Source organism: Pelophylax lessonae (genome assembly GCF_965119305.1).
Source record: "Pelophylax lessonae genome assembly, chromosome: 10".
Classification (NCBI taxonomy): Eukaryota; Metazoa; Chordata; class Amphibia; order Anura; family Ranidae; genus Pelophylax; species Pelophylax lessonae.
The window spans coordinates 72936297-73080475 of NC_138777.1; the positions used below are offsets into that span (position 1 = coordinate 72936297).

Sequence of the window (144179 nt, forward strand, 5' to 3'; positions counted from 1 at the left end):
CTGGGAGTGAGCCCCATATAGTGTCTGTGGCTATAGATGCATGCTGCCCAGCTTGGGAGCGAGTCCCATATAGTAAGTGGTTTTATATGGTGGCTGAAAGAGGAGGGGGTGGGGGATACCTGAAAAGGAGTGTTGTGGCTGCTCTGTGATATACTACAGGACAGAGCGGGTAAGTATGCCATGTTTAATAAATTGCAACAGCTTTAAGGCAAAAACCCCTTGTGATGGGGCTTGCCTACAAGGGTTAAAGTAGAAGTTTGGGTTTATTTAACCCATTTTCTAAATGCCCTTGGATCGCAAGCATAATTCATTCTGGAAACATGCTTGCAATCCAAAGCACTCTTATGAGTCAAAGCCAATTTCCCCATAATAAATAATAGAAACTCAGATGAGTTCCTCTATGTTGCAGCATCAGAGATGAGTGTGTGTGTGTGTGTGTATATATATATATATATATATATATTTTTTTTTTTTTTCTACCTTTCAGATCGTGGCTGATGCCCAAGTTGTGAGTTTAGTGCATGCCTGAGTAATCTTCCTGTAACTTCGTGTCCAAATTGCATCAATTTAGATTAGGATCTGACTGGAAGGGGAGTTCTATGGGCACTAGAAGTCCCCTTGTAGTACAAAAACCTTTTCTAAAGTTGTCGTGACTTCAGTAGTGCTAATTAAGACAGCTCACATTGACTAACATGGGAACCAAGCCTGAAAACTGAGGGGAGTGGTGACTGTCAGTCACTGCTCTCAACTTTACGCCTTTCAGTGCTCATTGGAGTGCCAAGCAGGGGAAGGAGTGTGCAGCTGGCTCTGGATCTTGGCTGTGCATAGAGGTGGTGCCAGGAGGATCCCTCCAGAGCCTGGAGCTGCTCACCCCTTCAGTCGATAGAGGGCAATCGCCTATCAGCTGACTTGGTCACAGAAGTGCACTCCTGTGACCCACAAGAGTGTGACCAAAAAAGCTTTTACCATACTATTAAGCCAGGGGTAGCAGGGAATGCTGTAATACTTGACCAGTTCCTTGCTCTCCTGGCACTCTAATCTGATGCTGTGGGTTTTCAGCAATTGGCATACAATGCAAGACTGTTGGTCCTGGATTGTACTTGGTGAAGGGGCTTTTGGAATTCAGCTGCACAGGTTGTAGGAAGTTTGCTGAATGAAGGCATAAGGGCATTACAGCTTGTGCTTCTACCCCCTAGACCTGAGCCCTAGAAAACATTGCAGAGGGGATCCTCCAGTAAATGCTTGTCTATGGGGAACCTAAAAAGCACCTATAGTTGCCCAAATCTGTGCCCTGCAATCTTCCTTCCAGCTGTGCCATTAGTCGCTCTAATGCAGTGGTGTCATACTCAATTTCATCACGGGCTGCATCAGCATTAGGGTTCCCTCAAACAGCCAGTTGTATCTGTAAGACTAGATGTCAAGAGCACCCTACCCCCCCCCCTGTCAAGAGCCCACCTGCTATTGGAAGTCAAAAGTCCCCCACCCTCCATTACATCACAGTACACTCCCTTTACCTTATGCAGCTGTGGATGAAGTTTGGAAGCAGAAAGTGCAGAGTCTGGAGGAGGACCATGGGAGGGCTGGAAGTTGCTGAATGCTGAAAGCAGGGGAGGCAGAGATGAGGGGGTGCGGAAGCTGCACAGAATCTGAATGAGGAGTTTGGTCTTCCTCTTTGCTGCCAAATGCTGAGACAAGGTGGGGCAGTGATTGGGGGGGGGGGGGTGCTGCAGGAGAGGTGCGTGGGCCACATGAAACGCCCCGGAGGGCCACATTTGGCCCACGGGCCTTGTGTTTGACACAAGTGCTCTAATGTATAATTTGGCTTAGGCCAAATGCAAAGGACACTCCGTTAGAGGGGATTTATTCTTCCTAAGCAAATACTTTTGTAACTTGGTACTGACTAGTATTCCAATGTTTCTCTTCTCCTTCAGTTTCACTCCTCACCTAATGTGACCCGGTACCAAATCTGATGGAGAGGGGCAAACAAGAATGCTGTGCAGGCACAGTGTCTTCAATTGATGACCACATTGGTTGTTGGATGCCGGTGGCAGGAAGGTTGTAGTGGTGCACAATAACCTGTGGCTTTTGTGTAACTAAAAAGCAAGCTTGATCACCCACTGGCTTGTATAGGATTTTTGGGCACTTTAGGCATTTTGCCAAGGCATACCCAAAGTGCCTGGGCACCCTGGCTCTAAAAGGCTGTTTTAGAGACCTGGTTATTCAATGAAGCCTTCACATGTTTTGTGTACAGGAATTTGCCTTTGCATAAATATAGGACTTGCAGGAGGAGATTTACTAAAACTGGTGCAGCTGTGTATAGTAACCAGTCCGCTTTCAGGTTTTATTGGAACAAGCAGAAGTTAGAAACTGGTTACTATGCACAGCTTTAGTAAATATCACCCACTGTGGGTACTTTAATGATGTACTGAGTGGTTTAACTCCTTGTAGCCTAATTGCCCCAGCGTTGGCAACATTTCTATGTGGTGTAGTAGTCACAGTAGGGGAATCCTTTGTACAGGAATATCTTCACTTGCTGCCTGCGAGGGCTCTCATTGAAAGATTCCCTTTACTTTTCTGGTCATGGTGACCGTTCACCAGATAGCAATTGAGGAAAAATTTGTATCTGGGCCACAAATTGTAGTAACACACTTAAGATCTGACGGGGGAAGTCTAGATTTGCAATTGTATTTTTTTTCTAGCTCATTTTAAGTGCAGGTAACCACTGCTTAGGTTTCTGTCAGTGTATCGCATGCATTACTTAACGCAGGCTAAATACAACAATGCCTCCTTTCCACTGAGCGGTACTGTAGGCAATTATTGCCGTTTCCATTGTCAAAAATTGTGAATGGTACCCTAATTCTGAACCGTACCACTTTTTTGGGACCCTTTCATTGGTACCAAGCACAATCGTACCAACAGGGTGGAGCTACACTCTGCAGAATGTTAATTGGTTGACTACTGGTTCACCATGCCTATCAAGTTGACGTCGATCACTACTTTCCGGCTACACCACGCCCTATCATGTAAGGGTAGTGGAAACGCAAGCCTGATCAAAGTGTATCCTTCCAAAATGTACCACTCAGTGGAAATGAGGCATTGGAAAAGTTTCCAATACCCCTCTTTAAAGTGATACTAAAGTCTTGCTTTTTTTGTTAAAAAAATAACAAACTTGTTATAGTTACCTGCTCTGTGCAGTGGTTTTGCACAGAGCAGCCCAGATCCTCTTCTTGGGTCTCTCACCGATGCTCCTTCCTCTGAGTCCCCCCCACAGCAAGCGGCTTGCTATGGGGGCCGTCCAGCCTCCTTTCTCCTCATTGGCTCACTGACTTTGACAGCAGTGGGAGCCAATGGCACCTGATGTGTGGAGAGTCCCAGACGGCGGAGTATCATGCAACATTGCTGGATTTGGGGGGGGGGGGGGTGCTGCACACTGAAGGTTTTTTATCTTCATGCATTACGATAAACCCTTCTGACTTTACAACCATTTAACTACTGCATTACACTGGTGCATGCTGGGTGAAAATGGAACATGCTGCATTAATGTAGTGCAATGTGCTGCAGCATGCGTTAAGAAAAAACAAAGTGTAGTTCCCTGCTGGGGGCTGGGAGAAACCACATCAATGCATACCCTTAATCACATGTCATTGGGCACTGAATGCAAACATTAAGCTTTTAGCTTGCCCTGCTTGTTTGCTTTAGTAGAATTGTACTACAGCTTCTAGAGATGTAGATTTCCAGTGACTTCCATATTGATTCTAGAGATGTAGATTTCCAGTGACTTATTGATTCTAGAGATGTCGATTTCCAGTGACTTATTGATTCTGCCTCTGAAAAAGGGTCTAAAAATAGTTTAATACAGCTGACATCTTTACGCCTATCCACCCTTCTCCCTGAAGCATGTTTTGCACATACTGTAAATGTGAGCTCATGATCCCAGCCAAATGTTGCACCATGTTCCCAAGTAAACAGTCTTATCTCCTAGTCGCATGATGTAGTATGAGGTCCAGTTTGATATCTAGTCAGACAGGGGTTTAAGGAACCTGATTAGCTGAAGGGTGTTTGCTAATCTAGTTCATCCAGTAGTAGGCTATAAAACGGCACAGGAGAAATTTGCTGCAAGGAGGCAGTTTGATGAACCCAATGACTTTCTGCATTTGTAGCAGGCTTTCATCTACTTGTAGCTATAGCTTCCATGGTAAGGTATAGTTTGCAAACACCTAGAGAAAGTGATTAGTAATGGTGCAGTCAGCAGAGACCTCGGAGTGGCTTACGTCAGTGTGATGCAAGGCTCAGAGTCCAGATAGCTGGTGTACAGGACCTCAGGGACTTGTATACTGCAGACACATGGCTTTCAACTATTGAACGGATGAAGTGCTCTTTCAGAAATGAAGGCAATTGCGCCTGTCAGACTGCTGTGGGTTTTTTTGTTTCTGTCAAGCAATAAACCTAAATTTGTCTACACTTCTAAAATAGACATCTACTGTATTTTATGAAGATTCAAAACTGCACTGCCAAATAGCGTAGGAATAAGTATCTATTGCCAAGTCAATCACTTATTCTCCATGGTGCACAAGAATAAATACAAAAGCGGCCTGATTTGTAGCAAATTGGGTTTGACACATAGCCATCCAGCTAAAGAAAGCCATTGTGGTAGTGAGAGGTTTAGAATATTGATTACTGTTCTTGCTGCCTCGTGGCAGAGATTCTGACAAAGACGCTCTGACCTCTAAGAAGGTTTGTGTACGTGGTGGGTGGGTCCAGCTACCATGTGGAGTACATTGATGGCAAGGTCTGCTCATTGCAGTGCCCTCTGGTGGGCATAACACAGCACTGAGTGCTTACAAGCACTGCGTGCAAGGGTATATAGAATAGCATGGTCTCACTGAAAGGCTTAGATCAAATTTTTACACTTAAAAGAACTTGTGTTGGCATCCATACTGGCAGATTTGGACATCCCTTGCAATAACTGGGTAGTGTGGTTTTAACACCTGGGCATTCAAAAGTCCTCAGACTGGTTCAAAAGGCCTTGCTAAATATTTAGATTAGCGATTTAGTGTTTGTTTTTCCAGGTTGAGTGATTAAAGGTAAAGTGTTAACTGTTTTTAGGATGTATAGCTGAAAGGTTTCTAGAATGGAAACATGAGCAGCTGTCGAGTGCATGTGTACAAATACTTCAGTGACTGCTTTGTTACATGACTGATCAGTGAGTGTACTTGTCAGTGCAGCTTACCTTGGTGCTAAAATGTGGCTTGTGCCACTTCAAAACACAGAAGAATATAAAGGCCTCATCCACACAGTGGTCTAAAGTAGGGATGCACCGATCTGATATTGGGATCGGATATCGGTGCCGATACTGCCAAAATGTAGCTGATCGATAAAATGGGCCGATCTAGTTTTTGCTCAGCCGTCCCTTGGTGTAGTAGTAGTATGGGAGCCGCTACTTCGTGTATAGGTCCGGCTCACAGGTGGAGTGATCAGATGCACTCTGCCTGTGAATAGAGGAGCCACACACATGAAGCAGTGGCTTTGCTCTTTACTGCAGCGGCATGCATATTGTGTGTGTGAGTAGTTCCGCATCGGCAGATACACAATGCCAGGTATCTGGACTAGAGAAGTCTGATAGGTGCACCCCTAGCCTACAGCCTACATCTGCGTGGGGCTGTTTTAGTTTCACAGGATTTCACCTGTCTGTTCCCACCCCTCATGTTTAACACTGCTTTGGGACGTTCCAATGGTTATGAATACCAGAAGCGGTCTGTCAACAAATGAAAGGGAAGGATTTTTGACTAACCGGAACATCCATTTCTCTGTTCATTGACTGACACGGCACCCGCCTCTCCTGGAGGTGTAATTCTTCTGACACTGCTTGTAACAACTGAGTACCTATAGCAGAGAAAGGGAGTATAACCCCCCCCATGACACAGGTGAAGCCAGATTTTTTTTTTTCTGCCTAGTGTCCCACTCCTGTAGGGGGCAGTATAACCCATGGTATAAAGATCAGGAGCTGTCAATGAAAATCAAATGGATTTTATGTAAGTCCAAAAATCTTTTTTTTTTTTTTTTTTTTTCCCCCAGCAAGACTCCTTTTAGACCATGTGCATGGGGCTCTGGCCTTTAGCTGCAGGTGGAGGGCACAGGAGCCTGTGAAACTGGGGCTGACAGCTGCTGTGGCTTAACACTGCACCTAGCAGTACCTACATTTAGGGCAGTATGTGCATGGGGATGAATGCATGAAGTCGGTGTTCTGGGCATTCATTCCTGGGTGCAGCATACTATTCTAAACGTTTGTACTGTTAGGTGCCCTGTCCATCTGCAGTAGATGTCTATCCCCACAGCTAAATGCCAGCGCCCATGCACTGAGGCTAAACACCCAATGTGCATGGAGCCTTGTTCTGTGGGACAAGGCGGTCTAATGGCCAGAATTAATTTGTTTTGAGTGAAGCCGATTAAAAACAGATGCAGGAGGGCACCCAGACTTAAAGTATGGCAAAAGCATTTGGATAGTCAGTTGTCAGCACCAGTGCAGGTTCTGAGAAGATCCTAACCATATGATGGGGATTCATGCAGAAGCCTGAACTGACGGCATGCTCAGTTTCTGAGTCGCTGAGCATCCTAGACAGCCGCTCTCACCCCCCACAGCCAAGCGCTACATTGAGCACTGGAGGGGCAGAGCTGGTGACTGGACAGTCGCCATCTCTGCAGGCTGAAGACAGAGCGGTGTTTTGATCACTCAATTTTCAGTCTTTGAGGCAGCAGGGATACAGCTGCAGCTGGGATCAGTGCTGCACCCGTCTAGGTGAGTAGGACTTTTTTACAATTCCCACTTATTTTTAATGTACATTCATAGTATAGATCAAAGTAATGTTTAGCCCTGCACAGCAGGCTACTTTGCCTGGGTAGCCAATTTAAAACCTCAAAATACCTGCATTTCCAGGTTTGGGGGTATTAGGAAAGCTTCCTCCTGCAATTACCAGGCTTTGAAAAATGGGCATGCATAACAAGCAAGCTTGGGCACATCATGGATGTACTGTGCTAACAATTGAGGCTGCCATTTCCCAACTTCCAATAAACTGTTGTAGCCAATTATATCTTTGACAGTACTTGGTTGGAAAGAGCCTACAGATATAAACCCCCCCCCCCCCTTGTTAATGAGGTCATATGTGCTTTCACTGTCTACTGTGGTCACAGTATGTATTGGTGCAGGTTTCAGGCCTCCTTACTGTATGTGTGCAGGTGCCTATTGCTGGTTGTGGCAGAATCTGTTTACACTGCCTGTACGCTTGCTTGTTTAGCCTGTGGCAGCACAAATGAGATGGAAGGATCCAACCAGTCTCCAATGCTGTCACATTTTATTCTGACAGCCTTCCACTGTTAGTACTGATCTGAAGCTGCTCATACATTTTCCAGCTTGCCCATTTGACTATAGATTCAATGATTGACTTCGATTGAACAGGGACAGCCACACATTGATCCCTGCTGAATTGTGATCATTATACAGGATTGGTGCACTTATACATTTGTTTTCAGTTTACCTTTTTAGCTGTGTGCTACACTTTTGACATGCATGGCTCATTTGTCCTAATGTCTGTTTCCTCCAGTCTTATTACTTTGATCGTGACGATGTGGCATTGAGGAACTTTGCAAAATATTTTCTGCACCAATCCCATGAAGAACGTGAGCATGCAGAGAAACTTATGAAGATGCAGAACCAACGTGGAGGGAGGATATTTCTGCAGGATGTGAAGGTGAGAAGGCTTTTCTTTTAAAGTTTGTCTGCAGGCAAGCAAAGGTCTTTCTAACCACTCCACTGTTTTTAAAGTGACTAACGTTTCCTTTAAAATTCTACAAACTTCCTCAAGCTGGTTTTGCATAGGGCCGCCTGGATCCTTCAGTCCCTCATTGCTGCTCCTGGCCCCTCCTGTCAAGTGCCCCCAAAGCAAGCAGCTTGCTATGGGGCACCTGAGCTGCAGCTCCATGTGTCCATTCAGATATGGAGCTGCTGTTCAGCCCTGCCCCCATCTCCTGATTAGCTAACTGACTTTGACAGCTGTGGGAGTCAGTGGCGCTGTGGCTCAGCAAATCAGGAGGCAAAGTCCTGGCTGGCCGAGAGAATCAATGGACCTTGCTGGACAGATGGGGCTCGGGGTAAGTACTGGGGAGGCTACTACACACAAGGCTTTATCTTAATGCATAGAATGCATTAGGATAAACTGGCCTTACAACTCATTCAAACTAGAAACCAGTCCCTCCCCATAAAGTAGATCTAAACTCTTAGATTGTGAAGTTGTAGGGAACATCCAGAAATGGTTGAGTTCTGAAGTAGTATCCTGAAGAGTTACTTTTGCATTGCAAAAAAATGTGTAAATTTAAATACCCCTTTTATAAGTGATCATACTCCCTCTATTCTCAGCTGGGGGAGAAGCAGCAATACACTTAGGAGAGCAGGCTGAATTCCCAGCACAGCACTGACCAGGGTGTGTTCTCCTGCTTAGTGTAGTCTAATAGAAAAGCTGTGTAAAGTCCCTGGTATTTCTGCCAGTCACTCTTAAGGAAGCAACACAAGGATTGGGATACTTTATTATACAAGTACATGGTACAGCAGGCACATATTGGGAATATGAAATGTTGGGTTTGCATATGCTTTGGCCTCATTCAGGTAAGCCTGTAATCTGTACAGTGTGCATGAAACATTAAGATCTGCATCTCTCCTGAGCTGCTTGCAGGAAACCAATACAAGTGGATGCAGATGCTGCACACAACATCCAGACTTGACAGGCATGCAGGAGTGGGTGTGGCCACAAACACACTGCAATCCAAGCTGTGCATCTGCTCCCTACACCTGTCAAATTTTGACATTGATTGTCCAGCTGCTGCATCCACTTCCAAAGGCTGCACACAGCTTGGGCCAGATGTGAAAACCCTTTTTTTTTTTTTTATGCAATCATGAAGGGTGCATCTGCTGTGGGATTGAAGCCTCGTACACATGATCAGATTATCGGACACTTTTTCTGGTAGTCTCGTATGGAAAGTGGAGGTTACTTTTCATGTGAAAATTCTCGAACAGAAATCCACTTCAGAAGTGATGTCATGTGTTGAAATGTGTTGTATGCATTTAGTTTCCGAGCATGCGTAGTCATGCTTTTATTTTTTTTTGGGATGAAAACTGTACTAATTAAACAAAAATCGGATGTTGTGTTGCCGTACAATATATTTTTTTTTTTTTCGACTGCACATCCAGTGCTGAACCAGATCTGAAAATTGGCATATTGTCGGACCATTTTTACTTCCGATTTTTCTTATCGTGTACAATAATTAAGACAAGGTTGTCTGAGCGCTAGTCTTAGATTTGGTGATGTCATTTCTTTGGTGCTGACAGTTCTTGCAGAGATAAGGAACACCCTTTCTCTAACTAGATGACAGCCTTTATAAACTGGCATCATTAACTTACCGTGCTTTACTCTGAACAAACGCATCAGTTGCAGGAAACCTGAAGGCAAAACTAATCCTTTTGAAAAGGTGTTGCTAAAAGTCCAGGGCCAGAGTTCCTTTAATATTTGCCTAATCTTCTGTCCACACAATCAAACTCTGCTGTGTTGGAGATGATCCCATTTTAAGCATCTGGCAGTGTTTTTAGTCCATCCCTGTAGTTTTCTATGGGAAACGCCAGTACCTGACAAGCTGTTCAATGAGCTCTCCAAACAAGCAAAAGTTTGTTCAGGCACCTCTGCAATATGGTACAGCCAAATCCATGAACCCTTTTGCAGTGGCCTAGCGAAGTACGTGTGGTCCTTCAGACTGACTGGACAATACAGATGTTGGCTAGCACGCTGATTGGCTTCCTCTGCTGACTTTGCCCCTTCACCTGTTGGAAAGTTCCCAGTGTTAAGTTAGTGCTGTACAATGCTGTAGAGCAGCCTGATTGGCTCATGGTTTGCCCCATTCTCCTCCCCCCTGCTTTAGCATGCAGGATGGTCTTAGTTTTGCCAGGCAGTGAGATGCAGTGAAGTTGTTGCTTGAAACCTCCCTATGAGAATTTAAAGGACTCTCTTGTCTTAATGACATTTGGTATGAGGGGGAAATCACCAGCTGGGAATAGGTAACAAATACTTGATAAGAGACAATTTTTTTTTTTTTGGGTGTGAATAAAACCTACATTTTGTCTAACTTTCCACCTCTAACTCGACATAATCTAACTTGACTCAAATGAGTTTTTACAGCTAAATCGGAAGATTGCAGTGAACATTCAACAAATGAGCATAAAAGTATGGTTAAACTACCCGTAAGCCTGAATTATAGCCTAAAGGTGAAAAACGTAGTCTGCAACACGAATTAAAAGATGCAGTGTTAAATTACAGGTGCACTGTCTAGACATTGTTTGTCATACACCAGTAATAACTAGCAGGCTGGATTTACAGGTGCATGCCAACTAATCTAACTTGTGCTCTTCTGGGTGAGTTTTGTTGGCTCCGGGAATCAGATGTTGCACATTAGGAGTCATAGATGTGCTGCTTTAGGGCTCTTTCACACGGACGTTCAGTTTTTTTTTTTTTTTTTTTTTGCCCGATCAGGTTTTTTTTTTTTTTTTTTTTTTGGACACCACGGATGACACAAGTCTGTCTATCCATTTTCATCCCATCCATTTGCAGATGAAAAACGGACAATGTATCTCTATGTAAATACGGATGTCAGCGGATGACACCACTGACAACCGTTTTTGCATCCGTTCCGTTTTTTGACCGGAAGAAAAATCGGTTTCTCTTCCGTTCCAAAAAACTGAACTGAAAGGACGAAAAACGGGTGTCAGCGGATGGTCATCCACTGACATCCGTATTTACATAGATACATTATGTCCGTTTTTCATCCGCAAACGGATGGAATGAAAAACGGACATACGGAACGCCCGTGTGAAAGAGCCCTTAGATTTTTCTTCAACCCAGTGGGTTGAACAAAACTGGGCTCCAGTTGGAGCCACTGTATTCACTATGCAAAGTACAGTGATCTCCCCCACTGATCTGTTGTGGTTTGACAGGGGGACTGCCCCCCCACCAGAACACTTCGATCAGTGCTTTCAACCATTGGTGGAGAGCAGTGATTGGGGGTCAGTTGGCTGCTGGTTTTCCAGCATGCATGACAAGCCGACCAAACAGCTAGCTTGTCAGACAGACCGACATGCACACAGACAGGCCTTTAAATGTAGAGGGGGGAAAAAGCTGACCTTTGGCCAATGCGAATGGGACAGTTACATCTAATCTGAATTTCTAGCAAAATCTCATTGCTGTAATATTAGATGTTTCAATTTTGTTGCCTATGGCATGCAGTGGGTTTTACTTGGAATGTGTATTGTTAGAGCAGCAGCCAGTATGTGCTATGAATGCACTAATAAAATGCCATCTTGGGTGGATCTGCCCTTTTTAAAAAACCTCTTGGTTCCTGAGAACCCTGCAGTACACTAATATCCAAGTTTGTTTTCTTTTTTTTTCTTACTATAAAGCAGATGCATTTTGGGGTGTTTGTTGCCTGTGGCATATTGCATGCTTCCTAGAGGTGTGCCTTTTTTGTTAGAGGCAGCTGTGAAGCTAATTCAGTGTCTGATTTTTGCGCTTCTGCTTTATTTTTAATACACGTGCCATTACAAGACATGCTAGCTGCTTTCCAGACTTGTTACAGCAGGTCAAGATGAAGATGCGTGTCAGTTTTCAGATATACTTTAACCTCTAATTGTTCAGAGTTTCCATAATGTGCTATGAATAATAAATGGAGCAGATGGATGTGGCACTTTACTGCAGGATTTCTTTACACCTTTTTAGCGTTTTGATATAGATGTAGCTGTTATCCTTGGACACAATGGCTTAAACCAATGTTTTCTAAAATGGTCTTTATTTCTGAATTATAGAAGCCAGACCGTGATGAGTGGGGCAGTGGTTTGGAGGCTCTTGAATGTGCTCTGCAGCTGGAGAAAAATGTCAACCAGTCCCTTTTGGATCTGCACAAATTGGCTACAGATCGCAATGACCCTCATGTGAGTACACAAATTCAGTTGCAATGTATACACTTTTGACTCATTGTAACTGGCATGTAGTTCTGACACGTAAAGCTGGAACAATGAATCCACTGCAGGTTCCCGCATCATTCGACTTGCAGGCTGTTCACACTGCCATATGCAAATCGCTGGGGGTGTCAATACAAACAGTTCCCCCAGATCAGTTTTCATATCGCAGTGCGAACTGTTGATTTGGACATGAATCTGATTGCATAGGTGTGAACATCCATGTGCTCGGATTCTGGTGCGGACCACAAAAGGGTCCTGTGCGACTTTGGTCTGCATAAAAGGCAATTTCAGCGCACTGCTCTGCAAATCACAATGTCTGACATCGCATATGTGTGAACCGGCATGTATTGAAATGTTCATGAAGTATGGCCAAATCTATTTTGGCCCCACTTCTGCCTGTGCTCACGGGAGTGCTAAAGCCAGCTGTTGGCTGACGTCACAGCCAGCCCAGGATCTGAAAAGATCCAAATCATATGGTCAGGATCCACCCGGATGCCTGGACTGCCACAGCCCAACTGGCAAAACTGAGCCAGTGACTGGCAGTCACCAGCTCTCCATCCTGAAGACAGACCTGAGCAATCAGCAATGTCTGATCACTGTTTTGAAGCCAGTGGGGGGACAGATGCAGGATTGGATCGATGCAGTGTTTGTACCCCATACTTCTCTCAACAAAAAACAAGAGAAATCCCTATTCACTCCAAAAATCTTAAACATTCTGCTGTGCTCACTTGAAATGTGAAATTAGAAGGGCTGGGTAGGCTCTTGGATCTTGTGGTAAGAGCTAGTCTTTCAAAACAGTACTTTCATAGCTAGGAAGGTAGATGTGTGCTGGTAACTTAACCTGCAGTCCTGTTAAATGGCGCCGGGACTCTGGCAGGTCTTGGCTAGTGTGAGGACTAGAACAGCTTGGGGTTAGTGCTGAAACAGTAGGCTTTGTTTTGCTGCATTGTGCTGGTAGCAGGCAGTGTAAATAACATTTTGCATTGTTGGGAAGTAAACTCATGGCATTTCTGTAAGGAGTAGAGCTTCAGGGACGCCACTGTTTAAAACAAATTTCACTCTTTCAGTGCTGTGCAATTTAAATTTATTTATTTTTTTTGCCCTGCAGCTTTGTGACTTCATTGAAACCCATTACTTGGATGAGCAAGTGAAATCCATAAAGGAGATTGGTGATCATGTGACCAACCTGCGCAAGATGGGAGCCCCACAAAATGGCATGGCTGAATACCTCTTTGACAAACACACACTAGGGGAGTCCCATGACTGAGCTTTGTCCTGCTTCCTGCCCTCTTTATCTGTTTTATTTGTGAAATCTTTATTCCTGTTTCTCTGCTATATTTTTTGACACTAATAAAATTGTACAAGGTGCCCTGTAGTGGTGTCTGTATGGATAACTGTAATCTAGTGATGCATTCACTGAGTGTAAAGACTTCATAACTAGTCTGTACATGTAAGGATTGGGAGGTAAGCTGTCTTGTCATGATTTGACAGACTTCTATGGAGTAAGGTAACATGCGCTTCCACTGACAAACGGGCCTAAAGGTGCCAACTATAGTCTTATCTACTTGGATTCTGTCTTATGCATTGCTCCATATGGGGCTTTATTTTATGCCGAAAATGTTTAGTGTGTATACACTAGGGACAAGTAAAAACTGACCACCCAACTTTCTTTGCAGTAGGATACAACCCAGTTGTGCTTGGCTATACATGAATTCTACATCTCAGTTCTGATTTATTAGATGTACTAGGTCAGTGAATGCCACATGTGTACTACCCTCAGAAAATGGTCCGCGCCAACTGTAGGCCTATAACTTGTTAAATCTTAAGTTGTGCATATCAATGCAGATTCCCTTGCTTAAGGGCATGTATACAGAAGTTACTACAGCCTTTTATCAAAGCCAATAAAGGAGACGTTTGCAAAGACTGCAGTTTGTGGTTTCTTGAAGTGCATCTCCAATCTGACAAACATTCTTGTGTAAAATGGGAGTAGCTCTTGCACTAGGTGTGAGTGGCTTCATTCAACATTTTGGCTGTAATCCGATGTGAAACCACCCAATATTTTTGAGACTAGATTCGTGCAGGAATTGGGGGTCCTTTCACACGGGCGGTCCGATCAGATCCGCCTGTCAGTTTTTAGGCACTCTGCTCCTCCATGCATCCCTATGGGGCAGCGGATGTCAGCGGTGACATGTCCACTGACATTCGCTGCCGTCCGCATCCGATCCTGTCTGTGAAATCTGGACGGATAGAAACCCTATTTTCCATCCGTCCAGGGGATCGGATGAGAGCGGACGGGCGGTCCGCTCTCATCCGATTCCCCATAGAGCGCAGTGGGGCTCTGACACCTCCCTCTCCGCAGTGCAGAGATGGAGCGGTCACCTGCCTGCTCAGCGGGGGTTGGCGGATCGATCCCTGCTGAGCAGAGAATGGTTCAATGGAATGTGGACCTTGTGAAAGGGGCCTAAGTTAACCATTTCTACACTGCACAGGTGGTCAACCAAGTCATGTGGAAAAATAAGCATGTCTTAAACATGGTGGCTTCCATAAGGATGCATACATGGTCCTGTGTTTTGAAGTGTGAATGTACACATTTTGGTTGCCTATATATTTTCTCTTGCCTGAAATGAGCATACAGCAGAGCTAAAACTGAGTCATTGGATCAGAAAAAAAGCCAGGTAACCTTTTACATCTGCAGTGGAAGCAACATGAATTCTTTCACTAGCATAATACAGGTTACTTAAACCATGGCAGGCAAACTTAAGTGTTTTGGACTTTTTTTTTTTTTTTTTGGTCTAACCCTATTCTGTCAACAAATTGGTCCATCCCTACATAGATGTTGTGGCTGCAATTTTTCTTTAGGGCCTGTACACACCAGAACAGTGTGGGAAACCTGTGGCATGCTGGTATCCCACACCACTCAAAACCTGTTGCAATCTGCAACAGGTGCCTGTTTTTAACCACTTCCAATCCAGTTCTGCCACTACATGTAATAACCATTTTCTGCTAGAAAATGACAACCACCAAACATGGGGGGGGGGGGGGGGGGTTAGCAGAGACTGTAGGGAATGAAATGGTGGTCTTTGCGACATTTATTGCATGGTATTTGTGCAGCAATTTTTCAAAAGGTTTCTTTTCAAAAAACCTTCATGAATTGAGAACTCTCAAATTAGCCTCCATCATTGCACTCACTCTAACATTTGCAATGATTCCTTGATGTGTGGTTTGAACACCGTTTACATATGTTTGCTTCTGTATGTGGGGATGCTTTAAAAAAAAAAAAATTCATAGTCACTTATTCCTATAAGGCCCCTTTAACACATGCTGTCCGTTTGTCCAGTTTTCATCCATCCGTTGACGGATGGAAAACAGACATCAATGCATCTCTATGTAAAAACCGGATGATCATCAGCTTCTGTCAATATCTGTGTTTTTTTTTTTTTTGAACGGATGAATGCTTGATTTTTCATCCTTCAAAACGGATCGGATGAAAAATGGATGGGCAACAGATACATTTTTGACGTAACTGAACGGACAGTATGTGTGAAAGGGGCCTTGGGAATGTAAACATCCTTTGGAATAGGGTACGACAGGTCCTCTTTACAGAGATCAGTAAGTGGAGTCAGTAAGACCTTACATCTCTTTAGGCTGGAAAGCCTGAGATAAAAAAAAACTGAGCCTTTCCAGCTAAGAACATGGCAGTGTTTACACCTGCTGGTGCAGGAAGTGATGTAATAACATCACACTCAACCTCTGGTCAAGGAGATGGACAGGGACCATCTGGTCCTCAGCTCTATGGTGAACTGCCACTGGTTGATCCATTCTCTGAGTGGGCAGTCCCCCTCCAACCTGTAAAACAGCTTACAAGCCACTATAGTTTTTGTTTTGCAGGGAATCGCTGGCAGACAATATCTGAAGGCATCATTCAGATATCTCCACTCAAAGTCCATAATGTCCTACAAGTAGGAAGTAGCTAATAACTTCCAACAGCATTTGCATTCACTACTTTTGCTGCAGTCTAGTGATATTCAGCCCATTCAAAATGAGTGGGCTCAAATTGCACCACACAACTGCATCTGAATCAATGTTCCTGTGCCGATTCCAGGTATGAACTGGCCCATAGCGTTTGTTTTTCTCTCCTGTCTTCCCCTCTGATCTGGCCAGTAACACTTCTGTCTTAGGGTATCTCGATGAAATGGTAAAGTGTATGTCTTGGGAGAGTAGTGTTGTAAGTTCCTATTGTAACATTTGCAGTGGAAGCTCCGCCACCCCTTGTGACAGCAAGTGGAGGATCCTGTCCCCTGCTCACTGTTTACGATTAAAAAAAAAAAATGGCTGTTCAGGGCTCATTCATCTAGAGTTCTGTGGAAGTGAAAACAAATACACACAGCCTTTGTGGCTGTTGGCTTGTAGTTGTCAATGAACTATCAAGGCACGGTTGAGTGCTCTGGTAGTCCATTGATTCTCAGCAGTGTGTACCTGCCTGTGGGATGTATGGGCAGACAGCTTACTCTGACAGTCTGTAGGAGTCCTGCACAGCACCTGCAATCTGCTGACTGCTTGCAAAATTGTGTTAAAGGGGCACTTTTTCAGTGATACCACTCTGGTGGGTGTGCATAAGCCTGATATTGGGTAAGTAGTGTACGTAGCAACGTTTCAGATTCCTTAATCTCTTCAGTCCAGGTTTGAAAATGGAGGTTAGTTCTGTGGTAACATGTTTTCATATGGCAGATATACTTGCCTTTAAATAAATAGAAGTAGAATATCTGCGCTCAGGTAAATCGGTGCATGTTAGCTGCTGATTCTATGCCTAGAAACTCGGCACAACAGATATAGGTATATAACGAGTGCATCACTCCCAAAAATAAAATTAAATAGTAATGAAAAATAATCCTGTGAATCACCAAGATCCCCCAATGTCTCCTGTCCAAGTACTAACCATGCCCAACCCTGCTTAGCTTTTGAGATCGGGCACATCCAGGGTGGTGTGGCCTTAGGCCTTACCCTGGTGTCTATTGTTAACAGCAATATGTCTCATCAAATTGCTATACATAAACCGTGATATTGTGGTAATATACAAGAATGTGCTTCAATCCAGGAATTCATGTAGAAGCATATACAGCCGAAAACACACTAGGACAGAATAGAGTCCCACAAGCCATGATGAGAAAATGGGATGAGCTCGTCAGGCTGTCACCATCAAACACTTGTAAGGTCTCCCAGATGTTATTGGTTACACACAAGGCTTGCCAAATAATGCAACCGTCTATATGTGCGTGGTCACATGTAAGGCCTAAGACCACACCACCCTGATCTTAGAAACCAAGCAGGTTTGGGCTTGCTTAGTGCTTGGATCTTTGAATAAGATCTTGGTGATTCATAGGATTATTCATTACTATTTAATTTTAGTTTTGGGTCTGTGAGTGCTGCACTTATTATATATCTAGACCGATTGCCTTATTAAATAAAGGTACTTTATTGTGCTGTCAATTTACACAGTACTTTACATATATATTATTCACATCAGTCCCTGTGCTCAAGGTGCTTACAAACTCACATTCATCCAAATATTAGAGCCAATTAACTTACCAGCGTGTCTTTGGAGTGTGGGAGGAAACATTGTGCCGTGGTTAAGAGTCAAAACGTTAACTCTAGTGCTAGCCACTGCCATGTGCTGGAAGTCCATTGCAATATGTCCTTGGCTGCTTTGTATAACTTTGTGATTATATGTGTAATAGACTATGTAACTATCCAAACATGATATGGATCAAGTACTGACATCTTTGTGTTTCTGGATCAGCGTATCAGAATTTCAACCATAGCAGCATCCTGTGTTAAGACAGTAGCTATTGAGAGTTCTATAGACTTTAACTACTGAATTTTCAGACGTTACTAGCCTAATGTATATAAAGGCATCTCACACAATTAGAATATCTTTAAAAGTTAATTTATTTCATTAATTCAATTCAAAAAGTGAAACTCATATATTTTATATAGATGCATTACACACGGAGTGATATATTTCAAGCATTTCTTTCTTTTGATTTTGATGATTAGGGCTTACAGCTAGTGAAAACCCAAAATAGAGTATCTCAGAAAAATAGAATTTCTCTTTCATTTATTTACGGACACAGATCCTGATCTTCATAACCATTGGGTTATACTACCCCCTACAGGTGTAGGACACTAGGCAGAAAAAGAATCTGGCTACGCCTATGGGCAGTCCCAGAGGGTTTACTCCCTCTCTCTGCTATAGTCAGGAAGAAGGACCTTGTTCCTTGCTGGGATCCCTGGTCCTGGCAATTTTTTTCTTTTTAGTTAGAACTTTTTTCTCCTGGTTTTCCTGTGAGATCTACAATCAACTTCTGGACTGGGCAATGGGCTGGATAATCTAGATCCAGTGGTCACCCCAGTCTGGCCAGCGAGCGCACAGACCTCAGCTCCGTGCTAGGTCAGTCGCGACATACCCCCACTGGACGGGGTCTGGCCTGCTAGTTAAATGCCTCGCAAGGTCGCATACAACCGGGTCTCGGCCCGAGACGCAGTGTTCCTCCTGGCCGACAGCCCCCCATTTTGTTGGCAAGGGGTTCTGTCTGGAGCATATCCCACCCTGTTCCTGATATGGTGATTAGCTGTCTCCCCCTGGAGGGTTTTGGGGTGGGCGTGGGCCCGTCCTTGGGACAGTCGGACCCCCCAGGTTACCCTTCTTCCCATCAGGCAATCTGTTCATCTGTCCCCCATCCTACCCCCCCACCCCCCCTCCACATATGCTGGGTGGTCTGGTCTACCTCCTGGGCTGGGGGCCGGGCGCTATGCTGGTGATGGGGGGTGCACCGCCGACAACCAGATGATCGGCTGTGTGGGGGGGGGGGGGTTGTACCTGGTTGGGGGCTCATGCCAGGGCCCCCCCGTCCTGCCTGGGTCTGTCCTTGAGGCCTAAGGCTCCCTCCCGGGTCCCTGGAGGCCTCGCGGGGACGCCATTTTGATGTAACCTGTGTATTCCTATGCACAGCAGCCATGTTTGTGTAGTCTGACAGCCATTTTGTAGTGGTTTGAAATTGAAAATAGTGGAGGCCATGACAGTGGAGCCCTGTGGGAGCCCCTCCTCATCCCCTGGTGCTGATTCCTGGATCTTTTCACTTCCTGATCGCCGCACTTGGAGTGCAGATTATTCTGGTGGCTGCAGGTGCCTGTTTCTGCTGGGGGGTGAGTCTGGTGGGGTTCTCTCCCTTTTTGCTGAGGATCGCTTGGTGCTTGTGCCTGGCGACCGGGTGGTGCTGCAAGAGCGGTGGGGGTTTTCTCTTTGTTTTACACTTTTTGTTGGGTCCCCCTGGTGACTCATGGAGTCTTTAGAGCACATCTCCCCACCTGATCCCCTCTCTGAGGCTGCGGGGCCCTCCAGGTCCCAACCATCCATCGATGCACGGACGGTGGTCCTGAAGTCCTTTGTGTCCTGGGTGGAGGAGTGGGTTTTCGGGCGACAGGCTAGCAAAACGCACCCCCCGCCTCATCAGATCCTTAATCTGATTCGGCCACCGCGAACGTGGGTCACCCTGCTGGGTCTGCAACCATGCGCCCGGAATACTCTGATAGGATGATTTCTCCACATCTGCAACCGTGCACGAAAAGGCGCTGGTGGAAGCACTGATTGTATCTGTACATGAGACTTTGAAGATAGAGGACGCAGCTGCGACGAAGGGGCAGGTTCCCTTTGGCACTCAAAAGCCATCCAAAGCAGCAAAATTGTCGCTAAAGAGTAGGGATGACCAAAACGTCCCCTTGGGGTCCCTAAGCGATTTTCTAGCTGTTACCCCTATGAGGTATTATTATTAAGAAGTGGACCCTCCGGTTTCCAGATTGAACAACGCAACCATGATTCCAGTGGACGAGTCCCGGCCTATATGGATCCGGCTGACAGGAAGGTGGAGGCTGTGGCCCGCAATATGTGCACTCTGGCTGGTTTGCCACTGAGGATGGTATTCACCATAGCCCTGGTGTTGCAAACTCTGACCAAGTGGGCTAAGCTTTTATGCCTTGACCTGGATGGAGAACAGCTCCCCCTGCCTTTGCTGAGCTGGCGGACCAGCTGGTCCAGGGGCTGCAGTTTATCTGTGATGCCTCTTTGGATGCAGCTCCCTTAGTGGCTCGGCTCTCTGTTTCGACAGTGGTCCTTCGGCTTGTCTTTTGGCTCAAATGCTGGTCTGTGGACCAGACTTCTAAAAAGGCCTTGACTGATCTTCCCTTTGAAGGAGATCGTCTGTTTGGTGCTACCCTGGATGACATAATTAAAGGTCTCTTAGGGGGAAGAGTACCTTTCTTCCACAGGCTACTAAGGGCAAGCAACCTCGTCGTAGACGTTGGCCCTCCTCGGCTCATAAGAAGTTTTTTTGTCCCTCAGGTTTGATTGACAAGGGCTCAAAGCCTTTTTAGGGCCTCCTCTGGAGGATCCAAATAAACCTGGATTTTTGACTTACCGTAACATCCATTTCTCTGTTCATTGACTGACACAGCACCCACACCTCTGTGGAGGTGTAATTCTTCTGACACTGCTTGTAACAACTGAGTACCTATAGCAGAGAAGGAGTATACCCCCATGAGACATGAGATAGGTGTAGCCAGATTATTTTTCTGCCTATGTCCTACTCTTGTAGGGGGCAGTATAACCCAATGGTTATAAAGATCAGGAGCTTTGCCTGTCAATGAACATCGGACATATTTTTTTACAGTAAGTCAAAAATCCCATTATTACATAAGACCAATAAAAAAAGGATTTTTATTACAGAAATGTTGGCTTACTGAAAAGTATGTCTATGAAGATCTTGAAATATATTGCTCTGTGATTTATTTTAATCTTTATAATATATGAGTTTTACTTTTTGAATTGAATTACTGAAATAAATTACCTTTCTGATGGTATTCTACTTTTATGAGATGCACCTGTATACTTTTGAAAAGGTCACTATTTTTTTAATTAAAATGGCTTCTTACTGGTTTTCCACCAAATCTAGTCCTTGGTATACCGAAAACCTAGCCTTTTATACCATTATTTCAGGTATGGTACATTGCCCATATCTTTAAATTGGATTTGATTTTCAAACAATCCCTTAGGCTGGGTAGACATTTTACACATTTCTTATTCAATTTCCTTTAGATTTACCTTCAACTATGTAGTGCAAAGGCCTGCTTGATTGCTTACAAATTGAATGTTTAGGTTTGACCTCATATTATATGGTTTTGGTAAACCTAAAGGAAAATTGTACAGGAAAATTGTATTATGCATGGCCAGCATTACACTTTTAAAATCTTTTCTTTAAAGCCCAAAACTTGACAAATAAAAAACTTTTCCTTGCAGTGGGGCTGTGCCCACTCTGCAAGGGTGTTGATTGCTCATTTCTGTCTAGGGGGAACAATAAAAGGCAATACTTATCTGATCAGTAGTGGTTTATGCTTATTTTTTGAGCAGATGGCTGTAGTGTTAAATTTCAACTGTGATGATTTCCTGGAAGGCTGATTTTCTCCCCTGTATGTGCATTTTTTTTTTGAGAACTTTGGCCAAATTGACTACAGAGCACACTTGTGTAAAAAGCATTTGATCTGCATAACTTTGAGGGACAGTGACTCTTTGGAGTGGCTCTTACCAGCATTTCCAAGATACAAGAGCAGTGGCCCTTTTGTGCTTCCACTGTCGATGATCACATCAAGCCAGGCTACCTGCAAGTCTTGGCATTCAAAGTCTGCCAAACCCTTAGGCAAGTCTCCTGCATAAAAGTGTGTTCCTAGTTTTCTGAGTGGGTGTGGAGTGTTTACCTTTGCAGACACTTGGATAACAAATGAGAACATGAAAAAAAAAAAATGGGAACAAGAGGTGGTATCCCAGGACTACAAAAGGAAGCTTTTACTCCCTGCCCCCTCCTCGGCCATCCTCCAAAACAATACCATGACATCCCTAAAGGCCTGTACACACGATAAGAAAATCTGAAGGGAAATTTCGTCCGACGACCGATCTGCCGATTTTCGGATTGTTAGTATGGTGCTTTCGACAGCCGACTCCAAATTTTCAGCCGACAAAATCCTGATGTGCAGGCTATATAATTTTTGTCGTCCGTCAAAACAACGTCCGATTTTCATCTCATTAGTACAGATTTCGACGGAAAAAAATCTTAAGAGCAAGACTAGGCATGCTCAGAGACGAAAGAACTCATACAAAACAATCCAGCACATGACATCACTTCTGAAGTGGAATTCTGTGGTACGGGAAAATTTGTATAATAACCTCTTCACTTTCCACATCAGACTAGCATGCTACAAAAAATGGACGTCAGATCATTCGATAATCTGATCGTGTGTACGGGGCTTAAGTAATCATCAGTGGAACAATCGCCACACCTTGGGAAACACTGCTAAAGTGTGGTGCTTATAGTATATTAGATATACAATAACAGTATGCATTGGGTTATACAGTAGCTGTTAAATCAACTTTTCAGATAAAATAAAACTATATATTTTGGCAGGAACACACCATCTTTTTCAAAAGAACATGGCATTTCCAGAGGCATCTTTAATAAACATCTATAAGATGTAAGTTCATTGTACTACTGTGCATCCTTGTATTGATTATCTACATGGACAGATCTACTGTCCACTTATTCCATCTTCTTCCGAGGGTTCACCAGCCTCCATTATAACCTCCATAAGCTGTGTAAAGTCTCCCTCAGCTAGGCTGATGCCTGAGTCCTTGGGAGAGGAACACTGTGTTCCTTGCTGCTCCTTGTTGCTCCCATCAGAGATTACATCCGTCAGCCCATGAGAGATTCTGGAAGCCCTTTGCAAACTTGGGGAGTTTACTGGAGAAAATGAAAAAATGGGACGAGATGTCTTGTGGACTGGAGTGTGCCAAATATCAGGTGAAGCTAATGCTTGGTTTCCAAGAAGTAATGCAGAGACACCTGGGGCTCTTGCTAACCTTCTGGGGATCTGCATAGGGCTCTGCACAGGTTGCTCAGTTGTTTTCATAACAGGAACACTTTCACTGCTGCTGACGGTAGCTTCCTCCTGGTCTTCGGTACCCCCCTGAGGCCACACAAAGCACTCTTTCGACCCTGGAGAAAGACTGGATGTCGCTTCTTCATTTTCACTACATGTCCCCATCTTCCTGTTACGTTGTGTTGAGCAAACATTGTTTGTCCCATGCATAGAAAAGCGGGTAGGACAAAATGCAGGACCCCCATTTAGGGGTGTTTGAGGGGCACTGTAAAATCCAGGCCTCTCATAGAAAGGTGTGGTCATGAAAACATTAAGGTCACGTAGTGCTTCTCCACCTCTTGGGTTTCCACTATCTCTCTGATTAAATTGGTGTAGTGCCTGGGGAACACCACTCCTGCGTCTCATCAACAAGCTCAGTCGTGAGTTACTGCGGGGTGGACTTGGAGAATGAACACCCAAAAGACGCCCCAGAGGTCCAAGCAATGGTGTCGAATGATTGGCTTCTTCATTTTCATTAATTTGCTCAAGAGGGGGAAATTCCAAATCCTCTTTTTGCAAACTGAAAGGAAGATAAAAATTAAAATAATAGGGAATCAGCTCTGGATTGACAGGACTGTCTGGGAGCACTAGCATTTTCCTTTAGTACTGATGTCTCTGAGAGCATCTGTGGGCTGGCTTGTGTTGCTTAAAGAATATGTAAACCCAATATTTCATATTCCTTATACGTGCCTTCTCTACCATGTACTTGTATAGAAAAGTCTTCTGTTCTCTTTGTATTGCTTATTGTGAAATCCCTGGTGTTTCTGCCAGTCCCCCTGCTTTCTTATTAAAAACTGACCACTAAGCAGGAGAACACACCATGGTCAGTTCTATAGCTGTGCTGGGAACTCAGTGTGCTCTCCTCCGATGATCAGACTTGTCCTGACACACCCACTCTGCACAGCTATTCACTGGGATGTTAATTACACTGCTGTTTCTCCCCTCTGCACAGCTATTCACTGGGATGTTAATTGCACTGCTGTTTCTCCCCTCTGCACAGCTATTCACTGGGATGTTAATTGCGCTGCTGTTTCTCCCCTCTGCACAGCTATTCACTGGGATGTTAATTGCACTGCTGTTTCTCCCCTCTGCACAGCTATTCACTGGGAAGTTAATTGCACTGCTGTTTCTCCCCTCTGCACAGCTATTCACTGGGATGTTAATTGCGCTGCTGTTTCTCCCCTCTGCACAGCTATTCACTGGGATGTTAATTGCGCTGCTGTTTCTCCCCTCTGCACAGCTATTCACTGGGATGTTAATTGCGCTGCTGATCATTTATAAACAAAAAAAAAGGGGGGGAGTGTGTATAATTTTTTTTTTTTTTTTTTTATATCTATACACAAATATTTTGCCTTTCATTTCTATTTTAAACTGAATGGGTTGTTTCTCAAGGTAAGGGTTTACATATACTTTAAATGCACAAATGTGTATTGCTTTGTATTAAAACACCATGCTTTGTCTGGCAGTTACTGAACCATACCCTTGTAAATTTACCACAGCAGTTTGACACCAAAAGTTATGCAAGTCTGATAATTAGTTGTTTAAATAGAGTTCATATTTAAAAGCATCTGCACTTTGAATGTTATGCTGTACTCTAGCTAACACTTATGTCTATGCCTATGTATATTATTATGTTAGCTGGATTATGGTGAGTGGATTGGCCATAAACACAGCAGAATCCAGTAAAATGTGAACACTTCAACCATCCTTCAATTTAAAAAAAACAAGCAAATAGATCAACTTAACCAACAGTTTCTAGCTAAACCTTAAAATAAAAACTTATTGATAAGTTTTATGTGTTACCGCCATTAGATAAAGTGGTAAGTTAGAAATTTTACCACCTTATAATCAATATTAACAAAGCAATAAAGGATGGCTATACTTTTGAACAATCTAAGCCTAGTGACCCATTACTCCCCGGTACATACACTATATTATCAAAAGTATTGGTACACCTGCCTTTACACGCACATGAACTTTAACAGTCTTAGTTCATAGGGTTCAATAATAAATTGGCCCACCCTGTGCAGCTATAACAGCTTAAACTCTTCTGGGAAGGCTTAGGAGTGTGTCTATGGGAATGTTTGACCATTCTTCCAGAAGCGCATGTGCTCTACATTGCCATTGTCCACTGGTCCAAATCATTTGGTGGAGATTAGGGTGTAGGGTTGTTTTTCAGGGGTTGGGCTTGGCCCCTTAGTTCCAGTGAAGACAGCTCTTAAGGTGTCAGCATACAAAGACATTTTGGACAATTTTATGCTCCCAAACTTTGTAGGAACAGTTTAGGGATGTAGAAAAAATGGTGTGGACCAAAAGAAACTGCGCAAATGAATAATCAAACTAACTATGTGATAAGGCTAATTAGCCACATAAGTGTTAGTGAACATAAATAAATAAACACATTGAATTGAATTAATTGGAATTGCTTCCACACTGTGAGCTGCAAACAAAAAGCAAGAAATGCTGTGACAATTATAAATGGTGAATATATTGCGCTCAACACATAGGTGTTAATCAATAAAGTGCTAGTGCAAATAAAACATATATAAATAGGAGTACAAAAGTCTCTAAAGTGCTCAATATCAATAAAAAAGGCCAATGATTGGCAGCAACAATTTTTTGATAAAAGCATAGACTTGATAGGAGTGATTACAAAGCCTCCACCTCCAAACTTTCACCCAGTGCTCTTATAAGGTACTTCTTACCAGAAGTATATGACCCCTTGATTATAGGGGGTCATACAGACATAATGATCCAATTATTATACCGATCCTCCGCTTCAAATTCCCTCACCAACCGGGATAGACATTCAGACCAGGTACAGAATCTCAGTGTGGGACATATAGGAAAGCAACAAAAAAGCTCTCATGGTGCAGTAAGTCGATAACATCAAACTTTTATTAAAAAGTAATGCACTTACTACAATTCCAAGATAAAATTGCTTTGTACAATCATAGGTATTCACGGTAGCTGGATGAATGAACACCGCTTCACGCCAGCGTTCCACCAGCCCGGAAGTCTACGGTCTCACGCTCCCGACGCACGTTTCGTCAGCCCATGCTGACGTCATCAGGGGATCCCCAAGTTTAGGGATGGCCCCTTCCTGTTGCAACATGACTGCACACCAGTGCACAAACAAGGTCCATAAAGACATGGATGACAGAGTTTGGGGTAGAGGAACTTGACAGGGCTGCACATAGTCCTGACTTCAACCCGACAGAACACCTTTGGAATGAATTAGAACTGAGACTACGAGCCAGGCCTTCTCATCTACATCAGTTCCTGACCTCACAAATGCGCTTCTTGAAGAATGGTCAAACATGCCCATAGACACACTCCTAAGCCTTAAGGACAGCCTTTCCAGTATAGTTTAAGCTGTTATAGCTGCAAAGAGTGGGCCAACTCAATATTGAACCCTATGGACTAAGACTAGGATTCCATTAAAGATCATGTCCGTGTAAAGGCAGGCGTCCCAATACTTTTGGTAATATAGTGTACCTTAGATTAGTGTTAGACTCAGTACACCAGCTGTGGACTAGGCAGAGTTGAATGGCACTCCTGTTTTCTTCCAAGCTGGCAGTCCCTGTGATACTGCACATAAATAGCCTATTCGCTGCAGGCTCTAATGGAAAAACTGTCTCTCAACAGACACACTGGGGTCTATGAAGTACTGCGCAGTCCTGCCTAGCTTATACTCAGAATTCCATAGGAATGAATGTAGAGCGCATGCAAAAAAAAAAACGTGGCCAGCATGCAGTTATATGATCCAGTGAGTGATCTCTCATTGGATCAGGGACAGGTGAGTATATAATTGAAAAAGGAGTGCTGCAGGTGGTTTACCATATAGGTGTAACTGTAAATGTGCAGTTACACTTTAAATTAAACCTTTAATAGGAGAAATATGAGAGCTGCTATTTTTATCACTTTGATAAAAACCCTGGCTGGTATATATTGACATTGACCCTCTGCCTTTTGTAGTTCCCAAGTCACTAGTAAGAGTAAAGTCAGACATTCCTAATATGTTAAGGACTTACTGTATTGGATTCAGATGGTCAGTATAACAGCCATGCATTGTTTCGTGTTAGGGACTTACAACATTGAATCCTGAGGATCAGTATGACAGCCATGCAAATAAGCAATGGCAGTCTCCATATTTCTCTCAAGAAAGGTTGCTTTTAACAACTACATTTTACCTAGTTTTGCAAAGTCTTACATATACAGTGCTTTGAAAAAGTATTCATAACCCACATTTTGTCATGTTACAACCAAAAAGGTAAATGTATTTTTTGGGGATTTTATGTGATCAACACAAAGTGGCACATCACTTTAAAGTGGAAAGAAAATGATAAATGGTTTTCAAAATTTTTTACAAATAAATAGTGTGGCATGCATTCATATTTAGCCCCCCTGAGTCAATACTTTGTAGAACCATCTTTACAGCTGCAAGTCTTTTTGGGGATGTCTCTACCAGTTTTGCACATCTAGAGAGAGACATTGTTGCCCATTCATCTTTGCAAAATAGCTCAAGAGCTGTCAGATTGGATGGAGAGTGTCCCTGAACTGCAATTTTCAGGTCCTGCCACAGAGTCTCAGTTAGATTTAGGTCTGGACTTTGACTGGGCCATTTTAACACACGAATATGCTTTTATCTAAACCATTCCATTGTAGGTCTGGCTGTATGTTTAGGGTAATTGTCCTGCTGGAAGGTGAACCTCCGCCCCAGTTTCAAGTCTCTTGCAGACTCTAACAGGTTTTCTTCTAAGATTGCCCTGTATTTGGCTCCATCCATCTTCCCATCTACTCTGACCAACTTCGCTGTCACTGGTGAAGAAAAGCATCCCCACAACATGATGCTGCCACCACCATGTTTCATGGTGGGCGTGGTGTGCTCAGGGTGATGTGCAGTGTTAGTTTTCTGCCATACATAACGTTTTGCTTTTAGACCAAAAAGTTCAATTTTGGTCTTATGTGACCAGAGCACCTTCTTCCACATGTTTTCTGTGTCCCCCACATGGCTTCCCACATGGCCCCACATGGCTTCTTGCAAACTGTAAACAGGACTTCTTATGACTTTCTTTTAACAATGGCTTTCTTCTTGCCCCTCTTCCATTAAAGCCATATTTGTGGAGTGCACAACTAATAGTTGTCCTGTCGACAGATTCTCCCCCCTGAGCTGTAGATCTCTGCAGCTCCTTCAGAGTTACCATGGGCTTCTTGGCTGCTTCCCTGAACGGCCTGTCAGTTTAGGTGGATGACCATGTACAGTATCTCACATTTTACATTTTAAATGTGAGGTACACCCCTCACATTTTTGTAAATATTTTATTATGTCTTTTCATGTGAAAACATAAGGAAATGACACTTTGCTACAATGTAAAGTAGTGAGTGTACAGCTTGTAACAGTGTAAATTTGCTGTCCACTCAAAATAACTCAACACACAGCCATTAATGTCTAAACCGCTGGCAACAAAAGTGAGTACACCCCTAAAGTACAAAAGTCGAATTGGGGCCCAATTAGCCATTTTCTCCTCCCGGTGTTATGTGACTTGTTAGGGTTACAAGCTCTCAGGTGTGAATGGGGAGCAGATGTGTTGAATTTAGTGTTATCGCTCTCACTCTCTCATACTGGTCACTGGAAGTTCAACATGGCATCTCATGGCAAAGAATTCTCTGAGGATCTGAAAAAAAGAATTGTTGCTCTCCATAAAGATGGCCTAGGCTATAAGAAGATTGCCAAGACACTGAATCTGAGCTGCAGCACAGTGGCCAAGACCATACAGCAGTTTAACAGGACAGGTTCCACTCAGAACAGGCCTAGCCATGGTGGACCAAGAAGTTGAGTGCACGTGCTCAGCATCATATCTAGAGGTTGTCTTTGGTAATAGATGTATGAGTAGCACACAGCATTGCTGCAGAGGTTGAAGGGGTGGGGGGTCAGCCTATCAGTGCTCAGACCATACGCCGCACACTGCATCAAATTGGTCTGCATGGCTGTCATCGCAGAAGGAAGCCTCTTCTAAAGATGATGCACAAGAAATCCTGCAAACAGTTTGCTGAAGACAAGCAGACTCAGGACATGGATTACTGGAACCAAGTCCAGTGGTGTGATGAGCCCAAGATAAACTTATTTGGTTGAGATGGTGTCAGGCATGTGTGGCGGCAACCAGTTGAGGAGTACAAAGACAAGTGTGTCTTGCTTAAATTCAAGCATGGTGGTGAGAGTGTCATGGTCTGGGGCTGCATGAGTGCTGCCGGAACTGGGAAGCTACAGTTTTTTTGAGGGAACCATGAATGCCAACATGTACTGTGACATACTAAAGCAGAACATGATCCCCTCCCTTCGGAAACTGGGCCGCAGGGCCGTATTTCAACATGATAACGACCCCAAACACACCTCCAAGATGACCACTGCCTTGCTCAAGAAGCCGAGGGTAAAGATGATGGACTGGCCAAGCATGTCTCCAGACCTAAACCCTATTGAGCATCTGTGGGGCATCCTCAAACGGAAGGTGGAGGAGCGCAAGGACTCTAACATCCACCAGCTCAGTGATGTCATCATGGAGGTGTGGAAGAGGACTCTGGTGAACTCCATGCCCAAGAGGGTTAAGGCAGGGCTGTAAAATAATGGTGGCCACTGTGACAGGAAGTCAGGTAAATCTGTGGATGTTGTCACAGACAGGAGATACACTTCAGCTTGGGTTAGACAAATCACCAATTACTATAGGGTGTCGGCTGCAAAGGCAGCAGGAAGGGGTAAAGAAGTTGAAAGGCCTTCAGCTGTTCGGAATGAGGAAGTTAAGGCCTCTATAATTTGTCCAAAGGAAGTCTATTGATTGCTGCCTCCTGACGATGTGTGAGCTGGGGAGAGGAGGACAGTCAGATGTGTGCCTCCCGACGCTGAGTGAGCATGGGAGAAGGATTGCTGCCTCCTGACGCTGTGTGAGCTGGGGAGAGGAGGACAGTCAGTTGTGTGCCTCCCGACACTGTGTGAGCATGGGAGAAGGAATGCCCCCTGAAGCTGTGTGAGCATGGGGAAAACCTCCTGGAGCGATGTGCGCTGAGGAGGGTAAAAAGTGTGAAGACTTCTCAAGGTGAGAAAATTAACTATTTCTATGTGAAGAGTGTGAAGAGAAAAACCAATCGATCTTTTCTATGTGAAAGGAAAGTCCAATGAACATGTGCTGTGTGAAGAGAAAAGGTTCATTCTCTATGTGAAGAGATAATAAATGGACTATTGATAGTCTGCTGTATGATCAGCCAAGTCTGCCCAACAGTAGGTTGGGGACAGACTTCTTTAGGTAGGTTCCTGTGTGTGAGAAGGTAGCCGCCCACAGTGGCAAGGATTTATTTTGTGTTTTATTTTATTTTGGATGTTTTTGACGCTTGCAGTCTGGTGAAGAAAATTGCATGAATAAACCAAACTGTTGTTTGCAACCACTTCTCGGCTATCTCCTTGTGTAACGAACACCCCCAAGGGGTCATCCACACCCGCCAATGAGCAAGTCCCCACATATGGTGGAGGATGCGGGCAGAAGCAGAGATCCCTGCAAAGAAGTGCATATGTTCTATGAATTTCGTCTGGTGCATGAGATTGCACAATCTATGTGTGCAGGAGAGAAGATCCTGAAAGAGAGAAAAACTATGTGTTTTAAAGAGACAGTGGTCTCAAAATTTTTGATGGCCTTTGTTTTGTCTGGTGCATGAGACTGCACAAACTGTGTGTGCAGGAAAGGAGATCCTGCAAGAGAGAAAAACTACTTGTGTTAAAGAGACAGTGGTCTCAAAAATTTTTTGCTGGACTGTGAAAAATTTATTGTGGAGTAATTGAAGATGGGGCGGTCAAAACGCCTGAAAGATGCAAAGATAGCTGAAATGAGAGACCGGATTCTATGGATGGAGGGGATGTTACCACCTGAACGAGCCCCATCCATGCCTGAACAAAGTCTGCTAAAGAGAAAGGTTGTTGTCCCTAGCAACACTCAGGCAAATGCGGATTTTCAGCGGAGCTTTGCAGCTCAACAAAAGGCTCACCAAGAGAGTATGGCAGGCTGGAAGCAGAGACGCCAGCAGCAAATGGAGGCCATCGGTTTGGAGGAAACCGAGTATGTGTGCAGGGCTGAGCTGGATGCCTTGCAACGGAAAATGGAAGAAAAGGAACATGCCCTGGAGTTGCTTAGGATGGACCATAGAAACTTGCAGGCTCAGGTGTTACAGTGGGAAGAATCCACTGCTCTTCTTTTTTCAGAGTTACAAAAACGTGGAGAGACTATAATGGAGAAAGATACCATCCTCATGGAAAAGGAAATTGAAATTCAGACTTTGCAGAAGCAAAGTATGGGTGATATGTTGGAGTTGCGTAATCAGCTGACAAAAAGTCTTCAGTCTTTGGAAGCTACAAAAATAGACCTGCAGGATGTGCAGGAACAGAATGTCGCTCTGAAAACAACATTGTCTCTCAGCTACAAGGAGAAAAGTGAGAGAGAGGCTAAATTACTGAGTACTGTGTATGAGCTCACCACTTTGAGCAATGTGGTAGATGAATTGCGTAGGGACTGTGAAAGTTGGAAAGATGAAGTCCAACGTGTCCAGCAGCAGTTAAAGGAGAAAGAAGCCTGTGTGGCAGAATTACATTCTCATTCCCAGAAACTAGCCAATGAGGTGAAGGCTCTTATGCAGGGAAAAGGAGATTCTGAACACAAGAGGAAAAAAGTAGAGGCACAGCTTCTGGAATCGCAAGTCAAGGTGTCAGAAGGTGACCGATTGTGTGCTAAGCTGTCAGAGAAGGCAAACCGACTGCAGGTTGAGTTGGACAATGTCACAAATCAGCTTTCTCAAGCAGACAGCAAATCAAGAGAAATTGCCAAAGATTTCTCTATCTTGGAATCGCAGCTGCAAGACACGCAGGCACTCTTACAGGAAGAGAGGTGTCAAAGGCTGAGTTTTAGCACAAAACTAAAACAAATGGAAGTTGAGAAAAATGGCGTCCTAGAACAATTAAAAGAGGAGGAGGAAGCCAAGAAAAACCTATCAGAGCAAGTCGCAACACTGCAAGCTCAGATAGCGGATATGAAAAAACGCACGGAAGAAAGCGTTGGTTCATTAGAGAGTGTTGAAGATGTGAAAAAGAAGTTTGATCAGATGCTTGGTGAGGAGAAGACTGTCTGCAAAATATGCAGAAGAACGCGACCGTGAGGAGGCACGTGATAAAGAGAGCAAAGCCCTGTTCTTGGCTCGCTCCTTGGAGGAAGCTCTAGAGTGTAAGGTTGAACTAGAAAGAGTTAACAAACAGCTGCGTACAGAAATGGAAGATTTGGTCAGCTCCAAGGATGATGTTGTGAAAAGCATTCAGGAGCTAGAAAAGTCTAAGCGAGCCTTAGAACCGCAAGTAGAAGAGATGAAGATTCAGTTGGAAGAACTTGAAGAGGAATTACAGGCAACAGAGGATCTGTCCCAAAGAGGGGATAGTCTGCCTGATGCAGTTTATAAAAGGATCAGTGTTTTGGGGTCTGTCCTGAGTGAGCATCAGAAATTTGATGACATGTTGCTTGAATCACCCCTCTGGAATAAACAGTTCCTTCAAAAACATCAGCAAACAAAGGAGCTGTGTAAGAAATGTGAGGATTTCTCAGTTCAGGCTGAAAACCTAGTGGAGAAAACTAAGGCAAGTGATATAAAGCTTGGAGAAAAAAGCAAACACCACCTAGTGGAGAAAACTAAGGCTGTTGGTGAAAACGTGAAGCAAATGAATACGTGCCTTTCAGGGAATATTTCCAAAATGGAACTGGTGAAAGACAGGTGGCAGAAGTTTGATCGTGATCTTGAGATACATTCCATGTGGAATTCAGATAAAGAAAAGGAACTAGGTGACCTTGAGCGGTCAAATAGTTTAGCAGAAAGTGCATTGAAGAAACCTGTAATAGACTGTGTTGTTGCCTTTTACCCATATGATGGTGGAAGGAAAGTTGATGATGTCTCTGGAAAAAGGAACAGGGGTCACTTTGAAGAAATGTGTGACCGCCTGTTGTCGCAAAGGGAAGGTCCTCTGCACAGCATCTTAGAGCAAGCTAAGCTCAAGATTGTTGAAGACATTAAGATTAGCACAATTGAGTTGCCTATGGATCACGGTCTTCCTTGGTGGATAGGACAGATGGTTATGCAGGACAAACCTGAGAAGGAGCAAAATGATGCCAAAAATGCAGTTGAAGAATGTGTATATGAGATGAGGGACAAGTTATCTGACATTTATGAGAAATCTGTCAATGAAGATGACAGAAACAGTTTCATCCGGAAGCTTGAGGATACTAGGAGGCTTATCAGTGAGAGTCAAGAGAAGTGCCTGGAAAACTGTGTCCCAACCCTAGGGTTGAAACAAGAGGGGGGGGTATGTGACAGGAAGTCAGGTAAATCTGTGGATGTTGTCACAGACAGGAGAAACACTTCTGCTTGGGTTAGACAAATCACCAATTACTATAGGGTGTCGGCTGCAAAGGCAGCAGGAAGGGGTAAAGAAGTTGAAAGGCCTTCAGCTGTTCGGAATGAGGAAGTTAAGGCCTCTATAATTTGTCCAAAGGAAGTCTATTGATTGCTGCCTCCTGACGATGTGTGAGCTGGGGAGAGGAGGACAGTCAGATGTGTGCCTCCCGACGCTGAGTGAGCATGGGAGAAGGATTGCTGCCTCCTGACGCTGTGTGAGCTGGGGAGAGGAGGACAGTCAGATGTGTGCCTCCCGACGCTGTGTGAGCATGGGAGAAGGAATGCCCCCTGAAGCTGTGTGAGCATGGGGAAAACCTCCTGGAGCGATGTGCGCTGAGGAGGGTAAAAAGTGTGAAGATTTCTCAAGGTGAGAAAATTAACTATTTCTATGTGAAGAGTGTGAAGAGAAAAACCAATGGATGTTTTCTATGTGAAAGGAAAGTCCAATGAACATGTGCTGTGTGAAGAGAAAAGGGACATTCTCTATGTGAAGAGATAATAAATGGACTATTGATAGTCTGCTGTATGATCAGCCAAGTCTGCCCAACAGTAGGTTGGGGACAGACTTCTTTAGGTAGGTTCCTGTGTGTGAGAAGGTAGCCGCCAACAGTGGCAAGGATTTATTTTGTGTTTTATTTTATTTTGGATGTTTTTGACGCTTGCAGTCTGGTGAAGAAAATTGCATGAATAAACCAAACTGTTGTTTGCAACCACTTCTCGGCTATCTCCTTGTGTAACGAACCCCCCCCAAGGGGTCATCCACACCCGCCACCGAGCAAGTCCCCACACCACACAAAATATTGACACTTTGGGCCCAATTTGGACATTTTCACTTAGGGGTGTACTCACTTTTGTTGCCAGCGGTTTAGACATTACTGGCTACGTGTTGAGTTATTTTGAGGGGACAGCAAATTTACACTGTTATACAAGCTGTATACTCACTACTTTACATTGTAGCAAAGTGTCATTTCTTCAGTGTTGTCACATGAAAAGATATAATAAAATATTCACAAAACTTTGAGAGGTGTACTCACTTTTGTGAGATACTGTATTTGTAGGTTTGCAGTTTTGCCATACTCTTTCCATTTTCGGATAATGGATTTAACAGTGCGTGCTCCGTGAGATGTTCAAAGCTTGAGATATTTTTTTATAACCTAACCCTGCTTTAAACTTCTCCACAACTTTATCCCTCACCTGTCTGGTGTGTTCCTTGGCCTTTGTGATGCTGTTTGTTCACTCAGGTTCTCTAACAAACCTCAGAGGGCTTTACAGAACAGCTGTATTTATACTGAGATTAAATTACACACAGGTGGACTCTATTTACTAATTAGGTGACTTCTGAAGGCAATTAGTTCCACTAGATTTTAGTTAGGGGTATCAGAGTAAAGGGGGCTGAAAACAAATGCATGCCACACTTTTCAAATATTTACTTGTAAAACATTTTGAAAACCATTTATTATTTTCCTTCCACTTCCCAATTATGTACCACTTTGTGTTGCTCTATCACATAAAATCCAATAAAATACATTTGAGTTTTTGGTTATAACATGACAAAATGTGGAAAATTTCAAGGGGTGTGAATACTTTTTCAAGGAACTGTACATATACTAAAGATTCAGTCTCTTTCTGTCATAGACATGGAAGCCCCAACTGTTTGTCCCTAGTCTCTTGGTTCTCTCTAGTCTTTTTTTCATTTACCTGATATCAAAAGCAGAGCCAAGGAATGATGGTCTGCGGGTCTCTACCGTGGAAGCAGTGTATGGTGGTTGCGGGTCAGTATCATTCCAGTATATATCTTTTTCCAGTGGGGGCAAATTCTGGTGCATTTCATCCACTGCTATCAGAGAGACCTAGGGGAGAGGAACACAGCAATGATCATCAATTAAATTGATGTTGTGGAAATCCAGGGCAAATTTCTTTCTACATTGGGAAGGGTTAGAGCTTCTGTCAGAGGTTTATCACTGTGTTCCATTTGGAAGATTTCTTCTCACCTCCCATTTCCATATATCTGTGTTGGGGACACAGACCGCTATAAAATATGCTCCAAATTGTATTTATTGCTGTCTATGACCATATCAGAAAAACTGGGCTTCCTGTCTTGTGGAGGAACTTAAGTGGCTTGGACACAGCCCTGACCTCAGCCCTGCAGAACACCTTTGAGATGAATTGGAGCACTGACTAGTTTTTCTAACATTAGTACCTGATCTCACAAATGCTCTTTTGGCTGAATAAACACAAATTGCCATAGACTTGCTCCAAAATCTGCTGATACAAAATACCCGGTACTTCTGGGAGAGAAGCAGGTGACTTACTCAACCCCTCCAATCAAAACGTGGTGCTTAATTATTGGCTCTACACCAGCGCCCCACATAGCTCAGGTGCCAGGTTGCAATGGTGACTGAAAATCGCGTCCTGGCGCCTGGGTTACACCACAGCGGTGCTTGTGATCCTCCCATGTGGCCCACCTGCGGATCTGCAGGATAATGTCAGGCTGGCAGATAATTGCCAGCTGGAGCGGAATACACGCTTATATGTGCAAACCGGCACTCTCTAAGGGACGGTGCTGTGAGCCTGTGATGAGCACAGCTTGCTGTCACTGCCCGCCCACCTCCGAAATTATCTTCCCAGGTTGACAGCTGGGCTTGACCATTTGCCCTTTCCTTACTGCCGCTGAGTGGACGGGGAGTGCCGTCCATCAGTGTCACCTCATCAGTGCCTATTAGTGCTACCTCATCAGTGCTTATCAGTGCCACCTGTCAGTGCTCATCTGTGCCTATCAGTGCTGCCTCTTAGTGCCCATCAGCGCATCCCATTAGTGCCCATCAGGGCAGATTACCTGTGCCCAAAAGTGCCACCCATCAGTGCTTATCAGCGCAGCTTCATCAGTGCCACCTATCAGTGCAGCCTAATCAATGCTTATCAGCGCGGCCCTTATCAGTGCCGCCTGTCAGTTTCCATCAGTGCCGCCTGTCAGTGCCCATCAGTGCTGCCTCATCAGTGCCACCTATCAGTGCCCATTAGCACAGCCTCAGATACCCATCAGCGCAGCCTGTTAGTGCCCATCAGCGCAGCCTATTAGTGCAGGCTCATCAGAGTCACCCATCAGTGCAGCCTATCAGTGCTTATCAGCGCAGCCTCATTAGTGTTGCCTAAAACAAAGACAGACAGAGGCGCCTCTAAGTGTAGACTTTATGCAACAGGTTTAATGAATAAAATTATGCACTCACGTTAGTAAGTATATATTCATGCCCATAAAACAAGGTTCCAGTGTGGGGAAGTGTACATCATCCGGTCATGGACATCCGTCCTGCTGGAGCCAAAATCCTTTCGCTGTGGCCGGCTTGTACGGCAAAGTTAGAACCAGGAAGTAGGCTCGGTGTATTTGCTTGACAGCGAGGCTTGGTGGATAGTCGATACTTGCAGTGAAGAAGGAGCGCGGTTGCCCTCCCCGAAGCAGCAAGCACGCTCGGAAATGCGTTGCATGCAGATGACATCATCCAGGTTAGACTATCCACCAAGCCTTGCTGTCAAGCAAATACACCGAGCCTACTTCCTGGTTCTAACTTTGCCGTACAAGCCGGCCACGGTGAAAGGATTTTGGCTCCAGCAGGACGGATGTCCATGACCGGATGATGTACACTTCCCCACGCTGGAACTTTGTTTTATGGGCATGAATATATACTAACTGTGTAATTGCCGAGTAAAAGAAACACAAAGTCAAGAAATATCTTGATGTGTTCGATGAAGATCATTAGCATATGTTGTAAAGCTTGGCTAGTAACCACTTCCTAAAAACTTGGCATGGTAAGCAATATTGCTGTTAAATTTGCTAGATTAATTGCCAGATCTCTGTAGGATTCAAGGGCACACCACTAGGCAAAAGAGTAATCAAGTAGCCAGTTTTGGTCGGAAGTGAGTGGTGGTGGCCGGGAAGGTTCCCCAGGTGCATAGGCCTGCCATCTGGGCACCCATTCTTATGGGCCTCAAGTCAGTGGCGTAACTAGAACCTCCAGGGCCCCGATGCAAGAAACCATAAAGGGCCCCCCCGGACGGGGCCCTTCCCTCCCAGCCTGGTGGTGAAACGCCAGGGCCGGTCGCAAGTGCAATGTTTGTGTGGTAGTTCTGCCATTGGTGTCAGTAGTTTTTTATTTTAATTACATTTTTCTAGCATTTGCAAATTTTTTTTTTTTTTTTTTACAATATGGATGGTAGGAAGAGGACAGTGGGGATGAAGATGACAGGGATGGGATGGTAGGAAGAGGACAGTGGGGATGAAGATGACAGGGATGGGATGGGATGGCAGGAAGAGGACAGTGGGGATGAAGATGACGGGGCGGGATGGTAGGAAGAGGACAGTGGGGATGAAGATGACAGGGATGGGATGGTAGGAAGAGGACAGTGGGGATGAAGATGACAGGGATGGGATGGTAGGAAGAGGACAGTGGGGATGAAGATGATGGGATGGGATGGTAGGAAGAGGACAGTGGGGATGAAGATGACAGGGATGGGATGGTAGGAAGAGGACAGTGGGGATGAAGATGACAGGGGTGGGATGGTAGGAAGAGGACAGTGGGGATGAAGATGACAGGGATGGGATGGTAGGAAGAGGACAGTGGGGATGAAGATGACAGGGATGGGATGGTAGGAAGAGGACAGTGGGGATGAAGATGACGGGATGGGATGGTAGGAAGAGGACAGTGGGGATGAAGATGACAGGGATGGGATGGTAGGAAGAGGACAGTGGGGATGAAGATGACAGGGATGGGATGGTAGGAAGAGGACAGTGGGGATGAAGATGACAGGGATGGGATGGTAGGAAGAGGACAGTGGGGATGAAGATGACAGGGATGGGATGGTAGGAAGAGGACAGTGGGGATGAAGATGACAGGGATGGGATGGTAGGAAGAGGACAGTGGGGATGAAGATGACGGGGCGGGATGGTAGGAAGAGGACAGTGGGGATGAAGATGACGGGATGGGATGGTAGGAAGAGGACAGTGGGGATGAAGATGACAGGGATGGGATGGTAGGAAGAGGACAGTGGGGATGAAGATGACGGGATGGGATGGTAGGAAGAGGACAGTGGGGATGAAGATGACGGGGCGGGATGGTAGGAAGAGGACAGTGGGGATGAAGATGACGGGATGGGATGGTAGGAAGAGGACAGTGGGGATGAAGATGACGGGGCGGGATGGTAGGAAGAGGACAGTGGGGATGAAGATGACAGGGATGGGATGGTAGGAAGAGGACAGTGGGGATGAAGATGACGGGGCGGGATGGTAGGAAGAGGACAGTGGGGATGAAGATGACAGGGATGGGATGGTAGGAAGAGGACAGTGGGGATGAAGATGACAGGGATGGGATGGTAGGAAGAGGACAGTGGGGATGAAGATGACAGGGATGGGATGGGATGGTAGGAAGAGGACAGTGGGGATGAAGATGACAGGGATGGGATGGTAGGAAGAGGACAGTGGGGATGAAGATGACAGGGATGGGATGGTAGGAAGAGGACAGTGGGGATGAAGAGGACAGGGGTGGGATGGTAGGAAGAGGACAGTGGGGATGAAGATGACAGGGATGGGATGGTAGGAAGAGGACAGTGGGGATGAAGATGACAGGGATGGGATGGTAGGAAGAGGACAGTGGGGATGAAGATGACAGGGATGGGATGGTAGGAAGAGGACAGTGGGGATGAAGATGACAGGGATGGGATGGTAGGAAGAGGACAGTGGGGATGAAGATGACAGGGATGGGATGGTAGGAAGAGGACAGTGGGGATGAAGATGACAGGGATGGGATGGTAGGAAGAGGACAGTGGGGATGAAGATGACAGGGATGGGATGGTAGGAAGAGGACAGTGGGGATGAAGATGACGGGATGGGATGGTAGGAAGAGGACAGTGGGGATGAAGATGACAGGGGTGGGATGGTAGGAAGAGGACATTGGGGATGAATATGACAGGGATGGGATGGTAGGAAGAGGACAGTGGGGATGAAGATGACAGGGATGGGATGGTAGGAAGAGGACAGTGGGGATGAAGATGACAGGGATGGGATGGGATGGTAGGAAGAGGACAGTGGGGATGAAGATGACAGGGATGGGATGGTAGGAAGAGGACAGTGGGGATGAAGATGACGGGATGGGATGGTAGGAAGAGGACAGTGGGGATGAAGATGACAGGGATGGGATGGTAGGAAGAGGACAGTGGGGATGAAGATGACAGGGATGGGATGGGATGGTAGGAAGAGGACAGTGGGGATGAAGATGACAGGGATGGGATGGTAGGAAGAGGACAGTGGGGATTAAGATGACAGGGATGGGATGGTAGGAAGAGGACAGTGGGGATGAAGATGACAGGGATGGGATGGTAGGAAGAGGACAGTGGGGATGAAGATGACAGGGATGGGATGGGATGGTAGGAAGAGGACAGTGGGGATGAAGATGACAGGGATGGGATGGTAGGAAGAGGACAGTGGGGATGAAGATGACAGGGATGGGATGGTAGGAAGAGGACAGTGGGGATGAAGATGACAGGGATGGGATGGGATGGTAGGAAGAGGACAGTGGGGATGAAGATGACAGGGATGGGATGGTAGGAAGAGGACAGTGGGGATGAAGATGACAGGGATGGGATGGTAGGAAGAGGACAGTGGGGATGAAGATGACAGGGATGGGATGGTAGGAAGAGGACAGTGGGGATGAAGATGACAGGGATGGGATGGTAGGAAGAGGACAGTGGGGATGAAGATGACAGGGATGGGATGGTAGGAAGAGGACAGTGGGGATGAAGATGACGGGATGGGATGGTAGGAAGAGGACAGTGGGGATGAAGATGACGGGGCGGGATGGTAGGAAGAGGACAGTGGGGATGAAGATGACGGGATGGGATGGTAGGAAGAGGACAGTGGGGATGAAGATGACGGGGCGGGATGGTAGGAAGAGGACAGTGGGGATGAAGATGACAGGGATGGGATGGTAGGAAGAGGACAGTGGGGATGAAGATGACGGGGCGGGATGGTAGGAAGAGGACAGTGGGGATGAAGATGACAGGGATGGGATGGTAGGAAGAGGACAGTGGGGATGAAGATGACAGGGATGGGATGGGATGGTAGGAAGAGGACAGTGGGGATGAAGATGACAGGGATGGGATGGTAGGAAGAGGACAGTGGGGATGAAGATGACGGGATGGGATGGTAGGAAGAGGACAGTGGGGATGAAGATGACAGGGATGGGATGGTAGGAAGAGGACAGTGGGGATGAAGATGACAGGGATGGGATGGGATGGTAGGAAGAGGACAGTGGGGATGAAGATGACAGGGATGGGATGGTAGGAAGAGGACAGTGGGGATGAAGATGACAGGGATGGGATGGTAGGAAGAGGACAGTGGGGATGAAGATGACAGGGATGGGATGGGATGGTAGGAAGAGGACAGTGGGGATGAAGATGACAGGGATGGGATGGTAGGAAGAGGACAGTGGGGATGAAGATGACAGGGGTGGGATGGTAGGAAGAGGACAGTGGGGATGAAGATGACAGGGATGGGATGGTAGGAAGAGGACAGTGGGGATGAAGATGACAGGGATGGGATGGTAGGAAGAGGACAGTGGGGATGAAGATGACAGGGATGGGATGGTAGGAAGAGGACAGTGGGGATGAAGATGACAGGGATGGGATGGGATGGTAGGAAGAGGACAGTGGGGATGAAGATGACAGGGATGGGATGGTAGGAAGAGGACAGTGGGGATGAAGATGACAGGGGTGGGATGGTAGGAAGAGGACAGTGGGGATGAAGATGACAGGGATGGGATGGTAGGAAGAGGACAGTGGGGATGAAGATGACAGGGATGGGATGGTAGGAAGAGGACAGTGGGGATGAAGATGACAGGGATGGGATGGTAGGAAGAGGACAGTGGGGATGAAGATGACGGGGATGGGATGGTAGGAAGAGGACAGTGGGGATGAAGATGACAGGGATGGGATGGGATGGTAGGAAGAGGACAGTGGGGATGAAGATGACAGGGATGGGATGGTAGGAAGAGGACAGTGGGGATGAAGATGACAGGGATGGGATGGTAGGAAGAGGACAGTGGGGATGAAGATGACAGGGATGGGATGGTAGGAAGAGGACAGTGGGGATGAAGATGACAGGGATGGGATGGGATGGTAGGAAGAGGACAGTGGGGATGAAGATGACAGGGATGGGATGGTAGGAAGAGGACAGTGGGGATGAAGATGACGGGGATGGGATGGTAGGAAGAGGACAGTGGGGATGAAGATGACAGGGATGGGATGGTAGGAAGAGGACAGTGGGGATGAAGATGACAGGGATGGGATGGTAGGAAGAGGACAGTGGGGATGAAGATGACAGGGATGGGATGGTAGGAAGAGGACAGTGGGGATGAAGATGACAGGGATAGGATGGTAGGAAGAGGACAGTGGGGATGAAGATGACAGGGATGGGATGGGATGGTAGGAAGAGGACAGTGGGGATGAAGATGACAGGGATGGGATGGTAGGAAGAGGACAGTGGGGATGAAGATGACAGGGATGGGATGGTAGGAAGAGGACAGTGGGGATGAAGATGACAGGGATGGGATGGTAGGAAGAGGACAGTGGGGATGAAGATGACAGGGATGGGATGGTAGGAAGAGGACAGTGGGGATGAAGATGACAGGGGTGGGATGGTAGGAAGAGGACAGTGGGGATGAAGAGGACAGGGGTGGGATGGTAGGAAGAGGACAGTGGGGATGAAGAGGACAGGGATGGGATGGTAGGAAGAGGACAGTGGGGATGAAGAGGACAGGGGGTGGGGTGGTAGAAGTTTTACATACACCCCTCCATCTCCATACACCCCCCCCCATCTTCACCCCCTAGCACCATACACCTCCACCACCCCCCCCCCCCCACTCTTGCAAGTTAGTAATATAATATACATATCACAGGCCTCAGATCGGCGCTGTTGCAAACTCTGCAGAGTGGAGAGAGCTGGTCCCGCCTCCTCTCCTCTGTGTGCTGTACAGGAAACACACAGGAAGGGGGAGGGGCGGGTTCAGTGCTCGTCTCTTGCTCGTCTCTGCTCTCTGCACACAGGCAGCCGCAGCTGGGGAGAGAGACAAGCTGGCAGTAGAAAAAGCCCGTAGTGTAAGTGCCCCTGGGGTGGCAGCCCAGGGGTGCCTTAATTTCTCACTGGTGAGGGGCAGCTCGCTGTGAGTTCTTTTGGCACCTTGGTCACTGCACTATGCACACCTTTTTCACACCTGCCTCTTGGGACAGGCCTTTTGGCTTGCACCAGAGGAATTTTTTATTCCGGCTGGAAGGCCTGCCTTGGTTCCTCACATGGCACCATAGCACTTTCCCCACTTCCCCTTCCCCACCTTTATGTTTTGTTTGTCTTTTTCTTTGGAGTCCGTCACCTGCACTATCACCTTTGTTTTCTTTATTTGCACAGACTGGAGTGTGTGGGTCCTCGGGCCCTGCCTTAAGTCTTGGGAGGGGGTGGATATGGCCTTTTGGCTTAGTTCGCCCTCTCCCATGGGGTCTCCCTTCGGGGGAGCCCTACTTAGTACTCGGTGGGGGCTGTTTCGGCAGTCCCCCTGAAGAACGGGGTCTGTCTGGTTTCGGCCAGACAGACCATGAGTACCTTATGTCCCTGTCAGGAGCCTTGCGCCCCGGGGGATTGAGGTTTTGGGTCCTACCTCTTCGGAGGGAAGACCATACGTTGTCGCACACCCTGTGCTTTTTTGTGTTACTCACTTTGTGTGTGTGCACTTTTTTATGCACCGGGTGGAGTCTTTTGAGTGTGTTGCACACGCTACGGGCTTTAAAAAGAGTAGCTGCCGTGTGTGTATTGTAACTCGCTGAGGATCGGGGAGCTCCGGTCTCAGCTGCGCTTGCCGCTCATCCTTTCTATACATACAGGGGGCCCTCTAGGGCCCCCTGCAGCATGGGGCCCGGTCGCCATGGCGACCCCTGCGACCCCTGTATGTCCGCCCCTGCCTCAAGTGTTGGACATTGACAAGGTCTTCTATGGACTAGAACTGGAAGGTTGAGGCCTGCTGAGTAAAGTGTAATTAGTAATTCCTGACCAGGCTTAGAAATGAAGAACTAGTAGGAATCTGAGTGTGTACAGAGCTAACAGGGTGAAGTGGGACAGCCTGGACACCAGGGGTCCTCCTTCTTTACATAATGCTGGGTTGGGGCAATTAAAGTGAACCTGTTGCTTTGCACTGCATTGGAAAAGTACATGATCAAAATAAAAAACAATAGGCAGCCATGGTCCAAATGCTGCAAATAACCTTCACTGCAATGCTCACTAGCCATGAAGTGTGAAGTGAGCCACATATTTCAGCAAAACAGAATCAGCACTTGCAGAGCACATGATAGTGACAACTGTATCCAAAAACTGCAGTGTGATGATGATTAAGCTCTTGGTTCACCAGTAAACTATGGAACATTTAAGAAGCGGTATGCAGTCAGCACTAAAATTGGCGTTGTGCTATCGAGCATACCTTTAATTACTGACTACTGTCTATACTCATCCTAGCTGCTCTTGCATTTTATAGTATGAGTGATGCTAAGGACATTGTATGCATGCATAGAATGTACAGTAGATAAACAGATTACCGACTTTAGTCTTTTATTCTTGCATACCTATTAAATATATTGCTCATTGGAAAGCATTTACAAATGCTACTAAGTTAAAAATATAATAGCTTGACATCTTTATATATTTATCAAGGAAGTGTTTTCTATTCATAAAAATGTGGTACCTCTATTAAAATGTATTTTTATTATGAGTAGGTGCTTATGTTAAAGTAGAACCAAAGCAAAAATGTTTTATTTTTTTAAATTTTACTTTGGATAAATTAAAGTAAGGTTTTTAACCACTGTCATGTTTTTTGCTATCTGTATCCTATTTTGAAGATGTCCCTTCATGTCCTATCCCAAATCTACAACAGAAAAAGAAAGGAAATCCCTTCAAAATAAGGGAAATCCTTGGTATTCACCAGAACTAGTGTCCCCATTGGAGGATTTTCCTTCTATTTCTGTTTTGGTGATGTCTGAAAATTTGGGATTCTTTCACTTTTGGGTGACAAGAACAAAAGACGGGGCTAAATCTTCTGAATGGGGACACAGAAAGCAATAAAACCTGACCAGATGTTCTAATCCCTTTCTACTCTATCTAAAACAATATAAAAAAAAGTTTTGCCTTCAGGTATACTTTAACCCTTTCGCTTCCAAAGTTGTTTTTGCTTTCATTGCACGCGAGTTAAAATGCACATTAAAACTCAAAAAGTAAAAAAACAAACATTATATTTTTCTGGAAGCAGAGATCCTGGAGAGTAAATTGACCGTAGATGCAATTCTCTATATTACATTATGTTATCAATTTCAAATATTCAGTAAACACAATACACTATTATTTTAGTGCACACAAACACAATATAATGCCTAATTAATCTGTAAATGATAAAGGATGAAGTTACAATGAGTAAATAGATACCAAACATGTCATGTCTGGGGGTTCCATCTTGCAGCAGGCGTGGAGGTGATCGAATCACTTCCTTAGGAAAGCTGACAGTTGTATCAAGAGATGTAAACAGACTCTTGCCTGCTATAGCAGCCAGGAATCATTTTTACAGGGCTGTGCTGCCAAGGACATTATGTCAATGGCATTGAAAGGTTTAAAGTAAACTTATAGTTTATAGTAAACCCAAAAAGTGATTTTTTAGTAATATGTGGGGCCTGGTGGATAGAGTAAGCTCCTAGCTTCCTATATGTCTTGGAGAATCCATAGTTGAGGCCTCCCTGCCATAGCTGCTTGTTGTCCACTGGGAATTATGAGTGTTGTGTGTTCCTGCACCTCCTGTTGCACATCATAAAACAGAATAAACAAAACAAAAATCTAACAAGTGGGAGACCCTCATAATGGCCACAGTAGGTGCACAGACCTCTGGAACTCAAGTGCAGAAATTTCATCAATAAAGGCCAATCATTACCTGAAAGTTTCTGTCGATTAACCAGTTTGTCTCAAAGTCATCATCATCTTGCCCGAATGGGTTGATCAGCTGTTCAGCCACCTGTACAAAGACAGAGGAACTTCTGTTTTCCTTATTTATTAAAAATTGTACAGTTCCTATCTATGTGGTGTAAAAAAAAAGTTGACCTTACCTTCAACCAACCAGCATAGAAAAAGAATTGCAGCAGGGTAAATACAGGGACATACAAGTCTAGTTCATGGCCAGGGTAGCCCTTTGTAGGTTCTAGGAACTGACGGCCAATTAGGCAAGCCAAGAAAAAGCTGTATACAGCCACTGTGACCACCTTCGAAGAACAAATATAAATGTATGGAGAATTAGCAATAAAATAATTAGCACACTTGTAGTATAAAACACACAAAAATAGAAGGGAGGGCAAAAGACCACACCTGAGTATACACCAATGGAATGCTGATCCAGTCGTAGGCAAACAACCTTCCACACTGTGAACGCAGTGAGTTCAGTTCCTGAGACGGTCAAGAAAAAACAATGTGTAATTAGTTACTGTAAGCAGTCAAGTCACGTCACTATATGTAAATGAAAAGGAGTGTGATCTTGTAAATAAAGGACATTTTTACAAGATGTTCTTTAGTGATGCTTTAGAATACATGAACATAAAATAAAGGAGAAAAAAAACTAAAAAAAAAGAAAGAAAATTAATGCAGCCATCAGTCATCTAGGAATTGACATCAGCAATTGGGCTTATTTTACTCCAAGAAACTCTTCATTGTACCCTCATGCCCAAAAAAGTAGCAAAGCAAACGTTGAAAGGTGATACATACCAAGCCATATGCCGTGAAGTGACGCCCACTTTATTGATCAGCCAACTTTTTTGGCCACATCCCTTTGCATTTTTTTTGTTGTACCCTTAAAGTGTTAGTTCACCTTTACAGAGAAAATGTCAAGGTGAACTAACAGCGGACACCTTCTACACCCCCCCGATACCTGCTTTACTTACCTATGGGATTCAGTGGCGGCTGGTGCTCCATGGGCCGAGGAGGGGGGGGTGGCGTACCGACCGCACCATACCCCCCCTGGACAACACCAGGCCGCACACCATACCCACCCCAGACCACAGGGAGACAGGGGAGACAGGAGAGTAGAGGACAGACAGGACCCCCCCCCGCTCACTTACACTACCTGGATGCAGCAGCAGGCGGTGGCGGCAGCTTCGGCTTCTTCCCCGTCTTCTGCTTCTCCTCCCTCCTTCTCCATGCCCAATGGCATAGCTTCTCCTTTCGGCCAATCGGGAAACGGGTCTCAAAACCCGCTTCCTGATTTGCTAGGAGGAGGATCCGTGTGACAATACCAAGTTTTCATTCGCTGTTGTCACACAACTGGGTGGGCTCGGGGCGCACTGCTCTGCGCCCCGAGCCCACCTTTTTTTTAGCCTGTGAGAGCCTCTGGCTCTAATCACATGGCTAAAAAAAAAAAGCACCATTGAACTCCATGTGTCCGGCGCCCCGCATGTAGATTAGGGGGCCGGACGCATGGATGGGGGGGGGCAGCGCCCCTGCTCCCCGTATGACCAGCCACCACTGATGGGATTGCTGAGCTGTCAGCCCTCTTGCAGATGTTTCAGTGGTTTGGGGATTTGAAAATCTCTTTACTCTCCATCTTCTCTGTCAACTCTTCTAGGACAGACCAGATGAATTCTGATTGGTCAGTGTGACAGCGCTGGCCAATCAGAATCCATCTGATCCATCCTGGAAGTGCTGACAGAGAAGAGACAAAACAGCATTAGTTTCACGTGGCGTGGCTGCAGGGGTACTGACAGCTCAGCAACCCCAGGGGTAAGTAGAGTTGGATTGGGGTGGGGGTTATTAGGGATAGTGTCCACTATTAGTTCACCTTTACATTTTGTCTGTAAAGGTGAACCAACGTTTTAAAAGTACAAGAAGAAAAACGCAAGGGGACGTGGCCAAAAACATGGGCATTTAATAAAGTGGGCATCACTTCACGGCATCTGGCTTGTTATGTTTGCCTTTCTCCTTTTGCTTTGCTATTTTTTTAGACAAAATAGGGTCTTGGGGTACAATGAAGAGATTGTGGGGGCAAAATAAGTCCCATTGCTGGTGTCAAAGGCAGTAATAATAACCCTCAACATTGGTGTCAGGCATTGTTAGTTATTCCTAACATTCGAATCAGTGGGAGCAAAAATAAACCCCATTTTTGGGGCCATTGTGGGGTCCTTCACAGTAGTATTAAAACTCCCCTTTCATGATTAACCCCCCCCCCCCACACACACCCCCGCCCCGTGGTCAGTGAGAGACAAAATTGTCCCCTACTCCCATTTTACTGGTAGTCAAAGACAGTAATAATTAATCCCCTATTACCCCTTCCATTGATGGGCAGCAAGAGAGAGTGGCTAGAGATGGAAATGTCTCCCTATTGGTCACAGGGGATGTCCATCACATTGAGAGGCCATCACATAGGGTCGAGAGGTAGGAGAGGGTAAGGCCAAAACTAGCTTTTCATATGATTTTAGTTGACAAAATCTCTTTATCTACTGATCATTTTGGCATTTGGTTCTCAGTAAGGCCTCATGCACACTGGCAATTATAAAAACGCCAGTAGCTTTAGCTGTAGAATGCCATGTAAAAAAACGTTTTTGGTTTTTTTTTTAGCAAAACTACACCCCCAAAAAAGCTTATGGCTCAAAAACACTCATAAATGCTGAACAGTTGCGTTTTGCAGCGTTTTGTAGTGCTTTTCAGCGTTAAAGTGTTTTTTACAGATGAAAAACCCCTCTTTAAACCCACTAGTTCTGGGGGTTTTTTCCAGCCAGAAAACGCCCCTGCCAAAAAAAACGCTGATAAAAGCCTACAGTGTGTGTGCATGGACACATAATTAACATGTTGGTGAGTTTACTGGCTGCAGAAAAAAACGCCAAAAACAGCAGCTATAAAACCGTCCAGTGTGCATGAGGCCTAAATATTATAAATTTCTGATTTGCCCAGGTTTGGGAAAATTTACTTCAAATAGCTCTACAAAAATAAAAAAGAAGACACCACACATAGAATAGAGCTTTTTCTGACTATAGCTTAGAAAGCTGCCCTATATGTCTCAATTAAAGGCCCAGTCCAAATATTTGGTACAGTGCCTTGCGAAAGTATTCGGCCTCCTTGAACTTTGCGACCTTTTGCCACATTTCAGGTTTCAAATATAAAGATATAAAACTGTAATTTTTTGTGAAGAATCAACAACAAGTGGGACACAATCATGAAGTGGAACGCAATTTATTGGATATTTCAAACTTTGTTAACAAATAAAAAACAGAAAAATTGGGCGTGCAAAATTATTCAGCCCCCTTAAGTTAATACTTTGTAGCACCACCTTTTGCTGCAATTACAGCTGTAAGTCGCTTGGGGTATGTCTCTATCAGTTTTGCACATCGAGAGACTGAAATTTTTGCCCATTTCTCCTTGCAAAACAGCTCGAGGTTGGATGGAGAGCGTTTGTGAACAGCAGTTTTCAGTTCTTTCCACAGATTCTCGATTGGATTCAGGTCTGGACTTTGACTTGGCCATTCTAACACCTGGATATGTTTCCCTGTGAACCATTCCATTGTAGATTTTGCTTTATGTTTTGGATCATTGTCTTGTTGGAAGACAAATCTCCATCCCAGTCTCAGGTCTTTTGCAGACTCCATCAGGTTTTCTCCCAGAATGGTCCTGTATTTGGCTCCATCCATCTTCCCATCAATTTTAACCATCTTCCCTGTCCCTGCTGAAGAAAAGCAGGCCCAAACCATGATGCTGCCACCACCATGTTTGACAGTGGGGATGGTGTGTTCAGGGTGATGAGCTGTGTTGCTTTTACGCCAAACATAACGTTTTGCATTGTTGCCAAAAAGTTTGATTTTGGTTTCATCTGACCAGAGCACCTTCTTCCACATGTTTGGTGTGTCTCCCAGGTGGCTTGTGGCAAATTTTAAACGACAATTTTTATGGATATCTTTAAGAAATGGCTTTCTTCTTGCCACTCTTCCATAAAGGCCAGATTTGTGCAGTATGCGACTGATTGTTGTCCTATGGACAGAGTCTCCCACCTCAGCTGTAGATCTCTGCAGTTCATCCAGAGTGATCATGGGCCTCTTGGCTGCATCTCTGATCAGTCTTCTCCTTGTATGAGCTGAAAGTTTAGAGGGACGGCCAGGTCTTCGTAGATTTGCAGTGGTCTGATACTCCTTCCATTTCAATATTATCGCTTGCACAGTGCTCCTTGGGATGTTTAAAGCTTGGGAAATCTTTTTGTATCCAACTCCGGCTTTAAACTTCTCCACAACAGTATCTCGGACCTGCCTGGTGTGTTCCTTGTTCTTCATGATGCTCTCTGCGCTTTAAACGGACCTCTGAGACTATCACAGTGCAGGTGCATTTATACGGAGACTTGATTACACACAGGTGGATTCTATTTATCATCATTAGTCATTTAGGTCAACATTGGATCATTCAGAGATCCTCACTGAACTTCTGCAGAGAGTTTGCTGCACTGAAAGTAAAGGGGCTGAATAATTTTGCACGCCCAATTTTTCAGTTTTTTATTTGTTAACAAAGTTTGAAATATCCAATAAATTTCGTTCCACTTCATGATTGTGTCCCACTTGTTGTTGATTCTTCACAAAAAATACAGTTTTATATCTTTATGTTTGAAGCCTGAAATGTGGCAAAAGGTCGCAAACTTCAAGGGGGCGAATACTTTCGCAAGGCACTGTATCTACTCATTGCACACATAGGTAACATATTCTGCAATGGCACACATGATTCACCATCTCACATTCAGGATGAGGTGCAACACAAAACCATCACGGATTCGTCCTTCTGTCCTCGCTGTCACTGCCAGATTGGCAAACCAGACACACGGAATCCAGAACTTATTATGGGGAGAAGAAATGGCTTCAAATTTCACACGTTCACATGGTGTCATGAAACCTATGGTCAGCAAACATGAGAAACATAAAGTTGCTTCAAACTGCTGTCAGAGACCTTTGCAAATATTAAAATAAATCTATGGGCAAAACTTTTTCCTGGTGCCTCCATGGCAGCATACTAGTGATAGAGCCCCGCCTCTACTCCTCCCTCAGGACTAGTGAGTAGCATAAAAGAAAGGCCCAGCCCCCTGTCCCATCATTCTCCTTTTTTTCCTCATACCTTCCTGACTGGTGAAGAATAAGCAGTATGTCCATACCTCTGCCTCCAGGCAGCTTTCCGCCGGGTTCAGCCTCTCCTGTGCGCAGTCTCGGTTCTTGGGTCGCTCAAAGCACTAATAAGGCCGGGAACCCCCTTCTGTGGATCTTTGGGGTAAAAACTGCAGTGTTTCCTCATAGGAACGCATACTGCTACTGTCTCTTTAAAAATCTTTAAATGTTTGGCTTTGCAGGATTTTGCACAAGGACCGTCTTTTTTTTTTTTTTTTTTTTTTCTCCCTCTTTTCAGCTTGGATTCCCCTTTAGGTTTCCCAGTACTTATTTGTGTGTTTGTTTGTTTGTGTTCGTTTTCATTGTCATCTTCCCCTTCTCTTTCCCTCTTTTTCTTTTCCCTTCTTGCCTTTTGTCTTACCTTTTCAGCCTGTCCCTTTAAGTTTTCTATGAAAACATCCGATCCTGTGTACATGGCTCCCAGTCCTGGGATTCCCCCTGCAGCGCCATGCAAATCGAGGCCGCCCCTTGCTCCACAGAGTCTCGGCGTCTCTGCGGACCGCCTCGTAGGGCGGGGAGTAGGGCCGTGCACGAGGAACGGTCTGCGCATGCGCGGGCGCATGCGCAGTACGGCTGAGGCTCGGGCGGCCATCTTGGATGTGGGAACCAGGTGTAATTTTGCCCTGAGTTCCCACAGAAGCTAAGGGGAGGGGTTTTGTGCTCTCTTAGGCTGCTCTGCCTATTAAAGGGCCATTCCACCTGCTGTCCACCCGAAAGACAGCATCTTTCCCTGCTCCTACCGACTTGTTAAAGCCCTTGGTAGGTAGCATTTTATAATACTTTTTTTTTTTTTTTTTTTCCTCCGTCATCATTTCCATTTATTCAGTTGTTATTTGTCTTCAATAAAACCTTTTTTTTTTTTTGCCCTTCTTTTCTTCTCCCTTTTTCTGTTTTCCTTCTTGCGTTTTTTTCTCACAGCCGGTCCTTCTGCAACGCCCTACGATGAGCCACTCATCACGTAACCAAGATCCTCACAATAGGTATGGGACCACCTTTCTGTAAGTATTGAAGTAAGAAGGAAAAGAGTGCTTGTATGGACTAACAAGTGTCCTTTGTTCCAGCCCAACACACTCCAAAAGATCCGGGAAGTCTTCGAGGCACCGCGACCATGACAGTCCAGATCGCAGATCAAGATCTTCCCACTTTAGATCTTCAGAAAGATCTAGGTCAAGATACCGTCGCTCTCCTTCTCCGCCATCACATTCATCAAGGAAGAAGTGCTGGGCTTGTGGCGCAGTACCCTTACCTAGAAAACTAGTCTGCCAGGACTGTTTTCGGGACTACGCAGCCAACCGGGAGTTGGAAAACCAACAAGTGGTGGATCTGCTAAAGCAGACAATGAAAGATTCCCTTTCGGAGTTGACAACTCTAGTACCCGCACAGGCGGCTCCCTCTGCAGCTCAAGTTCCGGACAGGGATGATAGCGCTCCAGGCCCCTCTGGGCTAAACCCTTCACGCGCTGCGGCTCCATTACTTGGAGAGGCATCTTCAGGTCACCTTTCAGAAGAATCCATAGAGGAGTCGGACCCGTCAGGCTTTAACTATGCCTTAATCCCACCTTTTATTCAGGCAGTTAAAACAGCAATTGCCTGGGAGGATCCTGAAGAACCCACTCCTAAGTCAAAAACATATTTTCCCTTCCTTAAGAGGAAACAAGTATTCTTTCCTCTTATGGGCGAGATAAGAGAGATTATCGAAGAGGAATGGAAGAAGACGGATAAAAAGTTTTCATTGGGCCGTCTTAATAAACTCTACCCTCTAGCCGAGTCTGAAGCGCAATCATTAAATTCCATGCCGGTGGTGGATGCTGCAGTCATTCGGCTCGCCAAAAACGTGACACTACCTATGGAAGATGCAGCATCATTCAAAGATCCGCTAGATCGGAAAATAGATCTGGACCTAAAAAGGAGCTACCTGGCCTCGGGCGCAGCCTGTAAACCGGCTATTGCCCTTACATCTGTCTCCAATGCCATCAGGGCTTGGACAGAAAATGTTGAGACAGCGCTACGCCAAAATGTCCCTAGAGAAGACATTGTCAAGGCACTGGAGGAACTGAAAATTTCGGCCGATTTCATCGGAGAGGCCGCCATCGATACCATACGTTGTTCCGCACAATCAATGCTCCACACAGTAATGGCCAAAAGGGCCCTCTGGCTAAAACCATGGACAGCCGACCTTGCGTCCAAACAGAGTTGGTGTAAGATTCCGTTCGACGGCAAAACCCTCTTCGGAGAAAAAATGGACAAGGCCATTTCCAGGGTAACTGGAGGCAAGTCTGGTCTCCTGCCACAAGACAGGAAAGTCAAGAGAACAAGAGTCTATTCGTCTAGATTCCGGCCCTCAAATTCCAGAGATTTTAGGCAAACCAGACAGAACAGGGATAACAGGAGACCCTGGAGAGGCACCCAGGCCTCTTTTTTGAACACACGCAAAACCAAGGCTTTCACCACTCCCCAGGAGGCAACGAAGCCTTTTTGACGCCAGAAGATCGCAACCCCTCCCAGTCGGAGCCAGGCTACAGGCTTTTCTCCCAATTTGGGCTTCGCGTTGTCAGGACCCCTGGGTTCTGTCAACAATCCATCAGGGTCACCGGTGGGTGTTTGCTCATCCTCCTCCTCATGCATCATTTCAGGAGTCAAGAATACCAACCTCGCCATCAAAAGCATTGGCATTATCCCAATTCCTGACAGATCTTCAGCTTCAAGGTGCAGCTATACCGGTTCCATTGGCGGAGCGTTACACCGGTTTCTATTCTCCACTCTTCTTAGTGCCAAAAAGGACGGGAGGTTGGAGGCCGGTGATAGACCTCAAGAGGCTCAACCGATATATAGAACTCGAGAGCTTCAAAATGGAATCCCTGCAAACTATCATTCAGGTCATTCAGCCAGGAGATTGGTTGATATCTCTCGATCTACAAGATGCTTACCTGCACATCCCAATCTTCCCAACTTATCAGAGATTTCTGAGGTTCGCTGTGGGCGAGATACACCTTCAGTTCAAGGCCCTGCCATTCGGGCTCTGCACGTCTCCGCGAGTGTTCACCAAGACCTTGATAACTGTCCTAGCCCCCCTCAGGGAAAGGGGGTTGAGAGTGTACCACTATCTAGACGACATTCTCCTGTTGGCAAGCAATCCAGATCAACTCAGATCCCACAGGGAAATTCTCCTTCAGACCTTACAGGAGTTCGGCTGGCTCATAAATTTTCAAAAAAGCAACTTGTCTCCGACACAACAGATGGTTTACCTGGGAGCCATGTTCAATACCCAAGTGGGGACAGTGTCCTTACCCAGCCAGAAGATGGATATTATCATACGGAGGATGTTCACTGTAATTCGGAGTACTCATCTGACGGCCTCTCAGTGTCTGAGTCTAGTCGGCACAATGTCCTCTTGTATTCCCATGGTGCCATGGTCCCACTGGCACCTGAGGTTTTTCCAAACAGGTTTTCTGTCACAATGGAGAAAACAACACCTCTCCCAGAAAATCCAAGTGACCGCCTTAATGCGCAGAAGCTTGTTTTGGTGGACGAAGAAGGAAAATCTTGCCAACCCCCGTCACCTAGGCTCATTCAACTGGACCATCCTTACGTCCGATGCGAGTGGGCACGGATGGGGCGCCCATTGCGGGGAGGTCAAGCTTCAGGGAAGATGGTACCACTCAACCAAAGGGGTGGTATCCAATGTACTGGAACTAAGAGCGGCATTTCTAGCTCTGATTTCCTTGGCACCCCTCCTCCAAGGCCACAGAGTCCTCCTGAGATTAGACAACAAGACAGCAGTGGCATACCTGCTGAGACAAGGAGGTACTCGCAGCAGGACCCTCCTCCGAGAGGTCGAACCCATCATGCTGTGGGCAGAGAGGAACCTACGAGATCTCAGGGCCGTTTACATTCCGGGCCGGCTGAACACAGTGGCAGACGCTTTATCCAGGAGGTTCGCAGACAACAACGAGTGGTCCCTACATCCACAAGTTTTTCTCCAAATCACCAACCTCTGGTACCCTCCTCAAGTGGACATGTTTGCCACTCCGGACAACTCGAAACTGCCCAGATTCTACTCTCGTCTCCCCTGCTCTCAGTCGGAAGCAGTCGATGCCCTGACATGCCCGTGGAATTTCTCGACAGCCTATGCCTTTCCTCCCCGCCCACTGATTCTGAAGTTTCTCCGGAGACTTCTCACAGAATCAGTACAAGTCCTGGCGATACTCCCTTTTTGGCCGAAGAGACCATGGTTCCCTCTAGCCATCCATCTCAGTGTGGAACCCCCCATCAGGATTCCACTTTTTCCCAACCTACTGTCCCAGCAGGGACTATTTCATCCGAACCCGCAGAGATTAGATCTGCGGGTTTGGAAACTGAAAGGCAAAGGTTTCAGGCCTTAGGGTGTACCCCTGAAGTCATCACGACACTTTTGAAAGCCAGGAAGCCCTCTACCAACGCGGTCTATTCAAAAGTGTGGAACAAATTCCTAGCGTTTGCCGCGGGGCAGGACTTCAACCCCGTCCTCCCCTCTACCTCTCAAGTCTTAGCCTTCTTACAGACAGGACTGGATTTAGGATTGGGACTAAGCTCCCTCAAAGTACAGGTAGCGGCAATCTCGGCTGCAACCAACAAGAGATGGGCCGAAGATCCTCTAGTGGTTACCTTTTTAAGAGGAGTGTTGAAAATTCGCCCTCCCGTTAGACGCTCGTTTCCACAGTGGGATCTCTCCCTGGTCCTGGAAGTTCTTTGCAACCCCCCATTTTCTCCAGTGGAACAGGCTTCTCTTTGGAATTTGTCATTACAAACTGCCTTCCTCTTGGCCATCACCTCCGGCAGACGAGTCTCCGAGCTACATGCCCTGGGAATAAGTGAGGATCACATCACCTTTTTTCCGGACAGGGTTGAACTTCGCCCTAGACAGGGGTTCATCCCCAAGGTCTCCTCCTCTTCCCATCTTCTAGAACCTTGGGCCCTTCCGGTTTTCCAAAACGCGGATGCAACTCAGCACGACCTAGACATCTCTAGAGTTCTTCGAGCCTATCTGGAAATCACAAGTTCATTCAGACAATCTGACAGTTTGTTTGTCATCCTCTTTGGGAAAAACAGGGGCAAAGAGTCCACCAAAAGGACTCTATCATCATGGATCATCAAACTCATCCAGAAAACCTATAAAGTCAAGGGGCTATCTCCACCTTCACAAGTAAGAGCTCATTCTACTAGGGCAGTCTCGGCTTCCTGGGCGGCAAGGGCCAACGTTTCCTTAGAGACGGTTTGCAGGGCCGCCTCATGGTCATCACGTCATACATTCTTCAAACATTATCGTATCGACCCAGGGTCGCTTACAACTGTAGAGTTCGGCAGAAGGACTATTCAGTCAGCCATGTCTTTGCCCAATTAAAGATTTGCATATTTAGCATTACCCACCCATTTGTCTTGCTAGTTATTTATCACTAGTATGCTGCCATGGAGGCACCAGGAAAACGGAAAATTGTTTCATACTTACCGTAATTTTCCTTTCCTGGTGCCTATCCATGGCAGCATATGCTCCCACCCTTGGTATTCTATATGACAGAGAATGATGGGACAGGGGGCTGGGCCTTTCTTTTATGCTACTCACTAGTCCTGAGGGAGGAGTAGAGGCGGGGCTCTATCACTAGTATGCTGCCATGGATAGGCACCAGGAAAGGAAAATTACGGTAAGTATGAAACAATTTTCCGTTTTTTTCTCATTTTCTATAGAGCAAGGAAGGGTTATAACCCCTGTAATGTTTTTTTTTTTTTGCCATCTGTATCCCATTGGAGAGATTTTCCTTCACTTCCTGTCCCATAGCCAAAAACTCCCTGAAAATTAAGGGAATTTCTTGGGGACCCCTCAGGTCACCAGAACCAGTGTCCCCATTGGAAGATTTCTCCCCTATTACTTTTTTGGGGACAACCCAAAATTTGAAATTTTCTTTTACTTTCACCTTCAATGATAATAGTAAACAGGACAAATAGAGAGGGAGAATGTTCCTAACAGAGGCACAGACAGCAATAAAAGCCTGGCAGATGTTCTAACTCTTCTTCCCCTCTATCCAAAACTCCAAAAAAAAAAGTTTTGACCTTAGTTATGCTTTAAAGTCTACCTGTCATCCACAAAGAGAGGATATTACTATTCAGTGGATTTATAAGTTGCTTATGAATATAAATTAAAGCAGAACTTTAGCTAAAGAGTACGGAAGGGTTAAAACCACTGTCATGTTTCTATCATTATGCCCCACACTTTGAGCAGATTATTTCTCACTTTCTTGTCTGTCTGTGGGATAGGAAGTGAAGAAAAATCTCACCAATAGCAAAATGGTAAGCAATACAAAACTTGCAGATGTCACATACTATTTCAAAGTTTTTAAAGCCTAATTTCACCTTTTTTTAAAAACAATACATTTTTGCAGGTAATAAAAGTGCATTTATTTTTTTCTTCACGAGCCTGCAGAGCATTGCACCCACGGCCAGTGAATCCACAGAGAAGAGGGGGGAAGGCTGTATGGGGCCCATAAAACACTAGTCTGACATGCCTGCTTTAGGCAGTTTTATCTAAGCACCTGTTTTTATGATCACCTTCCTATATATATGGGAAACTTTACATGAGAAACATAAGTGATGGTGACTAAAAAAAAACAGGGATCCTAAATACGATCTTTTCCATCACTCTCAGATATCTCTGCCAAACCAACTACTTTTGAATCTTTGCTACTACAAGAGGACCCACCAATGAACACCCACGGTCTCCCTATTGTACTTTATTCTTTTGGCATCGGCCCACCCAGACTTCCCTTTGTATGCACAGAAATGGGAAAAAAAAACCTCCCAACAGACTTTCTCCCCTTTTGGACTGGCAAAAAAAGTTTTATCCTGACACATAAACTATCATTAGCCACGAAAACTCAAGAAAAAGGGTATAACTTGGCAACCAGATGGTACAGGGGCCCTTCTACCCTCCACCAGTTTAATCATGATATAGCCAATATTTGTTGATGATGTTATGCATCAATGGGAAACATGGTCCCAGGGCTGGCCCAAGACATTGTCCTGCCTGGGTCCAAGAATAAAATGTTGCTCCCCCCCAAAAAAAAAATCACACCCAACAAAAAGCCCCCACATCCATTATTTTATATAAATATAAAATGTAGAAAATATTATATATACTGTTATCTTCTTCCATAGCTCACCACCCGACTGGTCCACCAAACACCCACTGTCTGTCCTCACTCCTCCTGTCATTCCTGTGTCTGCCATGCCCACCACCCTAGAAGATCCAGACCGCCCTGCGTGAGATGGAGAGCGCTGATGTCTGATGTCATTGCGCACACCACGATCACAGGAGGAACGTTTCCCAGAGGAGAAAATCCACCTCCTCATACTCGTTTACACTACAGGCAGCAGTATGAGATGGGGAAATGCCGCCCGTAACGCGCTGCAAACTGATGACACACAAAACTGCTGGAAAATAATCTAGGGAGTCAATTTGATGCCCCTCTCCAAGTGTTGAGTGGGTCCAATGGACTCAGTGGGACCCATGGTAGGGCCAGCTCTGCATGGTCCATATCTGGAGGGGGTGTCCCCCTGTGCGGGCGTTTTGCAAACATATTTTTGACTTATACTGTAAACTTATGGATACAAATATCCATGTATCACCTGGAGTGGCTCTCCTGTACATGATTCCAGGATCTCTAAAATCAGCAAAAAAGGATGTGCTTAGACACTTTCTCGCTGCAGCTAGAGCAGTCATTCCTCGCCATTGGAAATCACGTCTGTACCCTCTCTCGGGGAGTGGGCAACCGAATTAGACTCCATTAGAAGCCTGGAAAGGCTGTTGGCACAGGCATTGGGAAAAGAAGAACAGTTTGGACTGCTTGGTCAAAGTTTCGGCATTCACCCGAGTTTCTGACCTGGGCAAAAGAAAATCCTACCACCATTTTGACTTAGCCACGTTGGAGTGTGTCTGATACTACCTGTTCTCCTACCCTGGCTCATACTCAGCCCAACTCCCTCCCCCTCCCTTTTTGTTACTTTCCATACAATTTTTATTATACATATTCTCTTTTTTTCTTCATATATATATATATTCCCCTTTTTTCCTTTTTCGGTTTTTCTTTTCCCTTTATTTTTTTTTTTTTAGTGAATGCAATGTGAACAAGCCATAATATGCGCTCCCCAATATACAGTTTCTCAAAAAAGTGAGTACACCCCTCACATTTCTGTAAATATGTTATTATATCTTTTTATATGACAACCCTGAAGAAATGACACTTTGCTACAATGTACATAGTACATACAAAGTAGTGAGTGTACAGCTTGTGTAACAGTAAAAAATTGCTGTCCCCTCAAAATATCTCATACAGCCATTAATGTCTAAACCGCTGGCAACGAAAGTGAGTACACCCCCAAAAGACAATGTCCAAATTGGGCCCAATTAGCCATTTTCCCTCCCTGGTGTTATGTGACTCGTTAGTATTACAAGGTCTCAGGTGTGAAGGAGCAGGTGTGTTAAATTTGGTGTTATCGCTCTCACCCTCTCATACTGGTCACTGGAAGTTCAACATGGCACCTCATGGCAAAGAACTCTCTGAGGATCTGAAAAAATAATTGTTGCTCTACATAAAGATGGCCTAGGCTATAAATAGATTGCCAAGACCCTGAAACTGAGCTGCAGCACGGTGGCCAAGACCATACAGTGGTTTAACAGGACAGGTTCCACTCAGAACAGGCCTTGCCATGGTTGACTAAAGAAGTTGAGCGCACGTGCTCAGCGTCATAGCCAGAGGTTGTCTATGGGAAATAGACGTATGAGTGCTGCTGCAGAAGTTTTAGGGATGGGGGGGTCAGCCTGTCAGTGCTCAGACCATACACTGCACACTGCATCAAATTGGTAGGAAGCCTCTTTTAAAGATGATGCTAAAGACAAGCAGACTAAGGACATGTATTACTGGAACCATGTCCTGTGGTCTGATGAGACCAAGATAAACGTATTTGGTTCAGATGGTGTCAAGCATGTGTGGTGGCAACCAGGTGAGGAATACAAAGACAAGTGTGTCTTTCCTGCAGTCAAGCATGGTGGTGGGAGTGTCATGGTCTGGGGCTGCATGAGTGCTGCCAGCACTGGGGAGCTACAGTTCATTGCGGGAACCATGAATGCCAACATGTACTGTGACATACTGAAGCAGAGCATGATTCCCTCCCTTTGGAGACTGGGCCTCAAGGCAGTATTCCAACATGATAACGACCCCAAACACACCTCCAAGATGACCACTGCCTTGCTAAAGAAGCTGAGGGTAAAGGTGATGGACTGGCTAAGCATGTCTCCAGACCTAAACCCTATTGAGCATCTGTGGGGCATCCTCAAATGGAAGGTGGAGGAGCTCAAGGTCTTTAACATCCACCAGCTATGTGATGTCATCATGGAGGAGTAGAAGAGGGCACCAGTGGCAACCTGTGAAGCTCTGGTGAACTCCATGCCCAAGAGGGTTAAGGCAGTGCTGGAAAATAAAGGTGGCCACACAAAATAATGTCACTTTGGGCCCAATTTGGACAGTTTAACTTAGGGGTGTACTTACTTTTGTTGGCAGTGGTTTAGCCATTAACCACTTTACCACTAGAGCATTTTGCTGTCTTACGTCTGGGCCACTTTTTTTTTTCGCTGTGCGAATTTAACTGACAATTGCGCGGTCGTGCGACGCCGTACCCAAACGAAATTTACGTCCTTTTTTTCCCACAAACAGAGCTTTCTTTTGGTGGTGTTTGATCACCTGTGCGATTTTTACTTTTTGCGCTATAAACAAAAAAATAGCGTTTATTTTGAAAAAAATAACTATTTTTAACATTTTTTTTATATGAAATTCCCCCCAATAAAAATGTAAAAAACAATTTTTTTTTAAATTTTTGGCCAGTTTGTTTTCTGCTACCTATGTTTGGTAAAAAAAAAAATCGCAATAAGCGTATTTTGATTGGTTTGCGCAAAAGTTATTGCGTTTACTAACTAAGGGAAAGATTTCTGTCATTTTTGGTGTTTTTTTTTTAACGAGTAATGGCGGCGATCTGCGATTTTTTTTGCGGGACTGCGACATTGCGGCGGACAGATCGGACCCTTGACTGACATTTTTGACACTTTTGGGGGTACCAGTGACATTACTGCAGTAATCAGTGCTATATATATGCACTGTTACTGTAAAAATGACACTGGCAGGGAAGGGGTTAATTTTATTGGAGAGGGAGGGGTTAATGTATGCCTGGTGCTTACTAACGTGTGGGGGGGGGGAGGTGACTGAGTGAGCCAGGGACAGATCGGATGTTCAGCTATGCTGAACACTCCGATCTGTCACTCCCTGTCACTTAGGAGATCCGCCTGCTCTGTTTACACAGGCGGGCGGATCTCCAAACTGGATTCCCCAACGATCAGGGCAGAGCAGCGGCGATCGCCGCCGCTCCTCCCCTGGCCCGACTCCCGCTGTGAATGAAAACAGCGGGAGCGCGCCTCCGGCGGCGCGCAAGCGCCGCCTACAGGGGAGGAGTCTAGCGACGTAGGTCTACGTCGCTAGACGATAACGAGCCACTGTGCCGCAGTAGCAGCACAGTGGCTAGAGGTAAAGCGGTTAATGGCTGTGTGTTGAGTTATTTTGAGGGGACATAAAATTTACACTGTTATACAAGCTGTACACTCACTACTTTACATTGTAATAAAGTGTAATTTCTTTAGTGTTGTCAGATGAAAAGATATAATAAAATATTTTAAAAATTGCAAGGGGTGTACTCACTTTTGTGAGATACTGTAAGTCTGGAATATTTGACTAGTTAAACTTTAACTATAGCACTTGGACTCTCCCAAAACGTTAATATAGATATTTTTTTTTATAATATAGTTGAGGAATATTCATCCTTGGTTTATGATAGATGTACATTGAACCCTGAATATACAGTGCCTTGCGAAAGTATTCGGCCCCCTTGAACTTTTCAACCTTTTGCTACATTTCAGACTTCAAACATAAAGATATAAAACTGTAATTTTTTTGTGAAGAATCAACAACAAGTGGGACACAATCATGAATTGAAACTAAGTTTATTGGATATTTCTAACTTTTTTAACAAATAAAAAATTGAAAAATTGGGCGTGCAAAATTATTCAGCCCCCTAAAGTTAATACTTTGTAGCACCACCTTTTGCTGCGATTACAGCTGTAAGTCGCTTGGGGTATGTCTCTATCAGTTTTGCACATCGAGAGACTGAAATTTTTGCCCATTCCTCCTTGCAAAACAGCTCGAGCTCAGTGAGGTTGGATGGAGAGCGTTTGTGAACAGCAGTTTTCAGTTCTTTCCACAGATTCTCAATTGGATTCAGGTCTGGACTTTGACTTGGCCATTCTAACACCTAGATATGTTTATTTGTGAACCATTCCATTGTAGATTTTGCTTTATGTTTTGGATCATTGTCTTGTTGGAAGACAAATCTCCGTCCCAGTCTCAGGTCTTTTGCAGACTCCATCAGGTTTTCTTCCAGCATGGTCCTGTATTTGGCTCCATCCATCTTTCCATCAATTTTAACCATCTTCCCTGTCCCTGTTGAAGAAAAGCAGGCCCAAACCATGATGCTGCCACCACCATGTTTGACAGTGGGGATAGTGTGTTCAGGGTGATGAGCTGTGTTGCTTTTACGCCAAACATAACGTTTTGCATTGTTGCCAAAAAGTTTGATTTTGATTTCATCTGACCAGAGCACCTTCTTCCACATGTTTGGTGTGTCTCCGAGGTGGCTTGTGGCAAACTTTAAACGACAATTTTTATGGGTATCTTTAAGAAATGGCTTTCTTCTTGCCACTCTTCCATAAAGGCCAGATTTGTGCAGTATACGACTGATTGTTGTCCTATGGACAGAGTCTCCCACCTCAGCTGTAGATCTCTGCAGTTCATCCAGAGTGATCATGGGCCTCTTGGCTGCATCTCTGATCAGTCTTCTCCTTGTATGAGCTGAAAGTTTAGAGGCGGACCTCTGAGACTATCACAGTGCAGGTGCATTTATACGGAGACTTGATTACACACAGGTGGATTCTATTTATCATCATTAGTCATTTAGGTCAACATTGGATCATTCAGAGATCCTCACTGAACTTCTGGAGAGAGTTTGCTGCACTGAAAGTAAAGGGGCTGAATAATTTTGCACGCCCAATTTTTCAGTTTTTTATTTGTTAAAAAAGTTTGAAATATCCAATAAATTTCGTTCCACTTCATGATTGTGTCCCACTTGTTGTTGATTCTTCACAAAAATTACAGTTTTATATCTTTATGTTTGAAGCCTGAAATGTGGCAAAAGGTCCAAAAGTTCAAGGGGCCGAATACTTTCGCAAGGCACTGTATATGCAGATGTTTATTACACATTCATATTTTTTTTCCCACTGTAAATGTATTACTTACTCTATATACTTGAAAACTTTATTACAAATAAGATTGAAACAAAAAAAAAAAAAAACAAGTATCAATCTGCTACCAGAGGCTCTGGCATATTAGACTATTCCACAATTCCAGGCCTAATTCCATTGTATGTAAGCGTAATTTCACATTCTAGTTTTGCTTATAAGCTGGTAAATAGTCCATTGATACTTACCAGCATTGACAACATGCTGAAGGGTAGGGAATCTCTTGTAAGCAGCAGTACTAATCGAACGCAGTATCAGAACACCCGAGAGGCTGGCGTAACGCATAAGTGTCCGTCGCAGCATCCTCCCTCGCTCATCTGTCCCATGTACATTACTGGACACCAAGCACATGATACGGTCTAACCATGGCACACTCTCATATTGGGCCCACCATCGGGAAACCACCAGGGTGACATAGAAACCTAATAGGAAGAAAGCAAATGGAAATTGCTGTTTTCCTAATCCAAAGGATACTGATAAAGAACTAAAAAAACAATACAGGTGAAATGTATTTGGAGGATATTCAGTAGAGAGGCAGGATCCCTGGGTCCACCTCTAACTGCAACATTCACAGTTAAAAATGTGGTCAGGAAAAATGAACATTAATGTCAATATTATTTATAGGACAGAGCTATTAATAGGCTAATATTTAACCACTTGACCTGACTTGACTTGACTTCATGACCAAGGCATTTTTTGCTATTCAGCACTGTGCTACTTTAACTGGCAATTGCGCATTCATGCAACACTGTATGCAAATGAAATGTAATAATTTTAGAGTTTTTTTGGTTGGTATTTAATCACAATTGGGAAAAAGAAGAAATTACATAAAATATGTTTTTTTTTTTCACAATTTTATTTTTACATACTGTTACCAGTGCACAGTGTTAATTTCAAAAATGAAAACATTTTCGTCAAGATTTTCGTCAGCAGCCAGCCTTAGAGTGACAAAAACAAAATTTTTCATTGTCCACTGACGAAAACTATGCCGAAAATCAATTCCATTTACATTAATGAACAAAAACTAAACGAAAATGTGAGGTAGGGACGTTTAATCTTGTGAACCTTCAGTTTCCGTGAAGCTCCCTCTGCTTCCGCCCCCAGCAAGCAAACGACTCGAGTCCATAGCGTGCTTCGCTTAGGAGCAGTTGGCAGCACTGTGCATGCAGTATTACAAGCGACCGTCCAGAGCAGAGAGCACTGAGAGTGCATACATTACAATTACAGACCACCGTCCATCAAGAGCACTGTGTGTGAATTACAGGCCTCTTCTGACCACCGGCATCCAGAGCACTGTGCATTACAGGCCATCCCTCAGACCTTAGACCATCATTCAGTGCTGTGCAGCATTACAGGCCTCTCAGGGTCAGACCACCATCCTAGAGAACTGTGCAACATTACAGGCCTCCCCTCAGACAACCACTGTACAGAGCACTGTGTAGCATTACAGCCACTATCCGTCCAGAGCACTGTGCAGCATTACAGGCCTTATCAGACCACCGTCCAGAGCACTGTGCAGCATTACAGGTCTCCTCAGACCACTGTCCAGAGCACTGTTTGCATTACAGGCCTCCTCACACCGTCCAGAGGATGGCTGTGAATTTGTTCAAACCTTAATACTATAAATAATAACATAACATAATATTAGATATTTTTTACTTTACCAGCAGTATATCATGAGTTTGGAAATTGTAGAGAAATGCTTAAATATTGCATCACAATTTAACTAAACTCATTCAATTTTAGACAATTAAAATGAGTTTTAGTCAACTAAAATGATTTTAGTCTACTAAAATGTACTAGAGATTTTAGTCGACTAAATACAACTAAAATTAAAACAATTGCAGATGACCAAAATGGCATTTTAGTCAAAAGACTAAGACTAAAACTAAATCGAAATTTGCTGCCAAAATTAATACTGCCATATGACTGGTTTGCAGTGATCACGGATACTGACTGGTGACAGGATTTAAAAAAATTAAATAATCAGGTGATCAGGGAAATGGCTTTTATTCATGAAAAAAATGTTTTTAATAATCAGGTGATCAGGGAAATGGCTTTTATTCATGAAAGCCTAAATACAGTTGTGATCTGTGATTGGCTACAGCTAATCACATGGTACAGGGTGCAATGATTGGCCCAGTTACCATGTGATAGCTGTGGGCCAATCACAGCATCACAATAGTAAAGCAAAACAGTCATGAATGGAATTTATTAATAGATGTTTTGTTGAAATTGTAATCATGTGATCGCTAAGACCAATCATGATCACATGATACCCCGGCCACCCACTGCAGCTGGGTACCGATCACAATCTGTTGTGTCCACCGGACACATCGGTCATGAGTATCTGCAGTTGCACGCTCCAGGGGAAAGCTAGTGCATGTGCTTAGTTACATTCCAGTACGTCGCTGAGACGGCAGCTCCCACCCACTTGCAGTTCCCGATTAAAATCATAGACCTGGAGATATTTATGACAGCTCAGCCCATTTCCTGGGAGCCTTTAGTGAGTGCGCTTTCAATAGAGAAACCTCAGCTGCCATGAATGCATATTTGTGGCATATGAGCCTTGCTGTTGCACATACAGTATGCAGTACATGGTCAGAAAGAGGTTAAGCTGGCGATACACTGGGCAAATTTTTTTTTTTGAAAATTTGTTTTTATTGAATTTTTGCACAAAAAACAGACAAGACAATGCCACGCAGGGCAACAACCATAAACAGTGACAACAGGTCAAACCCCTCCCATACCACCCCCCCCCCACCCCCCCCCCACCCCAGGCTCCATCCAGCACGTCCAGTGGAAAAACAAAGCATCTATCAGCAATAAAGATACCCCTCAAGACTGCTCCAATTATCCAGTAGTAAGGTCATAGAACATTATAGATTAGTCCAGCACAGAGCCCACTAGCAGCAACCCCATGGCTTAGTCAAAAAAACAGAGAGACTTCTATACATGCAGTAAGAGCACAATGAACAGGAATATATCACCGACCGGCATGGCCATCCCCCCCCCCCCCCCCCAGACAATCCCGAACAGTAGCACATAGAACACTAAAGCTGATCAACGGAGGTCGAGGCCGGAGAGTCTATCCATGTTTTCCATACTTTATCAAACTTGCGGGGGCATCCCCTACTGAGATACGTGGCCTTATAGAGCGGAGTCACTTTATTAACCAAGCCTTTCCAGAAAAGGATCGTGGGAGCCAAGGGACTCTTCCAGTGTAAGAGCAGAGCCTTGCGCGCATAGAAAAGCAGCAAGCTGACCAGGGTACGAACGGCCCTCGCAGGGGCCAAGCCATCCACCAACCCCAAGAGGCAAACCTCCACGGAGCTGGGGACCGGAATCTTAACCACCTCCACAATACAAGCTAAGACGGATGCCCAATAGTCCTTGACCACCGGGCACCCCCAGAAGATATGACTGAAGACCGCCGGTGAATGGGAACAACGCCAGCACTCCGCCGAGGCCGTCTGATAAATACGTGCCAGCCTCGCCGGCGTGTAATAAATCCGATGCAGAAATTTAAAGTGAATCAGACGGTCCCTCGCAGAGACCAGGTAGGCGAAGGGTGAACTCCACATATCTTCCCAGTCATCACCATCCAGGTCAGGCACCTCCTCCACCCAGCGTTCCCGACATCTACGTACAGCAGGCGGAGTGATAGCGAACAATTCCCTGTACAATTCTGAGAGAGGCTTCCGCATACCCGCCGCTTGTATCGCTGTTTCAAGAGCTGAAGCTTTAATCACAACCCGAGAGGAACCGAATTGTGCCACAAACGCATGGCGAAGTTGGAGATAGCGAAAAAAATACCCATTTGGAAGATCATAACGCGCCTTCAGGGCATCAAAGGAGCACAGCTCCCCACCAGAGACAATATCCCCCAGCAACTTCACCCCCTTAACGGCCCAGATGGTAGGATCAGGGATCGAGGCAAAATGAGGAAACTTGGGGTTCCACCACAATGGGGAGGCCGGGGAAACACCAGTGGCTCCTGGCTCCACCAGCACCAGCATCTGTTCCCAGGCTTTGATGGTAGAACGCATAGTTCCTGTCAGCTGAAATGTAGCCCTGGACCCGCGATGCAGTAAAAGGCGAAGACTCTCGTAGGAGCCCAAAACAGCCGCCTCCAGCACCGTGGCGGAGTCCCCATCGTCCCCTGCAAGCCAGCGTCGCGCCACCACCCCTTGCCCAGCCAGGAAATATTTATAAAGATCAGGTAAAGCCAATCCCCCCTGACCCCAGGGCTCCTGCAACACCTGCAGACCAATCCTAGGAGGAGAGGTACCCCAAATAAAGGAACCTATCAGGCCATGAACGCGGCGGAAGAAAGAACGCGGGACCCACACCGGGGAATTTCTAAGGAAATACAGAAAGACAGGGAGAAGTTTCATTTTCACCAAGTTAATGCGCCCCAGAACCGACAAAGGTAAGTCGCGCCACACCTCCGCCCTGCGTTTAAAGACCTCCAGCAGTGGGTTAAGATTCAGAGTAAGATAATCCGCCACCCTCGCCGACACCCTGACTCCCAGGTAGGTGAACTCCGTCACCCATTTCAATGGCAGCACCCCATCAGCTGCAGCAATGGCACCAGGATCAATAGGGAGCATAGTGGATTTATCCCAATTCACCCTTAGGCCGGAAAACTTTGCAAAAGTGTCCAGGATATTGAATACCGCCCGCAGAGAAGCATTGGGATCCTTCAAAAATAAAAGCATATCATCCGCATAAAGTGCCAGGCACTCCTTAATGGAGCCCACTTCCAGAGCCCCCACCTCCGGAGATGCACGCAATGCAATAGCCAAGGGTTCAATCATCAGAAAGAACAAAAAGGGTGAAAGAGGGCAGCCCTGCCTAGTCCCCCTACCCACTGCAAAAAACGGAGACAGGGAAGATCCAATCTTCAACGCCATACGCGGGGAGGAGTACAAAAGGGAAATCCACTTGCAAAATTTAGGACCAAACCCCATGCGCCTCAGCACCACCCCCATGTACCCCCAATCCACCGTGTCGAAGGCCTTGGCAATGTCCAAGGACACCACCACCCTAGTGCCAACGGAGGCATGGGACACCTGCAAATGAGTAAACAGACGTCGAAGGTTGGTGTCCGTGGACTTGCCCGGCATAAACCCGGTCTGATCAATGTCCACCAGGGAAGGCAAGACCACCGCCAGCCTAGTAGCCAAGACCTTCGTGAGTATCTTGAGATCCACATTGAGTAAGGCAATGGGGCGGTAGGAGGAACACAGGGTGTGATCCTTCCCCGGCTTGGGCAGGAGAACAACATACGCCTCGAGCATGGAACCTGGCAGGGCCCCCTGATCGAAACACGCAGCATACAATGCCTGGAGCCTGGGAGCCAGGGAGTCTGAGTACTGCCGATACCATTCCACCGGGAACCCATCAGGGCCCGGCGATTTATTGGAGGGAAAGGATGAGATGGCTCTCTCTATTTCCTTCAACGTGATATCATTGTCCAGCCACGCACTGTCCCCACCCTCCAAGACCGGAACCGGCAAGCCAGATAAAAGGCGCTCCAACTCCTCCAGGTCATATGCAGGTAGGGGGGAATAGGTGTCAGAGTAGTAATCCATAAAGACCCGGGAGATCTCCCCCGGGTCCCTAACCAACTCCCCTGAACCAGACTGGATGCACGGAACACTTACCGAAGCCCTCTGATCTGCCACCAAAAAGGCCAAAAGCTTACCATTCTTGTCTCCCTTCTCAAAAAGTGACTCCGCTCTATGTTTAAGGTTGGCATGCGCAAAATCAGTATCCAACAAAGCCAAACGCCTCCTGGCCTCCTCCAGGGCCGCATAGGCCGCCGGTCCCGGAGTGGCCGAGTATTCATCTTCCAACCTACGGACCTCCAGCAGAACAGCTTCCCTGTCAGCATTAGCCTCCCTACGAGATGCCTTAATCGCAGAGATGTAATGACCCCGCATAACCGCTTTGAAAGCATCCCACAGGACCACCCCTGCCGTGGACGAGGCATTATCTTCCCAATATGTAGGCATCTGGGGCTCCACCTGCTGCATCACCTTGTGAGTTTGCAGCCAACCCGGCGAAAGGCGCCATGCACCCCTAGTTCTACCCGTTCCCACCCGCAGAGTCAACAGCAGTGGGTTGTGATCAGAGAGGCCACCCGCCAAATATGTGGCATCCTGGACCAAAGCAAGACAAGGCCCATTAGCAAAAGCCAGATCTATTCTGGACGCCGTTCTGTGCACCCCAGACCAACAGGAGTAGCCACGTACCCCAGGGTTTTTCCAGCGCCACAGCTCCGTAAGCTGAGCCGCGGAAGACCAGGACACCAGTTCAGGAGACGACAGTCTACCCGGGTTAGAGGAGTCCAGCCCGCCGTCCAGAACAGCATTGAAATCCCCCGCCATAATTAGAGGAAGATGCATATAAGGGGCCAAGGTCACCAGGAGATCCACCAGAATCTGAGAGTGGAACGGGGGAGGCAAGTAGACACTCACCAGCACCACCTGCCGGTGAAAAATCTCCAGTAGAACAATAACATACCGTCCGCCAGGATCCGTAATTACCTTTTGAATCGAGCAGGGTGCATTTCTACCCAGCAGAATAGACACCCCACGGGCATACGTGGAGTAAGTGGCATTGAAGATCCTCTGAATCCAAGGCCTCTTCAAGGCAAGCACCCTGCTCCCATCCAAATGCGTCTCCTGGAGGAGGATAACATGCGGTTGAACAGATTTAATATACCTAAAAATGGCTGTGCGTTTCACCTTGTCATTGAGACCCCGCACATTCCATGACATGATTTTAAGTAGCTCAGCCATAGAACAGCAGAGGGACACATAGCAGGAGGGAGCCGGAGGACCAAGCACAGCCCGAGGACCAACCCGATCCCCCAACTCCATCCAGACATTCAGCAATACAGACACATAAGTAAAAAAGAACAGTGACCACCGGATGGAGCCTGGAGCCAAAAACAAAAAAACATCCCTGCTGTGATACCCAAACCTGGAACAAAAAAAAGTGCAACAGGGTACCCAGCCTAATCCCAAAACCCAGCAAAAATTTTAAAGGCATGGATGCAACATAAAAACCGCAGCCGGCGTTACTCTTGTCCACCAAAGGCAGCCCCAAAAAAGGGGGGGCCGCTAGATAGTCATTCCTCAAAAAAAAGGAAAAAAACCTAAAGGGAGGAAAAATAGAGTCAAAACAAAAAAGAGAAAATTGTTAGTTCAACAACGTGTAGCACACAGAGCTCCAATGACCTGTAGACCAGTCCACAGCCCCAGGAATAGAAGCATGGATCCAGCCCAGGGCAACCCAGGAAACTTCAGGGCAGGATCAACAATACAGGAACCATAGATGTCCCCCCAGCAGCAATTGAGGAGGCAGACCGTGCGTAGACAGGAGCTGCAAATAGGGAGTACAGTGTAGCAGGGCCCCAAGAGCCCCATATCATCCAAGAGAGCAGGTGTATCAGAGGAAATCAGATGGAGTCCAACCAGTCAGCAGCCTCCCCCGCCGAATTGAAGAAAAGGACAGATCCCTTGTAATCCACACGCAAGCGGCTCGGGTACATCATGCCATATTTCAGGCCCTTGGTTCTCAGGAGTTTGCGCACTTCAGTAAATGATCTGCGTTTCTTCTGCGTTTCCACAGAGAAGTCAGGAAATAACATTATCTTGCTGTTCTCAAACTGCAATTCCTCCTGCTTCCTGGCCTCAGAGAGGATACGATCCCTGTCACGGAAGTTCAAAAAGCGGACCAGAAACGGGCGCGGGGGGGCCCCGGGTGGCCGAGGCCCCGTGGGAACCCTATGGGCCCTTTCCACCACATATGTCGGGGGAGGGGGAGGCAATTTGAGTAGATCACAAAAGAACTTCTCAGCAAACAATGTAGAATTAGATCCCTCAGCCTTCTCTGGCAAGCCGACCACCCTGATATTGTTGCGACGCTGTCGGTTCTCAGCATCCTCCATCTTGTCCGCCAAAGCATTCACCTGGGCCTGCATGGCAATGATTTGTGCCGAATGGGAAGCAGTAACATCCTCCACCTCAGACACCCTGCCCTCAGTCTCAGTCAGGCGCCCCCTGATTTTATCCAGATCATGGCGGATTAGGGTACATTCAGAGGCCAGGTGGTCAATCCGGAGCATCAGGGCAGTTTTTGAGGCGTCTATAGCAGCCAGTATGGGAGCAGTAATATCCCCCCCTCCTTGCGACCCTCCATTCTGACCAGCGGTCCCCGGCAGAGACCCCCCGGTACCTGAGTCCATAGGCTGCGCCAGAGGAGGGTCCCCGGCCCCCGCGGACATCTTTCCCGACTTCAAGAAGGCCTGGGCGCCTGTGGCTGCAGAGGAAGAAGATGAGGCCTGGATCTGCAAGATGGCGGCGGCCGCTTTCGCGCCTCGCGGCGGGACCGCTCGTTTAGGCCGCGGGGTCGGTGCTGAAACCCGGGATTTTCTCCCCGGCATCCGTGCCCCACCTGTGCCCGATGCGGAGGAGGGCAAAACCGCCGCGATCCGAGGCACAGGGGCCGTGGAAGGAGCCGGATAAGATCAGGATGGTGGAGAGCTCTGCCAACACACGTCCGGCGCCGTCTACATCCCGGCCACGCCCTCCTACACTGGGCAAATTTAAGCCAGTTCAAGATGAACCAGACAAAATTTTCCTTGTGGGTAGCTCTGTTGGTACTCTCCTGCCCAATATCCATCAAATGAGAAATCTAAGCAGCGGACTGCGTCATGTTGATATGTCTCGTAAGCCCTATCGTCTCTACACCAGTAGGTGTGTGCTCACCCTCCCAAAATAGTTCAGCTCTTCAAGCAACATTTAGCTAAGCTTTATAGCTCCAGGGATGTCTTCTCCGAGGCAGCGGCAGAAACCTTTTTTTCTAAAATCTCTCTACCTCGCATATCAGATTCTCGGCGCGAAAACCTTGACGCTCCTATGTCAGCGGAGGAAGTCCCTGCAGCTATTAAAACTTGAAGCTACGTAAAAGACCTAGACCAGATGGCTTTAAAGCCTCCTACTACAAATGTTTCCCAAACATTCTTGCCCCTTTACTATGCAACACTTTTAATGACCTCCCCAAATGAGGGTCTTAACCAAGGCATTGGAGTCCTCATCCACTGCAATCAAGTCAGATTGATGCCCACCAGGCAGGCCAGTGATAACATTCAAAAACTTGCTATCCTAGTTGAGGCCTCCAAGCGTCAGACCCGCCTTATGCTCCTATCTGTTGACACTAAGAAGTCTTCAATATAGTCTCTTGGTCCTTTTTTTTTTCTACACCCTGGAAAAAATTTTGCTTTGGCCCACATTTTCTCAAGTGGTTACTCAGTCTATACCATTTTCCAAAGGTCTATGTAAAATACGTTGGCGTTAAATTCCCTACCTTTCCTATCTCACAAGGCACAGGGCAGGGATGCCTGCTGTCCCCCCTCCTATTTGCCTTAGTTATAAAACCCCTTACACAAGCCATCCATGAATCCCCGCCCCTGGATATTTCAGGTCTACACATCACAACTCGTTATTATGAACTAAATGCAATCAGTAAATCCTACGAGCAACCAAGTAATAATTAATTGCCGCAAGCACTCCACTATCTCACACAGTGTAAACAATTATATCAAAAAATGCTGCGCAATAAGTAGCGAACCAATTAGTGACTCAATGCGATCCAATAATCAATAATCATCAAATATATAGTGATCATAAATAAATAAATATATTGTTGTAAACGGATGTAAAAAAATAAATATATTGTCATAAATGCATGTAAAAAAATCCAGTAGTGCACAAAATGCTGAACGAGCTATTGTAAGTAAATACCAACCACTTAATATCGCTATTATGAACTGAGGCTGTTTGCAGACAACATCATTCTGGCTGTAACAAACCGAAATATCTAATTACCTAATTTGTTTTGCCCTCTTAACACAATTCAGCAAGATCTCTGGCTTGCAGGTTAATCCAGCGAAATCCAAAGCCCTGAATATATCCCCACCTCTTCACTTGCTCCAGAATCTTCAACAAACCTTCCAATACCAATGAGACCCATACAAACTACCATACCTGGGGGTCTTTTCTGACCCAAGATTACTCTTCCCTATATAAGGCTAACTACCCGCCCATCATCCAAAAACTACACATCTTACTAGACATCTGGGACATTCATCTTCTTACCTGGTTAGGCCGCATTGCCACAATAAAAATAACATACCTACCTAAATTACTCTACCTCATTAGGGTATTACTAGTTTCAAATCCCAACCAAGTGCTGCACCAGATTCAAACATGCGTGATGTGCTTCATTTGGGGCAACAGGAATCTTTGTACTTCCGCACAGGTTATGAATCAGACCAGATCACAAGGAGGTCTAGGAATTCCTTTTTCAAGACTACTTTTCAATACTACCATGCAGCCTAATTAGCTCAATTAACCAAATACCATACCAGCCACAAACTCCCTTTGTGGGCAGACATAGAGGCCTACGATTTTGCCTCTTTATCTATCCATAACCTTTTATGGCTTCTCCCTCAAGACAAGAAGAAAATATTGATCCCAATCATCCCAATACTTTGCTGACAGTATTAGGACAGGAGATGTACCAGGGGATTGGAGGAAGGCTAACGTGATTCCGATATTCAAAAAGGGCCAGAGACATATCCCGGGAAATTATAGGCCTGTCAGTCTGACATCAATAATATGTAAACTTTTGGAGGGGATGATAAGGGACTATATCGTAGAGTATGCTAAAGACAACAACATCATCAGTAGTAACCAGCACGGGTTTACAAATGGGCGTTCTTGTCAAACCAATCTCTTAGCATTCTACGAGGAAGTGAGCTGTGAGCTAGATAGGGGGAGACCAGTGGATGTGGTGTACTTGGATTTCGCTAAGGCGTTTGATACAGTTCCCCACAAGCGCTTAATTTATAAAATAAGGTCTGCAGGTATCGACAGCAGGGTTTGCTCTTGGATACGGAATTGGCTAAAAGGCCGTGTCCAAAGGGTAGTAATAAACAGCGCATACTCAGACTGGTCTGAGGTAGTAAGCGGGGTGCCCCAGGGCTCAGTCCTGGGACCAACCTTGTTCAATTTATTCATAAACAGCATTGAGGAAGGGATCAGTAGTTCGTTATCAGTTTTTGCAGATGACACAAAATTGGCCAGGGCAATAACTGCACAGCATGAAGCAGATATCCTACAGAATGACCTGGACAAAATTACGGAGTGGGCAACGACATGGCAAATGAGGTTTAATGTGGAGAAGTGTAAGGTTTTGCACTTGGGGACCAAAAACATAAAAACACAATACACGTTAGGAGGGGAACCCTTGGGGGAATCAAAAATGGAGAAAGATCTGGGAGTCTTAGTTGATGATAGATTAGGCAACAGCATGCAATGCCAAGCGGCAGCTTCCAAAGCCAACAGAATATTAGCATGCATAAAGAAAGGGATGTATTCCAGAGATAAGACTATAATCCTTCCACTTTATAAAACTCTGGTCCGACCGCATCTGGAGTATTCTGTCCAGTTCTGGTCGCCAGTCCTCAGGAGGGATGTGTTGGAGCTGGAGAAAGTCCAGAGAAGGGCAACTAAACTGATTAGGGGGTTGGAGGACCTTACCTATGAAGAGCGGCTGCAATCGCTCGATTTATTTTCCCTGGAGAAAAGACGTCTGAGAGGGGACATGATAGCAATTTATAAATATCTTAATGGGGATCTCAGCTTAGAAGAAAAGCTGTTCATTCGAAGGAATTGCATGAGGACTCGAGGACATACAATGCGATTAGAGGAGAAGCGTTTTAACCTCAGGCAACGTGGGGGGTTCTTTACTGTTAGGGCTACAAGATTGTGGAATTGTCTACCACAAGAGGTGGTTTCTGCGGGTAGTATGGTGACTTTCAAAAGACTCTTAGACTTACATCTCAAGGATCAGGAGATTGAGGGCTATGTTAGATGATTACAGTCACACACACCTACACAGGTTGAACTGGATGGACTATTGTCTTTATTCAACCTCACCTACTATGTAACTATATGTAACATTCACTACGACTTTGGTACAGTCAAAAATATTCTCAGGTCCATTTTCTATAGTAAATGGGACAAGATAAGGGTGCCCGTTATCTCTCCTTCTCTTTGTACTATCATTGGAGACGTTTTTATGTAAAATTAGACATAACTCAAATATAGAAGGTATCTTAATGGGGAAAATGCAAAAACCTCCGCTTATGCGGATGACTTATTTTTCTCATTAACTAAACCAACGATATCGCTCCCAAGCTTGCTTAGAGAATTTGAGAGGTATGGTGCTCTCTCTAACTTGAAAATAAATCTCAACAAATCAGAGGCTATGGGAGTGGGAGTCTCTTCCATCCTTTTACAGAACCTGAGACAGAATTCTGGGTTCAGATGGACAGATAAGGCATTAAGTTATTTAGGCACTTTGGTACCTGCAGATGCCTCGCAGGTATATGAATGCAATTTCCCTGCTCTCTTGCTATCAACCCACCTCCAGCTAGAGAAATGGCATTCAGGATTATATTCATGGTTCGGTAGGTGCAACTTGCTGAAGATGATGATACTCCCGAGATTTTTCTATCTTTTTCAAGCATTACCTATACATATCCCCATTAGATATTTCAAACAAGTTCACTCATTATTTATTAAATTTATCTGGTCACATAAAAACCCCCGAATTGCGTGACAATTGTTGACACTACCTAAAAGATATGGAGTAGCAATTCCAGACATACGTAAATACTATGAAGCTACACAGCTGCGTAGACAAATAGACTGGTGTCGACATGCTGAGTCGAAATTATGGGTACATCTTGAACAGGAACAGACGAAGATACCTCTTAAGAGAGCGCTCTTGTGTTATAAGCATCTACCGGTAGAGCTGAAAATACATCCTCTTATAGGTAATACATTAAAAGTCAGCTCTGCGTCTGTTTTCAAAATTCCTTGTCCTCAAGGGACACGCCATTATATCCTATTTTGTAAGTATTGATACACAGCCCTTTAAGTCCTTGCGGAGGGCAGGTGTTTTTCAGGCGTCGCATTTCCTGAAGGGGAATGGATGGCTTTCAGTGGAGATTTGGGAAATGATAGAGAGACGTTCAATCTGCCTTTCTGGAACGCATGTCAACTACATAATTTCTTAGATACAATACCTAACCCCCAAAACGTTTGTCGTCAGTTAACACTCTTTGAAAAATATTGTTCAGAGGAAGGGAACTGTCCTCAACTATTATCCAAAGTTTATAACCTATTAAATATACCTTCAGAACAACATCAGCTATATTGTTTTGAGAAATGGTAGACAGAATTGAATTGTACCTTTTCCTCTGACCAAAGACAGCAGATAATTAACTTTACTTTTAAGACTTTGCGATGCAACAAGCAACAAGAAAAATTTTTAAGATACTAATGAGGTGGTATTATACTCCCCATAAATTGCATAATATTTATTCAAAGGTTTCTGATCATTGTTGGAGATGTCAGGAGGAATCAGGTACAATGCTACATATATTTTGGGCGTGCCCTAAATTGACAAAGTTTTGGAAGGAGGTTAGAGAGATTATGAAGAGATTTACAGAGATGGAGATCCCGAAGACCCAGCTTTCTTTATTTTACAGTTGACCAAGGTTTCGGCCAAAAGATATAAAAAGTCTATTATTAGTCATCTTGCGAATGCGGCTAGATCTTGTATTCCTTCCAGCTGGAAAAAGCAATCCTCACCAGCAATTTCGGATTGGTTAAGGAAAGTAGAGGAAATAAATAGAATGGAAGATCTTATCCTGACAACACAATTTAAAAAAGAGAGCTATAATAGGATGTGGGAGGCCTGGAATATATTTATCCTCTCGAAAGAAGGGGTAGATCTGCTTGGTCAACAAATGGTTAAGGAACAGTAGGTTTGGCCCCTAGCAAGCTGGGCAAGGGAGTCCCTTGTAGGTTCTGTCATTGGTCAATTTTTCCCTTTTTTTTTTTTCTCTTTTCCTTTTCTTTTTTCCTGTTTCTCTGTCGTTTTTTATTTTTTTATTTACTTTTTTTTTTATTTATAAGGTAGCAGGGGGAGAGAGTAATTTAAGGAACACATAGTGTAAGGAAGGAGGGAGCAATTTGTATCTGAAGTAATACGCATATTGGATTTATCCTTATTGTTGTGTATGAGAGGAAATCTTTTTTTTTTTTTCTTCTTCTTTCTTATTCTTTTTGATATATAATATGATGAAGTTTCTTCCCACACTTAATATGTGTTCTGTGTTAGGATTTTCTGTTTGTATAACCCAATTTAAAAAATCTCAATAAAAGAATTATATTTAAAAAAAAAATATTCTGGCGGATTTATTTTCCCTCACCTCTTGCTTCTATCAGTCATCCATAATCCCTCTTTCACCCCTAGCTTTGAGTCCCCCATAACCTTTCGCCATCAGAATGCCTCAAATGTGACCCGTTTCCACACTCTATTGACCCCAAGTGGTTTTAAACCCTTTTCAGACCTTCAATCCTCACAGCATCTCCCAAAAACTGAACTATTTAGGGATCTACAAGTTGATCACTACATCCTCTCCACTGTACATTTTGTCGGTAGACTTCTGACTTTAACGCCATTTGAATCAAAAGGTAAAAATGACCCTCACTCTTTGGGCTTGATCCCCCTTCTTTATATTCTTTCAACCACCAATGAGCACCCTGTCCATTAGGTTATATCTCTAAATGGGTACAGGATCTGCACCTGGATCAATCTCATTGGGACCTAATCTGGGCAACCATGAAATCATGTTCCCGATATGCAGCAGCAGTGGAAACTAATTTCAGAGTTCTGCTTAGATGATACATAGTTCCAGTAGATTGGCACATATCTCTGCCAATTCCTTTGCATACTGTTTCCACGGCTGCTCTAAACACTGAACTTTTTTCATAAATTGAAAGTCCTGTCTGATAGCCTAAAGCTTTTGGCAGCAAGTGCACCAAATCCTTTGCTCTCTTTTTCATCCAAACCCCATCCTGGACCCACCTGATGCCTTCTGAATCACAAACCCAGGGGACTCTCTAGATCCCAACTCCTTCTCATGACCCACATCCTCACAGCTGCTAAACAAGTACACTGGATATTGATCAATGAAAAGCTGACAGCCAGATTGCAGAATACAATGCCTAAATATAGGCAAATCTGATACCCTTGAATCATGACATTTCCCCCAAGAGACTTTGACTGCACACTATTAGAATGATGAAAATACATCTTGTACTGCTACCAATTGACACCCCCAGCCCACTCTTCCCCGTATCCCTCTGTACCCTCTTGAGCCAGTCCTCCTCCCTGTCTCTCTCTCTTTTGTCCCTTCTGTTCCTTTTATCCTTCTATACTCTCAAGCTATCTCCTTTTTTCTCCTAAACCACAAACATTACATGAATTTAAGTTACATAAGGCCAAGATGGACCAAGTGATTTTTTTTCCTGCAACCGCAGGTTGCAAGAAAGACAATTGCCTAACACTGACTGTATTGATGGGGGAATCCATCCATGGAGCTATTCCATTGTCTCCCAGAGGGGAGGAGGGGGGGGGTTGATCCGTCCCTGCCAGGAGAACACAGTGATTTTTGCTAGCTGCTATTCCTGCTGAACCAGCTGAGATTCGAACCATCTAAGGCCTTCTTAACTTGATGGTTCTTACATAAACTTGCATAGCTTCCACTATTACTGTACCCTACTACGTTTTTGCATGTTTTTGCTTGAGTATTACCCTGTATCAGTGGTTTCCAAAGCTTTTTGTAAATTTCATACTGCTTTGTTCTCTACTATTACTCTGTACATGTTTTAAAAGCTCAATAAAAACTACTGAACAAGAATAATCTAAGGAGCCAAACAGAAAATTGCTGGCCCAACACTAGCCGCATCCAAGCAGCTGTAGCGGACGCTGCTGCCAGAGTATAATAGCCAGCACTGCAGATACATCAATCCGCATTGTATAGCTTGGATGGTGTAACCTGAAGGTAAGTATGTGCAGGTGAGGTGAAGAGCATTCATCTAAACTGGTTGCTTTTCTCCTCATGAGCAAAACACAGGTCAAGTTTAGAAAGGTCAAGGTTGCCTTTACTGAAAAATCTAAAGCCACCTTATATGTTGTGAGCATTCTTACCCTCATGTATCTACAAGCACCTACTGAGCACCTGAAATTAGTCGCAAAGGTATTACACTACCACCAGTAGGGGACAAATTCATAAATGCTGATCTCTGTGGGCAGACTTGGGAAAGGCAGCAACCATGAATGAGTTTTAGAATTATGTACAACTTTAGTGTTCTTTATCTCTAGATCATAAAATCATTTTGATACCTGAATTTTTTCCAGAAGTAACGTCTGCCTATACAGGTGCATCTCATGACATTAGAATATCATCAAAAAGTGGATTTATTTCAGTAATTCAAATCAAAAAGTGAAACTCATATTTTATATAGATGCATTACACACAGAGTGATATATTTCAAGCATTTCTTTCTTTTACTTGATCGGGGCTCCTTTTGCATGAATTACTGCATCAATGCGGTGTGGCATGAAGGCGATCAGCCTGTGGCACTGCTGAGGTGTTATGGAAGCCCAGGTTGCTTTAATAGCGGCCTTCAGCTCATCTGCATTGTTGGGTCTGGTGTCTCTCATCTCCCTATTGGCAATACCCCACAGATTCTCTATGGGGTTTAGGTCAGGCGAGTTTGCTGGCCAATCAAGCACAGTGATGCCATGATGATTAAACCAGATATTGGTACTTTTTGCAGTGTGGGCAGGTGCCAAGTTCTGCTGGAAAATGAAATCAGCATCTCCATAATGCTGGTCAACAGAGGAAAGCATGGAGTGCCTAGAATTTCCTGGTAGAGGCCTGCACTGACTTTGGACTTAATAAAACACAGTGCACCGACACCAGCATCTGACATGACTCCCTAAATCATCAGGGACTGTGGAAAATGCATTTCATTTGGTAATTAAGGTCAAGGAGTCTGGAGGAAGAGTGGAGAAGCACAGAATCCAAGTTGCATGAGGTCCAGTGTGAAGTTTCCACAATCAGTGATGATTTGGGGAACCATGTCATCTGCTGGTGTTGGTCCACTGTGTTTTATCAAGTCCAAAGTCAGCGCAGCCCTCTACAAGGAGATTCTAGAACACTTCATGCTTTCCTCTGCTGACCAGCTTTATGGAGATGCTGATTTCATTTTCCACCAGGACTTGGCACCTGCCCACACTGCAAAAGTACCAATACCTGGTTTAATGCTCATGGTATCACTGTACTTGATTGGCCAGCAAACTTGCTTGACCTAAAACCCATAGAAAATCTGTGGGGTATTGTCAAGAGGAAGATTAGAGACACCAAACTCAATAATGCAGACAAGCTGAAGGCCACTATCAAAGCAACCTGGGCTTCCATAATACCTCAGCAGTGCCACAGGCTGATTGCCTCCATGCCACGCCGCATTGATGCAGTAATTCATGTTGTTTTGGATAGAGTGGAAAATGGTTAAAATACAGTGTTTTGCTACGAATTATGAGGAAATCTCTCCAAAGTGAAGAAGTGTTTCCAAAGATTTCCCCTTTATTCATATACATGTTCATTCATGTTACAATTGTAAAATGTTGGCTTTCCCATCTCTTTCTGTCTCAGTGACAATGGTCACCAGAACTAATAGGGAGGACCAACCCCCAATAGGAATAGAGACAAATGAAAAACAAAAAAAAAACCTGCCTATGTCTTTTACGCTTTACCCAAAATTTTAAAAAATGGCTTTGGATACCCTTTAGAATAAATGGGAAGCTAGCGGGATTCATAAAAGTGGTAACAACAACATGCTAGAAAAAATCAACTATTATTATAGGATAGTCTCTTTATCATAGGCGAGATAATGATCCTTTATATGCAAGCTTAAAATTGTTAGCACGTTTATCTCTACAATGATGGTCAAAGCTTTCAGCACTCCTTACTATTGATGATATGTTGTAAAGTTTATACGACTTAAAATCATAATGCAGCGGCCACAATCACTGTGAGTACACAAAAATCCAGAAGCTGTAAATATTCTTTCATGCAGAACAGCATGGTTAAACATTGTTAAGACTATAATCTGATTTTAAACCTGTTTAAACCTCTCATTCATGTGTAGGCAGCAGTGTTTACCAAGAGCCATAGTTTGCTTACGCAACCCTGTAATGACAATTACACATGTGATAAGTATAATGTATGCTACAATGGTGTTATTTAGAGATCAGAAATAGCGTGAAAACAAAAGAACAGGAAAGATCTGATTATAGTATGAACCGATGTAGTAATAGCTGTAATCCTGGGTGAATGTGATATGAAAATATGACTATGCAGAGTTTTATAACACAAGCAGAAGGAGCAATATTAGAATGCTATACAAGTCCATAGGACCAGCCAAAGACATGAAGTGATCGTCCCACAGTATGAATGATTACAGCAAGATCGAAAGCAATCATATTACACTAGGCATTCCATAGCTGATGAATCCAAAGCTATTTTACTGAATCCTAAAAAGATTTGTGACAAACCTAGGGCTAGGTGTCAGGGTGAGACCTCCCCATGCAGTAACTCTGTATGGGTACCCCACTTTCTGCAGTTGCCTTATATTTGGCCCTTCTACCTGTTGTGTATAGTATTTGAAAGGCTAAGGTCACACTAGTAAAACAGGATCTCATAGAGGTCCATTGTATGTGTAGCAGGATTCCCAGCCGTTTTGCTGGATATGGGTCCCCCTGGGTCACCGAGTGCAACAAAAGTACCTTTGTGCATGATTCCCCAAGTGTGAGCACTGAGACAATGACCAGTCCAGTATCTTTGGGTTTTTGTATTTATTGAGAACTTGGATGGGAGAAGAGAATGAGTGGGATACTCCTTTGGCTCAACTATGCACAACTTGCTGGGGACAACTGAAAAAAATGCTGATTGGCGCTGACTTGACACTGGCTAAATGCCGGTCAACGCTGGTTGATGCCGGTTGACCCTGGTTAATGCTTTCTTGCATTAAGAAGTCCTCTTTGAGCTCCCTTAAGCACTCCTTGCTGAGGTAGCTACTTCTATGACTGCTGCACTGTTGAACACTTCAGGGCCCACACCGGCGCCCCCTTTTACTCACTTATCTTCAGAGCTTAGACACTGGCACCCCCCTTTCTAAGCCTTCTCTACTGGTTAGCTGGCTCCCTCTGACCTTCTGGAGTTGTCCCCTCTCCTAGGCAGACCCCTGGGCAGTTTTAAGTACTCACAATACTGTTTTTTCCTGGAAACTTCTGCCCAGCAGCTCCACAGCACACTGGATCCCTCTCTGCAGCTCAGCTCAACCTTCATCCTCTAGGCCAACTGCCCAGGACACCTTCACTAGCGCTGACAGGAGGAGAGACAGCCGTCACCCTCCTCCTGGGACTCTGCTTCCCGCCAAAGACACCCTGTCACATGCTCCCCTTAGACTTATATCTCATCCCAGGGTGCATTGCGGCAAACTCCGCCCACTGAGATAGCCATAAGCCCTGATGTGCTATTGGCTAGGTTTCCTCCACTGTCCAATAAGAGCCCTCATTGGAAACAGTGGGGAGACTCCCCATGCTCAACAGGTCACACCTGGAACATGTGACAGCCTAACTAACTGATCAGGCCCCCCTGATATGCAGACAGGGCCACCCATATACTTTTTCGTAGCACCTACCTAAGAGGGTGCTACATCTGTTATGGATGTGCAGTGATATCGTATTTACCAGCAGGTGAAGCTGCACATGTAATCTTCAGTTATAGCTTCCCATCTCTGTAAAGCTTAGCACACATCTTATGATCTGATTGTACAAACTTCTTTAGATACCAACCACTATGTAATGCAAGGATATGCCTGCTTGCATACAAATTGATTGAATAGACAGGGCAAGTCCTCATATTACATAGTTTTGGCAAATCTAAAGCTGATTGTACCATGATTGTATGGTCAGATTGTATTGTGCCTAGCCTCTTTATGTGCTTGTGTAGCATGTGAGAATGTATCATAGTCATAATAATACAAATAGGAGATGTGAAAAATAATTTATGTGTTACCTAGGACAAACGACACTGGAATCAGCTCTGCATAGTTGTTACAGTAAAGTGCCAGCTGCTCAAAGTGAATCCTCTGCTGCTCATTGAGGAGAAGCCTGCAGAAAAAAAATAAAGAGGTCATTGCCATGCCTTGGTGACCAGTGGAGGTGACTCATTGACAACAGTAACATAAATTACAGTAGCAATGGCAGTTTCACTGGTTCTTGCAAAATCCTTTTTAATTCTCATCCCCTTTTTTAAAACCATTGTGTCCTGATGATGTCACTGATTTAAAACAACTGAAATGTATTTGCTTATTCTATCATTGTTTTTAAATCACTAGCGGCTAATTATTATGACTGTATAGAAGAAGGGAGCCTTTTTTGTCTTTAAAGTTAAAAAAACTCATTAGCCTTAAGCCGGCCATAGATGGTTCAAATCTCAGCCGGTCCATCAGGGACTGGACAAGATTCAAACCATGTATGGGCAGGCTGATTGTACACAAATTGATCGAATGATCAACTTGAGTAGAGCCAGCATGTTGGATTTTGCATGCAATTATTGCCAGTGGCTATAGCTGCTAGCAATAATTAGTGTGTGTTCTCCCAGTAGGGATGCCCCCCCCCCCCCAGAGCACATAATAGCTCAGCAGGAGGGATCCACCATCAACACTGACTGTGCTCATTGGGGTATCAAGCAATTTTCTAGAAATCGCGCCGTCTATGGCTGGCTTTGGGCTGGCCATACAGGGATCAGTTTGTTTTTTTCAACGAGCCAGCGGGCTGATTTAAAAAAACTGAAAGGATTCCCTCATTCACACAAGTTAGGTGGAAGGAGGAATGCTCCTCGCTCTGTTACTGTATTTCCGACAGTGGCGACTCCTCTGCTGTCAGAGTACACAGATCAGCACGGCAAAGAAAAAATTTCCAACAAGCAAGTTCTAGAGAAGTCATTAGATCAGCAAGCTGAACTGTGATCGATCTATGGCCAGCTTAACCACTTTACCACCTGCGGATTTTGCTGTCTTACGTCTGGGCCACTTTTTGCGATTTGGCACTGTGCGAATTTAACTGACAATTGCGCGGTCATGCAACGCCGTACCCAAACGAAATTTACGTCCTTTTTTTCCCCACAAATAGAGCTTTCTTTTGGTGGTATTTGATCACCTGTTCGATTTTTGATCATGCGCTATAATCAAAAATAGCGAAAATTTTGCAAAAATAACAATATTTTTCCACATTTTTTTATATGAAATTCCCCCCCCCCCCCCAAAAAATGTAAAAATTAAATTTTTCTAAATTTTTGGCCAATTTGTTTTCTGCTACCTGTGTTTGGTAAAAAAAATCACAATAAACGTATTTTGATTGGTTTGCGCAAAAGTTATTGCGTTTACTAACTACGGGAAAGATTTCTGTCATTTTTGGTGTTTTTTTTTAACGAGTAATGGCGGCGATCTGAGATTTTTTTTGCGGGACTGCGACATTGCGGTGCACAGATTGGACCCTTGACTGACATTTTTGACACTTTTGGGGGTACCAGTGACATTACTACAGTAATCAGTGCTATACATATGCACTGTTACTGTAAAAATGACACTGGCAGGGAAGGGGTTAATTTTATTGGAGAGGGAGGGGTTAATGTATGCCTGGTGCTTACTAACATGTGTGGGGGGAGGTGACTGAGTGACACAGGGACAGATCGCAGGTTCAGCTATGCTTAACCCTGCAATCTGACCCTGCCTGTCACTTAGGAGATCCGCCCGCTTTGTTTACACAAGTGGGCGGATCTCCACACTCGATTCCCCAACGATCGGGGAAGAGCAGCGGCGATCGACGCTGCTCCTCCCCTGGCCCGACTCCCGCTGTGACTGAATACAGCGGGAGCGAGCTCTCAGCCAATAGCTGACCAGTGTGTACTGGCGGGGGGGGGGGGGCCCTGTCAGAACACAATAGCTCAGCGGGGTAGATCGCTTTACTAACATCGCATTGTTAGTACAGCGGCTCCTCCTGAGCTCTTCAGTTTTTTATTCATTCAGCCCCCTGGGATGAACGAAAAAAAAAAATGCTAGTTTGTACTGGGCATTAGCCAGGCCATAGATTATGCTATTTTCTTTCCTGAAACCACGGGTTGCAGGATCGACTCGGGTACAATCAGCCTGCCCATAGATGGTTTGAATCTCCCCTGCTGAACCAACCAAGATTCAAACCATCTGTGGCCTGCTTTAGCAGAAATGAACTGCCTCAAGTGCACCACCTGCTGCCAAAATATGGCAGATATGATGTATTCATTATCAATATCTCACAATTTCCTGACATAAAAAATTACATTTTTAATTTTAAGTTATGAACATAATAACAAAATACAGAAATGCGTTCTAAAATAAATCTATATTACATTTGAATAATAGGCTACAATGCATAATGGGTCAGATACCTGTAGGTGGCGCTGATAATGAAGTAGAAGCCAATGAAGATGAGGAACTCTCTGTATAATAATTTGTAGATGCTGCCTCTCCAGCGAAGGAGCAACCGAGAGAAAGTGCCAAGCTTAGCATCTGCCACACGATTGCTGTATGTGACCGTCATGTTTATAGAGAATCCTGTTAATTGGGTGGTGTGATTATAACAGCGTGTCATACAAAGAGATAACATGAACATTTTTCTCAATATTTCTACCAAGAAATCTTTCTGAAACAAATCACAAAATTTACAAAAAGTACTAGCCTGCTGCATGTACAAAGATAGAAGGAGATGAGGGCCTATAGTTATTTGTGTAAGCTACCATTGCCTCTTTTTGAAGATTGAAGTATATCTAAACCCAGGGCCGCTGATAGGGAGGGACCACCAGCCCTCTTGTAGGGGGCCCGAGTAAACAGGGGGGCCCACACAGAGAGGGGGATTAGTGATGTACAACAAATACAGAAATCTTCCTCCAGCACCTGAACCTGATCTCTGCTATCAGCTTTTATCTGCTGAGAAAGAGACAGTTGTCCCTCACTAATCCCCCTCCCTGTGTGGGTCCCCCTCCCAACACTGGCTCTAATGTTAGCTCTGCTCATGAGTTTATCTGTAACTTTGTTTCTCTCCTTCTGTCTCTCTAATCCTGGAGCTCCAAATGCCCAGCCTGTATATTTTTTTCATCTCATCTTCATTTTATTTATTAACATAGTTTTTTATTTTAGTTTTAGCAGTAATTATGTGAGTTATGTTGTATTTGTGTCTGCTAATAATGTTTTGTTGTAGCTAAATATATCTTTAATATTTTCTTGGGAGGCCCCTGCCAGGTAGTCTGTATGGGGCCCCGTGATTTCTAACAGCAGCCCTGTCTAAACCCAAGAGCAAAAATGTAATTTATGTGAGCTGACCAGTCCTTAGATGTAGTGGTTGCATTGGGTTTCATTCAGGCTAAGAACATTTTCAGCCAGTACAGAAAATACCTGTCTACCATCTTGCCCGATATGCAGTGTCTATAGGTGTGCACAGCCTATTACATTAGGGTGTGCAACCCCAAAGCTCAAACACACATGCGTGTGTCTACGTATATCTGGCCCTGGCACACTGATTTACCCACTGCCACACATTAGCGATAATGCTAATGCGCACTAGCTGATTAGGGTGTGCCCAAGCACACCAGGCACACCCTGTGCGCATGCCTATGGCAGTGTCCTTATGATATACTTTGAATTGAACTGAAATGATAAACAATGTTATCTTCTTTCCAAGCTATCTTTTGTAAACTGTCATTTTCCCTGGCCCCCATGTAATAAAAATAGAGAGGAGGAAGTATTTGTAGTCCTATTCAGAAAGCACCACAAAGCTCAAACACACATGCTTGTGTGTTTACTTATATATAAACTATGCTGGAAACATCACACACAATCCATAAGAAAGGATGCCATTGAAAGTAACGGGTATTTGCAAGTGCGTCCTGCGATTTACATTGATTCGGGACGCCTAGATGTGAACAGAGCCTTATGCCCCAACACAAAGCTCAAAGAATCCCTGTCTCTTGAACAGTGCTACTATCTGCACCTGAGCCAGCGAAAGAGGGACTATACATCAAGGGTCCTTTCAGCAAGTTTATATACCTAAAGCTCATGCGACTCTCTTACCGTATGGTAACTAGAGTCCACTATTTCTGGTAAGCGCTCCCAAGTTTTCCAATTTGGTGATTGGAGCACTGGCAGTGTCTTTACCTTCTTTCTAATTTGGAACACAGAACTTCCCCTTTCTTATAGATATGATTACCGTATATACTCGAGTATAAGCTGAGTTTTTCAGCATGTTTTTTTATGCTGAAAAAGCTCCCCTCAGCTTATACTCAAGTCACTGGCTCACTTACTTTTTAAAAATGGCGCCGCCCGGTGCCAACATGTCGCCAAGCATGCGCCGTCTGCCCGGGAATAGCCGAACGTGTACGGGCTTTCCAGAGCATCAGCGGCGCATGTGTGGTGATGCGTTGGCGCCGGGCGGCGCCGTTTTTAAATCGAAGGCACCTCACTGACAGGTAAGTGAGACTCCTCCGCAGCCCCTGCATTTCCTCATGCAGTGCTGCGGGCATGGTACAGGACACTGCATCTCCTGTGCCATGCTTGTACCTACTGTGCCATGCCTGTACCTACTGTGCCATGCCTATACCATCACCTGTGCCATGCCTATATCATCACCTGTGCCATGTCTTTACCATCTCCTGTACCATGACCTGTGCCATGCCTGTACCATGCCTATACCATCACCTGTGCCATGTCTATACCATCATCTATGCCATACCTGTACCATGACCTGTGCCATGCCTGTACCATCACCTGTGCCATCACCTGTGCCATGCCTGTACCATCACCTGTGCCATGCCTGTACCATCTCCTGTACCATGACCTTTGCCATGCCTGTACCATGACCTGTGCCATGCCTATACCATGACCTGTGCCATGCCTCTACCATGACCTGTGCCATGCCTGTGCCATGCCTGTACCATGACCTGTACCATGCCTGAACCATCTCCTGTACCATGCCTGAACCATCTCCTGTACCATGCCCCCAGCCCCTGTTTTGTGTCTCATGGTGGTCCAGTTGGGTCCAGTAGCTGCTGCATTTCCCACACTAGGCTTCTACTCGAGTCAATACGTTTTCCCACTTTTTTGTGGTAAAATTAGGTGCCTCGGCTTATATTCGGGTCAGCTTATACTCGAGTATATACGGTATATCAGTAGCTGCATTGGTGTTCTTTTTTGTTTTCTTTGTGTTCACCAATAACACACAACCTATCCTGTGGTGGCTACACTCACCCACTCAACTGTATCTATGGAGGGAGCAAAGTTGTCATGCTATGCTGTCTTTCTGAATAGGACTGCAAATACATCCTCCTCTCCTAACTGACATTGCATGGGGGCCAGGTGAAGTGGTAGTTTACAAAAGATAGCTTGGAAAGAAGATAACATTGTTAATAATATTATTGAACATTTTGCAAAGCTGCCTATTTTTTTTTTTTTCTTATATAATTCCAGATAAGCTGAACCTAGAAGGTTATCCTCATATCTGGGTTACCTACCCTTCTTATAGTGGCAGCAGATTCAAAGGGTACATTTGCTGGAATCGAATTAGGAGATGATATTAGACGTTGTTTTAACATCTTGTTGGGATGTTACCTTCTGGAATTGTTCCAAAATTTCCTTCTGTTCATAAACTATTATCTCATGCAGAATATATATATTGTATTTGATGTGCATGAATCAAGACCACCACAAATATTTCTAGTCTGTATTTTTTCTTTTTTGCTGTCTGCATCCCGTTCAGGCGATTTCTTTTTACTTTAGGAAGTAAGTTGAAATCTCTATGAAGTCAATGGAAATCCCCTCTTGGATAGTTGCCACCTCCTGTTCTGGTATAAGCCATAAAATGTAGGATTTCTGATTTTTTTTCTGTCTGGGTGACAGTAATCACTAGGACAAATAGAGGGTGAATCTCCTCAGTAGAGTCAAACATAGGAATAAAATACTAACGGGTACTAACTCTTCCCCATATCCAATTTTTTTTTTTTTTTTAAAGTATAAAATGTAGTCCAGGAATAGACCCTGACCCAGCGTGATGCCTGAACAAAACTTGTTCTGGCCTTATAGGGATAACAGTAAAAAAAATGCATTTTCAGTGGAAGGTAACAAATACCTGTAATGTTTGTGCTTAGCATGGTATTTAGCACTCATTTAACATGAAAAAATAAATCCGCCACTAAGTGCGCTTAAAGTAGAACTAAAGGAAAAACTATTTTTTTTTCATTTTGAATAGAATAAGGGAGAGTTACAACCCCTGTCAGATTTTGTTTGCGCCATATGTGTCCCATTGCAGAGATTCCCCTTCACTTCCTGTCCCATGGCCAAACAGGAAGTGGGATAAAATCCCTACAAATTAAGGGAATTCCATGGGGAGCCCGAGGTCACATGAACTAGTGTCCCCATTAGAAGATTTCCCCTCTCTTGCTTTTCTGGGGACAACCCAAAATTTGGGATTTTCTTTTACTTTCAATTATACCGGAAAACAGGGCAAATAGAGACGATGAATCTCCTTAACAGGGGCACAGACAGCAATAAAAACTAGCAGGGGCTCTATTCCATCTCCACTCAATCCCAAAACTAAAAAAAAGCTTTTGCCTTTAGTTATACTTTAAAGTGTTATTAAACCCACAACAGTAAAATCTGTCTGTATATACAGTAAAGCATGCTTGTTATACTCACTGTGGAACCTAAGGGGTTAATCCTCTGCATTGTGTAAAAAGGCTGTTTGATCCTGTCTTATCTGATCCCCCCCCCTCTTCTTTTACTGTCCCCAATCCATCTCCTGATCTAACAGAGCCTTGGAGACACTCTGCACATGCTCAGTTAGGTGTGTATTGCTGGAGAGTTTTTTTTTTCTTGGGAGGGTGCATGTGATCAGCACAGGGCCAATCAGCACTGTCCAGACAGAGGGCCAGGGGTCCTACAGTCTCATAGGACAGTCCGAGCAGAATTAAAACTCCTCTTACAAGCTTTAAACAGACACTGATAGAAGTCACAAGACTGCTATATACTGCTGATGAGAAAAGGTATTTATCAGTTTATATTCACTAAAATAATTGCATCTCCATGTTCTATGTACTGTGGGAGGCCAGATATAGTGAATGTAGGGTCCTGGGTTTAGTGTTCATTTCCAAGAAGAAGATTTTATACAAGAAATAAGAAAAGTGACATGTACTGTAAGGTTAGATTATAAAGTTGTAACCAATAAAAAAAAAAATAGGTAAATTGACTACAAACCAGCATAGATTCCATTTACTAAAACAGTGACAATCACAATATTGCCAGAATATATACAGTACAATACAATATATAAGTCCAGTGGGTGCTTATACTACCTTGGTCTTTACATAGTAGTATTAGTAGTAGTAGTAGTATACATAGTAGACAGAAAATTAAAATACATGTATCTTCAGAAAAGTAAGGGCCTTTTTGTATAAGAAGAACAATTGTCATACTACACATTTCACATTATATTGATCATATAATGTTTTGTGTTGCTTATTGGTATTACATTTTCATACAGTGAAAACATAATATACAGTTTACAATAAAAATGTGGCAAGCCAACATATGCCATTTCCAAATAAATGACATTACATCCGCCTGGTGGTCATTTAGGGTACTGTAAGGTAAACATTAATATAATAGTTTGGAAAAAAGTTTGGAGATAGTTTGAAAAGTTTTCTAAAAGTTCCCACATTTCGTTTGCATAACTATATCAAAATTATATTTTTAATGTAAAATTGAGTCATTTGGTAATGTTTGGTTCACTGGCTCTTTAAGAGCTGTTTGCCAGACATAGGTCCGTCTAGTTGTATGTGGGCAGAGCCTAATACCTAATCTTAGGAGCAATATTGTGTTGTATACCCATTTGAAGTATTCGATGGGTCACGGTTTCTATTATTTTATTTAGGATTTTTTAATCAATAACAACAAAGTTCACCAAGACAGTCCAATTATCATAGCGTCTTATCATTAGAAGGTTACTCACCATTCAGCTTTGAGTTGTTGCTCCCCGCTTATTTCTGTCTTTACCCATTGAGATCTACAGCAGAAATGACCAAATCTTTCCTTGTGATCCAATAATCCCCCCTTACAGTGTGCACTTTGTTGTCCCTGTAATCGCCACCCCCACTACCATCCGCACACTGTCGTTGGCTTAGTGTGCGCAGCTCCTGGCACTGCTTTCCCTGCTCAGACATAAACTGTTTGCACTTTACATCTTTTCCTGTTTGGATTTTCTTGGAGATTAATAGGGACAGAATTAACAACTCCTTAATATGTGGGCTAGGCCCAAACCACCATAATATGATAAGAAAGTAACAAGAGTAGAGTAGAAAAGAACACTCATGGAAGAAGTGTATATGTAGAGTTTATCTATGGGATCCCCATGCATAATTTAAACATACAAAATATAAAAATGGTACAAAGGAGTCCACGCTATAAAAGTTTGTGTGAGTGGATCAACATGACGTCAAATACGGTTTCTTATGGCTTAGTTGGCTAAAGCACCATATATATTAAACATATTTAAAAAAAAAAATAAAGTTGTCTTTTTTTTTTTCCCTGCTGCTAATCTTCTCTAGCATTTTACAGACACTTCCTGTCTATATGAACTAGTGATCGACCGATATAGTTTTTTTAATGCCGATAGTGATATTTTGGTCATCGGATATCGTTATCGGCGATATTTTCAGACATTAAAAAATTATTATTTTATTTTATTTTTTTAGGTACTCCTTGTGGAGGGATCTGGGGGTCTAAAAGACCCCAAACCCCTCCTCGGCACTGAAAAGCATTCAAAACGCTGTTAATTTTTTGAATTCTGCGCCGAGTACCCGGAAGTGATGTCACTTCCGGGTTTTTTACATGGAGACCCGATCAGAGCCAAAAGAGGCTTGGATCGTGTCTTCTCTTCGGCGGCGGTGGTTGTGGAGGTAGGATGCCCGGGTCTCCCGATGGGACAGGAGACCCGGGCGAGCCGGGGAAGGCGGCAAAAAGACCCCAAACCCCTCCTCTGCACTTAAAAGCATTCAAAACGCCAAGTTTGGCTGTTTTGAATGCTGTCATTTTTTTTTTATTTGGCGCCAGTACCTGGAAGTGATGTCATGAATAGGGATGATCGAACGGTTCGGGTCGACCATCGGTTCGACCCGAACATTGGCTGTTCGAAATTCAGCCGAATTCTGGACCAGAACCAGAAAAAAAGATAATTTTTCTTTGAATTTTCAGAAGCGCAGGGATGGGGTTCCGCTCCTTTCACACCTGGGCGTTTTTGTTGCAGGCGTTTATTGGGCGTCTTTGGAGGCAGGCATGACATCTGAACTTCTGTATAGGGGTATATATACACACACACACACATTATATATATATATATATATATATATATATATATACACACACACACACATCACATACACACATATAGGTGTGAAAGGAGCGGAACCCCATCCCTGCGCTACTGAAATAATTTCAATAGCGCAGGGCTGGGGTTCCGCTCCTTTCACACCTATATGTGTGTATGTGTATATATACCCCTATACAGAAGTTCAGATGTCATGCCTGCCTCCAAAAAATGCCCAATAAACGCCTGCAACTAAAACGCCCAGGTGTGAAAGGAGCGGAACCCCATCCCTGCGCTACTAAAAATTCTAAGAAAAATTATCTTTTTTTTCTGTTTCTGGACATGCTACAGAGCTGAAACTTCACAGGTACACTTTTTAGGACCCCCACACAGACACTAAATCCAAAGAAATCTCTTTTTTTTTTTTCAATCATGTTTTCAATAATTGGCTCTCTATCAAAAAAGACAATTTTTAAGAACTTTTTTTTGTGTGATTAATAGTTCCTGGGGCATGACCCAGAACCCTAGGCACTTTTTAGGGGCCTTTATTGGGTTTTAGGGCTTCAAAATTGTGTTTTTTTATTCCAGAAGTTCGGGTCCCATTGATTTCAATGGGGTTCTGGAATCCAAACCGAACTTTCGGGAAGTTCGGGTGTTCTGGTCGAACCAAACTTTTCAAAAGTTCGATCATCCCTAGTCATGACATCACTTCTGGGTTTTTGCATGGAGACCCGATCAAAGCCGTATCTTCGGAGGCCATGCAGGCTGGTTGCCCGGGTCTCCCAGTGGGACAGGAGACCCGGGCGAGCTGGGGAAGATGGCGGGGGGGATGTCCCCTCCCGCTCCTTGTAATGACAGCCGAGCGGCTTCTCAACCACATCGGTTGTCATTAAAAGTCAGCCGACCACCGGCTATGGACACCGGTACCAGGGTGATGCCTCTAGCTGAAGGCATCACCCCGGTACATGCACTTTCCCTAAATATCGGCAATATCAGCAAATCCAAATGCCGATACAGATATATCAGGGAAAGTGCATATCGGCACCCGATATATCGGTGTTGCCAATAATCAGTCGATCTCTAATATGAATACAAGTGTTGCTTTAAAAATATTACTCTGGAGCAGCTCCCTGAGAGTAACCACAGTAGACTGCACCTGCGCAATGTGCATCATTACGACTGCTTGTAGTCTACACTGGGGGGGGGCGCAAGTGATAGAGTGACAATGTAGGAGTACAATTGAAAGACACCTGTCACTCCCTAGACCTTCATGACAGGATTGCTAGGAATAATTTAAATGAAAGCAGCATATTTTAAAAGATTGAAAATTTATTTTGAAATTACATTCATGTGGATGTTACTTGACATGTACCACCTATCTAAACATTGTTGGTGACCAAGTACACCCCTTCATGGAAATGGTATTTTCCTGATGGCAGTGGCCTTTTTCAGCAGATAAATGCTTCCTGCCACATCGTAAAAATGATTCAGAAACGGTTTAAAGAATGTAATAATAAGTTGGAAGTGTTGACCTGGCCTCTAAAATTTCCAGATCTCTATCTAACCGAGCATCTGTAGGATGTGCTGGAAAAATAAGTCTGATCCATGGAGGCCCCCACCTCACAACTTACAGGAGTTAAAGGATCTGCTACTGACGGCTTGGGTCCAGATACCACAGCATACCTTCAAAGGTCTAGTTGTGTCAATGCCTCAGCCACCAGAGGGGGGCCTATTCAATATTAGGTGGGTGGTTATACAGTTACAGCTAATCGGTGTGTGTATAATACAGTATCTCACAAAAGTGAGTACACCCCTCACATTTTTTAAAATAATTTATTAGATCTTTTCACGTGACAACACTGAAGAAATAACACCTTGCTACAATGTAAAGTAGTGAGTGTACAGCTTGTATAACAGTGTAAATTTGCTGTCCCCTCAAAATAACTCAACACACAGCCATTAACGTCTAAACCGCTGGCAACAAAAGTCAGTACACCCCTAAATTAAAATGTCCAAATTTGGCCCAATTAGCCATTTTTCCTCCCTGGTGTCATGTGATTCATTAGTGTTACAAGGTCTCAGGTGTGAATGGGGAGTAGATCTGTTAAATTTGGTGTTATCGCTCTCACTCTCTCATACTGGTCCCTGGAAGTTCAACATGGCACCTCATGGCTAAGAACTCTCAGAGGATATGAAAAAATAATTGCTGCTCTACATAAAGATGGCATAGGCTATAAGAAGATTGCTTTGACCCTGAAACTGAACTGCAGCACGATGGCCAAGACCATACAGCGGTTTAACAGGACAGGTTCCACTCAGAACAGGCCTCACCATGGTCGACCAAAGAAGTTGAGTGCACGTGCTCAGCGTAAGATCCAGCGGTTGTCTTTGGGAAATAGATGTATGAGTGCTGCCAGCATTGCTGCAGAGGTTGAAGGGATGGGGGGTCAGCCTGTCAGTGCTCAGACCATACGCCGCACATCAAATTGGTCTGCATGGCTGTCATCCCAGAAGGAAGACTTTTCTAAAGATGATGAACAAGAAAACCCGCAAACAGTTTGCTGAAGACAAGCAGACTAAGGACATGGATTACTGGAACCATGTCCTGTAGTCTAATGAGACCAAGATAAACTTTTTTTGGTTCAGATGGTGTCAAGCATGTGTGGTGGCCACCAGGTGAGGAGTACAAAGACAAGTGTGTCTTGCCTACAGTCAAGCATGGTGGTGGGAGTTTCATGGTCTGCTGCCGGCACTGAGGAGCTACAGTTCCTTGAGGGAACCATGAATGCCAACTTGTACTGTGACATACTGAAGCAGAGTAGGATCCCCTCCCTTTGGAGTCTGTTCCACAAGGCAGTATTCCAACATGATAAAGACCCCAAACACACCTCCAAAAGGACCAGTGCCTTGTTAAAGAAGCTGAGGGTAAAGATGATGGACTGGCCAAGCATGTCTCCAGACCTAAACTCTATTGAGCATCTGTGGGGCATCCTCAAATGGAAGGAGGAAGAGCGCAAGGTCTTTAACATCCAACAGCTCATCATAGAGGCGTGGAAGAGGACTCCAGTGGCAACCTAAGAAGCTCTGGTGAACTCCATGCCCTAGAGGGTTAAGGCAGTGCTAAAAAATAATGGTGGCCACACAAAATATTGACACTTTGGGCCCAATCTGGACATTTGCACTTAGGGGTGTACTCACTTTTGGTGCCAGTGGTTTAGACATTAATGGGTGTGTGTTGAGTTATTTTGAGGGGACAACAAATTTACACTGTTATACAAGCTGTACACTCACCACTTTACATAGAAGCAAAATGAAATTTCTTCAGTGTTTTCACATGAAAAGATATAATAAAATATTTACAAAAATGTGAGGGGTGTACTCACTTTTGTGAGATACTGTAAATATAAATTCGTAGGGTTCAGTATTAGGGTGGCCCACCCTTTGCAGCTATAACAGCTTCAACTCTTCTGGGAAGGCTGTCCACAAAGTTTAGGAGTGTGTCCATGGGAATGTTTCACCATTCTTCCAGAAGCGCATTTGTGAGGTCAGGCACTGATGATGGATGAGAAGGCATGGCTCGCAGTCTCCAATCTAAGGGGAACTAAGGGGCCAGGCCCAACCCTTAAAAAGCGACCCCACTATAATTCTCCTTGCACCAAATGATTTGGACCAGCGCACAAAGCAAGCTCCATAAAGACATGGATGAGAAAGTTTGCGGTGAAGGAACTTGACTGGCCTGCACAGAGTCCTGACCTCAGCTCAATAGAACACCTTTTGGGATGAACTAGAGTGCAGCTGTGCATTTCCAAAATCTTCCCAGTATATTTTGCATTTCTGATACTAGGGCAGGTTCCTCTGACTCCCAACCATGACCACTAGTGGGATGTTGTCAGGTACCTCAGATGTATGGAGTAACACCCCCTTAAAGTTCAGGCAAAATAGTAACATTTTTCACCTCAGACACATTTTTAGGACTGCTTTACCTGATTTTTCCCCAGTTTCAAAAAAAGAGGAAAATCATAGCCCAGTATTATACTGTGTAGCAAGTTGTTAACCACACCCATTAAGTACTTCATAATTATACTAGATGTCTTCACTGACAGCACCACAGTAGGTAGTCTTTAGCCAGTGTTGCCAACCCCCCGGAGGGAAATTTACTGGCAGAACGTCCAAAATTTACGGACGGCACCAATTTTTTACTGGCACTGCAAAAATGTACATAACATAGCCGTTTTCAGTGCTAAACCGTGCAAATATGAATAATTAAGCTATAAACATGTAGATAGCGCTATTAGCAATGTGTTTAAGTTAAACAAAAGTCATAAACCATATTTCTCCATTTACATGAAGGTCAGATTAATATAACCCAGCCAGCACAGCGTTCCCCCATATATCAGAGTGTGCAGGATTCCCCCTTACAGTGTAACTCTGACGTAAAGAGGAATGCTGCAGATCTTGATTTAAGCGGGACTCTGATGTAATCGGGTGCTCTGCTGACCAGAAACCACCTTATATCAGAGTCCACTGCACTCTACTTTACATCAGAGTTCCCACTTACATCAGGGTCTGCAGCATTACCCTTTACATCAGAGCTCCCTTTTACATCAGGGTCCACAGAGTTCCCCCTTGCACTTAAGGGGAGAATCCTGACGACTGATTTTCTACAGACCTGATGTAGAAAAGAATATCAGGAACTCTGATGTGGGGGGGGGGGGGGAGGAGGGGGAATCTGGTGACCAGAGACCCCCTTCTGCAGATTAATTACACTAAGGTAAGGGGGAAGGGATTCCCTGCTATAAGGGGGAAACCTTTATCTTAGTTCCCCCTTACATTATTATATTCACTCAGCCCTTACATCAGTGACCCCCCGTTAGACTGACCTGGCTGAGCTGTCACTTACCTGAGGGTGGTCAGAGGCTGCGGACATCATACAGGAGGTGGTTAGAGGCTGTGGACTTGATACCAGAGGTGGTCAGAGGATGCGGACATGGTACAGGAGGTATTCAGAGGCTGCAGACACCCCCATTCCCCCCAACAGTAGTGTCCTAATCTGCCCCCCTTCACCCTCCACATCAGTGTCCACCTCTGCCACCCTTTACATCACCCTGCCACAGCAGAGTCCTCCTCTGCCCACCTTCATATACCCTCTACAGCACTGTCCTTCTCTGCCCCCACTTCAGCCCCCACAGCACTGTCCTTCTCTGCCCCAACAGCACTGTCCATTTCTGCCCCCACAGCACTGTCCTTCTCTGCCCCCTGCCTTTAGCCCCCCACAGCACTGTCGTCCTCTGCCCCCTGCCTTTGACCCCCACAGCACAGTGTTCTTCTCTGCCCCCACAGCACTGTCCATTTCTGCCCACACAGCACTGTCCTTCTCTGCCCCCATAGCACAGTGTCCTTCTCTGCCCCCTGCCTTTAGCCCCCATAGCACAGTGCCCTTCTCTGCCCCCTGCCTTTAGCCCCCATAGCACAGTGTCCTTCTCTGTCCCCTGCATTTAGCCCCCATAGCACAGTGTCCTTCTCTGTCCCCTGCATTTAGCCCCCATAGCACAGTGTCCTTCTCTGTCCCCTGCATTTAGCCCCCATAGCACAGTGTCCTTCTCTGTCCCCTGCATTTAGCCCACATAGCACAGTGTCCTATTTAGCCCCCATTCATAGCACAGTGTCCTTCTCTGTCCCCTGCCTTTAGCCCCCATAGCACAGTGTCCTTCTCTGTCCCCTGCATTTTGCCCCCATTCATAGCACAGTGTCCTTCTCTGTCCCCTGCCTTTAGCCCCCATAGCACAGTGTCCTTCTCTGTCCCCTGCCTTTAGCCCCCATAGCACAGTGTCCTTCTCTGTCCCCTGCATTTTGCCCCCATTCATAGCACAGTGTCCTTCTCTGTCCCCTGCCTTTAGCCCCCATAGCACAGTGTCCTTCTCTGTCCCCTGCCTTTAGCCCCCATAGCACAGTGTCCTTCTCTGTCCCCTGCATTTTGCCCCCATAGCACAGTGCCCTTCTCTGTCCCCTGCCTTTAGCCCCCATAGCACAGTGTCCTTCTCTGTCCCCTGCATTTTGCCCCCATAGCACAGTGTCCTTCTCTGTCCCCTGCCTTTAGCCCCCATAGCACAGTGTCCTTCTCTGTCCCCTGCCTTTAGCCCCCATAGCACAGTGCCCTTCTCTGTCCCCTGCATTTAGCCCCCATAGCACAGTGCCCTTCTCTGTCCCCTGCATTTAGCCCCCACAGCACTGAACACTGTCCTTCTCTTGCCCTGCCTTAGTTTAGCCCCCAAAGCACTGTCCTTTTCTGCCCCCAATTCAGCCACTTCAATACTGTCCTCTGTCCCTGGGACCCCAGCCAGTCCTCACATGAGTCTCCTCTTCTTCTTCTACTGGCCGCAGCCCGCAGCGCCAACAAGACAGTGTCACTGTCTTTTAAAAATGGCGCCAGCCGTCGCCAGTTCGTCACTGCGCATGCGCCCGTCCAGCCGGAAATAGGCGAGCTTTTCCGAGCCCGACAGGCTTCGGAACGGCGCATGCGCAGTTGCGTGGCGGCCCCGTTCGGACATGTTTATTACGGGCGCCGCTGCCCGTAACGGGCATTTACGGGCAGCCCGAAAATGGGCTAAAATTCACGGGCTGCCCGTAAATCTATGGGCGGTTGGCAACACTGTCTTTAGCATTACCATGTATATGAAGTACCCACATTCAGTCTGGGCCAAGCTTGGCCTGGTCCACCAGACTGGAGGGGACAAATGTGACAAGGCTTCCAGAGTCTAATAATGACTCCACTGGATGTCCTCCTATTGTAATGGGACATATCTGTCTTTCAATCTCAATGTGCTGCAAGAACAGGCTTGGCAATTATTAACATATGCCTCTCCAGGTCACATTTTATACTCTCACATATTATAGGCCACCTGGCAGCCACAAGTCCTAGTCCTTTGCACGGCCAGCACCTAATATGCCATGTTTCTCTCAAGGAAGAGATTCCTTTTGGGCTAGAAGGTTATTCATATTTGTTACCTATGGGCAGGTCCGCTGATAAGGCAGTACAAATGATCCTGTTGTTCTGGGCCCAGACCCCATCAGCTAAACAGGGGGCCAATGGCAGCTTTATTGTTCATTTCTTCCGAAATTGATAAATGCATTTTTCTAGACCACACCCACACTCCTACTTCCTTACAAGGCTTAAATTACATTTCCCTGGGTCCCATCAGGTTAACACTGGGGCCCAGGAGGTGGGAGCAGAGGAGGGACTTTTTTTTCATTTTCAGGGTGTAGGCGGATAAAGTCAGTGCTGCTTTCCCGCTGCACCCCTGGGGGAGGTGAAGTGTAGGCGTGTTGAGGCAGGGCTTTACGGGGCGCCATGATTTCTAAAAGCGGCCCGACCTGTGGGTGTTTCACCTGCCTCCTTAGGAGCCTTTATACCCCTTTATTGGAAAGGAATAGTCTTACCTGGGAGTGATGTATTCCTGTGTTCAGGGATTATAAGCTTGAAGGGGGGATCCAAGCGTTAGTCCTTGGTAGCAGTATGTCATCCAAACTCTTGGACTCTGTATGTCTAATGTACCATTAAATCTGTGTAGCGCTACCCCTGAAGGAGCCGCTCAAGTATTTTTGATTCTGTACTCTGCCTCTCAACCCCAGAACAGTCTCAGCGCCTCTGGCACACCTGGCAATAATGTTAGTGCAATACCACCAATGATAGACACACGTTATTGTAAAACAAAGAAATAGTCTTTACTGTGAAATTTCTTTGAAATGGTAACAGTATATCTGAACTGTAGGCATGTATATCTCAAGTGAATTAACAGTAAGGTATTGACTGAGAACAATATAACTCATTAACACTATCAGGCCTCTTTCAGGGGATCCCTCAACAGCGAATAACCCAGAGAGCAGGGGTAAACTCCTTAACAATGAAAAATCACAAGATGTCAAACTCTGTAACAGCTTGGTCACCACTGCTTAAATTGGGCACTATGAGTCCAGGCATGAGGAGAGCAATGGAATGACCGTCTCTTATGTCAGACCTCTCTCTTCTGTCCCCTGACACCACAGGCCCACAACCTAAAAACACTTTACCTAGTGCAGTGGTCAATGGCGTAACTGCCAAGCCAGACTACCCCGCTCATGCACCACACATACGGAGCCCTGGGTATGTGTGTGCGTGCCTGTATGCCACCAGTAACTATAGTCCATTGGAGGAAGAAGGCCTTGAATCTTCAGATAGCCACTTTAGTTTATGCACTTAGAACTCCTGTTTGGTAAAGTATAAATGAAATATGCTGGCAGTATCCGGGTAATAAGGCAGGCACTGAGACTGCTCAATTGGGTGTACGTGTGACCCAGGTTCTGACAAATGTGGGCAAATAGGTAACGTTGTCTGCATGCAGCCTCCCTGTTTCCTGCAAATGGGCAAATGCTGTTCACTGATCCAGTAATCAAGGCCCAAAGGAATTGTCCTGGGAGAGGTAGTCTTCAGGTGCCCGACTGGCTACCTCACAACTGGAACACTTCTTTGCAGGTGCGCCTGGAAGATGGAACCTGGGATCCCCCTCTCAGGCAGGATGTCCTGGACTGCCTGTGGATGCTTGGAAGGACGGTACACTGACCAGAGAGGCAACACCTCTCTTCTGGGTTTGGTCTTCTCCCTGCCTCGTTGAATCTCCCCCGGCTCCAGCCAGACAATATGGTGTCCTTATCTCTCTTTCCCTCAGAGCATGCCTGGTTGTGTAGTTTTGCCCCATTTGGACTGTTATGGGGGGGGCTGCTTGTATCAGGGACTACATGTCCCAAAATTCCTTGCTGCAGCCGCTGAATCCCTATTGGTTCCCTCCCCCTGCCAATGAGGAAGCAGCGACTGTCCCTTCTGTGAGCGCCGCTGTTCTGCCAAAAACTCCAACCTGCCGAGAACTCCAAGCACGTTATTTCCGGTGAGTGTACACCAAGAATAATTGGAGATTTCGACCACTCTGTGTTTTCACAGAACGCTGGCAGCCTTTACACTCCGGTAGATGCTATAATTAGTGGAGATTGTTAGTCTGCCCATAACCAAAAACATGGCCGCCTCCAAGGTGGCGACAACTAGCGGGTGGACTAGCAATCTCCACTAATTATAGCATCTACCGGAGTGTAAAGGCTGCCGGTGTTCTTTGAAAACACCAAGGGGTCGAAATCTCCAATTATTCCTGATGTACACTCACAGGAAATAACGTCATTGGAGTTCTTGGCAAGTTGGAGTTTTTGGCTGAACACTGCTCGCACACTGTGCTGAGAGAAGAGGGAGATGGAGAAATCCCCCGCAGACACTGACAGGCTTCTCTCCTTTGCAGGGGCCCGTGTAGTTCCCAGCGCCGGCGGCGGGGCGACAGGAGATACTGGGCCGTGAGCGGACTGGGAGGCACCCACTACATCTGAACAGAGAAAGCTTAGATGTCATGGTCACAGACCACTTGCTCTACAATTTGCCGGCTTGGGCACCTCCGCTTGCAACCACTTGTATGAAAGGTAGAACAAATCATACATCTAAGACCTTGTGGGCTTCCCAGAGTCATACTGCAATGTGAACTCACTGCGCTTGGACAGACATGGAACTCCTAAGCCTAACTAGGATTTCTCTTTTGAGTTTAGGATATTCCTTGGCATCTTCTGGTTTTAAGCCAAAGTAGGCCTTTTGGGGCTCCGCTGTTAAAAACATGCTAACACATCAGCCCACTGCTTCTCAGGCAGCCTCTCGCTTTCAGCGCCTCACTGAAAGATGCAAAAGTAGGCCTCAACACCATTCTCAAGGGACAACATTCCATAAAGCACTAGTTATTAAAACACTAGTTATTAAAATCTAGATGTTGACCCTGTCCCTCCTAACTGGGCAGATTGATAGCAGTGGGAGCCATTGGCTGTGCGGTCCTGTCAATCAAATCTTATGACGAGGGAGTGGGCTCAGGAGCAAGCCTGCATGTGTATAACCAGAGGAAGCGGCTTAATATGGTGTCACACGGAGAAGAGGAGAGGCTGAGAGCACCGACTGTAGACCCCAAAAAAGGAGGATTAGAGCTGCTCTGTGCAAAACCATTGCACAGAGCAGTAAGTATAACATGTTAGTTATTTTAATAAAAAAAAACCTGTAAGCTTTTTATCACTTTAAGCATGTTTTTTTTTTTTTAATGTGCTGTTGTTTAGAACCATGCCTAGGAGCAGATGTTGGTTTAGTCATCGCCTTGACCTTTTGCATTGTTTTTAACTGTAAACTGTTATATTTGAGGATCAGGACTATCATCATTGCAATCTTTGTTTGAGCTCATTATTCTGTGTTTTGTTTATGACCCTGTATACATTTTTGGAGATGTGGGATTATTCAGTAAGGTAAAATGTACCGTGTCCTTCAGTAAACACAATTGCTGACTATTGTAAAGTTAAATCTGGTCCAATACAGAAAGGGATTCAGAATCAGACTATAACTCAAGAATGAGCAATAATAACATTAAATGCTTAACACGAAATTAAAATGTATATCAACAAATGCAAGATTTCTGGCAAACAGAATGGCAGAGCTGGGACTTCTGTTGTTTGAAAAATATTTTGTCTTGGTGGAAGTATCAGAAACCTTGTTAGACAGTTCACATGACTGGACTGTTAATATCCAGGGGTACACTGTTTCAGAGGGACAAGATTGAAGTGATATTAAAGAATAGGATTTTATGTTTTAAACATAACATGTTATGCTTACCTGCTATGTGTAGCAGTATTGCATAGAGCAGCCCCGATACTCCTCTTCTTGGGTTCCCTGCCGGCGCTCCTGGCCCCTCCCTCCTGTCAAGTGCCCCCACAGTATGTAGCTTGCTATGGGGGCACCCGAGCAGGCTTCCTCCCGAGCCACTGCTCTGCGTGTCTAAATTTACACACAGAGCTGCAGCTTGGCGCCGCCCCCTCTTTATCCTCATTGGCTCACTGGCTGTGATTGAAAGCAGCGGAAGCCAACCACTCCCACTACTATTATTATTTCACAGTATTTAAAGCCCAAAACATTTTGTCATTTTTAAAGATTTGGGAACAGTAAAAACCCATCAATGTTTTTAATGGCTGTCTGTGACATCATTTACAGTAGATTACCATTCTTTTTTAGCCCTAATAACCATTGCCTTGGTACAGATGGTGATGGAAGAATGGTCAAATGTTTCCATAGACACATTCCTAAACCCTATGGACAGCCTTCCCAGAAGAGTTGAAGCTGTTATAGCTGCAAAGGGTGGGCCAACTAAATATTGAACCCTACGGACTAAGACTGAGATGCCATTAAAGTTCATGTGTGTGCAAAGGCAGGAGTCTGAAAATTAGGCTGGGTTCACATACAGTATATGCAAATTAGATGTGGGTTTCCCTGCATCTAATTTGCATGACAGCCGAGTGTGACCGGCTCTTAATAGAGCCTGTTCACACAGGTCCAGGGCGGCCGTGGTACGGATTGGTTCTGTTACCTTAATCAAAGTTGGTCCGCTCATGTATGAGGCTAATCCAAATAAATCTCCATCCACATGACACTCCACATGTCACACAGCATGTCCATAGGGACTAAGTGAGATTTTGCTTGCAAATATTGCTAGTGGCCAGTATAGCTGCCAGAAATAATTACTGTGTGCTCCTGGCAGGGACAGCTTTCCCCAACCCCCCCTCGGGAGAACTCAATGGCGTGGCGGGAGGGATTCCCTTCTTAACACAGCCCATGGTTGCAGGAAAGAAATTTGCTCCGTGTATGGGCTGCTTAATAAAGCAGAACTCCACCCAAAAGGGGAAGTTCCGCTTTAAGGAATCGTCCCTCACTCCTCTTGTACAATTGGCACTTCTGAGGAGTGGGGAGGGGGAAGCAGATACCCGATTTTGACAGGTACCTGCTCCCACTTCCGGCGCTCGGCAACAGAAGTTCTCCTCCCTCCTTCCCTGTTTTTACAACCCTCCTGGCAGAATGGGACTTTTGGTCCTCAATTCCAAAAGTAGGGTAAGGCTCTGTTTGGTTGCCCCAAGGTGTTTGTACAATATGCAGGACTCAGATCACCTCTCTTTCCTATTTTTAGGGGCACATGACAGAGATGTCCCCTATCCCCTCTCTTGTTTGCCTCATGATCAAACCACTGGCTCTCAAAGCTAAGGCCATGGAAGTTGTCTGCTATCAACATAAGGCATGGCTTTTTGCCAACAATGTATTGATCTCTCTCACCAACCCAACAATTTCACTCACAAATCTTTTCAAAAACCCTAATGATTTCACCGTCATCTCAGGGTTATGCATGAATAATTTATCCACTGCTATATATGCTCCAATATGGAGACTCCGAAATGTAAGAGTTAAGACCGCACTTTACAGAGAAGCCTTGACGAGGCGATTTGGCTTCCACATATATTTGCAAATGTATGCAGGGCCAGTGCAAGGATTTTTTGTCTACTTAGACAAAGGTGCATTTTGCTTGCGTCATATATATATGACATACACAAAGACCTAATAAACTAAACAATCTTAACAAGACACACACATTTTCATGCAAAAAGCCATTTATAACAAAAATGCAATACTGAAATACAATCATCTTCAGCAAATTAAAAAAGACAATTTTAATTCTGCTCAAATCTACTATTTCTTTTAGCACTTACTATTATGGAGTGGCAGAAGATGCTGGTTGTGTAAAGCGCAATGATTCAGATTTTTTTAAGGGTTTAAACTATGTCTTGGCTTATATTTGTCCTTCCTATGGGCACCTTAGGCATATCTTGAACAACATTTCATTTTTTTCTTTCCTTTTTGGTTTGTAAAGGCTGCATAAAATGTTCGGAGAAGGTTAAGAAGGCAGAAAAGAAGTTGGAAGATAACCCATATGATCTGGATGGTCTCTTTGAGCATTCTCATTCGGAAGGCACAGGTTTATTGACATAGGGTTACATTATATTCTCTCTCAGTCCCAATAATGGCATAACATTTGGCATGCTCAGTATACATCTGAAGTTCTGTACATGCTATCGATTCAAATTCTAGAATCAGACGATCGACAAAACCCATAAGACATTGAGCGCCTAGTGGCCCAGACCCCAAGTTTTGGCAGATTGAGTAAACTTTACATTAAAGAAGAGGTTAATATTTATTTTTATCTTTTATGTGGGTTTGCATACATTTCACTGCATTGACTATATGATATTAGGAAGGAACAACACACGTAGAACATATTAAAGTGGAGCTTCTCCCAAAAGTGAAACTTCCGCTTTAAGGCCTCCCCGACTCCTGTTTGCGAAACTGAGCTTTTGGGGAGGAGGAGGGGAGCAGGGAGCCAATTTTGACAGGTACCTGCTCCCACTTCCGTTCCAGTCACCTTAGGCAATCAGAAGTGGAAGTTCTCCTTCCCAAATTCTTCTGGGACACATGACAGGTCCTATAAAACTACAGGACCAGTCAGAGAGCACAGCGCTGCTTGCAAATGCGCAATGGGCACCTGCTTGTGAAGCCGCAAGCTGTCACAGCCAGGTGCCCATAGTACAGATGCCAACGCCACCGAGGGAGGACACAGGGAGAACACGGCTGGGGGCGAATACATCTCTGGATCATGGGACAGGTGAGTGGCTGTTTATTAAAAGTCAGCAGCTACAATTTTTGTAGCTGCTGACTTTCAATAAATACAAAATGACTGGAACTCTGCTTCAAGTTCAATACCGCTTTTTTCCTTGTAAATTACATTTAACTTTTTAGCTGCTGACTTTGCAAGTGTTGCTACACTGATGATTGTTGTGTAGTGATACTGCAACAACATTAAAACATTTTAATTGTATGGAGTGCTTTAGACTTTTATTTGTCAAGTCAATTTATTGCCTCCTGTGTCATTTATTATTAGATTTTATTTCCACCTACTACTATTGCAAAATATTTTGAATGGGATCATGGAAAAGTAGTTGTGTTTTGTAATAAAATGTGATGTTTTCATGTGGACGGTCTAAAACAGCCTTTCTCAACTGGGGTGCTGCGACACCCTGGGTGATGTCTGAGGTCATCAGGGGTGCCACAGCATCCTAGTTGAGAATGGCATTTAGATCAGACTGAGCACCTGCTGCTCCGCCAAACTGTACATTGGCACAGTGGAATCTCGATCAGGACAGTGAACTGTAGAACAATAGAAGGGGGAGCCATCTTCCTGATTCCTGACTTCTCTGCCTCCCCCTACAGCGCAGTACCTGGCAGTGCAAGTGCAGGTACAGTACTGCAGCTTTTAAAAAGGTTGTGTGTGTATGTATGTGAGAGTGTGTATGTTTATATGCGTGTATGTATGTACACTACTTTTACTCTTGACCCCAAATCCTGTATTTTTTTTTTAAAGGTTGGTACATAATAGTGGCAAGGACTGCCACTGCATTTGACCGATGATAAAGAGGCGTTATGTCACTTCCTAAACACCTGGTTTAATCCTGAATATACAGCATTACAGTGCCACAACCACACCCCTCCATCTTTCCATTGTTACTGTAGATTGTAGAAGGTTGTATGCCCACTGTTCAAGTGGAACACCCCTTTAAAATGGATTACTTTTAATTTTTTTTAGCAGTAAGTAGTATGAAAAATACTTTTTCTTTCACATGTTAAATTTTCGCTTGATACAGAAGTTTATTTGCAAAAAAATATTCTCATAATCTGAATATATCAATGTGGTTTTCTCCTTCCACCTCAGTCAAGGTCTTGTCCTTCCTACCTGTCCTGCTCCAAAACACCTAAATTCAATTTCTCTCCACTCTCTTGATGTGGTACGCACTGAGAGCCTACCTGTCGGCTACAGTCTCTTTTAGGCGATCAGATTTTGTATTTGTGCATCTCGAGAGTTTCTGCAGGGTGCTCCCTGCTCCTTTTGCCATCATTGCTAGGTGAATTATACAAGTCATCATTTGAGCCTGTGGCCTAAGGGTAAGGTTCCCCCCTTCATTTTAAGGTGCTCTCTACCAAATATGTTAGTGCTTCATTGGCTTTTCAGCCTCAGGCAGTTGTTTCACAGAAGCCTTCATTTGGTCTTCTGTTAGCTTGTTTAAAGTGTAATTCCATTAAAATTCTAACTGAGCCTAAACCTACTCCCACCCCATTCTAAGATTATTCTATCTATCCCAGGGATCCTCAAACTACGGCCCTCCAGCTGTTGCGGGACTACACGTCCCATGAGGCATTGTAAAACTCTGATATTCCTAGACATGACAAGGCATGATGGGAATTGTAGTTCCAGAACAACTGGAGGGCCATAGTTTGAAGACCCTTGATCTATCCTATTAAAAAAAAAAAAAAAAAAAAAAAAAGAGGTCTAAACTTACGTATTCTGAAGCCGTTACGGTACAGTCATGTGATTGGGTCCCAGCACTGGCTTCAATGTAGAGGAGAGGCAGTGGCGACGTCACCCATAGGCTTACTATGGGGCAGCCGTTGTCGACTGTCCTTCCTCTACACTGAAGCCAGCACTGGGACTCGAGCAACCCTCACAAACACTTTGGGAGAACATTGTCCACTAATTGCTAAATACTAATTGTTTTGGAGTATCCCATAACCTAACTCCCTCTCCTGTTTAAAGTTTCTTCAAGCAATACATCTTAAATATATATCCCCTATCAATAATAACCCCTTATCAATATTAATAATAGTATTACATTTCTTAAACATTAAAAATGCCATTTTATATAAAATTTTTATTTAAAATATTTGTGTCAGTTGGCGATCTATAGCAGTCAACTGACAGCCTAAGGTTTCTTTCACAGGGTCCGCCTCTGTAGATCCGTGCTGCTCAGCGGGGGATCGATACACTGAGCAGGCCGGTGACAGCTCCCTCTCCGCTCTGTGTGCGGAGAGGGAGGTGTCAGACCCCAATGCATCTCTATGGGGGAATCGGATGAAAACGGACCGCCTGTCCGCTCTAATCCGATCCCATCCGATCCCCTGGACGGATGGAAAATAGGGTTTCCATTCACCCGGATTTCACGGACAGAATCGGATGTCCGCTGACACCCGCTGCCCCATAGGGATGCATGGAGGGATCCGATCAGATCCACCTAAAAAACTGACAGGCGGATCGGATCGCTCGTGTGAAAGGACCCTAAGGAAGAACAAAAGACTGTAATATAAAAAAAAAAAATGATCACTGTTGCATGAAAAGCATGAAAAGCATTTTTTCAGCATTTGTCCTGTCTGAACCTGTTAATAAACTTGTCATTTCATTTATTCATATAGTCAGTAACCTTTGTTCAGTGAACACTCATGAATCTATGCATTTTCTGCTTCAGTTGGTCCTGTGGGTGTAGTTGGCTTTTACTGGCTTTCTTCTGGTGATTTGACTGAAGTAACTAAAGGGCAAGTTGGGGACATCCTGTATATCTTGAACACTGTAAGAAAATTACTGCAGCAGCTCCAAGGTTTAAATGCCTATTGTTCATTGGTAAGGCTTGAAATGTCAGAAAGACATGCAATGAGCCCCAACTAGATTGCAGACCAGGACACACTTTGATTGATTTCTACGCAGGGATGAAAGAACACATTACATGACCCCATAGTAAAATTGTGGGGCCCACTGTTCAGTGATATCAGTGGCAGCTAGCATTTCTCACCACTAATAAGAAGTTCCTTTATTGTTAATGGCCTGTGTTGTACACTTATGTATACTTTCTACTTGCTACTGCTCTGTGGTGGCTTCCCATCCTGTTTTTAACCCTTCCACATTGTTGATCAATGGGCAGCCCACAAGAAAAGTCCCATGTATATTGGAGGCCAGTGGAAAGGACAGGGTCGACTAATAAATGCCTTAATACAATTTTGACCAGGGTAAATAATCCAAATTCATTCCTCAAAAAAATGAAAGGAACAATTTAAAAAGAGATCATATCTCAATTGGGAAAAATATCATGCTAGATATCTATACTGATGTTGGCTGGGTAATGTGTTTGGATCAAAAGGATGCCACATCGTTTGATGGAAATGAAAATGATCAACCTACCGAGGGCTGAATTCAAAGACACCCAAAAATCAAAGTGAAAAAATTACGCATCAGGCTAGTACATTTTGCTGAAATTTCATTGAAGCAACTCAAAATGGTACTCAGTAGTTTGTATGGCTCCCATGTGCTTGTATGCATGCCTGAGAACGTAGGAGCATGCTCTCAATGAGAAGACGGGTGGTGTCCGGGGTATTGCTCCCAGATCTGGACCAGGACATCACTAAGCTCCTGAACAGACTAAGGTGCAACCTGGTGGCATTGGATGGACCAAAACATAATGTCCCAGAGGTTTTCTATTGGATTTAGGTCAGGCTAGCGTGGGGGCCATTCAATGGTATAAATTCCCTCATCCTCCAGGAACTGGCTGCATATTCTCACCACATGGGCCCAGGTATTGTCATGCACCAAGAGGAACCTAGGACCCACTGCAACAGAGTGGGGTCTGACAATGGGTCCAAGAATTTCATCCTGATACCTAATGGTAGTCAGGGTGCCATTGTTTAGCCTGTAGAGGTCTGTGCCTCCCTCCATGGATACGGCTCCCCAGACCATCACTGACCCACCACCAAACGATGTTACAGGCAGTAGAACGTTCTCCGCAGGTTCTCTAGACCCTTTCACATCTGTCACATGTGCTCAGGGTGAACCTGCTCTCATCTGTGAAAAGCACAGAGCGCCAGTGGCGGATCTGCCAATTCTGGTGTTCAATGGCATATGACAATTGAGCTCCGTGGTGCCGGACAGTGAGCACAGGGCCTACTAGAGGATGTTGGGCCATTAGGCCACCCTCATGAAATCTGTTTCTTATTGTTTGGTAAGAGACATTCACACAAATGGCCTGCTGGAGGTCATTTTGTAGGGCTCTGGCAGGGCTCATCCTGTTCCTCCTTGCACAACGGAGCAGATACCAGTCCTGCTGATTGGATTCTATTGCCCTGTCCAGCTCTCCTAGAGTAACTGCCTGTCCCCTGGAATCGCCTCCATGCTCTTGAGACTGTGGGAGACACAGCACATCTTCTGGAAATGGCACAAATAGATGTGCCATCCTGGAGGAGTTGGACTGCCTGTGTAAATATAGGGTCCAGGTATCGCCTCATGCTACCAGTAGTGACACTGACCCTAGTCAAATGCACAACTAATGAAAAACAGTTAGAAAAGATGAGTAGGGAAAACAATGTCAGTGCCTTCACGTGTAAAACCATTCATGTTTGGAGGTTGTCTCATTGTTGCCCATCTAGTGCACCTGTTGTTAATTTCATTAAGCCCAAAGCAGAGGAAACTGATTAACAACCCCCTGTGTTACTTAAGTGGCTAGATCAATATCCCAGGAGTTTAATTGACTTGATGCTATGCTCTAATTAAAAAGTGTCCCTTTGATTGTTTTGAGCAGTGTACATTAGTGGTCACTGCAGATGTGTCCCCTTATGTTGGTGGACAATGAAGCAGTGTCCCATTACACTGGTAGTCAGCAGAGCAGTGTCCTCTTATATCGGAGGTTAGCGCAGCAGTGTCCCCTTACCTTGGTGGTTATTAGAGAAGCGTCCTTTTACAAAATTATATTTTATATTAGTGCTCAGTGAGTGACAGAAAGTCTTCTTATACCAGTGGTAAGTGGGAGGAAGAATGTCCCTTTGCAATGGTGGTGAGTGGATGTAAGAATGCCTAATTACATTTGTGGTCTGTGGGGGAAGCAAAGGCAGTGTTCTGGGGTACTGATCTGAGAGAAGAGACACTACACTGGTCCCATCGTTTGCTATGGTTATTAAAAAATGATGTCAGAACCATTGAGTTGGAGAGTGGGAGATTAATGCTCCCAGAAACAGCCTGTAGCATGGATGCCACTAGAACCATAGAATAATGTAATTCAGCACCAACAACTGGGAACGTAAGGGGAGTCAAGCAGGGTAAGGCTTTTCATCTTGTACCTCTATTCCCAAAAGCAGGGACCTATGGGGACTTTGCACTTAGCACTCTGCACATTTTTATTAAATAAATCTTGTGAGATAGGTGTCTAATGGTAAATGTAAGAGGCAAGGGTTGGCCAAACACATGTTTTTACTACACTTTTGAGGACAGGAATTTACAGGTAAGTTCACAGGGCAGAATCCACTTCTTTCCCCCATCGTTTTCTTTAAACGTGATAATCGAAAGTCTCCCATCTTAGCTCGAGTGGGAAGCTAAGGAACTAGTCTCCACTGGGTCCATACTCTACTTGTCATTGACAGCATACAATAAGCGAGATGGCCGACAGGGCCACCCACTGAGTGAATTTGGGCCAGTTCATTACAAACTTGATGAAATTTGCTCTGTGTATGACTAGGCTGAAGAATACTTGGGCATTAAGATTACAGCAGTGGGATGGGGGCATCAGAGGAGTAAGATTTTGGTGAAAGGAGGACACAGCCGCACAAAGAAAACACCCAATTTTTTTTTTATATATAAGTGAATCTGAACAAAAAGTTTCCTCTCAGTCTCCTTACAAGGTCCCTAGCATACCTGTTGATCCTGCCTATGAAGTCCACCTAATGCTGCTTTCTTTGATCGTGTGGCAATGATGCTGCACTGCTCCTGAATTCAGCTGCAGTGTCTGGAAGGGGAAACAACAAATGGAGGAACAAATGGAGGAAGATTTAGTACAGTCAGGGAAGGTAAAAAAAGTTTTTGGTTCACATTATATAGAGTGTGCTTCACAGCCAATAACTGGATTTGGTACCTGTTTGGATGTCATACAAGAGCTTGGGATTACCATATCTAGTCTCAGGTTCAGGGCTGCCGCTAGAAATACAGAATGCAGGGTTCTGGAGTGCATTATGCACAGGGTTCAGGAGAGTGCTAGATAGGGAGTAGTGCTTTACTAAGCTGACCAAGATTTCCCATAGATGCAAATGTTAGACAGGGAGCAGTGCCATACCAAGTTTACCAAGATTCTCCATTGAGGCCAATGTTAAAATCGGGAGTAGTGCTATACCAAGGTGACCAAGATTCTCCATTGAGGACAATGTTAAAAATTGTGAGTAGTGCTATACCAAGGTGACCAAGATTCTCCACTGAGGACAATGTTAAAAATCGGGAATAGTGCTATACCAAGGTGACCAAGATTTCCCATTGAGGCCAATGTTAAAAATCGGGAGTAGTGCCATACCAAGCTGTACATAGTAGAGAATGTATGTAAATGCCTCTGTACTGCACCTCTTCCCAGCTGCTACAACCTCTGCAACACACACACCTCTCCTCTGCCCTTATCTTCCCCATAGGTCCTCCATCTTCCACATGATTACCTTTCTAAAATACCTTCCTGTTGCTGGCTGCCATATCTTCCTTCTCCTTCTTCCCTATGCACGTGTTGCTTGACACAGGGGGCGGGTCTGAGTAGCAGTCCCGCCCATTTCCGACATCACAGCATGAATTTGACAGGTGCAGTCTCTTATTGTGGCTGCATAGTGCACACCCAGCTGGTTTGTTAGTTCTAAATGTTCCCACTGTTGCAGTTCCTTCTGAGCTAGAAGGTAACATTTATCACCAGAATTATGCCGGACAAAGCCTCTGTACAGCGGGACAGTCCTGCCGAGGTTGGGAGGTATGCTGTCATCCTACCGATCTTCCTGCTGTCCGGGCCCCCCTATGTGCCGGGGCCCCATACAGGAGTACTGGCTGTACCCCCCTGATGGCGGCCCTGCTCAGGTTAGAATGTTAATAAAATAAAAAGGCAGATTGGACCACTTGGTCTTTTTCTGACATAATCTTCTATGTTGCTTTTAAAGTCTTTTATGTTGAAACCCTTACAAATGTGTGTCTGTGCCCATCCTCCCCACTACTTTGTGCTCACAGCACAGTTTGCATTGCTGCAAAGATTTAAAGCCTGCAATCTTCATTCCTAAAGATCCCTAGCTACCTTAATTCCACAATAAGGGCTCATTCAGATGGGCGCTGAAACCTTTGCTCCATGCATGCAGACAGTCAGCAAAAGTGGATGCAGATGCAGTGGCTGCACAGACCCAGTTGTATGTCAAAATTGAATATGCACCCAGGAGCATGTGCACACGTCTGAATGCAGACACTGTGGTTTAAACAAAAAACAATCAAAGTTAATAACCTTTGGTTTTATTAGTTTTGTTCAGGACAGTTGCAGAATAGACATATTTCTTATCAGTGCAATAGTACCAATGCCAGGTTTTTCAAGGTTTATTCTTATTTCTCATCTAGGGTTAGGTATAAATGATTTCAGGGAAATCTATTTTTCAATGAAGTTAGCAATTTTAAATTTACCAAAACCTTGTCCAAAAAGCCCACTTGTTTTACAATGTCAGTGTATTGGGGCCCTGCTGTTACTTAGCTGCTGGCAGAAGGGGCCGCAGAGTTCTTCTACTTGCATGTTTTTTATTCAAATTACAGGGCCAGTTTCATTGGAAAAGATGTAAAATAACAGCAAAAGACACCAAAACAGCCAAAAATGAAAAAAATAACAAAAAAAACACAACACTCAACAAACCCTCTCAGAGCCAATAAAAACACATTGCAGACTTTAAGACAATCTTAGGGCATTTGTATAAAAATTAAGTTAACAGCTACAAAATCTGTAGTTGCTGACTTTAAATAAACACAGTGCTGTGCTCACCTGGGCTGACTCTTTGCTGGTCTTCGGGTTCCCGGTATCGCCATCATGCTAGTGGGAAGCCGGCTGTGACTTTGTGGCTTCACAGCTGGTCCCCCACTGCACGTGCATCAATTGCACAGCTCGTTCTAAATAGACCCACAATCTTCTGGGATGTGTAACGTGTCCCAGGAGGTTGCTGGTGTGGGGGCAAACTTGTGTGAGCAGGTACCTGCCAGAAATAGGTACCCACTCCCAGAAAAAAAAAAGAAAAACATAAAAAAGTGACATCAGAAAACAAAAAACCTGGTAGTCCATCAAGCCTGACCGTTTTTTAATTCATGCATGTTTTTGTATTTTTTTAATCTTTTTTGTCTGACTATAGATGTTTGTTCCAAGCCTGTCTGAAACCATTTACTGTTGACTGACTCACTACCTCTTCTCAAAGTATATTCCAAGCATCAACTACCGCTTTTGGTAAAATAATACTTACTAAGATTAGTTTTGAACTTTCTTCCTGCTAGTTTGAAGTCACGTCCTGTGTTCTTGATCTTGGCTTCACATTTAAAATACCTCCCTCCTGAACCTTATTTAGCCTCTTGATGTATTTAATGGTTTCAATCATGTCTCCACTTTCCTTCATTTCCTCCAGGCTGTACATAAGGAACTGTACATACTAAGTTCCTGAAGTCTTTCCTGATAAGTTTTATCCCCTCCTTTTGCCATTTTTGCTGCCCGTCCCTGGACTTGTTCTATCTTATCAATATATGTTTGTAAGTGAGGTCTCAAGAACTGTACACAATATTCTAAATGAGGTCTCACTAAAAATCTATAGGGGCAATCAGGACCTCCTTCCTCCTGCTGGTGGTCCTTCTAGTAATGCATCCTAGATCTCTATCTGCTTTTCCCACTGCCTGCCCACACTGTTTGCTCATTTTGCAATCATCTGGAATGGGTACCTCCAAATCTTTTTCCTCTGTAGTGCTGACCAACACTGTTCCCCCAATGCTGTTGTCTCTCAAGGGATTCTTTTTCCATAGGTGCATTATTTTACATTTAGTAAAATTGAACTGCAGTTTCCACTGCTTTGACCAATCTTATATCAATGCCAAATCATGTTCCATGTTACAGACACCACCAAGGATATCAACCCTATTACACACCTTTGTGTCATCAGAAAAAAGACATACCTTGCCCAACAAACCGTTAGTTATATCACTTACATATACAGTACTGTGCAAAAGTTTTAGACAGGTGTGAAAAATGCTCTAAATTAGGAATGCTTTCAGAAATAGAAATGCTCGTAGTTTATCTTTCTGAATTAACAAAATAGAAATTAAATGAACAGAGAAATCCAAATCAAACCAATATTTGGTGTGACCACCCTATGCCTTTAAAACAGCACCAATTCTTCTAGGTACACTTGAACCCAATTTTTGAAGGAACTTGGTAGGTAGGTTAAATTAATTAAAGTATATGCGCTACCAGATAGCGGTTTACTGAACGTGTGAAATAGTTAATACGTGCCACATTCTAATTGAGAACTAAACTAATATCAAAAGAGAAACATGGACTTTGGAGGCACAAGGTAAAATAAAACATTAACATTTATTTTTGTATATTTAAAAAACACATAAACACATTGCCTGAAAAGGGGTCAGTATACTAGACAGAAATGTGATTAATAAAAGATGATACAGTAAATGAAACAAGAAAATGAGAGCTAATAAAATATTTGTATAATTATCTGGGTTGTGTTCCACAACAAAACGATCCGTTGAAGACGACAGGTGCAAGGGATGTCCTCCAAAAGAGATCAATCGGTGTGGTCATCACAGGTAAGTACAGAGATTCATTGAGCCAGAACACTCAACATGTTTCGCATAACACTTCATCTGGAGCTTACAGTTCAATGCTCTATATGGTAGAACATGAAAATTATCCAAAATGCATAAGTGTATTGTTATAAAGCAAAGAAACACAGATATAAAAACCAATGAATCACATTAATTGCTAGAAATGTTTGTAGTGGCTTCAGAGATTCCATTATAAGTGGATGCAGAAGGTCGGGCTCCCGGGAAAGGCTAACGTGGGGGTCCATGTGGTAAATACCAATAACAGAATCACTTCTATGACATGTATACAGTGCCTTGCGAAAGTATTCGGCCCCCTTGAACTTTGCGACCTTTTGCCACATTTCAGGCTTCAAACATAAAGATATAAAACTGTAATTTTTTGTGAAGAATCAACAACATGTGGACACAATCATGAAGTGGAACGAAATTTATTGGATATTTCAAACTTTGTTAACAAATGAAAAACTGATCAGAGATGCAGCCAAGAGGACCATGATCACTCTGGATGAACTGCAGAGATCTACAGCTGAGGTGGGAGACTCTGTCCATTGGACAACAATCAGTCGTATACTGCACAAATCTGGCCTTTATGGAAGAGTGGCAAGAAGAAAGCCATTTCTAAGGCTCCGTTCACATGTCAGCGTATGATTGCGGGCAGAACCGCCGCGGTTCCGCCCGCGATCCGGAGATTTATTGCAAATCGCGGGACGCCTAGCGTTGTCCGTTGATTTGCAATAGCCCCCCAAACGCCGAGCGATGTTGCCGCGATTTACGCCCGCCGAATCGCGGCAACATCGCGCAAACAAAATCGCGGGACGCAATACGCTCCAAAGAAGCTCTTGTACTTTTTTGGAGCGTATTGAGTCCCGCGATTTTGTTTGCGCGATGTTGCCGCGATTCGGCGGGCGTAAATCGCGGCAACATCGCTCGGCGTTTGGGGGGCTATTGCAAATCAACGGGCAACGCTAGGCGTCCCGCGATTTGCAATAAATCTCCGGATCGCGGGCGGAACCGCGGCGGTTCTGCCCGCGATCATACGCTGACATGTGAACGGAGCCTTAAAGATATCCATAAAAAGTGTCGTTTAAAGTTTGCCACAAGCCACATGGGAGACACACCAAACATGTGGAAGAAGGTGCTCTGGTCAGATGAAACCAAAATCGTTATGTTTGGCGTAAAAGCAACACAGCTCATCACCCTGAACACACCATCCCCACTGTCAAACATGGTGGTGGCAGCATCATGGTTTGGGCCTGCTTTTCTTCAGCAGGGACAGGGAAGATGGGAAGATGGATGGAGCCAAATACAGGACCATTCTGGAAGAAAACCTGATGGAGTCTGCAAAAGACCTGAGACTGGGACGGAGATTTGTCTTCCAACAAGACAATGATCCAAAACATAAGGCAAAATCTACAATGGAATGGTTCACAAATAAACATATCCAGGTGTTAGAATGGCCAAGTCAAAGTCCAGACCTGAATCCAATCGAGAATCTGAGGAAAGAACTGAAAACTGCTGTTCACAAACGCTCTCCATCCAACCTCACTGAGCTTGAGCTGTTTTGCAAGGAGGAATGGGCAAAAATTTCAGTCTCTCGATGTGCAAAACTGATAGAGACATACCCCAAGTGACTTACAGCTGTAATCGCAGCAAAAGGTGGCGCTACAAAGTATTAACTTAACCACTTAACTACCTCAATACTGGGCAGGGCCGGTGAAAGGATTTTTGACACCCTAGGCGAAACCTCATTTTGCCGCCCCATTGGCACCGCAGGCGTAGATACATTTTGCCCCCCCCAACCCATCCACACCGTCCTCTTGCTACTCCCTGTCTGAAACCAAGTTGGTACCTCCTTCACATCGCGGCTGTAATGTGATGGGGTGCGATGAGGTCACATACCATTGAAAATTGAGTTGTGCTGAACTTCCACCAAATGGCAATGTGTAATGAGGGGGTGGGGTTATGCATTCCTCAGTTCCCTCACTGCAGCTGAGGTCAACTAAACTTCTAATTGCTTGGTTCCCTCCATAAGCAAACTCCCAGATCCCACCCCCCAGATACTCCCACTTTGATTACACCTCCCCAGATACCCCTACCCTGGTTACAGCCCCATATACCCCCCACTCTGATTACACCCCTAGATTACCCCCAGCTTGACCACACCTCCCAAAATACCCCTTCACTGATGACACCCTCAGCTATCCCCCACTCTGATCACACCCCTAGATAACCCACCCCACCCTGATCACATCTCCCTAGATACCCCTACCCTGATTACACCTCTAGATACCTCTCTACACACTGAAGAGCACTACATCTCTACTGGAGAGAGAGTGGCTGAGAGAGAAGGGGTGGCTAACAGAGAGGGAGAGAGGGGTGGCTGACAGAGAGGGGGGCTGTGTTTAAAAAAAGGGCGTGAGAGAGAAGGGGGCTGAGAGAGAAGGGGGGCAGAGAGAGAAGGAGACAAAGGGGGGCACAGAGGGAGGGTGATGAACAGAGGGTGGGGCTGAGAGAGAAGGGGGCTCAGAGATAGGGTGGTGGATGGAGAGGGTGGCTGAGACACAGGGAGCCTCAGAGAGAGGGGGGGCAGACAGAGAGGGGGTCTGGGAGAGACACAGGGGGGGGCTCAGAGAGAGGGTAGCAGACAGAGAGGGGGGTTGAGAGAGAGAGGGGCTTAGAAAGAGGGTGGTGGACAAAGGATGGGGCTGAGAGAGACACGGGGGGCACAGAGAAAGGGTGGCGGACAGAAAGGGGGGTTGAGAGAGAGGGGGTCGCCGAGAGGGGGGCTGAGCAAAGTGCCTCAGAGAGAGGGTGGCGGACACAGAGGGGGGCTAAGAGAGAGAGACAGAGGGCTCAGAGAAAGAGTGGTGGACAGAGGGGGAGGCCTAGAGAGAGAGTGGTGGACAGAGGGTGGGACTGAGAGAGAGGGTGGATGACAGAGAGGGTGGCTGAGAGAGACACTGGGGGGCTCAGATAGAGGGTGGCGGATAGAGAGAGGGGCTGAGAGAGACACTGGGGGGCTCAGATAGAGGGTGGCGGATAGAGAGAGGGGCTGAGAGAGACACTGGGGGGCTCAGATAGAGGGTGGCGGATAGAGAGAGGGGCTGAGAGAGACACTGGGGGGCTCAGATAGAGGGTGGCGAATAGAGAGAGGGGCTGAGAGAGACACTGGGGGGCTCAGAGGGTGGCGGATAGAGAGAGGGGCTGAGAGAGACACTGGGGGGCTCAGATAGAGGGTGGCGGATAGAGAGAGGGGCTGAGAGACACTGGGGGGCTCAGATAGAGGGTGGCGGATAGAGAGAGGGGCTGAGAGAGACACTGGGGGGCTCAGAGGGTGGCGGATAGAGAGAGGGGCTGAGAGAGACACTGGGGGGCTCAGAGGGTGGCGGATAGAGAGAGGGGCTGAGAGAGACACTGGGGGGCGAGAGGGTGGCGGATAGAGAGAGGGGCTGAGAGGGACACTGGGGGGCGAGAGGGTGGGAAGATGAGAGAGAGACCTCAAACCCTGTCCCTAACCACAGTCCCTCCTCTGCCCCCCCCCATCCCATCCCATCCCAGTCTGTATCTGCAGCAAGGTCTGTGTCAGCCTATGATGCCCAATACCTTCTTAATACTGGAGGTGCTCAGTGCTCTGTTGCTCCTTCCAGCAGCTCGTGCCTCCCGTTCGTCCTTGTACTTCCGGGCGTTACTGCTGATGCTGGAGCAGAGCAGAGAGGAGGTTGGAGGAGACGGAGTGCAGGCATTGGGACTCTGCGCGCCTCTTCGGGATTGAAGGTGGCTGTGAAGCTCTTCCCTCTCCTGGGCTCCCAACTGCCCCCGAAGTTCACCTTCCACACAGGCGCAGCCTCCTGCTGCTGGACCGCACAATCTTCGTGTGGGGATAGATGCCCGCACCCCGAGGACAGCGCCGCCCACCCGACAACCAGGAGCAGCTGCTGCAAGCCGCACAATACTGTCTGCAATCGTCTTATGTGCCGCTGCCGCTCACTTGTCTGCTCCCGTCGTCACTCACCTTGTCCTTCCTAAATCCCGCCGCATCCCACACACACAGTGAAGGGGCCCTTCTAAACTTTGCGCACACGGCCATAGTCCCAGGTGCCCCCCCCCCCCCGGACGCTACATCCTGCTACACCATGCCACGCCACTGCTGGAATCCAAAAAAATATATTTTGCCGCCCCCCCTACCCTGGCGCTCTAGGCAGCTGCCTAACCTGCCTATTGCTAGTGCCGGCCCTGATACTGGGCACTTAAACCCCCTTCCTTCCCAGACCAATTTTCAGCTTTTAGCGTTGTTGCATTTTGAATGACAATTGCGCGGTCATGCAACACTGTACCTAAACCAAATTTGTGTCATTTTTTTCCCACAAATAGAGCTTTCTTTTGGTGGTATTTGATCACCGCAAGGTTTTTTCTTTTTTGGTGCACAAATAAAAAAAGACCGAAAAGTTAAAAAAAAAAAAAAAAAAGTTTTTTTGTGTAGGTTATAACATTTTGTAAATAGATACGTTTTTTCCTGCACTGATGAGCACTGATGACGCCGCACTGACAGGCACTGATGAGGAGACACTGATGGGGTGGCACTGATATGCAGCACTGATGGGCACTGATAGGTAGCACTGATATGCAGCACTGATGGGCACTGATATGTGGCACTGATAGGTAGCACTGATATGCAGCATTGGTGGGCACTGATAGGCAGCACTGATGGGCACTGATCGGCGGCACTGATGGGCACTGATGGGCACTGATAAGTGGCACTGATGAGCACTGATCGGCGGCGCTGATGGGCGGCACTGATGGGCGGCACTGATGGGCACTGATGGGCACTGATAGGCAGCACTGGTGGGCAATAATGGGCACTGGTGGGTGGCACTGATAGATGGCAATAATGGGCACTGGTGGGCAGCACTGATAGATGGCATTGGTGGGCAGCACTGATAGGGAGGGCACCACTGTCAGGCTCTCTGAGCCCTGATTGCCATCCCTGGTGGCCATGGTGGGCATCCCTGGTGGTCATGGGTGGGCATCCCTGGGGGCTCTAGTGGCACCCTCCCCAGGGCTGCACTGGTAATTAATCGTCTGATTACCAGCACAGACCCCCCCTGTGATCAGTGAGTAATTAGAAATACTCACTGATCCCCCCCCCCCCCCCCGCTGCAGCACAGATCATCTTCTTCTCCTCACTGACAGGATCTGTGTGTGGAGAAGAAGAGATCAAAGCTGTTACAACGGCTGTGTTTACATTGCATGACGGCTGTGATTGGACACATGTGATCAGGAGGGCCAATCACAGGGCCCTCCTGCTGCAACTTGTTGCTTTGTGTCAGAGGGACACAGGTACATCGAGATCGCGCCGCTGCGCGTGCCCGCGGCGGCGCAATCTCGCTCCTTCTGAAGGACATTCCGGAACGTCCGATCAGAAGGATGAGACTCCCACCCTGCCGTATATGTACAGTGGCCGGGTGGGAGGTGGTTAAGCCCCGGAAGATTTTACCCCTTTCCTGACCAGGGCCTATTTTGCGATTCGGCACTGCGTGACTTTAACGGACAATTGCGTGGTCGTGCGAAGCTGTACCTAAACTAATTTGATGTCCTTTTTTCCCCACAAACAGAGCTTTCTTTTGGTGGTATTTGATCACCTGTGCGATTTTTTGATCATGCGCTATAAACAAAAAAAAGCGTCAATTTTGCAAAAATAACAATATTTTTCACATTTTTTTATATGAAATTCCCCCAAGAAATGTAAAAATCAAAATTTTTTAACATTTTAGGGCAATTTGTTTTATGCTACATATGTTTGGTAAAAAAAATTGCAAAAAGCGTATTTTGATTGGTTTGCGCAAAAGTTATTGCGTTTACTAACTAAGGGAAAGATTTTTGTAATTTTTGTTGTTTTTTTTTAACGAGTAATTGCGGCGATCTGCGACTTTTTTTGCGGGACTGCGACATTGCGGCGGACAGATCGGACCCTTGACTGACATTTTTCACACTTTTGGGGTTACCAGTGGCATTACTACAGTAATCAGTGCTATACATATGCACTTACTGTAAAAATGACACTGGCAGTGAAGGGGTTAACTTTTTTTGAGAGGGAGGGGTTAAGTGTGTCCCTAGGGGCTTGCTTCTAACTGTGATTGGATGTGGCTACTGGTGTAAGAACAGAGATCAATGGTCCTACATAGCAGAACCGTTTGATCTCCATTCTTACAAGGAAGAATGACAGGCGGCTTTGTTTACATTAGCTGCCTGCCTTTCTCCCACTGTAACGGACAATCGCGAGTGCCCGGTGGACATCGGGTCCGCCAGGCACACGCGCGGGGGGGTCCGTGACCGAGCGGGAGCGCGCCTCCGGCGGCGCGCGCTCGCTCCCTAGAGCCTCACAGGCTAGCGACGTAGCTTTGCCTGTGAGGGGCTGACCGCCGCAGTAAATAGTCGTGTTTTTTTTTTTTTTTTCCAGTTTTTTATTTGTTAAAAAAGTTTGAAATATCTTATGGTGATTTTTGTGTTTGTTATGCATATCTGTGAATAAACATCTTTCTACTTTTTTTATATATCAATACTTTATTTCATGCCCTACAAAGTCCTACCTCAAGAGGTTTATATCTATGTTTTTGATATTTGAGGGATGCGGGCAATCACCCAAGTTTTTCAGCAGTATAGTCTTTTATTGTCTATAAAACACTTCTATTTTCACAAAAAAAGACACAGACACATGGCGGGCTGGCAAAAATTAAAAAAATATTGACGTGTATGTTTATTCATATATTATTGAGGTGGAAGTAATTGATTTTTTTTTTTTTTTTGTTTTTCGTACATTTCACAAAGGCACTCCCCCATGCTCAGCAATGAACTGTTTGTAGGCTTCATCAAATCCAATGCAGCGCTATGGTCCCTGTGCCGATGCTGACCACTGGAGCATAGGGGATATGAGGCTGCGGGGACTGGTCCAGCAATGAGGATCGGGTAAGTATAACTGCTGAGCCCGGTCACCCTAAACATAAAGGAGCAGTTAACCCTTGCACTGCAATGGGGACCTCTAAGTGTTTTAAGGACAATTTATGGAATGGGAAATATTGGGTTGGAGTAGTACTTCAATGCCTTTCAAAGAATTCCGCATAGAGGAAATAGAAAGTAGCTTCTCATTTATTGCTAGAAGTAGTAGACATAAAATTCATGGAAAGACGAGTTCAACGACATAGACATTTAGCATTTTGGCAAATACAGTATATCGGTGAAGGGGTCAAGAAATAGACTTTGAAACAACAAATATATAACCATGATGAAACACAATTCATTTTGGGTATTTGGTTTATCTGAGTCTTTCTAGTGCCAGACCATTATCTCATCATCATTTGCTAACAGCCTCCCAATTTAAATTTCAAAGGTCAAAATCATGAGAATAATTTACTTTGCAGCAGTCTCCAATGATGCAGAAACTTTGGGCACTGAAGGCCCATCTTAAAGTGAACACATCAGGTTGGAAATGCGGGAAGCTGCCATTGTTTTCTTGTTTTTTAAAGATGCAGAATCTGGGCTATCATATTAATATTCGGTTGACTATATGTATCCAGCCTTTTAAGCGTTGACATACCTCATATGAATACACATTCCAGCTCTGTGACTCCTAAACGCTGCACTCTGGGATAAATATTGTCTAAATGCAAGAGTCCTATGTATTCCTACTTGAATCTCAGTGTGCTTTGTGTATTTCTTCCAGATCGGTGCAGTAATCCAGTGTGAAACTTCCCCTCTGTGATACAGACCAGTCACTGCTATTCTGTTTCCATGTGCAGAGTGACTGGTCTTGTCTCCGCCCTCTCCTGTAGTTTTCTGCAGGCAGCCTATAGTGGGTGTGGCCTGCTGGGTCCCTCCCACATCTCTGCTCTCTGCACAGTCTATGTACAGCACAGTGATGATGCTTTTTTTTTTTTTTTTTACAACATCATATATGAGTTTGCAAAGGCATTTGGTGCACAAAAATGGATTGATATCCTTTGTGGCTGCTGAGAAATATATTTAAATGAAAGCTTTTGTGCTCGTAGTTCAGCTTTAAGGCCAAACCCCAGCCAGTGTGGGAGAGCGTTAACATTTCTTTCATGTTTCTTTAAAAACCTGTGACCCGATTTGGGAGATTTTCCTCTGCTTACTGCCACTGTGATGCCATACAAGAAATATGGGATGTGTGCTTGTCCCTGGGGAGAAAGGCACAGATAGTACTAAAAGCATTGTGAGAAGTTCTAACCTTGAGTTCTTTTTTTTATTTAAGTCCGTGTCCTGACAGGAAGTAATGAGAAATCTTCTAATAGGGACACGGATGGCAAATAAACCTGACAAGAGCTCTAACACATCACTTCTCCTTCCACAGCATCATATCATCTTTCCTTTATTTCCCTGCCCCTCTGTTCAGTTGCTGGGAAAGAAGAAAATACCTGGAACGCCTGGGTATAAAGGGACATGTATCTAACTTCATGTGACTGGCTGGGCTAATCACCAAGCACCAGTGTTGTCCCATAGAGAGAGTCCATAAACCTGTGTAAGCTATGACTTGGACTATTAATACATTAAAGCGGAGCTCCACCCAAATTGGAAAGTTCCGCTTTAAGCACCCCCCCCAAATATGCCACATTTAGCATGTCATTTTTTGGGGGGGTGACAGGTACCTAGTTTTGACTAGGCAACTTGAGCGGAAGTTCTCCTCTCCCCCTCCCTCCTTGTAAACTTCTGGGACAAGTCACAGGTCCCAGAAGATTGCCCGACCAATGGGGATGCGCTATGCATCTCACACCTAGCTGTGAAGCCACAAGCTGTCACAGTCAGGTGCCCACACTTGCAATGCCAGCGCCGTAGAGAGGAGAGGGAGAGAAGCGAGGCCTCGGGGTGGCCACATCGCTGGACTGTAGGACAGGTGAGTGTGTTTTATTACACTTTTTGTAGCTGCTGATTTTTAATAAACACAAAAATGAGTTGACTCCACTGAATGGGAGGCTTATCCTACTTCCAGCAGCTTGTAGGCAGGTGCAGTCTTTATTTTTCATTGCAGGTGGTGCTAAACTGTAGTAGGTTTGTCTTGGAAAGTCAGCTTTCCCATTGGATTGGCCATCTTGGGTCAGCCAGAGTCTATTATAGACCCTGGCTCCCTGGCTTAGCATGCCTTTTTTGTGAGTTGGAGAGGTACCCCATCTGCCGTGGACTATGAAATGATAGGGAAAGGTTTAGGTGGAGTAAAGAGAGAGTAAGGCCTATGTCTACCTCTTCAGGAAGCATCCATTTTGGGTTGGACCTGTGAAGCTGCATTTCGCTCCCTGTGGGAGAGTCTTTTGGCATCTAGGAGTCAGAGGCGTAACTAGAACCTTCAGGGCCCCGGTGTAAGAAACCATGCAGGGCCCCCCGGAGCCCTGGCCAGGGCCCTTCCCTTTAAGCCTGGGGCTCTTCCCACTGATCTTTGGGCCCTTTACTCTCATTGCAGGCCCCTTTATTCTCGTTGCGGGGCCCTCTATTACGGTCCCGCAGAGGGACCCTTTTACAAGTTCTGCAGTGGTCCCCTTTCCTGCCATCTTGGGGCCCCCTCACGGTGGTGGAATGCCATGGCCCGGTCGCAAGTGTGACCTTTGCGATCCTAGAAAAGGAAGGAGATGGTAAATTGCATATTTACTGACCTCTTCCTGGTTAGCTATTGTGACACATCCCCTGCAGCAGCCGGCAGGAGAGAGGAGGGCGGAAGCCAGAAGCACAGGGGGGGAGGAGGGGGGAGCACACAGGGGCTCAGAGACAGCAGAACACAAGTCAACTGGATAGGAGGAGTGACGGGGGCAGCATACAGAGGAACCAATCTCCTCCATTTTCCTCCTGCAGCTACAGGAGGAAAAAGGAATACAGTGATTTCTTTACATGCTGCCCCCGCCGCCCCTCCTATCCAGGTGTACAGGGGAGCCGCACAGGCACCCTGCAGCATGGGGCCCGGTTTCAATTGCAACCCCTGTAGTTACGCCGCTGCTAGGAGTCTTCTGTCCACTGATAATCTACTTCTCACTTGTAAGTGTCCCCGGCCGGGTGAACTCCCTACCGGGCCTGTTTGTACCGTTGACTAGGCTGTTACAATACAACGTTCTCTGCAAATCGAACTCAGGTCCATAAAGACATAGATGAGCGAGTTTGGGGTGGAGGAACTTGACTGGCCTGCACAGAGTCCTGACCTCAACCTGATAGAACATCTTTGGGGTGAATTTTAGCAGAGATTGCGAGCCAGGCCTTCTCGTCCAACATCAGTGCATGACCTCACAAATGGGTTTTTGGAAGAATGGTCAAACATTCCTATAGACACACTTCTAAACTTTGTGGACAGCCCTCCCAGAAGAGTTGAAGCTGTTATAGCTGTGTAGCACCCTCCTAAGTAGGTGCTAGGGAGAAAGTACAGTTTTGGGTCCTGTCTTCTTACCAGAATGATTGGTAGGCAGAGAACAATATAGATTTTTCTACAGAGAGCAGGATCTTTTAGCGAGGTCTGCTCATTGTGCTCAGGTGCAACTCGTTCTGTCTGCAGAGTGTTTCACACTGCTCCAATAAGGAGGCATATTGGACAGTGGGAGGAAACCTGACAAATGAGTGCACAGGCGTTTGATACAGCCCTGGTGATCGGCAGAGGAAAAGTGCCTTTGTGCATGAAGGGATACTGTATAAAAGCCAGAAGCACATGTGCTCAGGGTCTTTCGGCTGGATAGTAGAGTCCCGGAGGGAGGGTGCGGCCTCCTCCTTTGTAGAGGTGCCATGTCAACATGAGGGCCTGGAGAGTGCTAGTGAGGAACTGAACCCATTGGTCTGGTGAAGGTGACTGAAAGAGGGGACACTGGAGGATCTGATTCTGCAGCACAGTGAGAGCAAATCTGTGTCAAGGGGCCTCACCTGAGGGGGGCCACCCCTGCAGCTTGAAGAGTCATTGGCGGGTGTCAGTAAAGGGGATGCTAGTGAGTGTCCCAAAGATAATGTAGATTCCCCAAGTCTATTGCTGGAGAGAAAAGAGCAAGGGAACCTTAACCCTTTTCATACATGTGGCAGTATGGATCAGTGACGGCCGGCTCATTAGGGGTGCAGGGGCGCCGCCCCCCCCCATCCATGCGTCCGGCCCCCTAATCTACATGCAGGGGCACCGGACGCATGGAGTTCAATGGGGATTTTTTTTCATCACCTGATTAGAGCCAGAGGCTCTAATAGGGCGATGCAAAGGGTGGATCCGGGGAGCAGAGCAGTGCGTTCCGAGCCCACCCATTGTGTGACAATAGCGAATGAAAATTCGCTATTGTCACACCGATCCTCCTCCTGGCCAATCAGGAAGCGCATCCGATACGCGCTTCCTGATTGGCCGCAAGGCAAACTCTATGCCATTTGCCGAGGAGGAGGCGAGAGCGGAAGGACTGGAGGAGACGCGCCGGGACCGAGAATGGAGAAGAAGCCATTCGGGGGACTGAGGAGGAGCCGATCGCCACCGCCGCTGCTGCTCCAGGTAAGTAAGGGGGCACGCACGCTGATCTCTGCATTGGGGACATGTATACTGGTCACTACATTGGGGACATGTATACTGGTCACTACATTGGAGGCACGCACGCTGATCTCTGCATTGGGGACATGTATACTGGTCACTGCATTGGGGGCATGTACGCTGGTCACTGCATTGGAGGCATGTATACTGGTCACTGCATTGGGGGCATGTATACTGGTCACTGCATTGGAGGCAAGCACGCTGATCTCTGCATTGGGGACATGTATACTGGTCACTACATTGGGGACATGTTTACTGGTCACTGCATTAGGGGCATGTATACTGGTCACTGCATTGGGGACATGTATACTGGTCACTACATTGGGGGCATGTATACTGGTCACTGCATAGGGGGCATGTATGCTGGTCACTGCATTGGGGACATGTATGCTGGTCACTGCATTGGGGACATGTATACTGGTCACTACATTGGGGACATGTTTACTGGTCACTGCATTGGGGGTATGTATGCGGGTCACTACTTTGGGGGCATGTATGCTGGTCACTGCATTGAAGGGGGCACGCACGCTGGTCACTGCATTGGGGGCATGTACGCTGGTCACTGCATTGAAGGGGCACGCACGCGCTGGTCACTGCATTGGGGGCATGTACGCTGGTCACTGCATTGGGGGCATGTACGCTGATCTCTGCATTGAAGGGGGCATGTATGCTGGTCTCTGCATTGGGGGCATGTACGCTGATCTGTGCATTGAAGGGGGCATGTACGCTGGTCACTACATTGAAGGGGGCATGTACGCTGGTCACTGCATTGAAGGGAGCATGCACGCTGGTCACTGCCTGCATTGGGGGCATGTATGCTGGTCACTGCATTGGGGGCATGTACGCTGATCTCTGAATTGAAAGGGGCATGTACGCTGGTCACTGCATTGAAGGGGGCATGTACACTGGTCACTGCATTGAAAGGGGGCACGCTGGTCACTGTGCATTGAAAGGCGGCACGCTGGTCACTGTGCATTAATAGGGGGGCACGCTGGTCACTGTGCATTGAAAGGGGGCACGCTGGTCATTCTGCATTGAAAGGGGGCACACTATACCTTAATTACTGAAGGCCCCTTTCACACTTTTGCGATCTCAAAGTCACGCAATTTTTTACTTTTTTTTTTTGCCGCAAAGCAATGCCTATTATATTTTTCTGTTTGCGCCCCCCCCCCCCCCCCAAAAAAAAATTTTGAGCACCAGCCGCCACTGGTATGGATTAAGCAGTACAGCTGCTTCCACAAGCAGCCTGATGAGGCCAAGTGAGAGTTGTCCTTATCCATTGTGAATAGTTACAATTGGAGTATCCTACTATTCCCATCTCCCATTTTTATTGTGTGACGAGCCATCGGGAGTAAGGAGGGATGTGTGAACGGTACCCCATGTGACTGTGTGCTGGTAATCAGAGGAGGCCAAACAAGTCATCATACAGCAATCCTTACAGGGACAGTGCTACAGCTATAAAAGGTGGTCGAACTCAATATTGAACCCTACGTACTAAGACTGGGATGCCATTAAAGTTCATGTGCGTGTAAAAGCAGACGTCCCAATTCTTTTGAAATTATAGTGTATGTATTTTATCCGTATATTAAGCTGTTTGCCTGGAGATGAATTTTAGATACTGAACAAGGGTGAAGATGACAGACCCAGAGCCTGAACTTTGAGAAACAAGTAAGTCACCTTGCCATTTGAAATCATTAACTGACAAAGCTGAGTGTTGGTTGAGTCTTTAACTCCATATACTTTGTCATATACTGGGTACAAAAAGCAGTCCTGGCGTGTAAAGCACTCTTGTGTACATGTCCAAGCTTTGCTAAGTTGAAGGGACCAATGATGTTTTTGAAATAGCATGACATATTGGTTTGGTAAAATCTTAAAGCGTCTATAAACCCAAGAAAAAAAAAGAAATGTATTGCAGCCTACCTTTCCTTAGATGTGTTGGCTGCATTGTTTTTTTTTCTTTTTTTCCCCCCTGATGATCCTGCCAGGAACATTCTTCCTGTTCTAAGGTTAGAACTGTACTGTATATCCGAGGAGCAGCATTGTCACCCTAGGAATGAAGTGTATTGGGACTTTATAATACCTCCCAATCTCCATAACACAGGTTATGGTGTTTGGTGGTCAATGGAGATTGCTGGGAACAATGCTAATTATTAACTGTCCCTAGAGGAAATAAGTTATCAGCTCACAAAATTTCTGTCTGGATGAGCAGCTATTTTTTGTTTGCTTTTAATGAGCAGATATAATAAAACACTTTCTGTAGCTCTGTCCCTGTAGGGCTTGCTGTGTGATGACTTCTTGGGTCTCCTCTGATTATCTGCAGACAGTCACTAACGAAAGGGTACCAAAAAAGTGGTACGGTACGGTTCGGAATTAGGGTACCATTTATAATGGAAAAGGCATAAATAGCGTACCGTACCGAACCGAACCGTACCAGAAAGCTCAGTGGAAACGAGCCATAAGAAGCATTTCACACATCCATCCTTACTCCAAGTTGCTAGTTACTCAATGAACAGTCCAGGGGATTTGGTTTTGTATTTATTGTGGAACTTGGATGGGAGAAGGGAATAGTGAAATACTCCAACTGGAACTATTCACAGTAGATAAGGATAACTCTCACTTGGCCTCACCAGGTTATTTGTGGAAGCAGACACACTGCTTTAACCATACTGCCACTTGTATGAAAGAATTAAGTCCTCTTGCTCTCTCTAGCAACAGACAGCAACTACATTATCTTCACCCAGCACTGTCCCCGTACGTCTTGCTGTATCATGACTTGTTTGGCCTCCCCTGATTACCAGCAGACAGTCACTTAGGGTACAGTTCACACATTCATCCTTACTCCCAATGGCTCGTTACTCCAAAAACAGTCCAGGGGATTTGGTTTTTGGTATTTATTGTGGAACTTGGATGGGAGAAGGGAATAGTGGGATACTCCAACCGGAATTATATACAGTTGATAAGGACAACTCTAACCAGGTTGCTTGTGGAAGCAGTCGCACTGCTTTGACCACACTGCCACATGTATGGAAAGGGTTAAGTCTCCTTGATCTTTCTCCAGCAAAAGACTTTGTGAATCTAAATTCTCTTCAGGATACTTTCTATCATCCCCTTTACTGACACCCATCCACTGACTCTTCTAGCTGCAGGGGTGGCCCCCCTCAGGTCAAGCCCCTTGACACAGATCTGTACCCACTGTATGCAGAATCAGATTCTTCCAGTGTCTCCCTTCCAGTCAGCTTTACAGGACCTCCGGGTTCAGTTTCTCTCTAGCTCTTTAGGCCCTCAGGTCGACTACCTGAGGCCGCATGGCAACTTCTATAGAGGATGAGACAGCCGCCCCCTCCCTCGGGGACCCTGCTCTCCACCTAAATGACCCCAAGCACATGTGCCCTTGGCATTTATACAGTCACCCAGCATGGACACCCATCCACTGACTCTTCTAGCTGCAGGAATGGCCCCTCTCAGGTCAGGCCCCTTGACACAGATCTGTACTCACTCTATTGCAGAATCAGATCCTCCAGTGTCTCCCCTTTCAGTCAGCTTCACCAGACCTTTTGGTTCAGTTCCTCACAAGGCACATGAGGCTACATTGCACCTCTATAGAGGAGGAGGCAGCCGCTCCCTCCCTCCGGGACTCCGCTATCCAGCCAAAAGTCCCCATGTACTGGCTTTTATACAGTATTCCAGCATGCACTGAGGCACTTTCCTCTGCCAATCACCAGGGCTGTAACAAATACCTGTGCACTCACTTGTCAGGTTTCCTCCCACTGTCCAATATGCCTCCCATGAAACATTTCAGACAAGGTGAGCTGCACCTGAGCACCATGAGCAGACCTCACTAATGGATCCTGCTCTCTGGTAGGCAGAGAACAATATACATTTAGCTGGCAATCTCTCTGGTAAGCAGAAAGACCAAAAAGCTATACAGTAAACCCCCCTCCATTGCGGGGGTTACGTTCCGGACCCAGCCGCGAAAAGTGAAATTCCGCGAAATAGAAAAACCCTATTAAAATGCATTGTAGGCATGATTTTTTTACTGTCACTGTACGTGTAGAAGCATTTTAAGGTCTTTAAACACACTTTTAAAACAATAGAAACTCATTTAAACACATAAAAGATACTTAGAGACAGAGCAAGAGCTATGAAAAACACAAAAATCTTTCATTTTTAATGATTTATATAGTAAAATAACATTACAAAAAAAACCGCGAATTACCGGGACCGCAAAAACTGAACCGCGATGTAGCGGGGGATTACTGTACTCTCTTTCTAGCACCTACCTAGGAGGGAGCTACATATCCAACAAATCATAAGAAAGCAAATAAGAGAAATATATTGTTAGAGTTTACACGTGAAGGCCTGAATCTACTGAATTACCAGATAATAACCAAATAAAATTTTCTGACGCTTCCCTATTCTATTGAAAGCAAAAAAAAATAAAAATTGGCTGGAGTTCTGCAATAAGTTATAATGAGGTGATGGTTAGTGGCTCAGGTTCATATTTTGCATAATGGTCCTGTGAACTTTAGTCCTGCATCTGTTTTACAAGTCACCACTGGTAATTCAATACAACAGATTCATATACAATTCATAAATACATATCCTTTGCAATAATGTATGTTACCACATGGAGGCAGCAGTGGATAGAAAGCCATGCAAATATGGATAATAATCATTTTACTAAATTCTAATCAAACAAATAAATATTTTATAATGCAGGGGGTTCTCAAGGTATGAGTAATAGATTGCATGAGATGGTAAAAACACTGACCCAGCTTCTATTCTATTTATTCGATCCTTTAGCCCCCCTAAATGTTGGCAAGAAGCAGCCCAGAAAATGGTCTTTCATTCCAAACAAGGGTGGCTCTGTCAGGTATTTATTGTTTGTAATGTCACTGGGGAGATTTCCTCTAACTTCCTGTCCTGGTGACAGGATATTATAGGGACATAATAATAAAGAGCAACAAAAACACATCTACCTATAGAGTGGGGAAATGAGAAAATATGCTATATTTGTATAATTGTCCCAGTGACACCTACAGTGCTGTGCAAAAGTTTTAGGTAAGTGTGAAAAAATGCTGTAAATTAAAAATGTTTTCAGAAATAGAATTGTTAATAGTTTATTGTATCAATTAACCACTTCTGGACTGGAAGGTTTTACCCCCTTAATGACCAGGCCATTTTGTTAGTGATACAGCACTGCGTTATTTTAACTTACAATTGTTCGCTCGTGGGAAGTTGTACCCAACTAAAATTGATGTCCTTTTTTTCCCTACAAACAGAGCTTTCTTTTGGGAGTATTTGATCACCTCTGCAGTTTCTATTTTCTGCGATAGAGACAAAAAAAATCCCAACAATTGTGAAAAAAAAAAAAACAATATTTCTTTACTTTCTGCTATAAAACATATCCAATCTAATTTCTTCATCAATTTAGGCCAATTTGTATTCTGCTACATATTTTAGGTAATATGTTTGGTAAAAAAATATCCCAATAAGTGTATATGATCGGTTTGCGCAAAAGTTATCACGTCTACAAACTAGGGGAAAGATTTATGTGATTTTTGTTTATTATTTATTTTTTTTTTTTACTAGTAATGGTGGAGATCAGTGATTTTTAGCGGCACTGCGACATTGCAGCGGACACATCGGACACCTAACTTTTGACACTTTTAGAGGGGACCAGTGACATTTCTATAGTAATCAGTGCTAAAAACATGCACTGTTACTGTACTCATGACACTGGCAGGGAAGCGGTGATTAAAGGGTTAAGTCCCTAGGGAGTGCTTTCTTACTGTGTGGGGGATGGGCTCACTAGATGAACACAGAGACCTGTGTTCCTAAAAAGCAGGAACATAAGATCACTGTGTTCATCACTGACAGGACGGCGGTTTGCTTTGTTTACATCAGCAGAACACCGTTCTGTCTCTCTGAGGAGCGATTGCAGGTGGACATCGTGCCCGCCAGACCCGCTGATTGGCTCCCCCTCTGGCCAATCAGCTCGCGCCCCCGCTGGCTATTGCAGGAAACACCATACAGGTATGTCGTTTAGAACCAACTTGCTGCAGTATATGTACTGCTGGCTGTCGGAAAGTGGTTAACAAAATGAAAAGTAAGTGAACAGAAGAAAAATCCATATCAAATCAATTTTTGATGTGACCACTCTTTACCTTCAAATTCAATTTTTCTAGGTACACTTGCACACAATTTTTGAAGGAACTTGGCAGGTAGGTTGTTCCAGACATCTTGGAGAACAAACCAAAGATCTTCTGTGGAAGTAGGCTGCCTCATATCCTTCTGCCTCTTCATGTAATCCCAGACAGACTCAATGATGTTGAGATCAGGGCTCTGTGGGGGCCAAACCATCACTTCCAGGACTCCTTGTTCTTCTTTACGCTGAAGATAGTTCCTAATGACATTGGCTGATTGTTTGGAATTGTTGTGGTTGGAAAGGAAACGGAGCTCCAACCAAAAGGATGTAAACAAGGCAGAGCTCCATTCTGACAGGGCGAAAGTGATGAATTTTGTGTCCTTGCGAAGCAGGGAATAAAATCCATCACTTCCCTTAGTAAAATCAGCAGACAGTTTACTCAAAAACACTGGCTAGGCACACATTTAACCCTTTGACTGCCCTAGATTTTTAACCTCTTCCCTGCCAGTGTCATTAGTACAGTGACAGTGCATATTTTTAGCACTGATCACTGTATTAGTGTCACTGGTTCCCACAAAGTGTCAGTTAGTGCCATACTGTCCACTGCAAGTCCAGATATAAGTCGCTGATCGATGCTATTACTAAATTCCAGTATATATCCCATAGTTTGCAGACACCTTTTGTGTAAACCAATTAATATACACTTACTAGGATCTTTTTACCAAAATTAATATGTAGCAGAATACATATTGGCCTAATTTTTTAAGAAATTTGATTTTTTAATTTACCATTGGATGTGTTTTATAGCAGAAAGTAAAAAAAAAAAAAAAAAAAGTTTTTTTTCTTTCAAAATTGTCGGGATTTTCTGGTTAATGCGCAAAAAGTAAAAAAAAAACAGAGGTGATCAAATACCACCAAAAGAAAGCTCTATTTGTGGGGGAAAAATACATAAATTTCATTCGGCTGCAGCATCGGACGACCGCGCAATTGCTGTTAAAATAACACAGGGCCTTATCGCAAAAAAATTGTCTTTTTAACAAAGGGGGGTAAATCTTCTATTCACGTTAGAGAATATCACATAATCATGTAATAGTTTAAGTTAGGTTTGAGCATTATTTATTTCAGTTTCCAGAATAAATCAATATTCTGGTCAATTAAATGAATGATGGCCAATGTGCTTAATGCGCCTAAACGCTTTTGCAAAAACAAGGCTTTAGACACGTTTTTGATGCTGCTTTTCAACAGGAGAAAGGCGTTTAGAAATGCTGGCAGAAGTTCTAAACTTTCCCTAATTTAATGAAAATTTATCACCCTCAAACTTGGAATTACTGTGAACTTGGATGACGTAAGCTTAGGGAGTGAACGTGAAAAAAATCAGAGAAGACTCCAGGAAGACAACTGTAGGTCTGAGAAAGGAGGAAAAGATCTTCATACATGTCTTTCAGGAGTCAAGATTTTTTGTGGGTAGGGATGTTTTTTTTTCCCCCTTTTAAATTTTTAGGAGGAAATAGCTTGACTCCTAGCTGATTAGGGGTCTAAGTATAGACAGTTCCCTGAATGAATGTAACACACATCCGCTCAGCTACAAGGAAGCTTTCCATATGCTATGTTATAGAATTATCTCATATGATCCATGCTTTCCATATTCTATGTTCTAGAATTATCTCATATGATCCATGCTTTCCATATTCTATGTTCTAGAATTATCTCATATGATCCATGCTTTCCATATTCTATGTTCTAGAATTATCTCATATGATCCATGCTTTCCATATTCTATGTTCTAGAATTATCTCATATGATCCATGCTTTCCATATTCTATGTTCTAGATTTATCTCATATGATCCATGCTTTCCATATTCTATGTTCTAGAATTATCTCATATGATCCATGCTTTCCATATTCTATGTTCTAGAATTATCTCATATGATCCAAGCACCATCTAGTGTCCAAAGTTTCTTTCTTTCTGTATTCAGGTACTCAAAAGCAAATACCCCATTTTGTCATTTAGATGGTGCTATGGTCATTCAAGATCGTTCAATAACAGGGGTTTTCAGACTCTCTAAACCAGGGTTTCTCAGCCAGGGTTACGTGAAACCCTAGAGTTCCTTCTGAGGTTGCTAGGGGTTCCTTGAGAAATGGGCAATTTCTGCCTCTCAGATAAGTTCCCAGTGACACCATTGTTCCTTTTAGCTATCTGTAAGGGGGGAATTCTTCCCAATGATGACAAGAGTAAGGAGCATTCTTCCCACTGACTGTCACACTAATGTCTCATGAGTTGTGGATTTTTTATTTTTAGCAGGGGATTCCCGAGACCAGAAATGTATTTCAAGGGTTCCTCTGTGTTAAAAATATTGAGAAAGGCTGTTCTAAACTATGGGCTAGTTACCTGTCCTTTAGGCTTTAGGGGGGCCAAGCTGTGGCCACTGGGGTAGAAAATACCCCAGCATCAGCAGAAGTAAACCGTGCCCCATCAATGGTTTTAATGCGAGAAATAGTGTACCATTATTGGTGTTAGTGTGGGAGTAATGGAGTCCCATCATTGGTATCAGTGGGAGGAATATTGCCCCATCATTAGTGTCATTGGCAGTAAAAATGCCCCACTGTTGGTGTCAGTGGGTGGAATGGTGTGCCAAGGGCCGGATAAAGGTAAGCAAAGGGCCACATCTGGCCCCTGGCCCACAGTTTGGAGACCACTGTTCTATAACATACAGTAGAATATGGCAAGTTTTGTTATAGCTGAGCGATTGTGTGTCACATTCATTTATCGATCTGTTTATAAATAAACTCCTTAGGCTGGGTTTACACTTGCTGCAGGCCACAGCAGGGGGTTCGGTGTGTCCCTATTCACCGTTTCAGGTGCGACTTAGGTCCGAATTTCTGCCTGAATTCACAGCTGAAACAGAGCCAAAAGACGCATAGGACGTTTCTGCAATTCGGACTGTGGCCCCCCCGGAGCTGTGTGGAACTGGCTCCATTGAGAGCCGGTCACAGACTCCTGTAATGCGAATTGGATGCAGGGAAACCCACATCCAATTTGCATCAGTATGAAACCTTAGTTTCTTTTTTTTAACCAGCACCATGTGGGCTTAATTGCCCAATCTGAAAAAAATCTGTGTACTTTCAAACATTCATGTCTCCACTCCAATAATATGTAGATTCTACAATTCCTGTCCAACAAATGCAAGACCTGTCTATGTACAGTGAGGGAAATAAGTATTTGACCCCCTGCTGATTTTGTACATTTTCCCACTGACAAAGAAATGACTAGTCTATAATTTTAATGGTAGGTTTATTTTAACAGTGTGAGACAGAATAACAAAAATATACAGAAAAACACATTTTAAATTTAAAAAGTTCTAAATTGATATGCATTTTAATGAAATGAAATAAGTATTTGATCCCCTATTAATTAGCAAGATTTCAGGCTCCCAGTTGTCTTCTATACAGGTAGCAAGCTGAGATTAGGAGCACTCTCTTAAAGGGAGTGCTCCTAATCTCAGCTTGTTACCTGTTTAAAAGACACCTGTCCACAGAAGCAATCAATCAATCAGATTCCAATCTCTCTACCATGGCCAAGACCAAAGAGCTGTCCAAAGATGTCAGGGACAAGATTGTAGACCTACACAAGGCTGGAATGGGCTACAACACCATCGCCAAGCAGCTTGGTGATAGGGTTACAACATTTGGTGCGATTATTCGCAAATGGAAGAAACACAAAATAACTGTCAATCTCCCTCGGTCTTAGGCTCCATGCAAGATCTCATCTCATGGAGTTTCAATGATCATGAGAACGGTGAGGAATCAGCTCAGAACTACGTGGGAGAATCTTGTCAATGATTTTAGGGCAGCTGGGACCATAGTCACCAAGAAAACAATTGGTAACACACTACGCCATGAAGGACTGGAATCCTACAGCGCCCACAAGGTCCCCCTGCTCAAGAAAGCCCATGTACAGGCCCATCTGAAGTTTGCTAATTAACATCTGAATGATTCAGAGGAGAACTGAGTGAAAGTGTTGTGGTCAGATGAGACCAAAATCGAGCTCTTTGGCATCAACGCAACTTTCTGTGTTTGGAGGAGGAGGAATGCTACCTTTGACCCTCAGCCAGGGCATTGAAAATGGGTCGTTGATCAGTATTCCAGCATTACAATGACCCAAAACACACGACCAAGGCAAAAAAGGAGTGGCTCAAGAAGAAGCACATCAAGGTCCTGGAGTGGCCTAGCCAGTCTTCGGAACCCTAATCCCATAGACAATATGTGGAGGTTGCTCAAGGTTCGAGTTACCAAACATCAGCCCCAAACCCTAATGACTTGGAGAGGATCTGCAAAGAGCAGTGGGACAAAATCCCTCCTGAGATATGTGAAAACCTGGTGGCCAACTACAAGAAACGTCTGACATCTGTGATTGCCAACAAGGGTTTTGCCACCAAGTACTTAGTCATGTTTTGTGAAGGGGTTTAAATACTTATTTCACTCATTAACCTCTTACCGACCAGCCGCCATAGTTTTACTGCCGCAGTTCGGCTCGAAAAACGACGTACCTGTACGTCGCTTTGCGGGACCAGCTTAGCTGGGGCGCGTGCGCGCCTATTGGCCACAGGGGGAGCAAATCAGCGGGTCCAGCAGCTGTGATTGCCACCGGGCACCCGCAATCACTCCCCTTGGACACAGAACGGCGGTCTGCTGTTGTAAACACGGCAGGCCGCTGTTCTGTCAGTTATGAACACAGGGATCCTGTGTTCCTCTTACTTAGGAACACAGGTCTCTGTGTTTATGCAGCAAGCCCACCTCCCCCCAGCTAGAAAGCACCCCCTAGGGACACATTTAACCCTTTGATTGCCCCTGGTGTTACCCCCTTCCCTGCTAGTGTCATTAGTACAGTAACAGTGCATATTTTTAGCACTGATTACTGTAGTAATGTCACTGGTACCCCCAACAGTGTCAAACATGTCAGTTAGGTGTCCAACCTGTCCTCCGTAATGTCGCAGTCCCGCTAAAAATTGTTGATCGCCGCTATTACTAGTAAAAAAAAATTTAAACAAATGACATAAATCTTCCCCCTAGTTTGTAGACGCGATAACTTTTGCGCAAACCAATCAATATACACTTATTGGGATTTTTTACCAAAAATATGTTGTAGAATACAAATTGGCCTAAAATGATGAAAACATTTGATTTTTAATTTTTTTTTTTTATTGGGAACGTTGTATAGCAGAAAGTAATTTATATTTGAGCACTTTTTATCATTGATCATTGCACCTTCATTGGATCACTATATCACACCCACATATACTGAGTATCAGTTGGGTGGTACCGTGAGATATATATATCAAATTCACTATTAATCACTGGCACTTGGCACTTTATATCACTCTATTTTGATGACTCTTGGAATTTGAGTCATATTTATAGGTAGCACCTGTACCAGCCTCCACGCACATTTTACTCACATTTTACCCTTGCACCTCAGGGGTCGGTTGGTGGCAGCTTACGCCTAATTTTATAGAATTTTATACCTTTTATATATTTATTTTAACTTCATAGCGCTGGTCACTTTTATCCTTTATACATAGAGATGATTGGAGCCATTCTCAACTCCAATCAGCTCTATGGTTAGATAACTGAACCACCGACTGCACTCTTGGATTAACCAGTGGGACAGGAGAGCCCGAGAAAAAACGCGGAAGGCGGCGGGAGGGGGGGGGGAGTCCCCTCCCACTGCATGTAAAAGCAGTCTAGCGACCAATTATCCGCTAGGATTGCTTTTACATGTAAGCCGACCGCTGGCTGTAATAAACGATACCATGGTGATGCCTAAATCTGCAGGCATAATCCTGGTATAACCACTCAAAGTCCAGCAACATACCAGTACATTGCTGGTCCTTGTTTGGCATATAGTGTAGGTTTTTTTTTTTTTCATGCTGCTTGTGGGCTGAACGAAAAAAAGAGAACCTAGCGGAAATCACCACAGGAATATTGTGTAGTATACACACCATTAACCGCCCAACAACCAAACCCTCTTATTTAATGGTGGGTATACATGACAATATTCCACGTATACCTAAAGGTATTTTAACTGCAGTGGTGAAATCAACCTACCACAGCTGCTGCCATCAGAGGTATCCATATATGCTGAGCACAAACGCTGTTTGTGTCAGAATATATAAAATCAGTGTGGCAGCCAACGGGTACCTGCAAGAGAAACAGGTTAACAAAAGAATGAAAAACAAACAAAGTGCAGTAAAAGTACAGTAGGAAGAGTAGAAGAACATAAAAATAACTTAGACAGGTGATGGTACAGGCATGGCACAGATGATGGTATAGGCATGGCACAGATGGTATAGGCATGGCACAGGTGATGGAATAGGCATGGCACAGATGGTACAGGCATGGCACGGGTGATGGAATAGGCAAGGCACAGGTGATGGAATAGGCATGGCACAGATGGTACAGGCATGGCACAGGTGGTACAGGCATGGCACGGGTGATGGAATAGGCATGGCACAGATGGTACAGGCATGGCACGGGTGATGAAATAGGCATGGCACAGGTGATGGTATAGGCATGGCACAGATGGTATAGGCATGGCACAGATGATGGTATAAGCATGGCACAGGTGATGGAATAGGCATGGCACAGGTGATGGAATAGGCATGGCACAGATGGTACAGGCATGGCACAGGTGATGGAATAGGCATGGCACAGATGGTGTAGGCATGGCACAGTTGATGGAATAGGCATGGCACAGATGGTACAGGCATGGCACAGGTGATGGAATAGGCATGGCACAGGTGATGGAATAGGCATGGCACAGATGCTACAGGCATGGCAAAGGTGATGGAATAGGCATGGCACAGGTGATGGAATAGGCAAGGCTCAGATGGTACAGGCATGGCACAGGTGATGGAATAGGCATGGCACAGATGGTATAGGCATGGCACAGGTGATGGTACAGGCATTGCACCGGTGATGGTATAGGCATGGCACAGGTGATGGAATAGGCATGGCACAGATGATGGTATAGGCATGGCACAGGTAAAGGAATAGGCATGGCACAGGTAAAGGAATAGGCATGGCACAGATGGTACAGGCATGGCACAGGTGATGGTACATGCATGGCACAGGTGATGGTATAGGCATGGCACAGATGGAATAGGCATGGCACAGGTGATGGAATAGGCATGGCACAGGTGATGGTAAGGTCATGGCACAGAAGATGGAATAGGCATGGCACAGATGGTACAGGCAAGGCACAGGTGATGGAATAGGCATGGCACAGATGGTATAGGCATGGTACCGGTGATTGAATAGGCATGGCACAGGTGATGGAATAGGCATGGCACAGATGGTACAGGCATTGCACAGGTGATGGAATAGGCATTGCACAGGTGATGGAATAGGCATAGCACAGATGGTACAGGCATGGCACAGGTGATGGAATAGGCATGGCACAGATGGTACCGGCATGGCATAGGTGATGGAATAGGCATGGCACAGGTGATGGAATAGGCATGGCACAGATGATGGTATAGGCATGGCACAGGTGATGGAATATGGAATAGGTATGGCACAGATGGTATAGGCATGGCACAGGTGATGGAATAGGCATGGCACAGATAGTAAAGGCATGGCACAGGTGATGGAATAGGCATGGCACAGATGGTATAGGCATGGCACAGATGATGGAATAGGCATGGCACAGATGGTATAGGCATGGCACAGGTGATGGAATAGGCATGGCACAGATGGTACAGGCATGGCACGGGTGATGGAATAGGCAAGGCACAGTTGATGGAATAGGCATGGCACAGATGGTACAGGCATGGCACGGGTGGTACAGGCATGGCACGGGTGATGGAATAGGCATGGCACAGATGGTACAGGCATGGCACGGGTGATGAAATAGGCATGGCACAGGTGATGGTATAGGCATGGCACAGATGGTATAGGCATGGCACAGATGATGGTATAAGCATGGCACAGGTGATGGAATAGGCATGGCACAGGTGATGGAATAGGCATGGCACAGATGGTACAGGCATGGCACAGGTGATGGAATAGGCATGGCACAGATGGTGTAGGCATGGCACAGTTGATGGAATAGGCATGGCACAGATGGTACAGGCATGGGACAGGTGATGGAATAGGCATGGCACAGGCGATGGAATAGGCATGGCACAGATGCTACAGGCATGGCAAAGGTGATGGAATAGGCATGGCACAGGTGATGGAATAGGCAAGGCACAGATGGTACAGGCATGGCACAGGTGCTGGAATAGGCATGGCACAGATGGTATAGGCATGGCACAGGTGATGGTACAGGCATTGCACCGGTGATGGTATAGGCATGGCACAGGTGATGGAATAGGCATGGCACAGATGATGGTATAGGCATGGCACAGGTAAAGGAATAGGCATGGCACAGGTAAAGGAATAGGCATGGCACGGGTGATGGAATAGGCATGGCACAGATGATGGTATAGGCATGGCACAGGTGATGGAACAGGCATGGCACAGATGGTATAGGCATGGCACAGATGATGGAATAGGCATGGCACAGATGGTATAGGCATGGCACAGGTGATGGAATAGGCATGGCACAGATGGTACAGGCATGGCACGGGTGATGGAATAGGCAAGGCACAGGTGATGGAATAGGCATGGCACAGATGGTACAGGCATGGCACAGGTGGTACAGGCATGGCACGGGTGATGGAATAGGCATGGCACAGATGGTACAGGCATGGCACGGGTGATGAAATAGGCATGGCACAGGTGATGGTATAGGCATGGCACAGATGGTATAGGCATGGCACAGGTGCTGGAATAGGCATGGCACAGATGGTATAGGCATGGCACAGGTGATGGTACAGGCATTGCACCGGTGATGGTATAGGCATGGCACAGGTGATGGAATAGGCATGGCACAGATGATGGTATAGGCATGGCACAGGTAAAGGAATAGGCATGGCACAGGTAAAGGAATAGGCATGGCACGGGTGATGGAATAGGCATGGCACAGATGATGGTATAGGCATGGCACAGGTGATGGAACAGGCATGGCACAGATGGTACAGGCATGGCACAGGTGATGGAATAGGCATGGCACAGATGGTATAGGCATGGCACAGGTGATGGAACAGGCATGGCACAGATGGTACAGGCATGGCACAGGTGATGGAATAGGCATGGCACAGATGGTATAGGCATGGCACAGGTGATGGAATATGCATGGCACAGATGGTACATACATGGCACAGGTGATGGTACAAGCATGGCACAGGTGATGGTATAGGCATGGCACAGATGGTATAGGCATGGCACAGGTGATTGAATAGGCATGGCACATGTGATGGTAAAGTCATGGCACAGGTGATGGAATAGGCATGGCACATATGGTACAGGCATGGCTCAGGTGATGGAATAGGCATGGCACAGATGGTATAGGCATGGCACAGGTGATGGAATAGGCATGGCACAGGTGATGGAATAGGCATGGCACAGATGGTACAGGCATGGCACAGGTGATGGAATAGGCATGGCACAGATGGTACAGGCATGGCATAGGTGATGGAATAGGCATGGCACAGATGGTATAGGCATGGCACAGGTGATGGTATAGGCATGGCACAGGTGATGGAATAGGCATGGCACAGATGGTACAGGCATGGCACAGGTGATGGAATAGGCATGGCACAGATGGTATAGGCATGGCACAGGTGATGGAATAGGCATGGCGCAGGTGATGGAATAGGCATGGCACAGATGGTACAGGCATGGCACAGGTGATAGAATAGGCATGGCACAGATGGTACAGGCATGGCACAGGTGATAGTATAGGCATGGCACAGATGATGGAATAGGCATGGCACAGGTGATGGTATAGGCATGGCACAGGTGGTATAGGCATGGCACAGGTGATGGAATAGGCATGGCACAGGTGATGGTAAGGTCATGGCACAGGTGATGGAATAGGCATGGCACAGATGGTACAGGCATGGCACAGGTGATGGTATAGGCATGGCACAGGTGATGGAATAGGCATGGCACAGTTGGTACAGGCATGGCACAGGTGATGGAATAGGCATGGCACAGATGGTATAGGCATGGCACAGGTGATGGAATAGGCATGGCACAGGTGATGGAATAGGCATGGCACAGGTGATGGAATAGGCATGGCACAGAGGTGAGGGAATAGGCATGGCACAGATGGTACAGGCATGGCACAGGTGATGGAATAGGCATGGCACAGATGGTACAGGCATGGCACAGGTGATGGAATAGGCATGGCATAGATGGTACAGGCATGGCACAGGTGATGGAATAGGCATGGCACAGATGGTACAGGCATGGCACAGGTGATGGAATAGGCATGGCACAGGTGATGGAATAGGCATGGCACAGATGGCACAGGC

The 144179-nt window shown here is 45.1% G+C and overlaps 2 protein-coding genes across 2 annotated transcripts in view; one reads left to right on the forward strand and one right to left on the reverse strand.

The window, feature by feature from the left end:
* Positions 1-13417, forward strand: part of FTH1 (ferritin heavy chain 1) — a 14326-nt gene extending 909 nt beyond the window's left edge. The window contains exons 2-4 of the mRNA XM_082270834.1: positions 7599-7745; positions 11894-12019; positions 13158-13417. Coding sequence (XP_082126960.1) covers positions 7599-7745; positions 11894-12019; positions 13158-13316 — 432 coding nt within the window. The 3' untranslated portion in view covers positions 13317-13417. The remainder of the gene's footprint in view (positions 1-7598; positions 7746-11893; positions 12020-13157) is intronic.
* A 9217-nt stretch (positions 13418-22634) lies between these two features.
* BEST1 (bestrophin 1) lies at positions 22635-85849 on the reverse strand (the record flags this gene model as incomplete). Its single annotated transcript, XM_082270882.1, has 9 exons — positions 22635-23588; positions 35240-35391; positions 45541-45621; positions 45713-45865; positions 45969-46046; positions 50359-50513; positions 63391-63624; positions 83286-83380; positions 85698-85849. 9 exons carry the CDS (start codon positions 85847-85849, stop codon positions 22679-22681), a joined length of 2010 nt encoding a protein of 669 aa, XP_082127008.1. The 3' UTR covers positions 22635-22678.
* Between the last annotated feature and the right edge of the window lie 58330 nt (positions 85850-144179).